The sequence below is a fragment of the Vitis vinifera genome, chromosome 18 (genome assembly GCF_030704535.1).
Source record: "Vitis vinifera cultivar Pinot Noir 40024 chromosome 18, ASM3070453v1".
Lineage (NCBI taxonomy): Eukaryota > Viridiplantae > Streptophyta > Magnoliopsida > Vitales > Vitaceae > Vitis > Vitis vinifera.
Window position 1 is genome coordinate 19637069 of NC_081822.1, and position 144179 is coordinate 19781247.

The following is a 144179-nucleotide window of genomic DNA, read 5'->3' on the forward strand; positions in this document are numbered from 1 at the left end:
ACTTTCATTACTCATCACACTAGCCAAAAATCCTTGGCAACCCTTCTTGAGCAAGCTACTAGCTTGCAAAGCTGAGATCATACGCAGTGGTCTGTCCACATGCTTCCCTTCAAAGCTAAACTTAGGCTGACCAGGAATACTAAACGTCACCCTTTTCTCAAAACAGTCAACAGAGGCATGGTAGGAAGCTAACCAATCCATCCCCAAAATCACATCAAAATTCTGAAGGTCAAGGAGTACTAAGTCAACTGGCATTTCCCTATAACCAATCATCACAATACAATTTCTAAGCATTCTACTGGCCACAACAGAATCTCTCACAGGAGTAGCAACAATCAAATCAAAGTCCATGCTAGCAACAAGCAAACCCAACAAACCAGCAAAAGATACTGAAACAAAAGAGTGTGTTGATCCAGGATCAATCAAGACTCTAGCAAATAAGGTGTGGATTCGGAGAGTACCTGTCACCACATCAGAAGTGGCCTGAGCATCTCGATGAGTCATAGCAAACACCCGTCCTTGGGCTTTGGGTTTCTGTTTATCCTCCTTATTTTCCTCTTTAGGCTTCCCAGTGATGAACTTCCTATTCTCTGGACAATCTCTGATCAAATGTCCTTGCTTCCCACAACCAAAGCAAGCTCCAGTCTCTCTATAGCATGACCTACCCCCATGCTTCTTACCACAAGTAGGACAAGCCCCATCTAAATTCTGCGCTGTCTTCCCTTTATTCTGATTTCTTTCTAATGTAGACCTTCGCTGTGCTTGATTACCATGAGCACCATCACTTCTATTTCGCTTCCTTTGCTGTTCCCTATACTGATGAAGCTCCTCATTATCTTTTTCTGCTATAAGGGCTCTGTCAACAACCTCTGAATAGACACCAAGCTTCAAAATAGATATCTTGTTCTTCAAATAAGGCTTCAATCCATCCTGAAACTTTAATGCCTTTTCCTCCTCTGTAGCAATCAACTGTGGGGAAAAACGTGATAACTCTGTAAATTTGGCCTCATACTGAGCCACAGTCATATTCCCCTGTTCCAAACGAATAAACTCTCCCACCTTCTGCCGCCTAACACTGTCAGGGAAATACTTCTTGTAGAAAGCCTCCCTAAATTGTCTCCATGTTATGGGTCCCTGATCCTCCAAAAGTCTCCTAGTCATACGCCACCAATGATCTGCCTCTTTATTTAACATAAAAGCTGCATAAGAGGCTTTTTGCTCCTCAGAGCAATCTATGACACCAAAGAATTTCTCCATCTTAAGGATCCAAGCCTCTGCCTCTATGGGATCTGTAACACCAGAAAAGTAAGGAGGACCCAATTTCTTGAAGTCATCAAAAGAGCTACCCCTAGAAGATGAAGACTGTCCCTGAACATTAGTCCCAACAGCTCGAGCTTGGCGTTCAACTAAACCAGCTAGTGTCCCAAGATACCTATAGATCCCTTCTGCACTCACGGGAGGCAAACCCTCAATTGGAGGTACATCATCATTAGCCTGACTGTTTTGGGAAGATACGGGTCTCCTTGATGGCATGGTGTCCTATAAAGCAATAGGTGTAACTAAATTAGTCACTAAGAAGTCAAATAAGCAAATCAGAATTGTAAGGAATAAAAGGAATCAGACTAGATGAAGTTGAAACTTAAATTAATACATCACTCATCTATTCCCAAAGGTACACTAAACAAGTTCCCATCAAGATCACAACCTAGTGCTCTGATACCACTCTGTCACGTCCTAAGACCCACTCCAAGGGCATGACGGTCATTTCACACCTCAAACCCGAAGGCTTAAAGTATAATCTGACCCAAACAATCATATTGTAACTGGATGTTACCAATTACCAAATACTTGTTCAGAGTAGCGGAACAAAATCTAAAATCCTCAAAATTCAATTTCCAAATAACTTCTAAATACCAAATGATCCAAATGAACATAACTAACAGTTAAACAAAATCCAACATAAAATCCTAAGTCAAATCCTAAAGATGACCATTCCTCAACCTAGCCATCACTCCTCACCCGAACTAAGAGTACCTGAAAATTTTTCAATAATTGGGAATGAGCTCACAGCCCAATAAGGAAAATTAATGCAGTTCATGGATCAAATATTTTCATTTCAAATAGGAGATATCATTTTTTTTTCTCATCAAATATCAAAGTTTCAAAAATACCAATATATTCAAAATTCAACCAACCATTTTCATATCAAATTCAAACACTTTCACATAAGATTCAATCAAATCCATTCAATTTTCATTACTCTGGTTATCAAATATCAAATGCCCAATTAGGTGGGACTTTTCAAATGGGTGGCTAGCCTTAAATTGTTCCTGGTGGATGGAACCAAACACTACTAGTACTAGTAACCTCTAACCAAACCCCTAGAGGTTGGGGTCCAAATCAATTACATTCCCACCATGAAATGTAACTATTATATCCCATTGACAGGGCCGAATAGTCAACTATTATATCCCGTTGACAAGGGCCAAATAGACCAGAGTGATGTTTTTGTTCAAGTATTCAAATTTACACAACATAATATCTCCATATTTTGTGTCATAAATAAAACAAAATATTCCAACATAATATTTAGTGCAAAACAATTTGATCCATGCATGGTAACAAAATATCATTTTCTTTTCCACAATTCAAAATAACATATAAAATAATTTAATTTTATAAATATTGCATTAACTTCCCTTACCTCAAAAGAAATCCTCCAAAAACTTTGGAGAAAAATAATCCTGAAAATCTACTCTTCACCTAACAAAACATAAGAGGAACAATTATTACTATTTATTTATAATTTAACTAATCTATTCCTTATTTAAATAAACTAATAAATTCCCAATTTATTTCTAATAACACATTACTAATTTAATTAAATTACAATTTTATTTCATTATAAAATTCTATATATATATATATATATATATATATATATATTTGCTAAATCTATTATTACTATTATCTTAATTATAAATCTAAAACTAAATATTATTATTTTAATTAACCAATTCCAAAGCCACTCAACCTATCTCGGGTACACCAAACCAAAAAGCAAGTTTTTTTTTTTTTTTTTTCATTGCCATCATGATCCATTATATATATATATATATAAGGGGCTTCCTGGCACACGCACTTCCTGGCACACATCTTTTTTTTTTTTTTTTTTTTTTTTTGTTCCATGCTTCCAGTAGCACAGTACACGTACGCCCCTTTTTTTTTTTTTTTTTAATAAAATTAACCCTAACCTAAAATCGAAACCTTCCAAGAATTTTTTTTTTCATCTAATAAAACTTAAGATCTCCCAAATTCAAATACTAAAATCAAAATATTAATTTTTCACTATTTGATATTAAAACGAATTAAAAAAAATAATCTAACCCTAATCTAGATTTGGGGTTTTCCAAAAAAATATATCTAATATGCTTGAAATTAACTAATGACTCTAAAATAATAATCTAGGGGTTAGAAACTTACCTATAGAGGTTTGTTCTTCAAACCTTAAAATCTGACCTCAACTTCACGTTCTTTGGAAACTCTCTACGAATAGGAATACGATTCAAAAAAGAACAGGAAGAAGAGAATTTTCTATTTATACCTAGGGTATTATTCGTAAAATTACTTTTTCACCCCTCTTCCATTTTATTAAATTAATTAATTAATTAATTTAATATCATTATTAAGAATTTCCTAAATTACCCTTTAAAAAGAAAACTTGGGCGTTACAAAACATCTTATTAATGTACTATTTTATGGAATCATCTTTAGCCTATATAATTTTCTATCTAATGTTTGGTTTAAGAGGACAACATAATCCCCAAATCTATATATTATAAAATTCGTTTAGATATGAATAATACTTTTCTAAATGGTGACCGTAAGAAATTGTTTTTATGGTTTAACATCCCATGTCAAATGCAAGTTTATTCATCTATAATCATCCATAAAGTAAATGGAAAGTGTATTTTTATGTTTGTATATATTGATGACATATTAGTAACTGATGATGATGATGTAAAGTTGATAAAGTAGTAAGTAACAAACAAAGTTTGCTTTGAAAATTCTAGGCTTTCTCAATTATTTTCTTGGTTTTCAAGCTTTTCAAAATGAAGAATGACTTTATCTTACTCTATATAAATACATTTATGATCAGTTGCAAAAGACCAATATGGTCACAATAAAACCTTATCCAACTCTTATGGTTTTTGGCAATAGGCCATGTTTGATTGACAATATATAATATGGGATAGGATAAGAGAGAGGATGTTATATTTTATCCTATATTTGTTTGATGATGATATAGGATAATTCATCTCATCACTTATCTTATTCTATATTCAACCAAACATGGGACATGATAAATGGTTCGATATATTATTCACCTTATTTATTTCTTTTTTTATCCTTTCTACATTGGACGTGTTAATCTCATTCTAAGATATGAGATATGCATATCTCATGTATCATAAATTTATTTTTATCAAATTTTAAATTTTTTTATATACTCATTTTGTAAAATAATTTTATTTATTTATTATAAATTAAATTTATGGTTTAAAAAAAACGTTTATAAAATAACATTCATATATGATATATAAATTACTTATATACAAAAATATACATAAGACAAGCATGCATTTTCTCATATTTCATTCCCAATGCGTTTGAAGTTTTTTTTGCCTCATACATGGACGAGAGCATTTCATTGTTCATTAGGAGCACATTACCTAACATTTGAAGTAAATCTGAAAAACTTTTGTCCCCATATCTTGCTTTCAAGTTTTACAATTTTATCAATGCAAATAACTTTGTAAACTTTAAGCTACCAAGATAAAAAGGTTTTTCAACATCTTCAAGTAGTCCTCCAAATGATTGGGGATCCTTCATATAGTCATCTTGTGTAGCATGGACTATCTTAATGGTATTGTCTAAATCTTCACAATTAAGTTGATCATAACGATATTGTTACTTCCTTAGTAGAAACTACCTCTCCATGGCAATACCATGTGCAATAACTTTGATCAATCCCCTTGAAATATAAGTATTCTCTAATCACTTGAGGAGTATGGTTCACTAAGTTGTCACATTATAGGCATGGACATCTAATATAGTTCAAATCTCTAGCATTTAGAGTTATAAATTGAATAAAGCTTTCAACCCCTTGTTCATACTCTTGCGATCTTTTATCTTTAGACATCCAAGATCAATCCATTTCTAGGTTGATTCAACTTAATTCCTATATAACACAAGTTGCATAATTTATTAATTCTTAATTCTTAAACCAAAAAAAGATATAAATTGAGATACACAACTAGTAAATAAAGTATTAAAAAATGGAATAACATCATAATTGTATCTATATTATATCATATGCAACCAATTGCATATTTTTAATCTTAAACACTATATATTACTTTATCCAGCATGAATTAAATAGATGCATAACTTCATTTAGTATGTATGCATAAATACTAAAACAAAGTAGGAAGACTAATAATTTAGCTAATTTAGCATAATACTTTCAAATTTGAGTTTGTTGTTTCTTTCCTATGGGTAATAATAATAATAAAAAAATTAAGTCTTGACACCATAAAAATAGAAAAAAATGATTGAATAGTTTGAAGATAAGATGTTATTTTTGAAGATAGTAGTTACAGTGTGTAATTAAAATTAGACATTTGACATGCCTTCACTAAGATACAATCAACTAGAATTTTGTGTAAAAAAAAAAAAATATTGATCAAAAAGAAAGAAAAAATTTACATAGTATACTAAGATTTAACATTCAATTTATAATTAAAATATAATATAGGATCACACAAAAATAATTGTTGCTTTCATTAGGACATAATACGTTTCCATTTCACTAATTTCACTTGCTTTAGCAACCCAAAATTTCAATGCCTTCTTTTTTGAGATATGCCAAAACAATAATGAGAACAATTTATTCTACAACCTATCATCAATCTAATAAATAATTTTATGAAATTAAAAAATATCAAAGTTTTGCACTAAATATATATTTGATAGAGAATATTAATTAGACATCAATTAAAGACAAACTTCTTATCTAAAATTGTAATTATTACAGAAACAAAGTTTAGAGGCTTTTAAAAGTTAACCAAGTAATCACTTAATAAAGTTAACCTTGACTAACTTTAAAGAATTTTAATTTCACTTGAACAACTCTTTGATTTGTAATTTTGATTACCTAGGGGCAATTCCTTCATAATGGGAAGATTGACAATGATTATTTATTTATATATCACTAGAGTTACATTTTTCATCTATTAGTCTTTTATTTAGGGAAAGATTAAGACTAGTTCATACAAAATCCCACCCAAAATTTCCACTAGTTTGCTCTATATCTATATTTAATTTCATGGTGCTTTAAAACAGACCTGTCAATGTTGACATGAAAATTGATTCCCGCTTTGTTGTTTCTTAACTACTACTTAATCATTGTTAGAATGATGGTGAATTTTGATCCAATTAGTAAGGACAAGAAGAAAAAGTCTTGAAGTAGAGAACATATCGCAACCTAATATAAATTTAATACCATTAACATAGAACCATTATCTTCTAATCCAGGTGCCACCATATCCAAAATTCAAGATTTTCTTAGGTTACTAAATGAAAAGTTGTGGTGCTCGTCTTGACTAACACATATATTAATATTGATAGGAAATTAAGATGCAAACGTATCTTGAGAGAAAGTAATAGATAGGTTAGAATTTAAAGAGGATGAATACTAGGCAACTTATTCAGATCCTATTCCACCCCCTTTTTACTGGTTCTTTATACTTGTACAAGTGTTGAAAAAAATAATTGGTAAAATACCCTTTTTTTTTAAAAAAATTATAATACTACCCTAGTTTTGGTCGCATAATTTTTACTTAGATATGGTGTCTTATTCAAATAATTTAAAATAAGACAATTTAAAAAAGAAATTTTACAAAGAAACATTTTCTTACCTAAAATCATCCTTTGAAAACATATTTTCTTCTTGAAGTTTGCTTACCCAAATCATTTTTTCAAGAATCTTTTGCCTCAAAATTTTTTAAGAGATCAAGGATTCACATCGATTTTGTCCTCTTAGCACATGTGACATTAGGTGTCTTCCTATACACCTCTCTTAACTCGTAGTCATCTCTTGGTGGCTCATCGACACTTATATCGCTTCCTTTTATGAGTCACCTTTAGTAACCCTTTGTTGAAGGACTCATTCAGACCATATTATGATCTTGCCTGCCCTTCGTCCTTAGGTTAGATCTCACTTAGGTTCACTAAGACCCACTCTAGTTCACATAGGCCCGTTTAGGTTTACCTAGGCACTTTCAAGCTTACACAAACTCACCCTAGGTCACTTAGACACCTTTTTTATCACGTTAGGTCACTTTTCACTTCACCTAGGCCCAGTTAGATTCACTAAAACCTACTTAGGTTCGCTTAGATAGATTCTTTAGGCATGGTGCATTTAGGTTTGTTTTTTGAGTTGTGATTACATGATTATGAGTTTAAGTGAGTATTTGGCTTGAATTTTTTTTCCTTTTGTTATTGCTTGGAATGAATTTTTAGCATTTACTGGTATTATTTCGATGTTTCTTTTTTATTATCATTAATTACACTATATTAGTGTAGACCCCACTTTGGACTAGGAGGAGCTGGTTTTTTTTTTTTTTTTTTTCATTTGGAGGAGTGGGGAACGACTTCCACAAGTGTTTGGAGCTACATGGTATGTGTGGCAAAGACATGACCACCTTGCCACGGTGGTGGTTGAGAGATAGACTTTTTTTGCTGAACAGGGAGCAGTAGCACTGGTGAAGGCTTGCAAGAGAAGGAAGGACTGCAAGTGAGGGAGGAAGAGAAAGAAAGTTATTTTATAGAGGAGTTGAGGGGATTTTTTTTTAGATTGAGGGGTTTGAGTGAGAGTTGAGAAAATGTGTGGAATAGAAAGAGTGAATCAGTAGAGAGACAATTTCAGCTTTAGTGAGGGCCATTTTAGACAAAGTTAGAGAAAAAAAAGGGGCGCCTGGAGCAGCAAAGATGAGAAGAGAAAGAGAGTAGCAAAAGAGAAGAAGTAGAGAAGTAGCTCGCCATTCTTTTTCTTGTCTAGGTATGATTACAACATATTTTACATTTTCCCATTTCAAACTGTTCTTTCTTTCTTCTTGCTGATTCTAGGTTCATCTAGATGCTTGAATGTGGACATCAGATATTGTGCATATTTGTAAAATCTAAGACCTATTTTTATGCATTTATGTCTGATTCTAGTCTGTTTTTTTAGCTCTGTTTATGAATAACTTGTGGATTTCTCTATTCACGAACAACTTGAATAGGGATCCATCACTGAATCTGATTATTAAAGATCATGTTCTTACTTTCTTTTGATTCCACCTGTATCTAGCCCATTGCCACTTATGAAACAGAGATAGGTTTAACCTTTTTTTTTTTTCGTTTGTACATGCTATGTTTCTATTTTTACTTTCTTCTCTATTTTTGTTTTGGCGTTCTTGGGAGTGTTGAGTATCTCATTTGGGATGACCATCTTGTTTGGAGTGCTTTTGAGAGAGCCCCATGCAAACCACTTTGCATATAGTTGGAAATTTCAGGATGCCTGTAAAACTATGTGAACCACTACAATGGAGATAGATTTGGAAGGTGGAAAAGATGATGGCCATTAGTGTTGGGTCAATTCAATAGATTCAGTTGCGGAAGGCATCTGTAATGCACCATGGTCTTCGAATTCAACATCACTCAGCTCCACTAGCACATGCCTTCTACTCCTCTCTTCGTTGGGCTCCACTCATCAAATAAGAGGGTCATGAGGTTCTATTCATGGACAATGTCATCGATGACTATAGTCTTCTAAGTCAACCTGAGTGGGTATACTTGAAGGAGCTTTATGTTGCTATAAAACCCTGTGAGCTTGCCCTAGTTGTTGTTGATTCAACTCCACTTTAGTCAAACCCAAATGATGGAAACCATGATTGACAGACGACTTAGAGGATTTAATAGTGATGAGGCTCCAGAAAGAAGGTTTAGTGGCATAATAGTTGGAGATGCTGGCTCTCAACAACTTAACTGGAACCCCAAAGTTGATTGCCCTACTGGTTTGCACATGTAATTAGTTCGATGCCTTACAGTTTATACAGAAGTGTGGTCTAAACTTGCGGATATTAATCATAGGATCAAGTGGAACTTAGAAGTTATAAAGTGGGAATTTGTCAAGCTTACAAACCAACTTGAATCCTGTAATATGGAATTAAAGAGTCCAAAATCAAATAGGAAAGGAAGGAACTAAGCCTAGAGGATTGCCTATGGGACAGAGTTGAGATGCATAACCACTTACTGTCACTTAGGGTAAAATCCAAGCTTCCCAACAATTTAATCAGTGAGCATTCTTTGATCATGCATGAAGATCAAGGTAGTGACAATTATTGAAACTCATATGGTGCTCGTAGGCGTTATCGATCATGTGAAAACACCTCGGGGCCTTCGTTCCCTGAACACAACTTCCGAAGATCAACTTATGGGTTTGGTTTTGTTCTCTGGAAGTCATCTGAGTTGCGGGCACATATCCTTTTACTGGAGCTAGTGTTAATGTCATGTTCATGCTTATTAAGATATTTGGTTTGGAAGCAGTCAAATCACAAGCAATGGTAGTAGCAATTTTCTTAAAGTTTCTTTCAACAAGCAAGTTTGTACTTGACCTCCTTCATCGGATCGTCTTCAAGTTGATGGAGCATAAATGGCTTGCTATGCATGCATCACATGCGGACTTCAATATAGGGATGAAATCCATAAAGCATCCGGTGGGAAGAGAGTTTTTACTTCAGGATGTATCATGACTTGAAGACTCACCCTCATATAGCCTTCCAACCCGATAGTCATGAATAGAGTGAACTGCTTCAGGAAGATTGCATGTGGTTCGCGTTACAGTTGAAGCAGGTCATGTGGAGAATTTGAGACAAGCACTTACCCAACACCTTTATGATGGTAGACTTGCCTATTCTGTGGGAAGTGAGCCTAAATTAGAAGAAATAGTGAAGTCGATCCTCCATCAAAGTCTCAAATCTCTGTCCACCCTTGAACTCCATGCGCATGTGATCATCATGCTTGAACTTCATACCTGTTTTTCATACCCACCAAACCGACTTCTCTTACTACCTTCTCCATTCATTCCATCACCAAACCCACTTCTCTCACTATCTCCTCCACTCATTCCACCATTCGCTCCCCATAAACTTCTTTCCCATGTTCATGCAACCCGCATGCATGACCACTTCAGAGCATGCATGGCTCATTTGGATACCTCATTTTGCAAGCCTACAGCTACATGAAGGTTTCCGTCAATGGCAAGAAAGACTTGTATGGTAAGAATGTGCAGAGAACTATTATGGAATGTGTTCCGAGCAGCTCTACTATAGTTTACATGTAGTGCATTGCTTCTTTTCACTGCTCATACACGTGGCATATGTCATTGTTGGTTTTGACATGGAACAAGCCATATTTGAATCCTATTCATGCAGTGGTATATCATTGGCTATCATTGGAGTCGACATCTCTCATAAATTGAGCAAGTTAGAAGCTTTGCTTCTACTCTCAAGTTTCAAGTAGAGGATGCCATTGAAATGGAAGACTTTAAAGAAGCTTGCATATGCACTAGAATGACTCATAATCTTCAATCCTTTGGTGTGTAGCCACTTCGACCTCCTATAGTCGATGACCCAATGCAATGGCTTCAATAGTGGACATGAGCATTCAGAACAACATAGAGAGAAAGAAATTGAGTTATTTTTCACAGGGAACTGGTAATAGCATTGATGACAACTACTGGCAAGGTGACCACCATTGGCAAAAGAACCAAGTGCCGGGCTCAAGATCATTCACACCAAGAAAGTTGGTGCTTAATGCTTTATTTTCAATCCGTTCCAGTAGGTTGGGAATCGAATCAACAAAGCAATAGAAACCTCGTACACGCAAAAGTGAATTTTGACTTAAGACTGAGGAAAAGCAATTTTTGAATTAGTAGAAGAGGGGAAGCTAAACTAATCTTTCCTTTCGGTTGTCGGCTACATGCATGAAATGGTCGGGTCTTTTGTGACATTATTCCAATGGAGGTCAGACTCTATTCTACTATAAGAAAATGAAATTCTTATGGCTGTGAGGGATCAAATCTTGTCATTTGTTAGTAAACTTGATGAGGTTGAAAGCTTTGTGGTACATCTTGCTTTTTGGATGCTACATGCTCATGCAATGGACGAGTCTTTTTTGAAATTATCTGAACCAAAGCTGAAAAAGAAAAGAAATGATCAAATGGTGTCACTTATTAGGTCAGTAAATGAGGTTACTAGAGTTGTAGGAGATATGGAGAGAATTAGGGCATTCTGCCAAATTTGGGTGAGTGAGTTAAGGGTAATGCTCCATGAGACAAAGGATTGTGTTAATGATTTCATGATTAAGGTGTATGGGTAAACTGGGCAGGATCAGAAACAATAGATTGTAGAATTCAGAAGTGAACTTGAGAATTTTAACTCATCACCAGCAAAGCAATCACAATTGCACGCTAACTGTCTCTCCATTAAGGCCCCACAAATGCATGGCCACCCTCCGGTGTACCACCCTGAAGTACATGTGCCTGTCATCCTCTTAATTCTTCAGCTTTTGATGTCAAAATCGAATCTTTCGAAACTCCAATTTTCAAAACTCCAATCTTTAAATTTAATTCTCAAAACTCCAATTTTGAAATAATTTTCAAAACTCCAATTTTCAAAATTCCAATTTTTAAATTTAATTTTTGAAAAACTCCAATTTTCAAGTAATCTCTAATTTTTGAATAATTTTCAAATTTAATTTTCAAAATTCCAAAATTTCAAATTTAATTGTCAAAACTTCAATTTTCAAATAATTTTCGAAACTCCAGATTTTCAAAATATTTTTCATGCTACTTCGGTTTTTTTTTCAAATAATTTTAAGTCCTCAATTTTTGTCCTTCATTAGGGTTTCAGGTTACCAAAAATCTCAATTTTAATAAGCTTGCTACCATTCTCATTCTGGCATGCACTTGTCCAAATTTTCTTTGATTTTCAAATAATTTTATGTTTCTCTTGATTTTAATTAACCATGAATATGATTTTCATAATTCTAAAATAATCGAATTTATGGGATTAATTCATGCAAATTAAATTGGGCTTTGGTGGGGCCCAACATCCATGATGTTTTTCTTTAAAAATGATTCGAGTGAAGTGCATAATTACCATTGATGATTTCTCGCTTTGTTTTGTGACACCTGCGATATGTTTTATATTATTTATTGTGCACTAATCCCGTTTCATGATAGCGCATTTGCTACTAAGGTACGATCTCACTCCTACTTTGCTTATTTTCATGCATGATTCGTTTTATTATTTGATCATTTCACTGATATCTATTGATTTCCTTATCAATTGTCTTACGTGCCTTATCTTATTTAGTAGAGACTCATTTTTAGGGACTTAGAGAGGTGCTACGGTCTTTTACCGTACCTTCCTAATAGGTAACTTGATCCTCGAACCCGACTTTGGTTTTTCACAGATTTGTTTTTCCTTCAGGAGTCACACTTAGGATTTTTCTTTCTTATTTTTTTTCCCTTAAAAAAATAATAAAACAAAAATAAGTGGCGACTCCAAGTCTTTTCTAAAAATCATATTTTTCAATAAATAAAAAGCAAGTTTACCATCGAGTGGGAACACATCGTGCAAAATGCGGGATCCACAATTAGCATTTGATTTTTGATTACAATGTTTAGTGTCTATATCATCATTATTATTATTTTGTATTAGTTACTTATTTTTGTCTATTTTTTAATATTTATTTATTTATTTGTTAGAAAATTGTATGAGGTTGAATTTATTTTAGTTCCAAAATTTGCATGAATTGATATTCAAATTTCCTTATAATTGGGTTTGAATTATTTTATTTTAATTGGGTTGTGGCATTTAAATTTTAAATTGTGTACCTTGGTTAGTTTCATTTTAATTGGGCTTGGGTTATTTTATTTTAATTGGGTTGTGGGTATTTAGTTTTAAGTTGTGAGCTTAGAATTTTATTTTTTTTAATTGGGCTTGGGTTATTAGTCCTCATTTTGGGCTTTATTAAGTTGTGGGCCCATGGGGTTTCTTGGAGAGGAAGTCTTGAAAACTATATTTAAAGGGCATAGAAACCCTAGGCAAGGAGGAAGACAACCTTAGAGAGAAGAGGTGTTGCTACTTTTTTTTTTTTTTTTTTTTTGAGTTCTCTTATTTTTCTTGAGGATTATTTCTTTCTTTATTGTATATCGTTGGTGAGAGGGAGTTTTTCCTTACTATGTTTCTATTTTGGGGTCCTCCGTTTATATATATTTATATTGTATTCGTATCTTGGAGTTGTCTTTGGAGGTTTGGATAGTCAAAATTGATTTAGGACCATATTCAAGTAAGTTATTTCTTCCTCATCTCTTTATTTGTATTATGATTTTGTTCTTTTTAGGATTTCTTAAATTTATCTTGTTTTATATCTATTATATTTGTGATCATTTTGGTATTTGAATATTTTATCCATTTCTTTTATTCAGTTCTCTACCTATTTAGGTTATATGTTCATTATACTCTACATTTTGTATGTATAGACATTTGTCTAAGTTTTTCTGCTCATTTATGTATTTGTCATTTTTATTGATTATTTTGTTGATATTTTTTGGCATGTGTTATTATAAGTATTGTATTTTGTTTCAAGTTCTCTATATTAATATAATTTTTGTCCTAAATTTTTTATAATTCTGTTTATGTTAATCAGTGTTCATATTCCTTACACTCGTGAGTTCTACCAAAGAGGGGCATATTTGTAGACCCCCATTTGGGGCTCATTTCTGCAGCTAATTTTTGTGAAAGGTTGACACCTAGGGGAATATTAAAAAAAAGTGAGAGTCTGGAGGAGGTTTCTATTGGGGAGTAGCAGGCCAGCTGCAGGTTGGCAGAGGTGGTGCTTTTCGGGGGGGTGGGTGGGGAGAGGTTTTTTTTTTTTTTTTGGGCTGCCGTTTAGGAAGAGAGGGGGGGATTCTTTGATATTTTGGAGGAGGAAAGAGGAGCTTGAGGGGGGAGTTTTGCAGAGGAGTTTTCTGGAGGGTGTTCTGGACGCTGAGAAAACGAGGAACCAGAGAGTGATATTTTTCTGGGGGATTCTTTCTTGGAGGGAGTTGCAGGTTGGTTCCTTGAGGAGAAAACCAGAGGTGTCCGGAAAGAGTTTGAGTGGAAAGCAAGCCGTATTATCTTCGCTTGAGGACTCAGGTATGACCATTATGAGCATTTTCACTTTGTATTTCTTGATTTTCCTCTCTTCACATCATTGATCTTAAGCATGGTTTGATGGGTTTTGTTATTATGTTCATTCTACTCTGTTCTTTCTCTGGTTTCTTTGTTTTCTCTCTCAAATGACTGGGATATGGTTTACTTTCTTTGAGCTTGATGTTTGATTAAATACATAAAAGCTTACTGCTCGTCCCACCAGTTGGCATTTCGTTCATCACTCATGAAACGAGGTTTTGCCTGATAACTTCTTGAGTTCTTGCTCTGTTTTATCTGTTTCATTCCCCATACTTTTGTGCTCACATGTGTTGAATTGTGAAAATGCCTTGGACTGTGTATCACCCTCTGAGAAAGCTTTGGCTGCTCCTAATCTGGAAGATGATTGTCACTCAAACTAATTTGGACTGAAAATAAGGGTTTGGTTGGCATGGTCATTGGTTTTCATATAAGCCCGGTTTCTGGATTTGAGTAGATAATGTTGCTTTGCTCATGGAGTTGCTTGTCGCTCTGCTCAGAAATAATGACTGCCATAGCAGGGCATTAATGCCATCTTTCAACTGTTGATGATTCTGGATACATATTCGAGCCTCAACAAAGGTAAAGTTGTTGCCTACCCATCAGATATGAGATACTGTCACTTCGAGAACAGGGTTTGGATGTTCCGCTGAGAGTGTTAACAGAGAAGAGGCCTCCTGAGAGTGAGGGGCTTGAGGGAGAGGATAACGACTCTCACTCTTCACTAGGTGATTCAGTGCTGGACACTGCAGGTACAGAGTTTGAAAAAACAGAGAAGGAAGCTCCAAAGGAGAAAGCTGGAGCTTCGGAGGACCCTGAGTCCAAGGAAGTGGAGATGGATGATTGGCTCTTTGGGTTTACGCAACTATTCAGAACCCATGTTGGTATTGACCTAGATGCTCGCATTGACCTACATGAGCTTGGGATGGAGCTCTGTTCTGAAGCTCTTGAGGAGACAGTGACAAGCGAAGAGGCTCAACGCCTGTTTGACAAGGATGCTCCAAAATTCCAGGAGGTAGCTGCATTGGCTTTCTTCAATTGGGGGAATGTTCATATGTGTACAGCAAGGAAACGCATTCCTTTGGATGAATCTGCTACAAAAGATGTAATGGCAACCCAACTTCAAGTGGCTTATGACTGGGTCAGAGAAAAATATTCTATAGCCAAAGAGAAGTATGAGGAGGCCTTTTTTATCAAGCCTGACTTTTATGAGGGGTTGCTGGCCTTGGGGAACAGCAATTTGAAATGGCAAAACTTCATTAGTCATTTGCTTTGGCTAAGAAATTAGACCTCTCAGGTTGGGATGCTACAGAAACGATTAAGCTTTTTGATAGTGCTGAGGAGAAGGTGAAAGCTAAGACTGAGGTACAAAGTCCATCTTTCCAAGGGTACAGTTTTGCAGAAGAGGGGAAAGTACTTGAAGATGGGGTATTCAAATGGTCACAAATTGAATTAGAAACTAGGCTAAATACTTTCATGAAGCTAGTTGCTTCAGAGGGGCAGTAGGCGTAATCTATTGAGATATTTGGAAGAGGAGGTCCTGCACCAGGATTTGGACTTGGTGCCTATGGTGGAGGACGTGGGAGATACTTGGCTAAAGAACCTGATGAATTTCTGAGATTGTTACAGCCATGAGTGGATGACGTCTTCCTCATCTTTGCATGGCTATACATGGCCTTCACAAAACCCATGCACGTCACCATACCTCACATCATCCGTTTTCATTCCATCACTTAATACCCACAAAGTCCTTTGCTATCATTATTCAACCTTCTCATACCCATCTCCTGCACCACTCATCCTTCACATTCATCTACCCACTTCTCTCTCTAAACCTCCATGCCTTTGTTCCAATGCAAGCTCTATTCTGTCATCAATCTCTGAAACCCAAGAAATCTGTAAATCATCCTTGGTAGCATACACTACCCTCTTGGCTGCTTCGACCCTTCACGCATGCACCCACTTTCCAATATCCATCAAACCCACCTATCCATCACAACCAATGCCACAGCTGGCCCCATCACCAAACCAACTTCCCTTATCACCTTCCGTTACCCGTTTTGCCACTCTTTCATCACCTATTGGTTTTCTATCTTCTCACGTACATGGAGCTTTGCACTTTCCTCTGCTAATAGTGCAATATATGACACACTTTGTCGGCGCCTTGTTGGCATATGCAATGCTGTTATTATGTCTCTGAATTATCGGCGAGCATCTGAAAACCCATACCCTTGTCCCTATGATGATGGCTGGGCTGCTCTTAAGTGGCTTAACTCTAAGCCATGGCTTAGAAGTGAAGATGGACTGTCTCCTCGTCTCAATTTGTCCTCCAGTTCCTTTCACCCATCTGAAGTTCTCTAGTCCATATGAAACAACCATCAATGAACAGATCAGCGTGGAATGCAACGTCTGCAATGCCTACCCTACTCGGTATGCCTATTATGTGGAGATAATATTGCTCTCGAGGCTTTTACTGAATTTTGCAAGGAATCTAATACAAAGGAAAGAGAGCAATGCTGAGAAATTGATGAAATACCAGAATATACACGCAGGAAAAGTGAAGTTACGGGTCGTAATGAGGCTACTGTCAGGACTTGATAATGATGAAAAAGAGGATGCATTGCATGTAGTTTTACATGTAAAATACCTGTTAGCGTGCTGAAATTTTCTACAATGAGCCAATCAGAGACCTGTTTGCCACTTTACCAACCTGGTGTCTTGATCCAGGTTTATGAGGGTGGGAGAACAAGAACCAGGGACAATAACTTGTTGGGCAAATTCGAACTCTCTGGCATTCCTCCTGCTCTCAGGGGTGTCCCTCAAATCACTGTTTGCTTTGACATTGATGCCAATGGCATCTTGAATGTCTCTGGCAGAGGACAAGACCACCTGCCAAAAGAACAAGATCACTATTACCAATGACAAGGGAAGGTTGTCCAAGGAAGAGATTGATAATATGGTCCAGGAGGCTGAGAAGTACAAGTCTGAAGACGAGTAGCACAAAAAGAAGGTTGAGGCTAAGAACGCTTTGGAGAACTACGCCTACAACGTGAGGAACACTGTCAAAGATGAGAAAATCAGTACCAAGTTTCCTCCAGCAGACAAGAAGAAAATTGAAGATGCTGTTGAGCACGCCATTCAATGGTTGGACGGTAACCAGCTTGCAGAAGCAGATGAGTTTGAGGACAAGATGAAGGAGCTGGAGAGCATCTGCAATCCCATTGTCGGAAAGATGTATTGGGGTGCTGGTGGTCTTGAAGCCGGCGTCGGTGCCTTGGACGACGATGGCCCTTCTGTTGATGGCAGTGGTGCAGGACCTAAGATTGAAGAGGAGGATTGGTTGAGGAGTTGGAAGCAGCACGACAAAGGCTGGTTCATGAAGTAAATAAACCACCTAGAGGGAAAAGAACAAAGAATGGTGTCGTTCCTCCTTTAGCAACTAGAGCTACTCTTTCAGCGTGGCCGTCAAGTGGTGTTGGTGTTTTGGGGCGCACAAATAGTTCCACATCCCAAGGTGCTACTCCATTTCAGTCACATGATCATGGTGCTACTTCAGTTGCTCCTGGTATTGGTGTCAATGAAAGGTCTACAGAAGAGTTCAATGTTGTTGTTAGGAGGGAAAATGGCATGCCTAATCCATCATCTAACAATGTTATGGTTGTTGAAGAGGTCGATATGGTTACTGATTCCGTTGCTTCAGCAGCAGTCAGCAATGATACTGGTGAAAGGATGAGGGAAGAGCATACCGTTCCTGTTTGCAGGGACAATGCTGTGTCTAACCTGTCCTCTAATGCTGTTTCAGATGCTGCTGAGGTCCATATGGTTGCTGTTCCCATAACTGGGGAAAATGATGTACCTAACACATCCCATAATGTTGTTTCTGATGTGGAGGAGATTCCTATGGTTGATGAGGTTGACCACCCACTGATACTAACTCGAGAGTAAATATGTGGTTACAAGGGACCTGCCTATGTGGGGATATCTGTTCAAATCCACAGCTCCAGAAGCAGATAGTAAGTTCGCAAGTATTTGCCCGAGCAAGAATTGGGTGACTGTACAATTATCTCAGATTGCAATAGAGAAGTTCCTAGCGCAGCTTATGGCGTCAAAAATGAACAAACGATTGAAGGAAGGTACATACAAGGGGAAGGAATTCAACGCCATCTGCCACTTCTTTGGTTATCAGACTTTGGGATATTTGTTGAAGGATGGAGCCCACATCAGAACCCTAATAATTCATCTTCAGCTTTTACTAATCTGTCAACAGCTGTTCCTAATTTGGATGGGGACAGGTTCGATTTTTCTTCATCGTAAATGTTGAGGTATGACCCTTCAGTGAGTAAGCACGGTATCCCTCCAGAATGAGCCCATCATTGCTGCATGGAGTGCATGGTCACCTGTGTCCTTATTTTTATTTATTTATTCTTCATCTTTGATTTTAATAGTTTCTTAAACTCTAGTTTGTAAATGATTTTTTTAAATTTCGAATTTTCAAATAATTTCATCATTCTAATTTTTCATCCTTGGACATCATTTTTTTAGGTTCCAAAATCTCATTTTCAATAAAATAGTTTGTCATTGTCTCTTCAGTCTTTTTTTTTTTCCCACATTTTCCTCGTTTTTAAAACGTTTTAAAATAAGTGTGAGTTTATTTTCGTAATTCCAAGTGATATAATTTATGAAATTGATTCACCCAGAAATAAATTAGGTTTTAGTGGGAGCCAACATCAAATAAATTTTCTTTAAAATAAGAATGAATTTGAATGAAACATCATGTGTGCTATTGGTGGTTATTCCTCTTGTTTGGTGATATGAATGACATATTTTGTGTTCATTACCATGCACTAATCCCTTCTATGATAATGTGTTGCCGTTTGCTGATCATGTACACATCTTTTCTCACTCTGACCATCATCCATATATGTTTTGACTTTCAGCATGTGATCATCTCGGTATTCATTGATTTTTTTATTGACTGCCATGTCAGCTTTATTTTATGAGTAGAGACTCGACTTTAGGGACTTAAAGGGGTGTTACGATTTTTACCGTACCTTCCCGATGAGTAACTTGATTCCCGAGCCTGATCCGGTTTTTCACAAACTACCTTTTCCAAACTAAGGAGTCATACTTAGATTTTTCTTTCTTATTTTGTTTGCCCTTTTAAAAATAAAACAAAAATAAGTGGCGACTCCGAACCATTTTCTTAACAAATAAAATAATTTTTTTTGAAATAAAAATCGAGCTCATTATTGAGTGGAAAACACATGAGCCAAAATGCAGAGTCCACAGTTTCATAATTTCTAAAATCTTTTGCCTAAAAGGCAAGAAAACAAACTTCAACACAAATGCAATTGTAAATTGGTTCCTATACACATTAACATATTGATGGCTTTCCTTATTCATGTTTTTAGTTTGTAAGAAAGTTGTTAGCTAACAAGATGAAAGATATTGCAAAGATCATCTTGAACTTGGTATTGTGTTCTTGGCAAAAATGATGATTCAAATGGGGAAAAATGTTGGACATTTTGTACAACGGAATGTTCAAAAGGAGGTATTTGCAAAAAATTATGCAAGGTCCTATTTATCATTGTTATTATTGATGATGCATATACTCTATCTTTAAATAATATCAACAATGCCTCTATAATATCAATAAAATTTATTATTGATATGCACGATAATATTTTTAACCTTTCATAATAATTTGTAAAATTTTCAAACATATTTGATGATCCATATCATTATGCAAAATATTTTTCCAACGAAGATATAAAAAAACTTATCAAAAAAAATGTAATATCTAATTTTGTTAGCAAATATAGAAACTAAAGCTTCTACCCTCACTACATAGTTAAGGAGTTTATTTTATATGAATTTGAATTTTTTCCTCTATCTAATATAAGATATAACAAATACTATCAAACTCAAAATGTAAATATAAATGAAAAATTATTTAGTTTAGAATAAGTCTCAATAAGGAGTTTTGGTTCTAATTTCAATTTAAAACTAGGGTTTTTATTTTTTATTTTTAAAAATCATCTTTTTAAAATATAATTTTAAATTAATTTTTTAAAATAAAATAGTTTGGCATAAACAACAATTTTAAAAACTTATATTTTATTTGCTAAAATTCGGACAATGCACCTTAAAATCTTTCTTCACTAAAGAATATATTTATTATTCTATTTTAAAAGTATGTGTTATTGTAAAAATAATAATTTTAAGCAAAGAAATATTGAAAATTTTGGGCGAAATTTCTGGTTCCTCTTCACCGATATTTCGGGAAATTTCCCGATATTTCCTCCCAGTCCAACCACGCACAAGATACAAAATCTGTCCAATTCTTTTTTAAAAAAAGAAATAAGATGCTATGTGCTAATCTGATCATGATTTGCAGGCAAAGGTTGTGTTCTTCAGCCTAGCTCAAAAACCGGGGATTTAGGGTTGTGAAATTTAAATCCAGTTGCATAAAAGCAAAGAGACCCCTAGAACAGATCCAGAAAACACAGGGAGAAAAAAAAATGCAATTTTTTTGGTTTTCGGGGTTTTGCATGGATTTTCTCGGAAATCAAACGAGGATGAATTTTCCCGGAAATCAAATGGGGGATGGATTTTCATGGGAATCAAATGGGGATTCCAAAAATAATAATAATAATAATAATAATAATAATAATAATAATAATAATAATAATAATAACATGATTAGATTAGTACCTACGAGGATTGAGAGTGGCAGAGGAAGATTTTCTCGAAAATCAAATGAGGATGGATTTTCCCAGAAATCAAATGGGGGATCGATTTTCATGGGAATCAAATGGGGGTTGCAAATAATAATAATAATAATAATAATAACAACATGATTAGATTAGTACCTGCAATGATTGAGAGTGGCAGAGGAAGATTTTCTCAGATATCAAACGAGGATGAATTTTCCCGGAAATCAAATGGGGGATGGATTTTCATGGGAATCAAATGGGGGTTCCAATAATAATAATAATAATAATAATAATAATAATAATAATAATAATAATAATAATAACATGATTAGATTAGTACCTGTGAGGATTGAGAGTGGCGGAGGAAGATTTTCTCGGAAATCAAATGAGCATGGATTTTCCCGGAAATCAAACGATGATGAATTTTCCTGGAAATCAAATGGGGGATGGATTTTCATGGGAATCAAATGGGGGTTGCAAATAATAATAATAATAACATGATTAGATTAGTACCTGCGAGGATTGAGAGTGGCAGAGGAAGATTTTCTCGGAAATCAAACGAGGATGAATTTTCCTGGAAATCAAATGGGGGATGGATTTTCATGGGAATCAAATGGGGGTTGCAAACATAATCATAATAATAATAATCATAATAATAATAATAACATTCTTAGATTAGTACCTGCGAGGATTGAGAGTGGCAGAGGAAGATTTTCTCGGAAATCAAACGAGGATGAATTTTCCCGGAAATCAAGGGGGCCCTCACGACTTTAAAACACGTCTACTTGGTTAAGAGGAGCCTCTACATATATAGCGTTAGGAACTTTCTCCCCTATCCGATGTGGGACATCACAAATACCCCCCCATGCAGACACAACGTCCTCGTTGTGTCCCATGGGATTGCGGGGCCAAACAGGCAAACACCCCTTACAAGACCAAACAAACCCCCACACTAGGGTCGGGGATCGGCTCTGATACCATTTGTAACGACCCGCTCCCAACCGTGTAGATATCGTCCGCTTTGAACCCAAATGGACTCTCACCAACCATGTAGATATTGTTCGCTTTGGCCCCAAAGGGGCCTTCACGGCTTTAAAACACATCTACTTGGTTAAGAGGAGCCTTTACATATATAGCACTAGGAACATTCCCCCCTATCCGATGTGGGACATCACAAACACCCCCCATGCACACACAACGTTCTCGTTGTGTCCCATGGGATTACGGGGTCAAACCGACAAACACCCCTTACGAGGCCAAACAAACCCCCACACCGGGGTCGGGGATCGGCTTTGATACCATTTGTAATGACCCGCTCCCAACCGTGTAGATATTGTTCGCTTTGGACCCAAGGGGGTCCTCACGACTTTAAAACACGTCTACTTGGTTAAGAAGAGCTTCTACATATATAGCGTCAAGAACTTCCTCCCCTATCCGATGTGGGATATCACAAAAGATATATTTGGTTTAGTAATAGTAACATACTGCAATGCTCCTACTATACTTCGGTAGAGAGATGGATCAGGTAGTGGTTCACCATCAGAGAAGGAAAGTGGTTTTCCTAATGCACCAGGTGTGAGTGTAGCCTTGCCTTCGATCATGGTTGTTCTTGTTAACAAGTTATGAATGTATTTTTTTTTACTGAGGTGCAGATAGGTGGAGCTCTATTGGACTTCAATTTCGAGAAAATAGATGATAGGACCAATGTCTTGGAAAGCAAAAACTGAGTTAAAATGGGAGATGAAGGAACGAATTTGATCAACAGAGCTCCTAGTGACCAGTATGTCATCAACATAGATAAGTTTAATGAGCATATCTATTGTTGTGTGACAAAAAAAGAGTGAATTACCTGCCCGAGAGCACTGAAATTCCCAAGTAAGTAAAGTATTTCTAAGCTTGTGGAACCAAGCTCTGGGAGCTTGTTTGAGTCCATAAATTGCTTTGTGGAGGCAACAAACATGTTTGGGATGCTGTGGATGTATATATCTGGGTGGTTGATGCATAAAGACCTGCTCTTGAAGTTCACCATTTAGAAATGTGTTCTAAATGTCTAATTGTCAAATGATCCATTGAGAGCTAAGGGCAATGGTGAGTACAATACTTATAGTGGATGGTTTTACTACTGGACTCAATGTCTCAAAGTAGTCTATACCTGGAGTTTGATTGTATCCTTTGGCAACAAGTCTTGCTTTGTAGCGGTCTATGTTGCCATCAGGTTTATGCTTTAATTTGAATACCCATTTGCATCCAATGATGTTGGCATGAGGTGGAGGTGGAACTAGTGTCCACGTATTATTTTTCAATAGAACATGGTATTTTGTATCCATGGCTGATTTACAGTCGGCATCCTTGATAGCTTGTTGGTAGGTATGAGGTTCAGTAACAGATGGGGAAAAAAAATCTTTGGTTTGATAACACCGACTTTGGATGGAGTAGTCATAGGGTGAGTGTTCTGCACAGGGACTAGAGTTGAGGATTCTTGGTTGGATGATTCAGCAAAAGGTACTTGAATTATATAAGGAATGGATGAAGTAGAGGAGGTTGGAGATGAAGAAGGTATGGAATTTGTGCTGAGTGAGGAATTAGGAGATAAATGGGGAAGAGAATTTGAATTATCAAAAATAGAGGGAAATGTTGGTGTTTCAGGTTAAGGTGACATAAAAGTGTTTGGTTATGTTGAAGCTGTAGAAAATGGGAATGCGAGTTCATCAAAGACAATATGTCTAGTGATATATACTTGACCGGAATTAGGGTGGAGACAAAGATATCCTTTATGCAACCTACTGTAGCCAATGAAAACACATTGAGTGGAGCGGGGAATTAGTTTGTTGGAATTGTAAGGTCGAAGATGAGGATAACATAGGCACTCAAAAACCTTAAAGGAATGGTAGTCTGGGGACCTTTGAAAAAGAGTTTGAAAATGTGAACTTTGAGCAATCTGAAACGCATAGGACCAGAACTTAAGGGGCATTGAAGCAGTGGTTAACAAAGTTAGACCGGTTTCGACTATGTCTAAGTTTGCACTCAACTCGTCCATTTTGCTATGGAGTATAAGGACAAGAAAGTCTTTGTTGGATGCCATGTTGAGCAAGAAATGCAATAAGGGCTTTGAACTTCCCTTCATTGTCAGATTGCAAGTGCTTTATGGGTAAATTAAACTGTTTTTCAACCAAGGCTTTAAATTGGATGAAAATAGGAAGGACTTGATCTTTAGTATGTACCTCATAAATCCAAGAGTATCTGGAGAAGTCATCAAGAAGGAGTAGAAAGTATTTGACACCAATTGTAGAGGAGATTGGTGCTGGTCCCCATAGGTTCGCATGGATTAACTCAAGAGGTGTTGAAGCTTTAGAAGAGGCAGGTGAAAATGGCAGTTTATGACTTTTGGACAGTTGGCAAGCACAACAAACACTAGTTGTTTTATTAACTGAAAAAGGGATATTACAATTAGAAAGAATTTGTTTTAGAATAGGTGTTGCTGGATGACCAAGCCTTTGGTGCCATAAGGAGACGTTACTTGACTTCTGAGCTGTGAAAGTTGAAGGAGCAGCAGCAGGAGATGTGGATGACAGATTAGTTTGGTGAGCTGGGAATTTGTAGAGGTCGTGTTCAATGTTGCCTTAGAGTAAGGTCTTCTTGGTAAGTTGATCGTTGACATAGAAGAAGTTGGGATGAAATTTAAAATATGAGTGATTGTCTTGGCAAAATTTGGAGACACTTATGAGATTTGTGGTCAGGTGAGGAACATAAAAGACTGACTGTAAATAAAAGGATTGGTGACGGGTGTGAAGTGTCTTGGAGCCAACATGAGAGATTGATAATTTCTTACCATTTCCAACTGCAACCTTGTCTCCAGCTTGATAGGGATAGGTGTTTTGTAGATTGTCTTCATTGTGAGAAAGGTGGTGAGTGGCACTAGTATCCAAGAACCAGGCTTCTTGAAAATCCGCAGTAGGAGAAGCCATCAAAGCTTGTTTGTTGTTGTTATTGACATGCGGTTTTGGAGGGACATTTTCTGGTCCTTTGAAATTGATGTCAAACCGATAATTGCATGAGGTAACTATGTGACCATATTTTCAACACAATTGGAATTGTGGTCGTTGAGTATTAGAGTTGGGATGATGACTTTGTCCACGCCCTCCTGATTTGCCTCGTCCTTGAGTTTGATAAGGATTAGGATAGGTGTTGAGGTAGATGGTGGTCTTCCATGAGCGTTTCTACGTGGCTAAGTAGGCCATGATTGGGTGGCAAGGTGAGCTAAGATGAGTTCTTTTTTAGGTATAGTGTTTTGAACGTGAAGACGTTGTTCATGGGTGAGCAAAATACTATGAACCGATTGCAATGGGAGATCATATTCTCGAGCGGTGATTGACGCAACTATGGGATTGTACTCAACCCCCAAGCCACTAAGAAACTGCAACTCTTGGTCTCTTTCGGAGATAGGTTCTCCAATCGCAGCCAGGTTATCAGTAATCATCTTTAACTTGAGAATGTACTCCATCATTGACAATGACCTTTTTTGGGTTGTCTGAAACTCAAACCGGAGTTGCATTATCCTTTCTCTTGATGATGCAGAGAAGATTTTCTCTAAGGCGGACCATGCCGCATGAGAAGTTTGGTGGCCGATTATCTAGCTCATTATTTCTGGTGTGAGTGAGGAATAGAGCCAACTGAGTATCATCCTATCATACCTTCTCCAGTGTATGAATTCTGGATTGATGTCCTCGGAACTTGTCTCCTTCGATGGACAAGGTTTCAGACCTTCAACATGATCTTTGAAACCATTTGCAAACACAATATTCTCCATTTGTGTTCGCCAGAGTATGTAATTAGTCCTATCTAATTTGATTAGTAGGGAATGATTTAATACCTGATGAAGAACATTTGTTGTTGCAGAGGCTGTAGGTGTTACACCAATTTGCTGGTTGGAAGAATGAATGGAAGTTGCCATATTTTGCAGGAAAGACTGAGAAAGAAAAGAGGAATTGATTATCTTTAATTTCTTGATGCAGACGGAAATTGCAAGTTGAACCTCTGCTCTGATACCATGAGAGAAATCTTGATGGAGCAGTTTGAAAGAGAAAATCCGCATTACTTTCTGTTATTGATCTTTTAGGTTTATTTACAGATAAAGTTGCTAGTAGTTCCTAACATCTCATGGTAACAATTTCTTCTACTAACTTTTCAGTTTGAGACTTCTCAACCGTCTAATTAACCATCTTGGAGCTTAACTAGTGCATATATGTTGTTATGTTTCTTGATGGTTATCATGTGATTCTTTTCTCTACCTACTATTTATTTATTTCTTTAAATTAGTAAAGATTATGATTTTCTGGTATAAATATATTTTTCAATTTAATATTCATATTAGTTGACATTTAACTATCATACTAATAATTTTGAATTTTCGTGTAATGCACAAGCATTATGTGTCTCTAACCAATAATTTAATATTTATTTAAAATAAATTAAAGTTTATGTGATTTTTAAAATATTATAATTTGTTATTAAAATATTTTAATATTACCATTGATTTTACCAAATAAAAAAAAATATGATTATGGTATTTATTTAAAAATACCACTATAGAAATATTCTATGAAAAGTTAAAACCAAAAAATAATGGGTGTATTTAGTAAGTAAATGAGTTTGTAATATACTCTTAACATCCATTTGCTCAAGTTCAAGATGCCACAATGACACCTAAGCAAGTAATACTCAAATGGAGGTGTGCTTTACCACAAGTGAGAAAATTTCATTGAAATCCACTCATTCTCTTTGTGTATAACCTTTGGCAACTAATCTTGCCTTAAATATTTCAGGTTCTACATCAGGGATTCCCAATTTCTTCTTAAACACCTACTAACATCCTACTACATTACAACTTTTAGACTTATCAACAAGCTATCAGGTTCCACTTTTGAGTAGTGATTCCAATTCCTCTTACATAACAATCATCCACTTTGGAGAATCTTTGCAAGAAATGGCTTCCAAATAATTTGTAAATCCTACATAGTTCAATTATTCCTCTATGCTTAAGCTACCATATCATTATAAACAAATCTCTGAGGTCTTATTGATCTCCTTGCTCTATCCCTGCTCAATTGATAATTTTCCATTGGAATGTCATGTTGTTGTGGTTCTATTTCAAACTCAGGTTCATCAATTTTATCTTTTAACTCCACCTAAAAATCCACCTTACCCTTGACTTCTCCATTTTCTTTGTTAATGGAAGCTTCTTTGTCATCCTTTAGAAATTGACTCATCATTGAAACATAATAACTTTTTTCTATTGGGATTTTGTTTCTCTTGGATCTTCAGTAACAAGCCGAAGATGTGATTCAAAATGTGGTCCACATTCATTCAATCAATTTAGGAACAAGGATTAATGTTCAGAACCATGTTCGCATCACTACCCCATGTTTTGTGCATGCTCGAAGCAAATTCTGTGATGGAAAGAGTATTTAAAAGGGCATAACACTAATGGGTTGGGCACCCTAAGCCCTCAATCTCTTTTAGTCTCAAAAACACCATCTAAGAAGAGGTTGAAAAAAGTTTAGAAGCACCTAAAACCCAAAAAATAAAGTCATTGTTTTTAACCCATGAGTGTGTGAGAATGACAATGGTGGAAAATACGTTTTCGATCTGTTTTCAATTCCACTTATGATCTAATTGCTATTTAAGGATTGTTATGAGCATGTTTAAATAATTTATGTCTCACAATTGGTATTAGAGCCTTGTATGCCTCTGCCTTATTCATTTTTACAATTTATGTTTTTTAATAAAAAAAAATATAGTGAATTTTGGTATTTTGGAGTTTATGGTTCTTTGAAGTTTTTAATGAAAAATATGGTTATAAATCATTAGGAAATGAAATTTATAATATTTTTGTGATTCAAATTGTCAATCTAGTGTCTGGAATATACGAAAACCATCGGGTTTCATTTCAGGTCTCAAATGGGTCAAATAGACCCGGTTGAAGGTAGAAAATGACTACATGGAGTATGTCATTTTGATTGTAAAGAAGGAAGAAATAAGTAAAAAGAAATAAGAAAAAAGGCAGTCTAGTTGGTCTCAACCTTACCTTTCCTCAACTGTTGCCCAAGTTCGACTTTTCCAACAACAATCTTAAATTTTTTGTTTAATGGAATTTCATAAAATTTAGTGTTTTAAGATCTTTTAATTTATGGATTTCTTTATGGATATTTTATGTGCTAAATTGTTTATTTTTTTTATTTTTATGTATATTTTTTATGGTTTGTTATGCATACAACATTAAGTTAAATAATTTTGCACATTAAATTAATTCTTAAAGGCTCTTTATGGCTTTAATTTTAGATATTTATTTCATAATTTTGTGTGTATGATTTATTGTTTTATTATACATGCAATATTGAGTTGAATAATATTAGTACATTGATATTGACTTTGTGTACATATTGCTTATGGTTTCATGCAATTTATATGAGTTTTCTTGTGAATTAATTAAATGTCAAGTGATCCATATAATTTTAATTAATTAGGGAGCAGCCACAACATCTTTCATTATGCAAAATTATATATTAAGTATTTTGGGATCATATATAGAAAAATGGTATGACGAGTAATTAATCATATTTGATATAATAAAATTTTATCCCACAAGAATTTTTATTATATTTTTATGATTAGTTAGGATGGAATATCAAATTATATTTCTTAATTACCCACATGAATTAGGAAAGGGAACATAATTTGATAGTTTTATCATAAGGTTTTACATGGATCTAATTAAATTAGAACTTTAGCCCACATGCAAGTTTAATGTCACTAGATTCATAATTTTGGAACATGATTTACATTGGTAAAACATGATATAGGGTTATTAGTCTCAATTTTGAATTATAAGCATGTATGTTTAATATTTGTGCAGTCATGTAACCTGCGAATTTTTCTGATATAAAATGTGACATTCCCCAATTGAAATGTGATAAATATAAGGTTTGGAATGAGAGAATTCTCCTTCATTTAGGGTGCATGGACATTAATCATGCTATTAGGAAAGACAAGCCAACCATTATTGACACCAGTACTATAGTTGAAAAGGCTCTTTATGAACAATGGGAGCAATCAAATCACCTTAGTGTGATGTTCATAAAGACCAAAATCTCTGCTAGTATTTGTGATTCTATCAATTAGCACGACAATGTCAAGGCATTATTGAAGGCTATTGATGAGAAATTGGTGACTTCAGATAAAATACTTGTCAACACCCTGATAATGAAGTTTTCATCCTTAAGGCTCACTGATATGAGTGGTGTGCGAGAGCACATAATGCAAATGAGGGACATTGCAACACAATTGAAGACGCTTGAGGTTGAAATGTTTAACTCCTTCTTTGTGCACTATATTTTGAACACTTTTCCATAGCAATATGGACCCTTCAAAATATCCTATAATACACACAAGGATAAGTGGTTAATTAATGAGCTTCTAACCATGGGTGTTCAGGAGGAAGAAAGGCTGAAAATGGAATTGGGTGAGAGTGCATTAATGGCAACGGAAGAAAAAGATCATAATTAGGCCAAAAAGAAATGGAAAGGTAAAATACTGCCCTAAGGTGGAATCAAGAAGGCAAATAGGTGTTTCTTCTGCAAAAAGAAGGGGCACATGAAGAAGGGTTGCACTAAATTCCAAAAATGGCTTGAGAAGAAAGGTAAACCAATCTCATTTGTTCGTTATGAATCTAATATGGTTGATGTTATTTATAACACATAGTGGATTGATTTTGATTCTACAATTCATGTTTCGAATACCTTACAGGGTATGCGAAACCTAATGAAACCAATGCCAAGTGAGTAATACATTTATTCAGGAAACAGATACGTTCACATGTGGAGGTTGTTGGAACATGTAGCTTGGTTTTAGGTAGTAGTTTTATTTTGAATTTAGAAAAGACATTTTATATTCCAAGTTTCTCTAGGAGTTTGATTTCAATTTCAAGAGTTGTACCTTTGGGTTATTCCTTTAGTTTTTATGAGACATCTTTTAGTTTGTTTTATAAATCTATTCTTGTTGGAAATGGTACATTGTCATATGGTATTTTCTCTATCAGTTTGCAAAATGATACATCTAATAACGTTATGCATGTTCACACTGGTACAAAACAATGTGTTATGAATGAAGATTCTTCTATGTTGTGGCACCGGAGATTAGGACATATCTTTATGCAGAGAATTAAGAGATTAGTAAATGATGGAGTACTCAATACTTTACTGATTTTGACACTTGTGTGGACTGCATTAAGGGAAAGCAGACCAATAAGTCTAAGAAGGGTGCCAAGAGGAGCACAGACATATTAGAGATCATACATTCAGATATTTGTTGTCCAGACATGGACGTGTATGGTCTGAAATACTTCATCTCCTTCATAGATGATTACTCACGATACTTGTATATCCACATACTTCATAACAAGAATGAAGCATCGGATGCCTTTAAAGTTTTTAAGGCTGAAGTAGAGAAACAATGTGGAAAGCAAATAAAGATCATGAGAACAGATAAATGTGGAGAATATTATGGTAGATACACCGAGGATGGGCAAGCACCTGGTCTAGTTGCAAAGTTTCTTTAAGAGCATGGGACAATTGCTTAATACACCAAGCCTAGTTCCTCAAACCAGAATGGTATGGTAGAAAGAAGAAACTGAACATTAATGGACATGATTAAGAGTATGAATAGCAACTCCAAGCTTCTTGAATCCTAGTGGACTAAAGCTCTTAAAATGACATTGTATATATTGAACTGAGTTCCAACAAAGGTTGTTCCCAAGACACCAATTGAATTATGAAAAGGTTGGAAACCAAGTTTGCAACATATATGCGTTTGGGATGCCCGTATGAAGTAAGAGTTTACAACCCATAAGAGAAGAAACTAGACCGAATGACCATTAGTTTGTATTTCATTTGATATGTCGAAAGGTCTAAAGGGTATAGATTCTAGTGTCCATCTCATAGCACTAGGATTATGGAGTCAAGAAATGCTAAGTTTCTTAAGAATGACTTGATTAGTGGGAGCGATTGATTTCAAGACGTTGTTTGTGAAAGAGATCACATTGATGCTCAACCTTCCACTTTAAGTGATAGATTGACTGTCATTCACAATGCCCTTCAAGTTCAAACAAGTGATGGATAACCAATCATTGAAGTTCCATAAACTACTGATGACAATCTAGTAGATCAAGTTGTTCAAGATTCACCAAAAATTTGTTGAACAACCAGTTGAGCAACATGATTCTCAGGAAAATGTTGACACAACATTAAGGAGATTTACCAAAGCAAGACAAAGCAGCAATACCTAGTGATTATGTTGTGTATCTACAAGAATCAGACTACAACATTAGAGTAAAAAATGATCTTGAAACGTTTTCACAAGCCATAAGTTGCAAATAGTCAAATTTATGGTATGATGCTATGAAATATGAGATGAATTTTATGGCATCTAACGGAATTTGGAATCTTATTGAGTTGCCTGATGGTGCAAAAGCCATTGGATGTAAATGGGTCTTCAAGACAAAGAAGGATTCATTGGGCAACAATGAAAAGTATAAAGCAAGACTTGTTGTTAAAGGATTCACTCAAAATGAATGAATCTATTACAAGGAGCCTTTTTTCCTGTACTTAAGAAAGATTCTTTTTGTATCATTATGACATTAGTTGTACATTTTGACTTAGGGTTGCAACAAATTGATGTGAAAATAGCCTTTCTCAGTGGAAATCTAGAGGAAGAGGTTTACATGAAACAACTAAAAGGATTTCCTCTAGTAGTGGTGAGCATTTGGTATGTAAGCTTAAGAAATCCATGTATGGATTGAAACAAGCATCTCGTTAGTGGTATTTGAAGTTTCATGATGTTATCTCTTCATTTGGTTTTGTAGAGAACATTATGGATCAATGCATATGCCAGAAGGTCACTGAGAGTAAGATTTGTTTCCTTGTTTTGTATGTGGATGACATCTTACTTGCAACTAATGATAAGGGTTTGCTACATGAGGTGAAACAATTTATCTCTGAAAACTTTGACATGAAGGATATGGGTGATACAACTTATGTCATTGACATTAAGATACATAGAGATAGATTTTGAGGTTTTTTGGGCCTATCTCAAGAGACCTATATCAATAAGGTTTTAGAGAGATTTCGCGAATGAAGGATTGTTCACCAAGTATAGCTCCCATTGTGAAGGGCGATAGGTTTAATTTGGAACAGTGCCCGAAGAATGATTTTGAGTGGGAACAAATTAAGAACATTCCTTATGTTTCTATTGTTGGAAGCTTGATGTATGCTCAGGTTTGCACAAGACCTGCCATTGCATTTGTTGTTGGGATGTTAGGAAGAAGATATCAGAGTAATCCAAGTATAAACCATTAGAAAGCTGCAAAGAAGGTGATGAGGAATCATCAGGGGACCAAAGACTACATGCTTATGTATAGACACACTGATAATTTGGAAGTTATTAGCTATTTTTATTTGGACTACGTTAGCTATATTGATTCGCGAACATCAACTTCAGGATATGTCTTTATGCTAATTAGTGGAGATGTTTCTTGGAGAAGCACAAAGTAGACTTTGATTGCAACTTCCACTATGGAGGCTAAGTTCATGTCTTGTTTCAAGGCTACCTCACATGAGGTATGGTTAAAGAGTTTCATTTTTGGGCTTAGAGTTGTGGATTCAATTTTTAGGTCATTGTGGATATATTGTGACAATTCAACTACAATTTTTATGGCTAAGAACAAAAAAAGCAGTAGTCAAAACAAACACATCAACATTAAGTGTTTAGCCATAAGAGAATGTGTTAAAGGAAAATAGTGGTTATTAAACACGTTAGCACTAAATCGATGATTTATGATCTTTTGACTAAAGGCATGCCACTGTTGAAATTAAGGATCATGTAGATAGATTGGGACTTGGTTCCTTTGTGTGATTTTTGTTGTAAGAACGAATGTTATTTTCAATGAAACTTTATTTGTGTACACTTTTATTTAATATTATTAATGTTTGGATTTAGAATAAACATAGTGTTTATTCATTAAGTTATATGGGCTAGTGTTTGAGAGACACGATGCATTGTGATACATGTAAGATAATACTCGGTTTTAGAGGACTATTGCCATGATTCATGTGTTTTGTTTCTTGCTATGGTGAATGATGAAATATATGGACCAAGTGGGAGAATGTTGGAATTTTTTTTTTCCTATATCTTCGGTAACAAACCGAAGATGTGATTCAGAATGTGGTCCACACTCATTCCATCAATTTAGGAATGGAGATTAAGGTTCAGAACCATGTTTGCATCACTGCGCCATATTTTGTGCACACTCGAAGTAGACTTTATGATGGAAAGAGTCTTTAAAAGGGTAGAACACTAATGGGTTGGGTACACTAAACCTTCAATCTCTTTTAGTCTTAAAAACACCATCTAAAAAGAAGTTGAGAAAGGTTGAGAAGCACCTAAAACCTGAAAAAAAAAAAAAAAAAAAAAAAAAAAAAAAAAGACTCTTTTTAACCCATGAGTTTGTGAGAATGGTAGTGATGGGAGGTACGTTTTCAATCTATATTCAATTCCCCTTATGATCTAATTGCTATTTAAGGATTGTTATGAGCATGTTTAGATAATTTATGTCTTACATCATCCTCATTCTCCAAACATTGAAATCGTTTTTCCTAGTGAATCTTTTGATCTCACATTTAATCAATCCCATCTCAAACATCAACCAAGCTCTGATACCTTAAGGATTAAAAAAAATTCAAATTTGAAGTTTTCTTTTGGACAACTTTGAGAGAGTTTTTACTTAAATTTTAATATTCCAAATTGGTGCAATTAGTGGCTCCTATTAGAGAGTTTTCATCCACTAAGGATTGTTCGTCTACGCAAGTTGGAAACATATGTAGAGAACTTTAACCTACAAAGTATTGCCATTTTATGAAAAGTTGGAAACATTATATTGTTTTCTCTTATTGGATGCATGATAATCGAAACAAGTATATCCTTGGTTGGAATACACTTAGCATGGATAATTTGATATCCATATTCCAATTAAGGATATCTATTAAATTAGAATAGTGTAAGATAAAGATTTTTTATTTTTTATTTTTTTATAGAAATAATAAAGTTTCTTGAAATCTTTAAGAGCAAAGTTTCCTTATAAAGCATTCTTAATAGTTTTTTAATTATGATTTTTTAAAAAAAAAATAAATTTCTTTTACCTTCAAGAATTAAGTTTTCTATTAAATGGTCTTAAAGATTTTTCAATTTTTAAAAAGGGACTTTTCTCATATACAACAAAGTAATATCATCTTTATTCTTATAGGAGTCCTCAAGCTTACAATTATTGGACTGACAATCATCCCAAGTTGTTTCCGTAGTCTTTTTGATATTTTTGTGATTAGGACAATCAACATGTGTCTTACTTTCTCATAATTAAAACATTTTATTTTCTTATTTTTAGATGAACCTTTTTTTTTTCTTAGTTCCTTCTTTTTAGTTTCAAATCTTGTCTTATTTTTATAGTTTCATTTTGCAAAAGATCTTTTGTGAGCTTTGATGGTATTTAATTTTTTTTTTGGTAAACTATTAGGTGAACACATCCTATGCACGTGAGGTTGCATGTGGATGATGTTGTTTTTATAATTTAATTATTATTATTTTTTAATATTATGTACCTATAGTCATCTTAAAAAAAAAAAAAATCTAAAACTAACACATGCATTTGTTTCATATAGTTATTTAAAATTTTATTTAATCATTATTTACTTCACTAACTTGAATGGCAATAACTATGGACAACAATCTCAATTCTTCAATGCTAATATAAATCTCATGAAGTACATAGAATTGAATTGAAGAATGTTTAGAAAAAAATTATCAAACTAAGTTGTCGAGTCTAGCTTACTAACACAATCCTTTAAGAAATTCTTTCAACATTATTTATAAATATATAACATTTTTTTATGTTTGCTTATTTTAGTAGAGATTATTTTTTTCTTTATTTATGTTTATAATTTTTAAAATTAATTTAAGTTTTCATTCATGAAATAATTAATATTCTCAAAGCCAAATGATTTAAAATAATTTTGAAATAAATAAAGTTAGAAAACTGCTTACACAAAATAAATAAATAAATAAAAGAAGAAATAGAGAATGCAACAATGCTTGATTTTAAACATTACCAATGGAATCTTAAAATTATTCATTAATTTTCAATTCTTATCATATTTTGAATAGACGTGGTATAATTTAAGTGAAATTAAATAAAAGAAAATCGAATTAATATATTTTGCAACTCATTACTTTTAAGTCGAAAAAGAATAAAGTATGTCCAAATATATCGAATTCCAAATCTATTACATCATGTCATACTTTTAAGGACTATATCCTAACAATAGTATGTCCCCTTGGGTGATTCTAAGGAGGTGTGCTCATGGAAATTATGGCCATAGTAGTTTCTTAAGTGGTAGAGGTAAAATATGTCAATTGAATATACAATAGGAGGATTTGTAACTTAAGGATGGTAGAGGTAGTCTTGAAAGGCTAATAGCTTTCACCTTGGTAGACTAAGAACACCAGTTCATGGGGAGACTAAACACAATGGATAGCAGGTCACAGACCCGAGCACTTGGTGTCTCATTGTTATTTACATAGGATACTAGAGTTCAATTGATTCTCTATAGTGAGATGTTGAATCAACTTTAGAATTGGATTATGAGGGAGCTAGTATTCCTATGGGTTCCAGTGGTCCCTACTATGAGCTCATAAACCTTGTTGGCATGGGTTATGAGGGTTAGATTGACTCTAGGTTCACTTTTGTGCATAAAGGCGTTTTGGTAATTACACAAGGTTGTACAAGGGTAAGTAAACAAGGTCTCTGAATTAGGCTAATTGATTAATTTGTAGGCCCTATTAGGTTAATTAATCAATTAGAACCCATTTTGGGCTAGATTAAGTGACCCAAGCCCATGTGGGCTCAAGTCACTTAAGCCCACTTAGGAACCCTATAAATACCCCTTAAGGGTTAGGGTTTCCATAATTGTTGTCTTCCACCATCCAAAGAGATTGAGAGCCATAGCCTCTACCCTCTTTTTCTCCCCACCGAAAGTGTGCCAAGATTAAGGTTCGTGTCATCGAGTGGAAGACTTCAGGTTTATAAGACTTCTGCTATTTCAATCTTCATTTTCACCATGTGGATTTGATTCGAGAACATCCGAATCAAGGTATGGTTTTCGTTAGTACTTTTTAAATCCTTTTAAAGTATAAAAATTCTATTTTTCCATTAGGCATAAGATTTAGAAAAAAAAACCTAGGATAGTTATGCATACCCCTAACCTGATTTGGACTTGGGAAATGGAGAGATCTAGGTTTTTCCCTTCATCAATACAAAATAATATATGATCAACATACGATCTCACCTATAGGTCAAAGCCATTGCTAACTTTAGCATAAACTCAATATTCTCTCAAGGTTGAGAGACAACATATTGAAGTAGCTTGATGAAGTTATGACTATTTGATAATCTTATGTTATGACTCACTGTAGGTCTTGTTTAATATGTAACCATATACACTAGTGCATTCACCATGGGAAACTCATCCTGATGGTAAAGACTAGTCATCCCTCCAATTAAGAAGTAGTGTATTACAACCTCTAATTAGTCCTATGAACTGAAAATGAACAAATCATCTACTTACAAGGAACCCATGATTTGCATCTTCTATGCAACTCGTAGTGCACTCAAGTCATGTACAATATAAGATATGCTGACCAAAATGCTTTAAAAAATATAATGCATGGAATTAGGATAGATAAAAGTGAATTGGAGATTAATAAATGATAAAATCCACACGTTTATTACACCATGTCATGCTTTCAAGGGCTTTGTCCTAACAATCTTCCACTAGCCCTCAAAGCATCATGACTTTAAAGCACACTATCTACACATCATGCCTTTAAATTTTGATATAAAACAATAAAACCTAAAATATATACGTGTCAGCGAGATGTGGTATTATTTTTTGTTAGGTTTGTATTTTGGAACTCTACCTTTTAAATTTTATCTTTATTTTTAAAAAAAAAATGATATAAAACAATAAAACCTAAGATATATATGTGTCAATGAGACATGGTATTTGTTTCTGTTAGGTTTGTATTTTGGAACTCTACCTATTAAAATTTTCTCTTTAATTTCTTTTTATTCATGAAAAAATTAAAAAGTACTTTCCAATGCAAAGTAATCAATTGATGTTACGTATGTGTTAGGACATTGATTCTTGTTTATATGTTGGCAATTTTGTTTCAATTTATGTTTGGACTTAGAAGTCTTTTTAGACTTACTTTCCATTGAAGATCAAGGGTTGTTGTTTTTCCAACCAGGAAGTCACATACATCTAAAAAGGTTTAGCTTATGGCATATAGAGGCTTATTTGAGGTATAAAAGGTTCAGTATCATTTTAGAGCTTAAAAGGATTTTAAAAAATGTTTTTTCAAAAAGTAGGGACCACTTAAGCGGTTAGAGTGCTCAAGCGGTTAATCCCACTCAAGCGGTTGGAGCACTCAAGCTAGTAGCCTAAGTTCGCTCAAGTAGTCATGATAGTCCTGTCGAGTTTAGAAACGTATTTTGAATGAATTTCAATCCAACTCTAATTTGAAAACTTGATATTGAAATCCTTTTAGCTTTTTCCTATAAATACCTCCTTTATAATCCTTTGAGGGTTAGAGAATCAGGTTAAGAGATTAGAGATCGTAGAGATCTAATTGTTACAGACCTCTCATTCTTTATAGGTACTCTTTGAGAGGAAAACCTAATTTTCCACACCATTCCCATTCTTTTATTCAAGAATTCGATTATTTGAATTGTTGGTTGAAGACTGTAATCCCTTTGAAATGATCAAAGGATCTATTAGGGAGCAATAAGTAGTTTCTATGTCCTAGACATGTATCAAGTTGTAGGTACTAGAGAGTAAGTCTTTAAGGTAAAGCAGTCAAGTAAATCTATGTGACTTGATTTCAAATAGTGGATTTCAATTGATAGGTTTTAGACCTCGTGGTTTTTTATCTCCATAGTTTGTAGGGGTTTCTTATGTAAAAATCTTGTGCCTCATTATCTATTTCTTTATATTTGATGTTACGTTTGAATTGCTTAATATAGGTTAATTTGTTTTAACCTAATATCTTACAGGACAATCCTAAAAGATTCATATTTATATTTATTCATGCTTATATTATGATTGAAGATATTGAATTGGTTGGTTAATTTGTTATTGAGGTTATTGGGATTGTTGTTGAGTTTGCTAGTTTGGTTATTATGGTGGTTATTCCTAACATATTTCAACATATATTATTAATTTTGGATATCAATTAACCATAAAAATAAGATTTTAAAATCACTCATTTACCCCCTCTCGATGTTCTTTATTGGACTTTCAATTATTCAAGGGGTATTTAGAGCAATACCCATATTTTTTCACCATGTAATAGGCCACACAGATTATAATAATACCATGTTGGTAGGGCCCAACTTTGCTACCACCAAGTCAACCCATTTATAGTCAAATTGTTTAGGCCCACATGGTAATTTCTAGTCCATGTGGATTCCTAAGAAAATTTAAAAAAAAAATGAAATTATTGACAATAAAGCCGCAAACCTGATGGAGAATTAATAATGTACCTAAGTATGGAACATAAATTAGGGTAGAAAAGTGGTCATTGTAGTGGTGCCCTTTTGTTAGTAGAAAACCCAAATGGGAGGCCACATATGACCTACTCGGGTCTCCTCTTCCCCAAACTCCTATCACATCTAACCTTAAGCAACCAAACATTCCACCCATTCTTCATGTGTTTTTTCTTCCCTCTTCTCCTCTCCAACTTCCACACAAATCTACACATTAATGCTAGATTAAAGGGATTGATTTTGGAAATTATTAGGGCTGACAAAGATTGATATAATTAGAATTCAACACATTTTTCATTGATTGATTAATCATGTTTGAATTAAATTTGTATTTATATAACCCATTTAATAAATAAATTATTTTCCAATCAACTTATATAACACCAATTGACCTATATAATAATGATGTTGATTAACTTGTTTATAAGCATAATTTGTTGAATTGTATTTGACTTGTTTAAAAGACCAATTAAATTATAAACAAGTTAGGTTAAAAATTTAAACATATTGACTCGAATAAATTCTAATTTGACTCTATTATTACAATGGCGATTAGGTTTTGAGTGAGTGGAAAAACGTTGATGATAATAGGAATAAGATTTGAATGAATAATGTGTTAAATTTTCATATATATATATATATATAGGAATAATGCTAGATTTTTTGTGTTTGTATATATATATATATACATGTTGAAGTTAGTTTTGTAATGTTTCGTAATTTCTAAAATCTTTTGCCTAAAATGCACGAAAACAAACTTCAACACAAATGCAATTATAAATTGGTTCCTATACACATTAACATATTGATGGGTTTTGTTATTCATGTTTTTAGTTTGTAAGAAAGTTGTTAGCTAACAAGATGAAAGATATTACAAAGATCATTCTGAACTTGGTCATTGTGTTCTTGGCAAAAACGATGATTCAAATGATGAAAAATGTTGGACATTTTGTACAATGGAATGTTCAAAAGGAGGCATTTGCAAAAAATTATATAAGTTCCTATTTATCATTGTTATTATTGATGATCTATATACTCTATCTTTAAATAACATCAATAATACCTCTATAATATCAATAAAATTTATGATTAATTAATAATTACCACCTTCTTCGGTATTATTGTTGTCATTATTATTTAGTCTCTTTTTTATTTAGATATTATTATCCATCCAATTAAAATATTAGGAATTTAATTCAAAGATACGAGTTATGAATTCTCAAATCCATGGAATTTTCCTCTCTCTCATTCATTTAATCCCTACAATTTTTTGTTTTATAAAATTCATCCATGTAAAGTTGTCATCCTTCTTTCTCTCATTTTTATTATTTATTTATCTTAGTGAGGGTAATTAATTTTTTTTTTAAATAATTGTATGCAAAGGAGAAACAAATTCTTTCCGAAACAATTTTGAATTCTAAATTATTTTTACAAGTTACTAGACTAATTCAATGAATCAAATCTCACATTATTTTAAGGACTTGTCAACAAACTCAATGTTTGATGTTGAGTGTGGTATAAAAAGATTTTGGGTAAAATGGGTGATGGGAAAAATATTTCCGTATGCCATAAACATAATTGATCTAGAGCTTGTCACCTACCTAATATGGAAATTTGAGAGAAAAAAAAAACCAATGGGATAAAAATTGATATGCATGATAATTTAATAAATTTTCAAACATATTTAATGATAAAGTGATGATCCATATCATTTGTTTATAATTATTTTTATTTCAAAATATTCATAATTTTATTTTCAATTTTTTTTCCTTATATTTAATAACTATAAGTAAGGGAGATATAAAAAAACTTATTAAAAAAATGTAATATCTAATTTTTTTAACAAATATAGAGACTAAAGTTGTACCCTAAGTTTTAAAACATGTCTATATAATTAAGAAATTTATACATATATAGCGTTATAAATTTAAATTTTGTCCTCTATCTAATATAAGATATAATAAATATCTATCAAACTCAAAATGTAAATATAAATGAAAAACTATTTAGTTTGGAATAAGTCCCTATAAGGAGTTTTGGTTCTAATTTAAATTTATAACTAGGGTTTTTATTTTTTATTTTTAAAAATCATCTTTTTAAAATATTATTTTAAATTAATTTTTAAAAATAAAATAGTTTGGTTTAAACAACAACAATTTTAATAACTTATATTTTATTTGCTCAAATAATTAATTTGATCTAAAGTTCGGACAATGCACCTTAAAATCTTTCTTCACTAAAGAACATATTTATTATTCTATTTTAAAAGTATGTGTTATTTTAAAAATAATAATTTTAAGTAAAGAATTATCGAAAAATTTCGGCGACGATTGTCGGCGGGCTCCTTCGTCACCATTATCGGTGGAAATTTCGGTAATTTTTCGTACCGATATTTCCGTATTTATCGGTATTTTTAGTCGGGAAATTTCCCGATATTTCCTACACGTCCAGTCCAGGCACAATAAGATGCTATTTGGTAATCTGATCATGATTTGCAGGCAAAGGTTGTGTTCTTCAGCCTAGCTCAAAAATCGTGGATTTAGGGTTCGTGAAGTTTAAATCCAGTGGCATAAAATCAAACGAGGATGAATTTTCCCGGAAAACAAATGGGGGACGGATTTTCATGGGAATCGAATGGGGGTTGCAAAATAATAATAATAATAATAATAATAACATGATTAGATTAGTACCTGCGAGGATTTGAGAGTGGCAGAGGAAGATTTTCTCGGAAATCAAACGAGGATGAATTTTCCCGAAAATCAAATGGGGGTTGCAAAAATAATAATAATAATAACAACATGATTAGATTAGTAACTGCGAGGATTGAGAGTGGCAGAGGAAGATTTTCTCGGAAATCAAACGAGGATGAATTTTCCCGGAAATCAAATGGGGGTTGCAAAAATAATAATAATAATAACAACATGATTAGATTAGTAACTGCGAGGATTGAGAGTGGCAGAGGAAGATTTTCTCGGAAATCAAACGAGGATGATCAAACGGGGGATGGATTTTCTTGGGAATCAGATGGGGTTGAAAAAAAATAATAATAATGACATGATTGGATTAGTACCTGCGAGGATTGAGAGTGGAGGAAAATAGGGCCGTTTTAGGGATTCTCTCGTCTGGAGGGCAACTTCAGAAAAGGGCTTCTTGATGCCTCGAGTGAGAGAAGTGGTGGCCTTTTTGAGTTTTATATTTAATATATATATATATATATATAAAAGGAAACAAATCATGAGAATAATTTTCCTCCATATAAATAATTATTAATTATTAATTATCCATCTTAATTTTTATTAAATCAAAACCGTGGCTTGGGTTCAATCCTGCTACCATTGGGTACTCTTTCATAATATATATTTAATTTAAATTTGTTAAATATATTTTATTGATTAATAAAAATATAAAAATCAATTTTACAATTTTTTAATAAGTCTTTTTTTATATTATTTATATGATAATTAAATATAAATATTAAAAAAAAATCATATGTCATCCTTTATTTCACACTATTAAATGTATTTGAATTGAATAAATTATAATTTTAATATTAAATGTATCATAATTTATCTTATTAATCTTATTTTAAAATATTAAAAATATAAATTTATTTTAAAAAAATTAAAATATAAATAATAATGATAATAATAAAGTTCTAATATTTTATAAATTAAAAATAATTTGATAAGATAAATAATAAATTATATATTAAGACCGATATATGCATTATTTATTTTCATAATAATATTTATGTCAATTACATTTATAAAATAGGACCCATCATTGAATTGGAAAAGTTACCAATTTGGTCAAACCGACGAACTAGCGACGTCATAAATATATATTTTATATATTATTAATTTTTTTTAAATTAATAAATAAAAATAATAAATTTTATCTAAATTTTGACAGTATCTATTATGTAAACAAAAATAAAAATAAAATAAAATATTAAACATATCACTATAATAAATTAAATATAAAACATCAAAATTAAATTATGATGTTGGGGGTGCTGCTAGCAAGATGATCGAATTTACCATATTTTTATTATAATATATTGAAGTTGAATTAAATTATTATAATATATTTTTTTATTATAATAAAGGAAAACTATATTATAATATATTAATATTTCTATAAAATAGAAAAAATAAAATCAAATCAAATCAAATCTTCATTAAGACCTATTTAATATTCGAACTTACTTTTCCCTCCTTTTCATTTTTTTTCTCTTCATTTTTTTCATATAATTATTATCCTAATTTATTTTATCTCAATATATGTAAAAGTTTTTTTGTTTTAGTGTGAAATGTTTCTAATAGAACGGAATTTTTATAATTTTATATTTGAAATTTTGTTAAATAATTTTCTTAAGTAGGTTCTCTCTTGTTTCAATTTTGAAAATTTGAAAATCTTTTATCTTTATACCAAATTATATATTGTTTAATATTTTTTTTTTGGATAAGATATAGTTTTCTCTAACTATTTACGTCGAAAGACTTTATTATTTAAGCTGACTTATTATAAATTTTGACAATATTATAAAATTTAAATTGAATTAAAATTATATTATATTTAAAAATATAATGTATTAATGAAACATAAAAAGAGAAACTTTGGAATTTAAAATAGGCAATTAAGAGAAACCAGGTCTAAGCATGTAAAGTATTTCCTTTTTCAATATTAAAATTAATTCTCTTTTTATTCAAATATTTTATTAGGAGATAGATTGACTTTACAAAGTAGATTGGAATTAATATTTTTTTTTTTTAAGATTGAATTTCTTTTGGTTAGTCTTCTCTTTCCCTTTATTGATATTCTTTACTTATTGTAAGTCTTCCTATAATTGAGATTTTTCACCATATTAAACCATATAATAATTAATTATGGTTAGTTTTGATATTATTAGCTAACGTTCAATACATATAAATAGAGAATCACCTATAAGAAAAAAAGAGATGTGAGAATAATTTTTTTTAAAAAAACTTCTCTCTTTTCGATTCCTTTCTCTTCATCTTTCTTTCAAGTTTTTCAGTGGTTTCACACTCAAATTTTAGTGAAAAACTACAACCAAATTTTAGAGGTGAAAGAGATGGCCAAATCAAGGAGTTTTGGGTCATTTTTCCTTGCAATGGTTGTCATATTGTCCCTAGGTTGGTTTTTATATGTGCCACTTATGTAAAAAAAATTTCTTTTATCTATCTTTCAAACTTCCATTATTTTAATTGTAAGTTTAGGCTTTTTAATATTATAATAGAATGATTTTTAAATCTTTGATTTCAAACTTGTAGATTCCGTTTGTTGAATAATTTTCATATGATTTCCATTAAATATGATTATTCAATGAAGATATATTTCATATTAATTTTACCTAGAAAACATGTAGAAAACAAAATTGTATTAAAATAAATCTTTTTTAATAATTGATGATGTATATATGTATGCGCATTTGTAGAAAAGAAGTTCTAGAAATTATGTGACAAATTTTAGGAATGACACTAATAAGTCAATTGATTATAATGCATGTCATATTGATGAGTTTTGCTATTCATGTTTTCAGTTTGCAAGGAAGTGGTTAGTCAACAAGATGGAAGGTGTTGCAAAGATCACCCAGAACTTGGACACTGTGCTCCTGGCAAAGATGATGATCCAAATGGCGGAAAATGTTGGACATACTGTATCACAGAATGTTCAAAGGGCGGCTTGTGCAAAAAATTATTTGGTGGTCGTCATGTTTGTCATTGTTATTGTTGATCATATGCTGCATATGAGTATAATATGAATAATATCGATCTATAATATCAATAAAGTTTATAAATAATAACTTTGATTATATTATTCTTTCAGTGGATGTCTTTTGTTTAATTTTTTTGTTATTGTTATTATTAATATATGAAAACACACTATTGTTACCCACTTCTTCTTCATTTAAATCTTTTCATTCTCTAAAGTCTATTGGATTAAAATTTAAGAAATTCAATTCAAAGTTACAAATTATTTCCCAAAAAAAAAAAAAAACGAAAGAAAGAAAGAGAATAGTATATTATAAACTAATAATTAACCGAGTTATTATTACTAAACATCTTATTGATGTACTATTTTACCTATTCGACTTCAACCTTTACAATTTTCTATCTAATGTTTGGTTTAAGAGGACAACATAATACCAAAATCTATATATTATAAACACTTTGTTTTGAGATTTTTTATTTCGTATTCTTTTAGAATAATAGAGAAAGAGGTGTTTTCAGATAACATCTTTTAGTTGTTTTATGTTAGTTTTCACCTGTTTTATGGGGGTTGTTTTAAAAAATAACTATAGAAACATGTAGAATGATTTAAAATAAAATATCAGATATAAAAATTATTTTTTAAAAATATTTATAATATTAAAAGTAGATTAAAAATATTTTAGGTTTTCAAACAATTTTTTTTTTTTTGCTACAAAAACTGTTTTTTAAAAACTATTTTCGAAAATAGTTACCAAATAGGCCTTGATTTTTTTTTTTCAAAAACACTTTTTAGGTTAAAAACATTTCTAAGAATCACCGCTAAAAGAATTCTAAATTTTTTTATAATATTATAAAATTTACATTGAATTGAAATTTTATTAGAATTAAAAAGAATAATGTATTAATGAAATATGAAAAGAGAAAGTTTAGATTTAAAAAAAGGTAAATAAAGTTCCAAAGTAATTAATAAATAAATAAATTATTTATAAATCTTTATATATATATAAAGAATGTTATATATTAAAGAAATATGGAAAAAGAATGTTGAGAGAAAAATAGATGGTTTAGAGTTTAGGATAATTAATAAGGGAAAAATATATATATATATTAAAAATATCAAAGAAATATATAATGCATGAAAATATTTTTTTAATATGAGAAAGAGTATGTTAAGGAAGGAAAAATTTACAAAAATATTTTTTATATATAGGACATACGAGCAATTTTTAATATGTGAAAAAGTTATTTTAGAGAAGAAAAATACTACACACACATGCTTTTTCAAAATTTTCTATCAAGTTTAGATTATTGGTAATAGATATGGAGTAGCACAGATATAGATATAGGTATGGTACGTGCTTAAATTTCAAATTAGAAAAAGAAAGAAAGTGCATAGAAGTAAAAAACGGTTTCCATTATTGATTTTTTATTTCTCACTAAATGTAGTTAGTATTTATTACAAATAACTTTCCTCATCCCAACTTTCTTCAATTAAACCTAATTTATTTTTCTATTTTTTTTTTAAATTTAAATAGTTTTATTTGAGAGACTAATAATTTTTCTACTCAATTCACATTAAATTCTTATTATTTAAAATTTTATTTGTTAACTTATTTATTGAATTTTTTAAATAATTTATTTTACTTTTCTTTAAATCCTCATAATCTTAAATATTCATGTGTGGTTATTCTTCAAATTAGAAACTTATTTATGCATATTTTTTTAACTCTTAATTTCTTTTCAGGAATGTTGAGAGTTGTGCCCAATAGAAAAATGAAAAGATGTATGAATGTACAGAATTTGGAGAGTAAAAAATTGATATTTCTATATCTATCTGTTTTATTAGAAAGAGAATTTTCTTTTCTAATTTATTTATTTCTCTATAACACCACTTTTATTTATTTTATTTTTATTTTTATGTTTCTTATATTCAAACATTGTTATAATAAACGAATTGTGATATTTGAACTAATATTTTATAATTTTAAAAGAAAAAATTTTACCTCCTTGACAATGGGTTTCAAATTTAAAAAAAAAAATAGAAATGTAAAGTTTTATTGGATTAAAAATTAATAACGTTTTAACTTAGTTTCTATTTGTCCTTATTTTTCATTTTTTTTATTTTCCCCTATTTTTAAAATTTAGCTCTTTTATTGTAAATATTTTGAGTTGGAATTAATGATAGTCTTTAAAGTTTAAAAAATGTTAATTAAAATATTATAACTTTTTCATGAAAAATTCCTATCAGTTAAGAATAATAAAAAAAAAAAGTTTTTGTTTTTTCTATGATGGGAGAAATCTTGATGGAGCTGTTTGAACAAGAAAATCCACATTACTTTTTGTTATTGATGTTTTAGGTTTATATAGAGATAAAGTTGCTAACAGTTCCTAACAACTTATGGTAACGGTTTCTTCTACTAACAACTGATTACTACTCAAAAAGTGCTATTTGATAGCTTGTAATAAACTCTTTTAAATACTTTTGAATAGTAGTTATCACCTTTTAACCCAATTAACATATTAAGGACCCTTGTAATCAATTCTAATCAAATTGTGTTAAGTTTTGGTGTTTTGATAGCTTTTTGATCACCAAAGCAATTTGAGATTGAGGAGAGTTCTTTGGAATCCATGGCAAAGCAATGGAAAGCTCAGAAACATGAAGAACCGAAGCTTTGAAGTCCTTTGCCATAAGCAAATCTGGAATACAAGGAGTAAAAGATGTCCGGACAGGATGGCGGTGGAACGTGGGTTGTGGGAAGGCTTGCTCACTTTAGTCATGATCCGGACAACATATCCGGATAGGATATGCTATCGTCCGGGTGTGATGTTCATGAGTGTCGTGTGCTTCTCCCTGAGGGAGTCTGAATGGGGGAGCGTGCCACATGTCCTCTTAGGGAATCCGGATGGAGTTGATCCGGATAGCCATGCACACTCCGTGTCATCCAAGAGAGGGGTCCCTACACCTTGCACATGCAGACGGTCCCCCTTGCGCAACATAGCTCAGTCCACTCGGGGAAGAATTCTGTGCACCGACATTTTACATCCGAATATCTCACAGCCGGATGGGAGAGGAGGACGTTTCAACTTCTCCGGTCAGACATATCCGGATCCTCTGATAGTGCTTACCAGGAGAGTTTTTCTCTCAGTATACAGTGCCACGGTGTTCTCCTAAAGCTTCCTGATATTTCCGACCGACATCCTGAGATATTTTGCTTTAGATATTTGTTGTCTAAATCCCCAAAGTCTCCTTGTAACCCACCTATCATAGGATTCCTTAGTCTTTAAGTAAGTACAAAGGGTGAATAACCTCATATATATAGTTTGTAATTTTCTTTACAAGGATATCTATTATGTAATCGACGGAAGAAAGAAATATATTTCACAGAGCACTTGCTTTGTTTTTCCTTCATATAATTGTTTTCTCGTTAGTTTTCTTACCAGCCAAACAAGCTCTGAGGGAGTTTCCTCAGAGAATGAGTGACTAGACTTTTAGTTCCTTGGAGTTAAGGTTGCCGGGAAAGGTTCCAAAGTGCAAGAATTAGTAGCTATGTGGTTTCAGCCATTAATGAAGAGAAAGTGTGATCCTTTAATGATTTCTATGTTTTTAGTTAACTTAAAACACCTTCAATTCACTTGAGCCAACACTTGGTAAGGCATGTGATCTCCGTCCATGGAGATGCACTTGTTTATCTTTTGCGAGCTTTTGGGAAGTGACTTGAAGGTAGGATTTTCTAGAATTGCCAACACTTGGTAAGCTTTTGGACTCCAAGGAGACATCCATTAGTTATCTCTTGCGAGCTTGAGAAGGGAAGTCCAAAGTTAAAGATCACCTTGAATGGCAAATGCTAGGTGAGAGGCACGAGCCATTGCAAGTTGCATCAGTGAGAGAGAATTAGAGCTGAAATCCATTTAAAGGATACATCTGTATAGCACCGGTTAGAGAATTGACTATATGTTAATTCTCTAATGCGAGAAAATGAACCAAATGACCGGAGCTCTGTTTTTGCATAAGGAACCTCCCCTGTGAACCCAAACCTCCAAGGAATGTTTTTCTTTATAAGTAATTTCCATTACTTTCTTTTTGGTTAACTTAAACCCAAACCTTTTCCACCAAAGTTTATGTTTTATTTCTTAAGCTAACCTTGAAATGAAAAAGCACCAAGTTAACTTTGAATTGGTATCAGTTGTGAGTTGAAAACCCTTCCCAGAGAACGATCCTAGAGCCACTATGCTATATTAGCTAAAGCTATCCTAATGCATGGTGATATAGGTTATAAATTTTGTTGATTACTCTCTCAATCAAAGAGCACCAGCTGGACATGAATCAGCTGAGACACCAATTGGGAATGAATCAAATGGCGCCGTTGTCGGGGAAGGTGCCAACTTCATATTGATATTATTTTAGGGTACTTGTGGTTTTCATCACAAGTTTGGTGAGTTTTCTCTCATTTTACTAACTCTTTTAGTTGTTTCTTTTACTCGTTTGTATTCTAGCATACTCTTTTTGGTAGTTTTGTTTTTGTTTTCCTTTGTTTTTGTTTTTGTTTTTTTTTTCTTTGTTACAGTTGATACTAGTTGTGTATGCCAAAGTGGATACAAGATTGTGGAGGAAGGCTTGTTAAACTTGAAACACCTCATAACAAGGAGTTGGAAGTAATCTTGAACATCATGGAAACTACACCTGAGGATCAACATAGTCACCATGATCATCAGGACAATCCCAATGAATTCAGATCAATGAGGGACCGTATGCATCCACCTCGTATGAGTGCACCATCATCTATAGTGCCCCCTACAGAGCAGCTAGTGATCAAACCCCATATTGTGCCACTTCTGCCAACTTTCTATGGAATGGAAAGTGAGAATCCCTATGCCCATATCAAGGAATTTGAAGATGTTTGTAATACATTCCGAGAGGGAGGAGCTTCTATTGACCTGATGAGGCTTAAACTATTTCCTTTTACTTTAAAGGATAAGGCCAAGATTTGACTTAATTCTTTAAGGCCAAGGAGTATCCGTACTTGGACTGATTTACAAGCTGAATTCCTCAAGAAGTTTTTTCCTACTCACAGAACAAATAGCTTGAAAAGGCAAATTTCAAAATTCTCAGCTAAAGAGAATGAGAAATTCTATGAGTGTTGGGAAAGACACATGGAAGCCATTAATGCTTATCCTCACCATGGCTTTGATACATGGCTGTTGGTGAGTTATTTCTATGATGGGATGTCTTCCTCAATGAAGCAACTCCTCGAAACAATGTGTGGAGGGGATTTCATGAGTAAGAATCCTGAGGAAGCTATGGATTTCTTGAGTTATGTAGCTGAAGTCTCAAGGGGATGGGATGAACCGCACAGAGGAGAAGTGGGAAAGATGAAGTCTCAACCAAATGCTCTTCATGCTAAGGCTGGGATGTACACCTTGAATGAAGATGATGATATGAAAGCAAAATTTGCAGCTATGACAAAAAGAGTGGAGGAGCTAGAACTGAAAAAGATGAATGAAGTGCAAGCTATTGCTGAAACACCAGTGCAAGTAAAGCCATGTTCTATTTGTCAATCTTATGAACACTTGGTGGAGGAGTGCCCTTCAATTCCAATTGCTAGAGAAATGTATGAAGAACAAGCAAATGTCATTGGACAATTCAAGCCCAATAGCAATGCTTCGTATGACAATACTTATAACTCAAGTTGGAGGAATCATCCAAATTTTTCATGGAAGCCAAGAGCACCTCAGTACCAACAGCCAGCTCAACCATCTCAACCATCCCAACAAGCTTCAAGTCTTGAACAAGGAATAATGAATCTCAACAAGGTTGTGGGAGATTTTATTAGAGAAAAAAAATCCATCAACTCTCAACTCAGTCAAAGAATTGATAGTGTAGAGAATAGGATGGATGGGATGCAAAATGACTTATCTCAGAAGATAGATAATCTCCAATACTCAATATCAAGGCTCACTAATTTGAACAGAGTGCAGGAGAAGGGTAGATTTCCTTCTCAACCTCACCAAAACCCCAAGGGTATCCACGAAGTGGAAACTCATGAGGGAGAATCTTCACAGGTGAGAGATGTTAAAGCCTTGATCACTCTAAGGAGTGGTAAGAAGGTTGAGTCACCAACACCCAAGCCATATGTTGAAGAGAAGGAAGAAGAAGAGACAAAGAAGAGGGAGGAAATTAAAGGAAAGAAGAAAGATATCAGTGAAGAGAAGGAGGACCGTGATTCAACAGTGAATGCAAATCTGGAGAAAGAGCTTACTAAGGAAGAATTGATGAAGAAACGCACATCTCCACCTTTTCCTCAAGTTTTGCATGGGAAAAGGGGGATAAAAAATGCATCAGAAATCCTTGAAGTATTGAGGCAAGTGAAGGTCAACATTCCATTGTTGGACATGATTAAGCAAGTTCCAACATACGCAAAATTCCTAAATGACCTCTGTACTATCAAACGAGGGTTGACTGTGAATAAGAAAGCCTTCTTGACTGAACAAGTGAGTGCCATCATACAATGCAAATCTCCTTTGAAGTACAAAGATCTGGGATGTCCTACCATTTCAGTTATGATTGGAGGAAAGGTAGTAGAAAAAGCTTTGTTAGATTTGGGAACAAGTGTGAATTTGCTACCATACTCTGTTTATAAGCAATTGGGGCTTAGTGAATTAAAGCCAACATCAATCACCCCATCTTTAGTTGATAGGTCAGTGAAAATTCCAAGGGGGATAATTGAGGATGTTTTAGTTCAAGTTGATAATTTCTACTATCCAGTAGATTTTGTTGTTCTTGATACTGATCCTTTAGTTAAGGAAGCTAATTGTGTTCCTAATATCCTTGGAAGACCATTTCTTGCTACTTCAAATGCAATCATAAATTGTAGGAATGGACTTATGCAACTTACTTTTGGCAACATGACACTTGAGCTTAATATCTTTCATATGTCAAAGAAGCTAATTACTCCGGAAGAAGAAGAAGGTCCAGAAGAGGTATGCATTATTGGCACTCTAGTGGAGGAGCATTGTGATCAGAATATGCAAGACGAGTTGAATGAAAGTCTTGAGCATCTTGAAGAAGGGTTGTCTGAACCCGCTGATGTGCTTGCTACTCTACAAGGTTGGAGGAGGAAAGAAGAGATCCTACCTTTATTCAATAAAGAGGAGGGACAAGATGATGTAACGGAAGAATTCCCGAAGCTCAATTTAAAACCTCTGCCCATGGAGTTAAAATATACATACCTGGAAGAAAATAACCAATGTCTTGTTGTTATATCTTCATCTCTTACCGGTCATCAGGAGATTTCTCTACTTGAAGTTCTTAAGAGGTGCAAAAAAGCAATAGGATGGCAAATATCTGACTTGAAAGGAATCAGTCCTTTGGTTTGTACACATCACATATATATGGAGGAAGAAGCTAAACCAATTCGTCAACCTCAAAGAAGATTGAATCCTCATTTACAAGAAGTGGTGTGAACTGAGGTACTGAAGCTACTCCAAGCGGGTATTATTTATCCCATATCTGATAACCCTTGGGTGAGTCCTACTCAAGTGGTACCAAAGAAGTCAGGTATTACTTTGGTTCAGAATGAAAAAGGCAAAGAAATTGCTACACGTCTCACTTTAGGTTGGATGGTGTGTATTGACTTCAAGAAATTGAATGCTGTGACAAGGAAAAATCATTTTCCACTCCCATTTATTGATTAGGTGCTGGAGAGAGTCTCTGGCCATCATTTCTATTGTTTCTTGGACGGGTACTCAAGGTATTTCCAAATTGGAATTGATGTTGAAGATCAGGAGAAGACCACTTTCACATGTCCGTTTGGAACATATGCCTACAGAAGAATGTCTTTTGGTTTATGCAATGCACCTGCAACATTCCAAAGATGTATGCTTAGTATCTTCAGTGATATAGTGGAGCGAATTATGGAGGTTTTCATGGATGATATCACCATATAGGGAGGTACATTTGAAGAATGCTTAGTAAATTTGGAAGCGGTTCTTAAAAGATGCATTGAAAAAGACTTGGTGCTCAATTGGGAGAAATGCCATTTTATGGTACATCAAGGAATTGTCCTTGGCCATATCATCTCCGAGAAAGGCATTGAAGTTGATAAAGCAAAGGTGGAACTTATTGCCAAATTGCCATCCCCAACCACTGCAAAAGGAGTAAGGCAATTTTTTGGCCATGTAGGGTTCTACAGGAGGTTTATACAAGATTTCTCTAAGCCGTCAAGGCCTCTTTGTGAACTTTTAGCTAAGGATGCTAATTTTGTCTGGGATGAGAGATGTTAAAAGAGTTTTGATTAATTGAATCAATTTTTGACAACTGCTCCAATAGTAAGGGCTCCTAACTGGCAATTACCCTTTGAAGTAATGTGTGATGCCAGTGACTTTGCTATAGGAGCTGTACTTGGCCAAAGAGAAGATGGGAAACCCTATGTGATCTACTATGCAAGCAAAACATTGAACGAGGCTCAAAGAAACTACACAACTACAGAGAAAGAATTGTTAGTTGTGGTGTTTGCTTTAGACAAGTTTCGTGCTTATTTGGTAGGGTCTTTCACCATTGTTTTCACTGACCATTCAGCCTTGAAGTATTTATTGACAAAGCAAGATGCAAAAACAAGGTTGATTAGATGGATTCTTTTGTTGCAAGAGTTTGATCTCCAAATCAGAGACAAGAAAGGGGTGGAGAATGTGGTAACTGACCACCTTTCAAGGTTGGCTATAGCACATAATTCCCATGTATTACCTATTAATGACGACTTTCCTAAGGAATCACTTATGTTGCTAGAGAAAGCTCCTTGATATGCTCATATTGCTAACTATTTGGTTACCGGTGAAGTTCCAAGTGAGTGGAAAGTGCAAGACAGGAAACACTTCTTTACAAAGATTCATGCTTATTATTGGGAAGAGCCCTTCCTTTTCAAGTATTATGCAGATCAGATCATAAGGAAGTGTGTCCCTGAAGAAGAGCAACAAGGGATCCTCAGCCACTGCCATGAGAATGCCTGTGGAGGCCACTTTGCCTCTCAGAAAACAGCCATGAAGGTCTTACAATCAGGGTTTACGTGGCCATCGCTTTTCAAAGATTCCCACATCATGTGTAGGAGTTGTACGTAATAGATGCCAAAGACTTGGGAAGCTTACAAAAAGAAACCAAATGCCCATGAACCCCATCCTTATAGTTGATCTTTTTGATGTTTGGGGTATTGACTTCATGGGACCTTTCCCAATGTCTTTTGGTAGCTCTTATATATTGGTGGGGGTGGACTATGTTTCCAAAGAGGCAATCCCCTGTAAACATAATGATCATAGGGTGGTTCTCAAATTTCTTAAGGAGAACATCTTCTCGAGATTTGGGGTGGCCAAGGCCATAATCAGTGATGGAGGTACTCATTTTTGCAACAAACCTTTTGAAGCCTTATTAGCCAAGTATGGAGTGAAGCATAAAGTAGCTACACCTTATCATCCTCAAACTTCCGGGCAAGTGGAGCTAGCAAACAGGGAAATAAAAAACATACTGATGAAAGTGGTAATTACAAATAGAAAAGATTGGTCTATTAAGCTACATGATTCATTATGGGCATATAGAATAGCTTATAAGACTATTCTTGGCATGTCTCCCTATCGTCTCGTCTATGGCAAAGCATGCCACCTCCCTGTGGAAGTTGAATATAAAGCTTGGTGGGCAATCAAGAGGTTGAACATGGACTTGATCAGAGTTGGGGCAAAGAGGTGTTTAGACCTTAATGAGATGGAGGAATTAAGAAATGATGCTTACATCAATTCCAAAGTTGCAAAACAGAGGATGAAGAAGTGGCATGATCAACTAATCTCCAACAAAGAATTGCGGAACGGACAAAGAGTCCTACTCTATGACTCAAGGCTCCATATCTTTCTAGGGAAGCTCAAGTCAAGGTGGATAGGTCTTTTCATTATTCACCAAGTACATCTCAATGGAGTGGTGGAATTACTAAATTCCAATGGCATAGACACCTTCAGAGTTAATGGTCATCGCCTCAAGCCATTCATTGAACCGTTCAAGCCAGAAAAGGAGGAAATCAACCTCCTTGAGCCGCAAAAATCCTAATCAGAGAAGGGTTAGATGGACTTGGTTTCACCAAAGTCCATAATTTTGTTAAATATGTTAATTTTTAAGTTTTGTAAATTATTTGATTGTAATTTTGGTCTTGAAATTATGTGAATTGTAACTAACTTAATCTTTTTGAATGATTAAAAGCAGGAGTAGATTTTTGCCACTCAGGCCCAACACACTGCCATCTTGAGGCAGATTCAGCATCATCTTGACAGTACATCAGCTCCTGAACATACCAGTCCCACCTCATCCGGAGCCTCCTAGAGGCAATTGAGCCATCATTTCCACAACATTGAGGACAATGTTCAACTTGGTTGGGGGGAGAGTTGAGGAAGGAAGTTTTTGTTATTAATGCTAAGTTATTTTGGTAATTTAATTGCTTTTTGCTTAATTTTAAATCTTTTTTAAGTTTTTATTCTACTCTCCATGGCTATTAAGGAAAAAATTCTCAAAAATGAAAAGGAAGAAATTGAATTTTTGTCTTTTTACTTGACATAGAGTTTGTATTATGCTTACTAAAGTTGATGAATTGTTGAATCTTCTATTGAATTCAAGCTTAGTTCTTCCACTTTAAGCTATTCACACACTGTGCACAATAGGTTCCGATTATAAGATGAAAAACTATTTCCCTCTTGACTTAGGAAAATTTTAGACTTGGTACCTTTGACCTCAATTAATAGTGTTGGGACACTTTATAAAAGGCCAATGAGCCTTTGAAAAAAAAGAGAATAAAGAAAGAAAGAAAAAATGTTTGCTTGCCCTGAAACCCGAGCAAGGTCTGAGGGGTATATGGTGAAAATCTTTAAAACCTGGTGCCCTAAGCCTTCATTGGTTGGGAGTCACTGACCTCAATGCTGGTTACAAGGGTGAATAGGTGGAGTTTAACATACTGTAGGTGCTTGGGTATTAAAATTTATTCTCAAAAGTCCGGGGTAAAATCCGAGGAGTTAGTGGTTGAAAGATCCTTAAAGCTTGATGCCCTAAACCTTAATTGGTTGGGAGTCATCGATGGACCCCTGTTACATGGACAATTTAGAAAAGAATACCTTTAAACCTTGTACTCCTATAATGAAAAAAAAAATTGTGAACAAAGAGGTGCGTTCTTAACCTATTGGAGGTTGATTAGTTTGCTAAGCTGTGAAAAAGAACTAGGTTGGGGGGAGAGGTTAGTTCAACATACTATATTCGGAAACTAATAAATTACACTTAGATTTTTGTGGAAGAGTAGGGTTTGACCCTTTGGGAGTGGAAACTCTTTTAAAGCTTAAATTTGCATAATGCCTTCTCTTTAAGAATTGTGATTAGACAAGTTATTTGATAACTCTTGTTGAAGTTTGAGTTTTATTTCTTTAATGTTCCATGTGAGAGTTAGATCATCATGCCACTTGAAAATTGTTTTTTGATGTGAGAGTTAGATCATCATTAAAGGATCACACTTTCTCTTCATTAATGGCTGAAACCACACAGCTACTAATTCTTGCACTTTGGAACCTTTCCCGGCAACCTTAACTCCAAGGAACTAAAAGTCTAGCCACTAATTCTCTGAGGAAACTTTCTCAGAGCTTGTTTGGCTGGTAAGAAAACTAACGAGAAAACAATTATATAAAGGAAAAATAGAGCAAGTGCTCTGTGAAATATATTTCTTTCTTCCATTGATTACATAATAGATATCTTTGTAAAGAAAATTACAAACTATATATATGAGGTTATTCACCCTTTGTACTTACTTAAAGACTAAGGAATCCTATGATAGGTGGGTTACAAGGAGACTTTGGGGATTTAGACAACAAATATCTAAAGCAAAATATCTCAGGATGTCGGTCGGAAATATCAGGAAGCTTCAGGAGAACACCGTGGCATTGTATACTGAGAGAAAAACTCTCCTGGTAAGCGCTATCAGAGGATCCGGATATGTCTGACCGGAGAAGTTGAAACGTCCTCCTCTCCCATCCGGTTGTGAGATATCCGGATGTAAAATGTCGAAGCACAGAATTTCGGATGTGAAATGTCGACGCACAGAATTCTGGATGTGAAATGTCGGCGCACGGAATTCCGGATGTGAAATGTCAGCGCATGGAATTCTTCCCTAGGTGGACTGAGCTATGCTGCGCAAGGGGGACCGTTTGCGTGTGCAAGGTGTAGGGACCCCTCTTCCGGATGACACGGAGTGCGCATGGCTATCCGGATCAACTCCATCTGGATTCCCTAAGAGGACATGTGGCATGCTCCTCTATCCGAACTCCCTCAGGGAGAAACACACGGCACTCGTGAACATCACACCCAGACGATAGCTTATCTTATCTGGATATGTTGTCCGGATCATGACTAAAGTGAGCAAGCCTTCCTACAGCCCACATTCCGCCGCCATCCTATCCAGACGCCCTGTCTGGACATCTTTTACTCCTTGTATTCCATATCTGCTTATGGCAATGGACTTCAAAGCTTCGGTTCTTCATGTTTCTGAGCTTTCCATTACTTTGCCATGGATTCCAAAGAACTCTTCTCAATCTCGGATTGCTTTGGTGATAAAAAAGCTATCAAAACACCAAAACTTAACACAATTTGATTAGAATTGATTGCAAGGGTCCTTAATATGTTAATTGAGTTAAAAGGTGATAACTACTACTCAAAAGTGTTTAGAAGAGTTTATTACAAGCTATCAAATAGCACTTTTTGAGTAGTAATCAACAACTTTTCAGTTTGAGACTTCTCAGTTGTCTAACATCTTGGATCTTAACTGGTGCATATCTGTTGCTGTGTTTCTTGATGATTATCATATGATTCTTTTCTCTACCTAAAATTTATTTATTTCTTTAAACTAGTAAAGATTATGATTTTATGACATTAAATATATTTTTTAATTTAATATTCATATTAGTTGACATTTAACTATCATGCTAATAATTTTGAATTTTCGTGTAATGCACAAACATTATGTCATGCCCCAAAACCCACTCCAAGACATGATGATTGTTTCACACCTCAAGTCCAAAGGCTCAAAGTGGAAACAATACAAACATTCGTATTGTAACTGAAAATTTATCAATTATCAAATTCCTGTCCAGAGTAGTAGGACAAAATTCTAAAATCTCCAAGTATCAACTTTAAAAAAAACTAATACATCAACCAAAGTGTTATTGTCCTAATAACTCCAAACTCAATAATTCCAACTAGAATTAAGTTTTAACATTTAAACAATCTCCAAAATAAAAAGAGTTTAAACAAATGTCCTAATAAAACCAAATTTACCTCCTAACGGTCACTCCTCACTTGAACTGAGGTTACTTGAAAGATTATCAACAAATGGGATAAGCTCAAAGCCCAATAAGGAATATTAATATAGTTTCATGTATCAAACATTTTCAATCATGCTTGCAAATAAGAGATATAACATATACTTATTTTCATAAAAACTTTTGAGTTCAAAATACTAATACATTCAAACTTTTCATAAAAACTTTCTTATATCCATTCCAAAACAATTTCTCATCAAAACCAAATCAAATGAATTCAAAATCGAAAGATATTGAATTGGTTGGTTAATTTATTATTGAGGTTATTGGGTTGGTTATATTGGTGGTTATGGTTATTGGGTTGGTTATATTGTTGAGTTTGTTAGTTTGGTTATTATGGTGGTTATCATTATTATTTCTAACATATTTCAACATATATTATTAATTTTGGATATCAATTACCATAAAAATAAGATTTCTATTGGGGTAAATCCTATTTGAATATCGGAGTTTTCCTTATAATATTTTGGATAAAAAAAGTGATCATAATTTACAAATATTTTTTTTAAAATTTTAAAATCACTCATTTACCCCTTCTCGATGTTCTTTATTGGACTTTCAATTATTCAAGGGGTATTCATAGCAATACCCATATTTTTTTCACCATGTAATAGGCCACACAGATTATAATAATACCATGTTGGTAGGACCCAACTTTGCTACCACCAAGTCAACCCATTTATAGTCATGGTTTAGGCCCACATGGTAATTTCTGGTCCATGTGGTTTCCTAACAAAATTGAAGAAAAAAAATGAAATTACTGATAATAAAGCTGCAAGCCTAATGGAGAATTAATAACGTACCTAAGTATGAAACACAAATTAGGGCAGAAAAGTGGTCGTTGTAGTGGTGCCCTTTTGTTAGTAGAAAACCCAAATGGGGAGCCACATATGACCTACTCGGTTCTCCTCTTCCCCAAACTCCTATCACATCTAGCCTTAAGCAACCAAACATTCCACCCATTCTTCATGTGTTTTTTCTTTCCTCTTCTCCTTTCCAACTTCCACACAAATCTACACATTAATGCTAGATTAAAGGGATTGATTTTGGAAATTATTAGGGCAGGAAAAGATTGATATAATTAGAATTCAACACATTTTTCATTGATTGATTAATCATATTTGAATTAAATTTACATTTATATAACCCATTTAATAAATAAATTCTTTTCCAATCGACTTATATAACACAAATTGACCTATATAATAATCATGTTGATTAACTTGTTTATAAGCATAATTTGTTGAATCATATTTGACTTGTTTAAAAGATCAATTAAATCATAAACAAGTCAGGTTAAAAAGTTAAACATAATGACTCGAATAAATTCTAATTCGACTCTATTATTACAATGGCGATCAGGTTTTGAGTGAGTGGAAAAACCTTGATGATAATAGGGTTGTTTTGAGGTTCAACCATTATTGAAAAAAAAAATAGAATAATACTAGATTTTGTGTTTGCTTATTGAAGCTTTTTATGACTAATACCATAAAAGAACAAGATTTGATATATATATATATATATATATATATGATGAAGTTAGTTTTGTAATGTTTCGTAATTTCTAAAATCTTTTGCCTAAAATGCAAGAAAACAAACTTCTACACAAATGCAATTATAAATTGGTTCCTAACACATTAACATATTGATGGGTTTCGTTATTCATGTTTTTAGTTTGTAAGGAAGTTGTTAGCTAACAAGATGAAAGATATAGCAAAGATCATCTTGAACTTGATCATTGTGTTATTGGCAAAAATGATGATTCAAATGGTGAAAAATGTTGGACATTTTGTACAACGGAATATTCAAAAGGAGGCATTTGCAAAAAATTATATAAGGTCCTATTTATCATTGTTATTATTGATGATGCATATGCTCTATCTTTAAATAATATGAATAATGCATCTATAATATCAATAAAATTTATGATTAATTAATAATTACCACATTCTTTGTATTCAAGGATGTTTTTTGTCCTAGTTGGTATTGTTGTTATCATTATTATTTAGTCTTTTTTTTATTTAGATATTATTATCCATCGAACTAAAGTATTAGGAATTTAATTCAAAGATATGAGTTGTTTGTAGAAAATAATAAATAAAATATAATTAAGCATCTATTAACTTGACTTATCTTTGCATGCTTGGTTTAAAAGGACAACAGAATTCTCAAATCCATGGAATTTTCCTTTCTCTCTCATTCATTTAATCCCTATAATTTTTTTGTTTTATAAAATTCATCCATGTAAAGTTGACATCCTTCTTTCTCTCATTTTTATTATTTATTTATCTTTGTGACGTTAATTAAATTATTTTTTTTTTAAATAATTATATGCAAAGGAGAAACAAATGCATTCCAAGACAATTTTGAATTCTAAATTATTTTTACAAGTTACTAGACTAATTCAATGCATCAAATCTCATATGATTTTAAGGATTTGTCAACAAACTCAATGTTTGATGTTGAGTGTGGTATAAAAGGATTTTGGGTAAAATGGGTGATGGGAAAAATATTTCAGTATGCTATAAACATAATTGTTCTAGAGTTCTTCACCTACCTAATATGGAAATTTGAGAGAAAAGAAAAAAACAATGGGATGAAAATTGATATGCATGATAATATTTTTTCCCTTTCATAATAATTTATAAAATTTTCAAACATATTTAATTATAAAGTGATGATCCATATCATTTATGTATAACTATTTTTATTTCAAAAGATTTATAATTTTATTTTCAATTTTTTTTCCTTATATTTAATAACTATAAGTAAGGAAGATATAAAAAAACTTATTAAAAAAAATGTAATATCTAATTTTGTTAGCAAATATGGAAACTAAAGTTTATTCCCTCACAATTTTAAAATATGTCTACATAGTTAAGGAGCTTATACATGTATATGTATATGAATTTGAATTTTTTCCTCTATCTAATATAAGATATAACAAATACTATCAAACTCAAAATGTAAATATAAATGAAAAATTATTTAGTTTGGAAAAAGTCTCAATAAGGAGTTTTGGTTCTAATTTAAATTTAAAACTAGGGTATTTATTTTTTATTTTTTAAAATATAATTTTAAATTGATTTTTAAAAATAAAATAGTTTGGTTTAAACAATAATTTTAATAACTTATATTTTATTTGCTCAAATGATTAATTTGACCTAAAATTCCTTAATTGGACGATTCACCTTAAAATCTTTATTCACTAAAGAATATATTTATTATTCTATTTTAAAAGTATGTGTTATTTTAAAAATAATAATTTCAAGTAAAGAAATCTTCAATTTGAATTGAAAAAATCATTAGGTGGTAGACAAACAAGACACGAAGTCATTCTATTCTTATCCTATTTGTCTTTGTTAGTAGGACATGTTAACATAAAATCTGGGAAAAATAAAAAATTACCATCAAATTTTTATTTTAAGTATAAGAAATATTAAAAATTAGTATAATATATATTTTTATTATAATAAAGGAAAACTATATTATAATATATTAATATTTCCATAAAATAGGAAAATAAAATAAAATAAAATAAAATCTTCGTTAAGACCTATTTAATATTCGAACTTCCTTTTTCCTTTTATTTTTTTATTTTTTTTTCTCTTCATTTTTTTTCATATAATTATTATCCTAATTTATTTTTCATTATCTCAATATATGTAAAAGTTTTTGTTTTAGTATGAAATGTTTCTAATAGAAGGGAATTTTTATAATTTTATATTTGAAATTTTGTTAAATAATTTTCTTAAGTAGGTGCTATTTGGTTTCAATTTTGAAAATTTGGAAATCTTTTTGTGGACCTTGATGTGAGAATTTTTTTATTTATTTGGTTTTTCACATATATTTCCTTATAATCATATTTAATAATTTATTTTATTCATCCCCGAGGCCTCTTCATAGAACTTGATAGACCTTTCCAGATCACCTACACGAAACATTACTTGACAGAGTGGTTCAGACGTTGGGCCTCTTTGGAATGGCCCAACAACTCTGAGACTTCTTCTCCACACCTAACTACCATGTTTTCCATCTCCACAAGGTTGGCTAGTGCTACCTCACTCATGAGGATTTGTCGACAAACAAGAATGCTGGTGGAAATCACAAGGATCTTCTGAATCTGGGCTTGAACAGCTCTCAGCCTATTGAGGTTAAGCTTAAGTGTTTCCAGATATCCCGCTTACTAGCTTCAACGATCTCTGGTTTCCAGCTCCGAGGAGCTACATTGCAGATTTTATCCCTCACTTCCAGCATGAGTTCAACAACCCGATCATAGTTGGGCTCATCCTCTTTCATATATTTCATAATACCATCCCAATAGATCCTGCAAACTACCTCTGTAAATGATAATCCGGATTTTCAAATTTTATATCAAGCCATGCATGGGACCGGCAGATGGAGAGCCATTTTATTGCCTGAGACAACTGGACTTCCTCGGATTCTTGCGCGTCTAGCTGAAATGATCTCTAAATGGATATAGGATGGGTATGGTGATGGGTGATAAACTAGTGATGGCGGGATTAAGCAAAAATGCAAGCATCTTACAGAGAAACCCATACAGTGCCAAACCAATCCCAACCAAACCAAATAAATAGTTGGAACAAACATGTAATCCTCAACGCCCACTCTCAGTCAACACGAAAATGCTAAAAAAAATCAATAGAAAATGGAGCAAAATAGTGAAGAGAATCGGAAACAAGAAAAATGATGTGGCCATACCCTGACAAGTATCCCCTCGAGCCCAGCTTCCAGCTCCCTTTCTCAAGCTCTCCCCAAAAAGTCTCGTCCGATCCTTCCCCCCCTTCCAGCTTTTCTTTCTTCCCCTATAAGCTTCCACCCGTTGCCGTTAAGTCTTCCTATAATAGAAAATTTTCACCATATTAAACCATATACAGTTGTAATTAATTATAGTTAGTTTTGATATTATTAGCTAACGTTCAATACATATAAATAGAGAATCACCTATAAGAAAAAAATAGATGTGAGAATAATTTTTTTTTAAAAAAAGCTTCTCTTTTTTCAGTTGCTTTCTCTTCATCTTTCTTTCAAGTTTTTCGGTGGTTTCACACTCAAATTTTAGTGAAAAACTACAACCAAAATTTTAAGGCGAAAGAGATGGCCAAATCAAGGAGTTTCGGGTCATTTTTCCTTGCAATGGTTGTCATATTGTCCCTAGGTTGGTTTTTATATATACCACTTATATAAATAATTTTTGTTTTATCCACCTTTCAAACTTCCATTATTTTAATTGTAAGTTTAGGCTTTTTAATATTATAATAGAATGATTTTTAAATCTTTGATTTCAAAATTGTAGATTCCGTTTATTGAATAATTTTCATATGATTTCCATTAGATATGATTATTCAATGAATATATATTTCATATTAATTTTACCTAGAAAACATGTAGAAAACAAAATTGTGTTAAAATAAATATTTTTTAATAATTGATGATGTATATATGTATGCGCATTTGTAGAAAAGAAGTTCTAGAAATTATGTAACAAATTTTAGGAATGACACTAATAAGCCAATTGATTATAATGCATGTCATATTGATCAGTTTTGCTATTCATGTTTTCAGTTTGCAAGGAAGTAGTTAGTCAACAAGATGGAAGGTGTTGCAAAGATCACCCAAAACTTGGACACTGTGTTCCTGGCAAAGATGATGATCCAAATGGTGGAAAATGTTGGACATATTGTATCACAAAATGTTCAAAGGGCGGCTTATGCAAAAAATTATCTGGTGGTCGTCATGTTTGTCATTGTTATTGTTGATCATATGTTGCATATGAGTATAATATGAATAATATCGATCTATAATATCAATAAAGTTTATAAATAATAACTTTGATTATATTATTCTTTTAGTGGATGTCTTTTGTTTAATTTTATTGTTGTTGTTATTATTAATATATAAAAACACACTATTGTTACCCTCTTCTTCTTCATTTAAATCTTTTCATTCTCCAAAGTCTATTGGATTAAAATTTAAGAAATTCAATTCAAAGTTACAAATTGTTTGCCAAAAAAAAACGAAAGAAAGAAAGTATATTATAAACTAATAATTAACCGAGTTATTATTACTAAACATCTTATTGATGTACTATTTTACCTAATCAACTTCAACCTTTATAATTTTCTATCTAATGTTTGGTTTAAGAGGACAACATAATGCACAAATCTATATATTATAAGCACTTTGTTTTGAGATTTTTTATTTCGTGTTCTTTTAGAATAATATAGAAAGAGGTGTTTTCAGATAACATCTTTTAGTTGTTTTATGTTAGTTTTCACCTATTTTATGGGGGTTGTTTTAAAAAATAACTATAGAAACATGTAAAATGATTTAAAATAAAATATTAGATATAAAAATTATTTTTAAAACATATTAATAATATTAAAAGTAGATTAAAAACATTTCAGGTTTTCAAACAATTTTTTTTTTCTGCAAAAACATTCTCAAAAACTGTTTTTTAAAAATTATTTTTGAAAATAGTTACCAAATAGGGCCTTGATTTATTTTTTTTCAAAAACACTTTTTAGGTTAAAAACATTTCTAAGAATCACCGCTAAAAGAATTCTAAATTTTTTTATAATATTATAAAATTTGCATTGAATTGAAATTTTATTAGAATTAAAAAGAATAATGTATTAATGAAATATAAAAAGAGAAAGTTTAGATTTTAAAAAAGGTAAATAAAGTTCCAAAGTAATTAATAAATAAATAAATTATTTAGAATTCTTTATATATATATATATATATATAAAGAATGTTATATATTAAAGAAATATGGAAAAGGAATGTTGAGAGAAAAATAGATGGTTTAGAGTTTAGGATAATTAATAAGGAAAAATATATATATATTAAAAATATCAAAGAAATATATAATGCATGAAAATATTTTTTAATATGAGAAAGAGTATGTTAAGGAAGGAAAAACTTACAAAAATATTTTTTATATACAGGACATACGAGCAATTTTTAATATGTGATAAAGTTATTTTAGAGAAGAAAAATCCTCTACACACTTGATTTTTCAAAATTTTCTATCAAGTTTAGATTATTGGTAATAGATATGGAGCAGCATAGATATAGATATAGGTATGGTACGTGTTTAAATATCAAATTAAAAAAAAAATTTAGAAAGAGAAAGAAAGTGCATAGAAGTAAAAAACGGTTTCCATTATTAATTTTTTATCTCACTAAATGTAGTTAGTATTTATTACAAATAACTTTCCTCATCCCAACTTTCTTCAATTAAACCTAATTTATTTTTCTATTTTTTTAATTTTAAATAGTTTTGTTCGAGAGACTAATAAATTTTCTACTCAATTCACATTAAATTATTATTATTTAAAATTTTATTTATTGAAATTTTTAATAATTTATTTTGCTTTTCTTTAAATCCTCATAATCTTAAATATTTATGTGTAATTATTCTTCAAATTAGAAACTTATTTATACATTTTTTTTAACTCTTAATTTCTTTTCAGGAATGTTGAGAGTTATGCCCAATAGAAAAATGAAAAGATGTATGAATGTACACAATTCAGAGAGTAAAAAATTGATATTTCTATATCTATATGTTTTATTAAAAAGAGAATTTTCTTTTCTAATTTATGTATTTCTCTATAACACCACTTTTATTTTTGTTTTTATGTTTCTTATATTCAAACATTGTTATAATAAACGAATTGTGATATCTGAACTAATATTTCAGAATTTTAAAAGAAAAAATGTTACCTCCTTGAAAAAGGGTTTCAAATTAAAAAAAGATAAATAGAAATGTAAAGTTTTATTGGATTAAAAATTAATAACGTTTTAACTTAGTTTCTATTTGTCCTTATTTTTCATTTTTTTTCTTTTCCCCTATTTTTAAAATTTAGCTCTTTTTATTGTATATATTTTGAGTTGGAATTAATGATAGTCTTAAAAGTTTTAAAATTGTTAATTAAAATATTATAACTTTTTCATGAAAAATTCCTATTGGTTAAGAATAATAAAAAAAAGTTTTTGTTTCTTCTATGATGGGAGAAATCTTAATGGAGTAGTTTGAACGAGAAAATCCACATTACTTTCTGTTATTGATCTTTTAGGTCTATATACAAATGAAGTTGCTAATAGTTCCTAACAGCTTATGGTAATAGTTTCTTCTACTAACAACTTTTCAATTTGAGACTTCTCAATTGTCTAACATCTTGGATCTTAACTGGTGCATATCTATTGCTATGTTTCTTGATGGTTGTCATATGATTCTTTTCTCTACCTAAAATTTATTTATTTCTTTAAACTAGTAAAGATTATGATTTTATGATATTAAATATATTTTTTAATTTAATATTCATGTTAGTTGACATTTAACTATCATACTAATAATTTTGAATTTTCGTGTAATGCACAAGCATTATGTCACGCCCCAAAACCCACTCCAGGACATGATGATTATTTCACACCTCAAGTCCAAAGGCTCAAAGTGGAAACGATACAAACATTCGTATTGTAACTGAAAATTTACCAATTACCAAATTCTTGTCTAGAGTAGTAGGACAAAATTCTAAAATCTCCAAGTATCAACTTTTAAAAAAACTAATACATCAACCAAAGTGTTATTGTCTAAATAACTCCAAACTCAAAATAATTCCTACTAGAATTAAGTTTTAACATTTAAACAATTTCTAAAATAAAAAGAGTTTAAACAAATGTCCTAATAAAGCCAAATTTCCCTCCTAACAGTCACTCGTCGCTTGAACTAAGGTTACTTGAAAGATTATCAACAAATGGGATAAGCTCAAAGCCCAATAAGGAATATTAATATAGTTTCATGGATCAAACATTTTCAATCATGCTTTCAAATAGGAGATATAACATATATTTTTTTTCATAAAAACTTTTGAGTTCAAAATACTAATACATTCAAACTTTTCAACAAAACTTTCTCATATCCATTTCAAAACAATTTCTCATCAAAACCAAATCAAATTCATTCAAAATATTTTTACTCTGGTTATCAAATAACAAATGGTGCTCCATTAAAATATACTTTCCATACAAAACACATATTTGATCTATGTGAAAAGATAAAAATAATATTTCTACACATTTCAAAAAACAATAAAAAAAAGGAAATTATTTTCTTTTATAAAAATCTACATTAATTTCCCTTACCTTGAAGTAGCGCTAAAAAACCTAAAGTATTTAGCTTGACGAATATACTCCTCAGCTAACATAATATCATACACAATTATCTAAAGGTAAAAATTTGACAATCCTAAAAATATTTTATTTAGTATTAGGGATCCTAATTAATTTCTCATACTAATATTATTACCACCCAATATTATTCTTAACTTCTTAAACAATAATAATATAATTTAATGAATTTTCAAATTTTTTATAAACTCATATTTCTTCCAAATCTTATTCTAACCATTTATTTCTTTTGTATACTTAAACTAAATAATTACTATTATTATTACTATATTTTTTTCGATACCCCGCAACATCCAAACAACCATTATTATTATTATTATTATTATTATTATTATTATTATTATTATTATCATTATTCGTATTATTCTTATTATTCTTATTATTCTTACGTCACTTATTAGCATCCAAATCACACAATTCTCACTATTATTATTATTATTCTTACGTCACTTACAAGCATCCAAATCACATAATTCTTACTATTATTATTATTATAATAATTATAATTATAATTAGTATTATCATTATTCTTATTAATCCCAATGTCCCTCTTACTTAACAAAATACCCCATGTACTTTTAATAACTCCAACAACCCTACCAACTCTACTCATTATTATTATTTTAATTTATTCTACTACCACCCTTTGCCTCTCACGATTACATATTATTTTTTTTCCACCCCAACATAGTGCCTCAAATCTAAAATCCAAAAAACATGCAATTCTTCTTCTTATTATTTTCCAATCCATTAAGCCACATATAATCATATATTTATTTGCTCATTTAATTTTTAAAATTTCATTATTTAGATCTATTCCTCTAAAAAAAATTTGAATTTGCCTATTTTCATCAATGAAACAATCTATATTCATAATTTCTATTTTTTGATCTTAAAATAAATTAACTAAACTAACCCTAATCTAAATTAAAATTTTCTAAAGAATATGTAATGTGTTCAAAACTAACTAACGAATATAATATATTAATTTAGGTTTAGAATCTTACTTGGAAAAATTTGAATTTCAAACTCTAGACCTTCAAACCTTTAGCCTACATTTTCCAATTCTCTAATTTTTGGTTAATAGAGTTTTCTGAATAAAAAAGACAAGGAAAATGTAATTTATACCAAGGGTTATTAATTGCAAAAGGACTCTTTTACCTTTAATGAATTTAATTAATTAATTAATTTATAATTTACTATTTTGCCCCTAAAGTTTATTTTGGGGTGTTACACATTGTGTGTCTCTAACCAATAATTTAATATTTATTTAAAATAAATTAAGGTTTATGTGAATTTTTAAATATTATATTTTGTTATTAAAATATTTTAATATTACCATTGATTTTTACCAAAGAAAAAAAAATATGATTATGATATTTATTTAAAAATACCATTATAGAAATATTCTGTGAAATGTTAAAACCAAAAATTAATCGGTGTATTTAGTATGTAAATGAGTTTGTAATATACTCTATCACTTATTTCTCCATACACTTACTTTCTATATTGATACAAGGTTCACAAAAAATAAATAAATACAAACCTGGAGACTCTATTGGATAGATTGTCCCTAGGTAATGAAAAGAATATTTTCACATCAACTCAAGGGAGGGAAGTGTTATTTAACACATAAAGTATTTCCTTTTTCAATATTGAAATGAATTCTCTTCTTATTGAAATATTTTATTATGAGATACATTGACTTTACAAAAATATTTATTAGGATTGAATTTCTTTTAGTTAGCTTTCTATTTCCTTCTATTGGTATTCTTTACTTATTGTAAGTCTTCCTAGTGAAATCTTCCTATAAGTGAAATTTTTCATCATATTAAGCCATATATCTAATTAATTATTAGATAGTTAATTTTGATATTAATAGAAGGTTGTAACCCTTTCAATATTGACACCTAAAGTATATCCTTTTTCAATATTGAAATCGATTATCTTCTTATGGAAATATTTTTTTTGATGAGATACATCGACTTTACAAAGTTGACAGTAATTAATATTTTTAATTACTGAATTTTTTTTAGTTGGTTTTCTATTTCTTTTATTGGTATTCTTTACTTATTGTAAGTCTTCCCATATCAGTGAAATCTCGTTATAATTGATATTTTTCATCATATTAAGCCATATATTGTTGTAATTAATTATTAGATAGTTAGTTTTGATATTAATAGAAGGTTGTAACCATTTCAATATTGACACGTAAAGTATTTCTGTGGACCCGGTATTTTGCTCGATGCGTTCCCACTCGATGGCGCAACTGACTTTTTATTTATTTTGTTGAAAAATATGATTTTTAGAAAAAGACTTGGAGTCCCCACTATTTTTGTTTTAATATTTTTTTAAGGGGAAAACAAAATAAGAAAGAAAACCCTAAGTGTGACTTCTTATTGGGAAAAGATAGGTCTATGAAAAATTGAGTTTGGGTTCGGGGGTCAGGTTACTTATTGGGAAGGTACGATAAAGACTATAGCACCCCTCTAAGCCCCTAAAAATGGGTCTCTACTAAATAAGGTGAGATAAGTATGACAACTAATAAGGAAATCAATGGATACCAATGAAATGATAGAATAATAAAACAAATCGAGCATGACAATGAATGAATAAATGAAGTAGGAGTGAGAACGTACCTTAACAGCAAGTAATAGTGCGCTATCATAGAAACAAGGTTAGCTCGAGTATAAAATTATCACATGCATATCAAAGAGTAAGACAAAGATCCAACAATATTCATTAAGTATAACAATTGACAATCAGAAGAGAAAACTCTCATATGTGGGGACCCCACCAAAGCCCAATTTATCTTGCATGAATTAGTCTCACAAATTCCATCATTTTGGAATTATGAAAAATTCATTCTTGCTTATTTAAAATCAAGAGAAACAAAAAAATTATTTTGAAATCAAAGAAAAATGTATGAAGGTGCTTGGTTGAAAGAAAAAGGCAATAAGTTTATTAAAAATGGGATTTTTGGTGACCTTGAACCTTAAGAAAAGATGAAAAGTGGTAGAATTAAAGAAATATTTGAAAACTGGAGTGAAATTAAAATTATTTGAAAGAAAACTAAAGTTTTGAAATTTATTCAAAAATTGAAAGCTCAAAAATTGAAAGCTCGAAAATTATTTGAAAATTGGCGTTTTGAAAATTAAATTCAAGAATTGGAATTTTGGGAATTAAATTTGAAAGAATTTGGAATTTTGAAAATCATTTAAGAATTGGAGTTTTGAAAATTAAATTATGAAAATTGGAATCTTGGAAATTATTTGAAGATAGAATTTTAAAAATAAATAAATAAAATAATAATAATAATAATAATAATATAATAATAATAATAAACAAAAGTGAAAATTGAGATTTTAGAAATTGAAAATTAAATTCAGAAATTGGAATTTTGAAAATCATTTAAAGAAGGAATTTTGAAAATAAATAAATAAATAAATAAAAAGAATAATAATAATAACGAAAATGTAATGTGAAAATTGGAATTTTAGAAACTAGGAATTAAATTTGGAAATCGGAATTTTGAAGAATTGTTTAAAGATGGAATTTTAAAAATGAATAAATAAATAAATAAGTAAATAAAATAATCATAATGACGAAAATAATAAAGATTAAATGAATAAATGTGAAAATTAGAATTTTGGAAATTGAATTTGGATATCAAAATATGAAGGAATGATAAATAGAATAAATAAATAAGGTGCAGTGATTGGCATTGCAAGCCCAAAGGTGGCCATGCAAAGTGTGGGCCCGAGGCAGCATATCAAAACGAAAAGGGCACTCTTAATATAGGATTCACAACTCGTCCACATTAGTATCCTCTCTTTTGGAACGGCCCATTGCTGAAGGCCTAGTCAACACTGATTGTTTGCGTGAGAAATTCAGTCTCATTCATCACAGCCCATGCTCCCTCAAGATTCACATATTCAAACAATGCATTCCCTTTTACAAGCCCAATACAACACTAAAAAATTTAAATGCAAATCCTTAACCTCTCTAAACTCACCAAATGCATTTTGCAGGTCATTCCCTTCTGCTATTTCATATCTCTAACTCCCTACCTTCTGCTTCCTCTAAGCCTTCCTCTCATCACCAGTGGTGTGCCTCTCATGCATGGAATCACGAGGAATTCCCATTTTTGCTGAGTGGCAAAGACGCCCATGGTCATGACTTCTATCTCTTCTTCCTCGTTTCCGAACTTGGCCTGGTTACACCAACAAGTGCTGGTGTCGGCATGGATCCCAATGTTGGAGAGGCTGTCGATAGGAATGGGGCTTGTTCTCTTGGTCACCTCGGCTATGGGTTTCGTCTCCACCCGGTCGCACCTTCCTTACCGACTGTTAGAAATATAGAATAATTGTATTCTATTCTGTGGTTAAAAGAGTATACATCAGTGCCTTTATATAGGAGGCATATATGTGTAGTACAAGGGTGCAGTACAAAGGTGTAGTACAAGTGCAGTACAAAGGTGTAGTACAAGTGTATAGTACAAGTACTATACAAGTAACCTAACTGGGCCTAAAGCCCACAATACAATATACTTTAACAGCCCCCCTCAACTTCAAGGTGGATGTGAGACCAACTTGAGGTTGTCAACTAAATCACGAGTGCGTCTCTTAGGAAGAGACTTAGTGAAGATATCTGCAAGTTGATCTTTGGAGGAGACGGAGAAAAGCTTAAGAGCACCATGGAGAAGATGATAACGGATAAAATGACAATCAATCTCGATGTGTTTAGTCCGTTCATGAAAGACATCATTGTGAGCAATATGAATAGCACTCTGGTTGTCACAATAAAGAGGAGTAGCAGAGGAGGTGGATACACCCAAATCCTTAAGGAGCCATCTTAGCCAAAGGAGCTCAGATGTGGTATCAGCAAGGGCACGATATTCTGCTTCAGTACTGGAGTGGGCCACAAAGGTTTGTTTCTTACTTCGCCAAGAAATCAAAGAAGAACCAAGGAGGAAGCAATAACCTATAGTGGACCTGCGATCAGTAGGATCTCCTGCCCAATCAGCATCTGAGAATGCACGGAGTACAAGAGGAGACTGGGCTGAGTAGAAAAGGCCATGAAAAAGGGTACCCTTCAGGTATCGAAGAATGCGCAGAACAACAGCATAGTGAGTTGATCGTGGAGCAGACAAATACTGGCTCACCTGATGAACAACATAGGAGATGTCTGGAAGAGTAACTGTGAGGTAAACTAAGCTGCCAACCAATCGTCTGTAAAGAGAAGGATTAGACAATGGTTTCCCCCCCAAGGGTGTCAGATGCGCATTAAGTTCAACTGGAGTGTCAACTGTTTTGTTGTCAATGAGCCTAGCTTGAGACAACAGGTTAGAAGCATACTTGGCTTGAGAAATATAAAGACCATCTGTGGAATGAGTAATTTCAAGACCCAAGAAATAGCTGAGATGTCCAAGATCTTTCATCTCAAACTGCTGACTGAGAAAATCCTTGAGTTCTTGAATGCCACTAAGGTCATCACCAGTTATGATCATATCATCCACATAGAGAAGAAGCAAAATAGTGCCTTTATCAGTACGACGAAGAAATAAGGCAGAATCATATGGACTGGCGGTGTAACCCAAGCGAAAAATAATGGAGCTGAACTTGGCAAACCAAGCACATGGGGCTTGTTTGAGACCATAAAGTGCACGTCGAAGATGACAAACCTTGTTTGATTCAATAGAGAGACCAGGAGGAGGTTGCATATAGACTTCTTCACTCAGATCCCCATTAAGGAAGGCATTTTTAACATCCATCTGAAAAAGATCCCATTTACGAGCAGCAGCAACAGCTAAGAGAGCACAAACAGATGAGATACGAGCAACTGGAGCAAACGTCTCTTCATAATCAATCCCATACTCTTGTGTAAAACCTTTGGCAACAAGACGAGCCTTATAGCGCTCAACGGATCCATCAGAGCGAGTCTTGATCTTATAGATCCACTTACAACCAACCACAGACTGTCCAGGAGGGAGAGTAACCAGGTCCCAAGTATGGTTTTTGGTTAATGCATCAAGTTCCTCTTTCATTGCAATCTGCCATAAAGGGTCAGTAGAGGCTTCACGATAGGTTTGAGGCTCGTGAAGTGTAGCAAGGGCAGTGTAACAATGATAGTCAAGGAGGTGTGGAGGAATGGATCTTACCCGGGTTGAGTGGCGAGGTGGAATGTCTTGTGGAGGATCTTCAGGCAGAGCAGGAGCAGGGGACCCAGGCTCAAAGTGGGGTAGCTCGTGAATAATCTGTTCATCTGCAACCTGTCTAGGAGAAGCATCAAAGATATCTGGAGAGAAGTCTAAATGAAGATCAAAAGTATTTGCAGAAGGAACAAGAGACTCATCGGGAAAGATTTCTAAAACAGAGGAGTTAGTCAAGGAAGAACGAAAGTGAGAGAGTTCAACAAACAATCGATGTTCCCAAAAGACAACATTACGAGAAACGCGAAGACGATGAGAAACAGGATCATAACACCTATACCCCTTTTGAGTTTCGCCATAACCAAGAAAACAACAGAGTCTAGATCGAGGCTCAAGTTTGTTGTGCTCATGAGGCTGAAGAAGAACAAAACAAGCGGATCCAAAGAAGCGAAGGTGATGATAGTTAAGGGGTGACCCAAAGAGACGCTCATACGGAGTCTGATTATGGATGACAGTACTTGGAATGCGGTTAATTGCATGAACAGCATGAAGACTGGCTTCACCCCAAAATGGGGCAGGAATTTTGGTAGAAAGAAGTAAAGCACGAACAGTGTCAAGAATATGACGAAGTTTTCTTTCGGCTCGACCATTTTGCTGAGAGGTACCTGGACAGGTTAGATGATGGATAGTGCCATAGGAATGTAACAGAGTTTGAAATGCATGTTGAGTATATTCAAGAGCATTATCAGATCGAAAGGTTTTGATACGTTTGGAGAATTGAGTTTCAACCATTTTTGCAAAGTTGCTATATATTGATAAAATTTCAGAACGAGATTTCATAGGAAAAATCCAACTATAACGAGAGTAATCATCAATAAAAACAACAAAATATCGAGATCCACCAATACTAGCAACAGGAGAAGGTCCCCAAACATCAGAATGAATTAACTCAAAAATACTTTTAGAAATGGAGTCACTGTTATTGAAAGGCAAAGGTGGTTGTTTTCCTAACTGACATGAAGTGCAATCAAAATTGTCTTTAGACACAGAACCCAACAGACCTCTAGACACTAACTGTTGTACCCGAGAAGATGGTGCATGACCAAGACGAGAATGCCAAAGCGCAAGAGAAGGTAAGGAAGAAACTGCAGCTGTTGCAGCAGCAACAGAAACAGGAGCAACAGGTGGAAGATGAAGATTGTTCACGGGAAACATACGCCCAACTCTAGGACCGGTCCCAAGCTCCTGCCCCGTCCTCGGATCCTGTACAATACACCCAGAATAGTAAAAAATAAGGCGATAACCGAGTTCAGCTAATTGTCCCACAGAGCACAAATTATAGGATAGGTCAGGTACGTGGAAGACTCCAGGAATAGAAAGGGTAGAGGTTGAAACAAAACCTAGACTATTTCCATGCATGGTGGAACCATCGGCTATATGAATATTTAGAGGATGTGGTGCAGGGTCAAGGTTGGTGAACAGGGATGAGTGAGGTGTCATGTGATTGCAGCAGGCAGAATCAAAGAGCCAAGTTTGAGACTTACCAGGTAGAACAGATAAGGCAGTGGAAAGAGATGCATTACCAACCATACGAACAGCCTGAGCTATGATCTCCTGTAGTTCAGTGGAAGAGAGGTTGATAGTAGATCCAAAAGACTGGGACGTGGAAACCATTGGCGGAGTAGGTGCAGTATTAGCAACAGCAGCAGTAGATTTGTTACGACGGTAACAAGTCTCAATGGTGTGGCCAGGACGTTTGCAATAGTTGCAGAACTTCTTGTTGGTTTGCTTGCGACGATTGCTAGAGCCAGAAAAATCACCTAATTGCTGAGGTTGCTCTATGAGTGGAGTAGATGGAGTAATAGCCAAAATATTGAGCTTATTCTAGGCTTGAAGGGTTGCAAGACGAGCTTCTTCTCTAACCAACTCATTCACAGCAGTATCAAGAGAGGGAGCAGGACTGCGATTTAGCAGCTGACCACGAATGGGCTCAAAGTCCTTGTGAAGTGACATCAAGAATTCATAGAGGCGAAATTCATCTCTAATGGAAGCATATTGCTGAGCATCTTTTGAGCATCCCCAAGTTGGATCAGAAAGGTCAATTTGGTCCCAAATGAAGCGAAGCTGATCATAATAGTCATTGATGGATTGCCCCGGTTCTTGCCTGAGTTGATGCAATTCAACCACTAACTGATATTTCATGGATCCATGAGTAGTGGAGTACCTTTTGGTCAACATATCCCATGCAGATTTTGCATCGTCAAAGCTGCCCAATAGGTTGGAAATAGAGGGAATGGAAGTGTTCCGGATCCATGTGAGGATCATGTGGTTATGACTATCCCATTCAATCATGCGACTAAGAAAGACAGCATCTTCTTCACTTGCTCCTTTGACAGGAATAGTCATTGCACCAGTACAATAATGCCAGAGCATGCGGCTCTTAAGAAAACTGCGCATAGCTTGAGACCAGGATAAGTAATTTTTAGTCCCCTTCAATACAGTATGGATGGGGCGAGGAAGAAAAACATCCTTCTTATCCATTTAGGGACGCAATATGCAAAAACCGACTGCAAAAATGAAATCTATACGAAAAACTGGGTAAAGAGAACCTGGCGGGGGGAAAAAGTCAACTGAACGGTCAACGGTCAACGTTCGGTCAACGCTGGTCAACGGTCAACGTTGGTCAACAGTCAATGGTCACCGGTCAACGGTCAACGACTGGAGATGACGTCAGCAGATCAGTGGATGCTGACGCAGCTAGGGCTGACGTGGCAGCGCGTGGAGGCCTGACGAGCTAGGGCTGATGTGGCAACGCGTGGGGGGCGCGTGGGGGCGCGTGAGGGCGCGTGGAGGCACGTGGAGGCGCGTGGAGGCGCTGCAGAATCTTTGAGCAGCGCGTGGGGGCGCGTGCGGTCTCCGATGGCGGCGAGATATCCACGAATGTGTAGATCGGCGCTGGACGATCTCAGTGGTACCTTCAAAAGTGAAATCGGAGCAATATTCGCAGCGGTGATGCAAAGGGCAGTGGTCTGTGCAGTGTGAGACTTCTTAATGACTGCGGTTGCAGGTCCGGAACCCAGGGATGACGACTGGATGACGTCGGAGGTTCAACGGCAAGAGGCTACAGCGGCAGTTGTGATGGCGGAAGCGCTTAGTGAAAAAAGGAAGTCACACTAATGAAGACAAGACTGCTAAGAAAAAGGTCAGAGCAGTGGCTCTGATACCATGTTAGAAATATAGAATAATTGTATTCTATTCTGTGGTTAAAAGAGTATACATCAGTGCCTTTATATAGGAGGCATATATGTGTAGTACAAGGGTGCAGTACAAAGGTGTAGTACAAGTGCAGTACAAAGGTAGTACAAGTGTATAGTACAAGTACTATACAAGTAACCTAACTGGGCCTAGAGCCCACAATACAATATACTTTAACACCAACAAACTTGAAGTCGTCGTCGTAGTCGGCCATTTCTTCTTCCCTTTAAAAACGGACCAATTCGTCCTACTGTCCGAGAACGTGGGGGCGCTGTGAAAGCCAACTAGAGGTGGCGAGAGGCGAGTAGGTACCAAGGCACAAGTTGGTTATATGCACCTGAAGTACGTCCGCGAAGTACGCTGCAACTCGCTCCGATGACGTCCCGAACAGCTGCGACATTGCTGGAATCTCTGGTAAAAGATCACTCGCGTCATTCAGATTGTCCATGGCGATGCATTCGGTGCATTGTAGCAACAACCTAACAACCTTAGGTGGCTCGATAATGGAAGATGGGTTGGTGGTGGTGATGGACCTGGTTATCATATAAGTCAAGATATCTCCGCACCTAGAATAGATCTGTTACGGTTGAAATGGATGAGGGTGACTAGCATGGAATGGGCGACAACGATGTGGAAGAGGCGGCCGGTCTTGGGAATGAGCCGAGGGTTGAGGGGATGGGGATGAGTTTGAGGAGTGAGAAGGACGGAAATGTGGGTATGAAGACAATTTCAATGGGTATGAAAGATTAGAGGGTGGTAAGCTAGGCAAGCGTGAAAGTCGGGGACATGGTGAGTATGAAGAGATTTATCATTCAATCGGGAAGGGATTGGCCACGCCCATGCATGTAGATCACATGCACGTGGGGTTCATGGGTAGGCATGAATTTGGGATTTTGATGGAAGCTTTGGAGGAATTTTAAGAAACAGAGCATCCTCTAAAATTATGCTAAACTCATTTTCATGCTACGCGGAAGGGATACAAGAGGGTGGGACGAACAGTGAGCACTTTTGTGATTAAACCAATATCAAATTCAGAGAAAACAATCCAATATCTCATTCATTTATAAGAGAAATCAAAGAAATTAAAAAAAAAAAAAAAAGCGAGCTTAGATTCAACAAGATCCAATCCACAACAAATGATGTTCAAGGTCAACAATAGCAAGGAAGGAAAATAAAGAAATCCCAAAGCTAAGGTACCCATAATGACCATACTTGAGCTCCTCCAGTGAAGCTCCTTCTTGCCTCCTCTCCTTTAGCTCTCCATCCTCCCTGCTCTAAAAAAAAAAAAAAAAAATCCACTACGTCTCCATTCCCTTAAATCCTCTTCTAAGTCCAACCTCACCTGCCTTCCTACTTTCTCACGTCTCAGTCCCCCTAAATCAGTCGACCCACCCTCCTTTTTTTCTTCATGTCTTTTCCATCCAGTTTTTCTTCTCTCACCAGTTGCTACCAGCTCCCCTGCCTGCTCAGATCATCATTTTCTCTAAAACTCCAACCACCACCATGGCGAGGTGGTCGCGTCCAAGGCTACGCTTCTCAAGCAGCTGAGCATGGAAGCCGTTCCCTACTTCTCCAAAAAAATAAAGAAGTTTTACTCCCTGGGGTGGCCAGCCAAAAGGGGTCCACAATTTCCTTTTTCAATATTGAAATTAATTCTCTTTTGTATTTTTTTTATTATTTTTATTTTTTATTTTTATGAGATACATTGACTTTACAAAGATGATTGTAATTAATATTTATTAGGATTGAATTTCTTTTAGTTAGTTTTTATTTCCTTTTGTTGGTATTCTTTATTTATTGGAAATCTTCCTATACCCATGAAATCTCGTTATGATTGAGATTTTTCACCATATTAAGCCATATACAACTGTAATTAATTATTAGATAGTTTTGATATTATTAAAAGGTTGTACCATTTCAATACATATAAATAGAGAATCACCTCTCATACAAAAAGAGATATAAGAATAATTTTCAAGAAACTTTTCTCAATGATTTCATACTCCAATTTTATTGAAAAACTACAACCAAAATTTTGAATCAAAATAGATGGCCAAATCAAGAGTTTTGGGTCATTTTTCCTTGTTATGGTTGTCATATTGTCCATAGGTTGGTTTTATCTATACCACTTATATTAATAATTGTCCATTTATCCATCTTTCAAACATCCATTATTTTAATTGTAGGGTTAGGCTTGTTAATATTTTCTTTTCAATTACAAATTGTGCAAAGCATATTATAATATTATAATGGAATAATTTTTAAATCTTTGATTTCAACTTTGTAGAATCTATTTATTGAATAATTTTCATATGATTTTCATTAGATATAGTTATTCAATGAAGATATATTTCATATTAATTTTACCTAGAAAACATGTAGTAAACAAAATTGTATTGAAATAAACATTTTTCAATCTTTGATCATGACATAATATATACATATATATGTGAATTTGTAGAAAAGGGGTTCTAGAAATTATGTAACAAACTTTAGGATAGATACTAGTAAGTCAATTGATTATAATGCATGTCATATTGATGAGTTTGGCTATTCATGTTTTCAGTTTGCATGGAAGTGGTTAGTTAACAAGATGGAAGGTGTTGCAAAGATCACCCAGAACTTGGACATTGTATTCCCGGCAAAGATAATGATCCAAATGGTGGAAAATATTGGACATACTGTATCATAGATTGTCCAAAGGGTGGCTGGTGCAAAAAATTATCTAGCGGTCGTCATGTTTGTCATTGTTATTGTTGATCATATGCTCTATATGGGTATAATAAGAATAATATCGATCTATAATATCAATTAATTTTATGAATAATAACTATAATTATATTAATCTTTGAGTAATGTTTTTTGTTCAAGTTTTTATTATTGTTATTTATATGATATGTGGAAACACACTATTGTTACTCTCTTCTTCATTTGAATATTCTCATTCTAAAAAATCTATTGGATTAAAATCCAAGAAGTCAATTTAAAGTTACAAAATGTTTGCCAAAAAAAGGTAATATTATAAACTAATGATTAGCCAAGTTATCCTTGTTAAACATCTTATTAATGTACTATTTTACGGAATCATCTTTAGCCTATATAATTTTCTATCTAATGTTTGGTTTAAGAGGACAACATAATCCCCAAATCTATATATTATAAAATTCATTTAGATATGAATAATGCTTTTCTAAATGGTGATGGTAAGAAATTGTTTTTATGGTTTAACATCCCATGTCAGATGCAAGTTTATTCATCTATAATCATCCATTAAGTAAGTGGAAAGTCTATTTTTATGTTTGTATATATTGATGACATAATAGTAACCGATGATGATGATGTAAAGTTGATAAAGTAGTAAGTAACAAACAAAGTTTGCTTTGAAGATTCTAGGCTCTCTCAATTATTTTCTTGGTTTTCAAGCTTTTCAAAATGAAGAATGACTTTATCTTACTCTATATAAATACATTTATGATCAGTTGAAAAAGACCAATATGGTCACAATAAAACCTTATCCAACTCTTATGGTTTTTGGCAATAGGCCATGTTTGATTGACAATATATAATATGGGATAGGATAAGAGAGAGGATGTTATATTTTATCCTATATTTGTTTGATGATGATATAGGATAATTCATCTCATCACTTATCTTATTCTATATTCAACCAAACATGGGACATGATAAATGGTTCGATATATTATTCACCTTATTTATTTCTTTTTTTATCCTTTCTACATTGGACGTGTTAATCTCATTCTAAGATATGAGATATGCATATCTCATGTATCATAAATTTATTTTTATCAAATTTTAAATTTTTTTATATACTCATTTTGTAAAATAATTTTATTTATTTATTATAAATTAAATTTATGGTTTAAAAAAACGTTTATAAAATAACATTCATATATGATATATAAATTACTTATATACAAAAATATACATAAGACAAGCATGCATTTTCTCATATTTCATTCCCAATGCGTTTGAAGTTTTTTTTGCCTCATACATGGACGAGAGCATTTCATTGTTCATTAGGAGCACATTACCTAACATTTGAAGTAAATCTGAAAAACTTTTGTCCCCATATCTTGCTTTCAAGTTTTACAATTTTATCAATCCAAATAACTTTGTAAACTTTAAGCTACCAAGATAAAAAGGTTTTTCAACATCTTCAAGTAGTCCTCCAAATGATTGGGGATCCTTCATATAGTCATCTTGTGTAGCATGGACTATCTTAATGGTATTGTCTAAATCTTCACAATTAAGTTGATCATAACGATATTGTTACTTCCTTAGTAGAAACTACCTCTCCATGGCAATACCATGTGCAATAACTTTGATCAATCCCCTTGAAATATAAGTATTCTCTAATCACTTGAGGAGTATGGTTCACTAAGTTGTCACATTATAGGCATGGACATCTAATATAGTTCAAATCTCTAGCATTTAGAGTTATAAATTGAATAAAGCTTTCAACCCCTTGTTCATACTCTTGCGATCTTTTATCTTTAGACATCCAAGATCAATCCATTTCTAGGTTGATTCAACTTAATTCCTATATAACACAAGTTGCATAATTTATTAATTCTTAATTCTTAAACCAAAAAAAGATATAAATTGAGATACACAACTAGTAAATAAAGTATTAAAAAATGGAATAACATCATAATTGTATCTATATTATATCATATGCAACCAATTGCATATTTTTAATCTTAAACACTATATATTACTTTATCCAGCATGAATTAAATAGATGCATAACTTCATTTAGTATGTATGCATAAATACTAAAACAAAGTAGGAAGACTAATAATTTAGCTAATTTAGCATAATACTTTCAAATTTGAGTTTGTTGTTTCTTTCCTATGGGTAATAATAATAAAAAAAAAATTAAGTCTTGACACCATAAAAATAGAAAAAAATAATTGAATAGTTTGAAGATAAGATGTTATTTTTGAAGATAGTAGTTACAGTGTGTAATTAAAATTAGCCATTTGACATGCCTTCACTAAGATACAATCAACTAGAATTTTGTGTAAAAAAAAAAATATATTGATCAAAAAGAAAGAAAAAATTTACATAGTATACTAAGATTTAACATTCAATTTATAATTAAAATATAATATAGGATCACACAAAAATAATTGTTGCTTTCATTAGGACATAATACGTTTCCATTTCACTAATTTCACTTGCTTTAGCAACCCAAAATTTCAATGCCTTCTTTTTTTAGATCTGCCAAAACAATAATGAGAACAATTTATTCTACAACCTGTCATCAATCTAATAAATAATTTTATGAAATTAAAAAATATCAAAGTTTTGCACTAAATATATATTTGATAGAGAATATTAATTAGACATCAATTAAAGACAAACTTCTTATCTAAAATTGTAACTATTACAGAAACAAAGTTTAGAGGCTTTTAAAAGTTAACCAAGTGATCACTTAATAAAGTTAACCTTGACTAACTTTAAAGAATTTTAATTTCACTTGAACAACTCTTTGATTTGTAATTTTGATTACCTAGGGGCAATTCCTTCATAATGGGAAGATTGACAATGATTATTTATTTATATATCACTAGAGTTACATTTTTCATCTATTAGTCTTTTATTTAGGGAAAGATTAAGACTAGTTCATACAAAATCCCACCCAAAATTTCCACTAGTTTGCTTTATATCTATATTTAATTTCATGGTGCTTTAAAACAGACCTGTCAATGTTGACATGAAAATTGATTCCCACTTTGTTGTTTCTTAACTACTACTTAATCATTGTTAGAATGATGGTGAATTTTGATCCAATTAGTAAGGACAAGAAGAAAAAGTCTTAAAGTAGAGAACATATCCCAACCTAATATAAATTTAATACCATTAACATAGAACCTTTATCTTCTAATCCAGGTGCCACCATATCCAAAATTCAAGATTTTCTTAGGTTACTAAATGAAAAGTTGTGGTGCCCGTCTTGACTAACACATATATTAATATTGATAGGAAATTAAGATGCAAATGTATCTTGAGAGAAGGTAATAGATAGGTTAGAATTTAAAGAGGATGAATACTAGGCAACTTATTCAGATCCTATTCAACCCCCTTTTTACTGGTTCTTTATACTTGTACAAGTGTTGAAAAAAATAATTGGTAAAATACCCTTTTTAAAAAAAATTATAATACTACCCTAGTTTTGGTCGCATAATTTTTACTTAGATATGGTGTCTTATTCAAATAATTTAAAATAAGACAATTTAAAAAAGAAATTTTACAAAGAAACATTTTCTTACCTAAAATCATCCTTTGAAAACATATTTTCTTCTTGAAGTTTGCTTACCCAAATCATTTTTTCAAGAGTCTTTTGCCTCAAAATTTTTTAAGAAAATAAAAAATTCATATTTTAATAACTAATAATATATATATGAAAAGTAAAGAGATCAAGGATTCACATCGATTTTGTCCTCTTAGCACATGTGACATTAGGTGTCTTCCTATACACCTCTCTTAACTCGTAGTCATCTCTTGGTGGCTCATCGACACTTATATCGCTTCCTTTTATGAGTCACCTTTAGTAACCCTTTGTTGAAGGACTCATTCAGACCATATTATGATCTTGTCTGCCCTTCGTCCTTAGGTTAGATCTCACTTAGGTTCACCGAGACTCACTCTAGTTCACATAGGCCCGTTTAGGTTTACCTAGGCACTTTCAAGCTTACACAAACTCACCCTAGGTCACTTAGACACTTTTTTTATCACCTTAGGTCACTTTTCACTTCACCTAGGCCTAGTTAGATTCACTAAAACCTACTTAGGTTCGCTTAGATAGATTCTTTAGGCTTGGTGCACTTAGGTTTGTTTTTTGAGTTGTGATTACATGATTATGAGTTTAAGTGAGTATTTGGCTTGAATTTTTTTTTCCTTTTGTTATTGCTTGGAATGAATTTTTAGCATTTACTGGTATTATTTCGATGTTTCTTTTTTATTATCATTAATTACACTATATTAGTGTAGACCCCACTTTGGACTAGGAGGAGCTGGTTTTTTTTTTTTTTTTTTTTCATTTGGAGGAGTGGGGGACGACCTCCACAAGTGTTTGGAGCTACATGGGATGTGTGGCAAAGACATGACCACCTTGCCACGGTGGTGGTTGAGAGATAGACTTTTTTTGCTGAACAGGGAGCAATAGCATTGGTGAAGGCTTGCAAGAGAAGGAAGGACTGCAGGTGAGGGAGGAAGAGAAAGAAAGTTATTTTATAGAGGAGCTGAGGGGATTTTTTTTTAGATTGAGGGGTTTGAGTGAGAGTTGAGAAAATGTGTGGAATAGAAAGAGTGAATCAGTAGAGAGACGATTTCAGCTTTAGTGAGGGCCATTTTAGACAAAGTTAGAGAAAAAAAATAGGCGCCTGGAGCACCAAAGATGAGAAGAGAAAGAGAGTAGCAAGAGAGAAGAAGTAGAGAAGTAGCTCGCCATTCTTTTTCTTGTCTAGGTATGATTACAACATATTTTACATTTTCCCATTTCAAACTGTTCTTTCTTGCTTCTTGCTGATTCTAGGTTCATCTTGATGCTTGAATGTGGACATCAGATATTGTGCATATTTGTAAAATCTAAGACCTATTTTTATGCATTTATGTCTGATTCTAGTATGTTTTTTTAGCTCTGTTTATGAATAACTTGTGGATTTCTCTATTCATGAACAACTTGAATAGGGATCCATCACTGAATCTGATTATTAAAGATCATGTTATTGCTTCCTTTTGATTCCACCTGTATCTAGCCCATTGCCACTTATGAAACAGAGATAGGTTTAACCTTTTTTTTTTCGTTTGTACATGCTATGTTTCTATTTTTACTTTCTTCTCTATTTTTGTTTTGGCGTTCTTGGGAGTGTTGAGTATCTCATTTGGGATGACCATCTTGTTTGGAGTGCTTTTGAGAGAGCCCCATGCAAACCACTTTGCATATAGTTGGAAATTTCAGGATGCCTGTAAAACTATGTGAACCACTACAATGGAGATAGATTTGGAAGGTGGAAAAGATGATGGCCATTAGTGTTGGGTCAATTCAATAGATTCAGTTGCGGAAGGCATCTGTAATGCACCATGGTCTTCGAATTCAACATCACTCAGCTCCACTAGCACATGCCTTCTACTCCTCTCTTCGTTGGGCTCCACTCATCAAATAAGAGGGTCATGAGGTTCTATTCATGGCCGATGTCATCGATGACTATAGTCTTCTAAGTCAACCTGAGTGGGTATACTTGAAGGAGCTTTATGTTGCTATAAAACCCTGTGAGCTTGCCCTAGTTGTTGTTGATTCAACTCCACTTTAGTCAAACCCAAACCATGGAAACCACGATTGACAGACGACTTAGAGGATTTAATAGTGATGAGGCTCCAGAAAGAAGGTTTAGTGGCATAATAGTTGGAGATGCTGGCTCTCAACAACTTAACTGGAACCCCAAAGTTGATTGCCCTACTGGTTTGCACATGCAATTAGTTCGATGCCTTACAGTTTATACAGAAGTGTGGTCCAAACTTGCGGATATTAATCATAGGATCAAGTGGAACTTAGAAGTTATAAAGTGGGAATTTGTCAAGCTTACAAACCAACTTAAATCCTGTAATATGGAATTAAAGAGTCCAAAATCAAATAGGAAAGGAAGGAACTAAGCCTAGAGGATTGCCTATGGGACAGAGTTGAGATGCATAACCACTTACTGTCACTTGGGGTAAAATCCAAGCTTCCCAACAATTTAATCAGTGAGCATTCTTTGATCATGCATGAAGATCAAGGTAGTGACAATGATTGAAACTCATATGGTGCTCGTAGGCGTTATCGATCATGTGAAAACACCTCGGGGCCTTCGTTCCCTGAACACAACTTCCGAAGATCGACTTATGGGTTTGGTTTTGTTCTCTGGAAGTCATCTGAGTTGCGGGCACATATCCTTTTACTGGAGCTAGTGTTAATGTCATGTTCATGCTTATTAAGATATTTGGTTTGGAAGCAGTCAAATCACAAGCAATGGTAGTAGCAATTTTCTTAAAGTTTCTTTCAACAAGCAAGTTTGTACTTGACCTCCTTCATCGGATCGTCTTCAAGTTGATGGAGCATAAATGGCTTGCTATGCATGCATCACATGCGGACTTCAATATAGGGATGAAATCCATAAAGCATCCGGTGGGAAGAGAGTTTTTACTTCAGGATGTATCATGCCTTGAAGACTCACCCTCATATAGCCTTCCAACCCGATAGTCATGAACAGAGTGAACTGCTTCAGGAAGATTGCATGTGGTTCGCGTTACAGTTGAAGCAGGCCATGTGGAAAATTTGAGACAAGCACTTACCCAACACCTTTATGATGGTAGACTTGCCTATTCTGTGGGAAGTGAGCCTAAATTAGAAGAAATAGTGAAGTCGATCCTCCATCAAAGTCTCAAATCTCTGTCCACCCTTGAACTCCATGCGCATGTGATCATCATGCATGAACACGTGGCCAATTCATTTCCAATTTTCTAGCTTGCCGCCAAGCTCTCTCTACATTCCAGTGACCGTCCACTTCTTATTTGCCCACCACCTTCAACTTATTCCCTTTTTCATATTCACCGATTTCTCATCTTAAACATTCATATCCCCATCTATCATACCCACTACTAGCACTTCATACCTGTTTTTCATACCCATCAAACCCACTTCTCTTACTACCTTCTCCATTCATTCCACCACCAAACCCACTTCTCTCACTATCTCCTCCACTCATTCCACCATTCGCTCCCCATAAACTTCTTTCCCATGTTCATGCAACCCGCATGCATGACCACTTCAGCGCATGCATGGCTCCTTTGGATACCTCATTTTGCAAGCCTACAGCTACATGAAGGTTTCCGTCAATGGCAAGAAAGACTTGTATGTTAAGAATGTGCAGAGAACTATTATGGAATGTGTTCCGAGCAGCTCTACTATAGTTTACATGCAGTGCATTGCTTCTTTTCACTGCTCATACACGTGGCATATGTCATTGTTGGTTTTGACATGGAACAAGCCATGTTTGAATCCTATTCATGCAGTGGTATATCATTGGCTATCATTGGAGTCGACATCTATCATAAATTGAGCAAGCTAGAAGCTTTGCTTCTACTCTCAAGTTTCAAGTAGAGGATGCCATTGAAATGGAAGACTTTAAAGAAGCTTGCATATGCACTAGAATGACTCATAATCTTCAATCCTTTGGTGTGTAGCCACTTCGACCTCCTATAGTCGATGACCCAATGCAATGGCTTCAATAGTGGACATGAGCATTCAGAACAACATAGAGAGAAAGAAATCGAGTTATTTTTCACAGGGAACTGGTAATCTCATTGATGACAACTACCGGCAAGGTGACCACCATTGGCAAAAGAACCAAGTGCCAAGCTCAAGATCATTCACACCAAGAAAGTTGGTGCTTAATGCTTTCTTTTCAATCTGCTCCAGTAGGTTGGGAATCGAATCAACAAAGCAATAGAAACCTCGTACACGCAAGGGTGAATTTTGACTTAAGACTGAGGAGAAGCAATTTTTGAATTAGTAGAAGAGGGGAAGCTAAACTAATCTTTCCTTTCGGTTGTCGGCTACATGCATGAAATGGTCGGGTCTTTTGTGACATTATTCTAATAGAGGTCAGACTCTATTCTACTATAAGAAAATGAAATTCTTTTGGCTGTGAGGGATCAAATCCTGTCATTCGTTAGTAAACTTGATGAGGTTGAAAGCTTTGTGGTACATCTTGCTTTTTGGATGCTACATGCTCATGCAATGGACGAGTCTTTTTTGAAATTATCTGAACCAAAGCTGAAAAAGAAAAGAAATGATCAAATGGTGTCACTTATTAGGCCAGTAAATGAGGTTACTAGAGTTGCAGGAGATATGGAGAGAATTAGGGCATTCTGCCAGATTTGGGTGAGTGAGTTAAGGGTAATGCTCCATGAGACAAAGGATTGTGTTAATGATTTCATGATTAAGGTGTATGGACAAACTGGGTGGGATTAGAAACAATCGATTGTAGAATTCGGAAGTGAACTTGAGAATGTTAACTCATCACCAGCAAAGCAATCACAATTGCACGCTAACTGTCTCTCCATTAAGGCCCCACAAATGCATGGCCACCCTCCGGTGTACCACCCTGAAGTACATGTGCCTGTCATCCTCTTAATTCTTCAGATTTTGATGTCAAAAGTGAATCTTTCGAAACTCCAATTTTCAAAACTCCAATCTTTAAATTTAATTATCAAAACTTCAATTTTGAAATAATTTTCAAAACTCCAATTTTCAAAATTCCAATTTTTAAATTTAATTTTTGAAAAACTCCAATTTCCAAGTAATCTCTAATTTTTGAATAATTTTCAAATTTAATTTTCAAAATTCCAATTTTTCAAATTTAATTATCAAAACTTCAATTTTCAAATAATTTTCGAAACTCCAGATTTTCAAAATATTTTTCATGCTACTTTGGTTTTTTTTTCAAATAATTTTAAGTCCTCAATTTCCGTCCTTCATTAGGATTTTAGGTTACCAAAAATCTCAATTTTAATAAGCTTGCTACCATTCTCATTCTGGCATGCACTTGTACAAATTTTCTTTGATTTTCAAATAATTTTATGTTTCTCTTGATTTTAATTAACCATGAATATGATTTTCATAATTCTAAAATAATGGAATTTATGGGATTAATTCATGCAAATTAAATTGGGCTTTGGTGGGGCCCAACATCCATGATGTTTTCTTTAAAAATGATTTGAGTGAAGTGCATAATTACCATTGATGATTTCTCGCTTTGTTTTGTGACACCTGCGATATGTTTTATATTATTTATTGTGCACTAATCCCGTTTCATGATAGCGCATTTGCTACTAAGATACGATCTCACTCCTACTTTGCTTATTTTCATACATGATTCGTTTTATTATTTGATCATTTCACTGATATTTATTGATTTCCTTATCAATTGTCTTACGTGTCTTATCTTATTTAGTAGAGACTCATTTTTAGGGATTTAGAGAGGTGCTACAGTCTTTTACCGTACCTTCCTAATAGGTAACCTAATCCTCAAACCCGACTTTGGTTTTTCACAGATTTGTTTTTCCTTCAGGAGTCACACTTAGGATTTTTCTTTCTTATTTTTTTTTTCCCTTAAAAAAATAATAAAACAAAAATAAGTGACGACTCCAAGTTTTTTCTAAAAATCATATTTTTCAATAAATAAAAAGCAAGTTTACCATCGAGTGGGAACACATCGTGCAAAATGCGGGATCCACAATTAGCATTTGATTTTTTATTACAATGTTTAGTGTCTATATCATTATTATTATTATTTTTTATTAGTTATTTATTTTTTTCTATTTTTTAATATTTATTTATTTATTTGTTAGAAAATTGTATGAGGTTGAATTTATTTATTTTTCCAAAATTTGCATGAATTGATATTCAAATTTCCTTATAATTGGATTTGAGTTATTTTATTTTAATTGGGTTGTGGTATTTAAATTTTAAATTGTGTACCTAGGTTAGTTTCATTTTAATTGGGCTTGGGTTATTTTATTTTAATTGGGTTGTGGGCTCGGGTTATTTTATTTTAATTGGGTTGTGGGTATTTAGTTTTAAGTTGTGAGCTTAGAATTTTTTATTTTAATTGGGCCTGGATTATTAGTCCTCATTTTGGGCTTTATTAAGTTGTGGGCCCATGGGGTTTCTTGGAGAGGAAGTCTTGAAAACTATATTTAAAGGGCATAGAAACCCTAGGCAAGGAGGAAGACAACCTTAGAGAGAAGAGGTGTTGCTACTTTTTTTTTTTTTTTTTTGAGTTCTCTTATTTTTCTTGAGGATTATTTCTTTCTTTATTGTATATCGTTGGTGAGAGGAAGTTTTTCCTTACTATGTATCTATTTTGGGGTCGTCCGTTTATATATATATATATATATATTGTATTCGTATTTTGGAGTTTGTCTTTGGAGGTTTGCATAGTCAGAATTGATTTAGGACCATATTCAAGTAAGTTATTTCTTTCTCATCTCTTTATTTGTATTATGATTTTGTTCTTTTTAGGATTTCTTAGATTTATCTTGTTTTATATCTATTATATTTGTGATCATTTTGGTATTTGAATATTTTATCCATTTCTTTTATTCAGTTCTCTACCTATTTAGGTTATATGTTCATTATACTCTACATTTTGTATGTATGGACATTTGCCTAAGTTTTTCTGCTCATTTATGTATTTGTCATTTTTATTGATTATTTTGTTGATATTTTTTGGCATGTGCTATTATAAGTATTGTATTTTGTTTCAAGTTCTCTATATTAGTATAATTTTTGTCCTAAATTTTTTATAATTTTGTTTATGTTAACCAGTGTTCATATTCCTTACACTCGTGAGCTCTACCAAAGAGGGGCATATTTGTATACCCCCATTTGGGGCTCACTTTCTTCAGCTAATTTTTGAAAGGTTCACAATATCAAGGAACCATGTGTCAGCTTGTAATTCGCCTTTAGTGAATCAAATAGTGTTTTGAATAAGCCAATGAAAGGTTGACACCTAGGGGAATATTAAAAAAAAAGTGAGAGTCTGAAGGAGCGTTTCTATTGGGGAGTTGGAGTAGCAGGCCAGCTGCAGGTTGGCAGAGGTGGTGCTTTTCGGTGGGGGGGAGGTTTGTTTTTTTTTTTTGGGCTGCCGTTTAGGAAGAGAGGGGGGGATTCTTTGATATTTTGGAGGAGGAAAGAGGAGCTTGAGGGGGGAGTTTTGCAGAGGAGTTTTCTGGAGGGTGTTCTGGACGCTGAGAAAACGAGGAACCAGAGAGTGATATTTTTCTGGGGGATTCTTTCTTGGAGGGAGTTGCAGGTTGGTTCCTTGAGGAGAAAACCAGAGGTGTCCGGAAAGAGTTTGAGTGGAAAGCAAGCCGTATTATCTTCGCTTGAGGACTCAGGTATGACCATTATGAGCATTTTCACTTTGTATTTCTTGATTTTCCTCTCTTCACATCATTGATCTTAAGCATGGTTTGATGGGTTTTGTTATTATGTTCATTCTACTCTGTTCTTTCTCTGGTTTCTTTGTTTTCTCTCTCAAATGACTGGAATATGGTTTACTTTCTTTGAGCTTGATGTTTGATTAAATACATAAAAGCTTACTGCTCGTCCCACCAGTTGGCATTTCGTTCATCACTCATGAAACGAGGTTTTGCCTGATAACTTCTTGAGTTCTTGCTCTGTTTTATCTGTTTCATTCCCCATACTTTTGTGCTCACATGTGTTGAATTGTGAAAATGCCTTGGACTGTGTATCACCCTCTGAGAAAGCTTTGGCTGCTCCTAATCTGGAAGATGATTGTCACTCAAACTAATTTGGACTGAAAATAAGGGTTTGGTTGGCATGGTCATTGGTTTTCATATGAGCCCGGTTTCTGGATTTGAGTAGATAATGTTGCTTTGCTCATGGAGTTGCTTGTCGCTCTGCTCAGAAATAATGACTGCCATAGCAGGGCATTAATGCCATCTTTCAACTGTTGATGATTCTGGATACATATTCGAGCCTCAACAAAGGTAAAGTTGTTGCCTACCCATCAGATATGAGATACTGTCACTTCGAGAACAGGGTTTGGATGTTCAGCTGAGAGTGTTAACAGAGAAGAGGCCTCCTGAGAGTGAGGGGCTTGAGGGAGAGGATAACGGCTCTCACTCTTCACTAGGTGATTCAGTGCTGGACACTGCAGGTACAGAGTTTGAAAAAACAGAGAAGGAAGCTCCAAAGGAGAAAGCTGGAGCTTCGGAGGACCCTGAGTCCAAGGAAGTGGAGATGGATGATTGGCTCTTTGGGTTTACGCAACTGTTCAGAACCCATGTTGGTATTGACCTAGATGCTCACATTGACCTACATGAGCTTGGGATGGAGCTCTGTTCTGAAGCTCTTGAGGAGACAGTGACAAGCGAAGAGGCTCAACGCCTGTTTGACAAGGATGCTCCAAAATTCCAGGAGGTAGCTGCATTGGCTTTCTTCAATTGGGGGAATGTTCATATGTGTACAGCAAGGAAACGCATTCCTTTGGATGAATCTGCTACAAAAGATGTAATGGCAACCCAACTTCAAGTGGCTTATGACTGGGTCAGAGAAAAATATTCTATAGCCAAAGAGAAGTATGAGGAGGCCTTTTTTATCAAGCCTGACTTTTATGAGGGGTTGCTGGCCTTGGGGCAACAGCAATTTGAAATGGCAAAACTTCATTAGTCATTTGCTTTGGCTAAGAAATTAGACCTCTCAGGTTGGGATGCTACAGAAACGATTAAGCTTTTTGATAGTGCTGAGGAGAAGGTGAAAGCTAAGACTGAGGTACAAAGTCCATCTTTCCAAGGGTACAGTTTTGCAGAAGAGGGGAAAGTACTTGAAGATGGGGTATTCAAATGGTCACTAATTGAATTAGAAACTAGGCTAAATACTTTCATGAAGCTGGTTGCTTCAGAGGGGCAGTATGCGTAGTCTATTGAGATATTTGGAAGAGGAGGTCCTGCACCAGGATTTGGACTTGGTTCCCCATGGTGGAGGACGTGGGAGATACTTGGCTAAAGAACCTGATGAATTTGTGAGATTGTTACAGCCATGAGTGGATGACGTCTTCCTCATCTTTGCATGGCTATACATGGCCTTCACAAAACCCATGCACGTCACCATACCTCACATCATCCGTTTTCATTCCATCACTTAATACCCACAAAGTCCTTTGCTATCATTATTCAACCTTCTCATACCCATCTCCTGCACCACTCATCCTTCACATTCATCTACCCACTTCTCTCTCTAAACCTCCATGCCTTTGTTCCAATGCAAGCTCTATTCTGTCATCAATCTCTGAAACCCAAGAAATCTGTAAATCATCCTTGGTAGCATACACTACCCTCTTGGCTGCTTCGACCCTTCACGCATGCACCCACTTTCCAATATCCATCAAACCCACCTATCCATCACAACCAATGCCACAGCTGGCCCCATCACCAAACCAACTTCCCTTATCACCTTCCGTTACCCGTTTTGCCACTCTTTCATCACCTATTGGTTTTCTATCTTCTCACGTACATGGAGCTTTGCACTTTCCTCTGCTAATAGTGCAATATATGACACACTTTGTCGGCGCCTTGTTGGCATATGCAATGCTGTTATTATGTCTCTGAATTATCGGCGAGCATCTGAAAACCCATACCCTTGTGCCTATGATGATGGCTGGGCTGCTCTTAAGTGGGTTAACTCTAAGCCATGGCTTAGAAGTGAAGATGGACTGTCTCCTCGTCTCAATTTGTCCTCCAGTTCCTTTCACCCATCTGAAGTTCTCTAGTCCATATGAAACAACCATCAATGAACAGATCAGCGTGGAATGCAATGTCTGCAATGCCTACCCTACTCGGTATGCCTATTATGTGGAGATAATATTGCTCTCGAGGCTTTTACTGAATTTTGCAAGGAATCTAGTACAAAGGAAAGAGAGCAATGCTGAGAAATTGATGAAATACCAGAATATACACGCAGGAAAAGTGAAGTTACGGGTCGTAATGAGGCTACTGTCAGGACTTGATAATGATGAAAAAGAGGATGCATTGCATGTAGTTTTACATGTAAAATACCTGTTAGCGTGCTGAAATTTTCTACAATGAGCCAATCAGAGACCTGTTTGCCACTTTACCAACCTGGTGTCTTGATCCAGGTTTATGAGGGTGGGAGAACAAGAACCAGGGACAATAACTTGTTGGGCAAATTCGAACTCTCTGGCATTCCTCCTGCTCTCAGGGGTGTCCCTCAAATCACTGTTTGCTTTGACATTGATGCCAATGGCATCTTGAATGTCTCTGGCAGAGGACAAGACCACCTGCCAAAAGAACAAGATCACTATTACCAATGACAAGGGAAGGTTGTCCAAGGAAGAGATTGATAATATGGTCCAGGAGGCTGAGGAGTACAAGTCTGAAGACGAGTAGCACAAAAAGAAGGTTGAGGCTAAGAACGCTTTGGAGAACTACGCCTACAACGTGAGGAACACTGTCAAAGATGAGAAAATCAGTACCAAGTTTCCTCCAGCAGACAAGAAGAAAATTGAAGATGCTGTTGAGCACGCCATTCAATGGTTGGACGGTAACCAGCTTGCAGAAGCAGATGAGTTTGAGGACAAGATGAAGGAGCTGGAGAGCATCTGCAATCCCATTGTTGGAAAGATGTATTGGGGTGCTGGTGGTCTTGAAGCCGGCGTCGGTGCCTTGGACGACGATGGCCCTTCTGTTGATGGCAGTGTTGCAGGACCTAAGATTGAAGAGGAGGATTGGTTGAGGAGTTGGAAGCAGCACGACAAAGGCTGGTTCATGAAGTAAATAAACCACCTAGAGGGAAAAGAACAAAGAATGGTGTCGTTCCTCCTTTAGCAACTAGAGCTACTCTTTCAGCGTGGCCGTCAAGTGGTGTTGGTGTTTTTGGGCGCACAAATAGTTCCACATCCCAAGGTGCTACTCCATTTCAGTCACATGATCATGGTGCTACTTCAGTTGCTCCTGGTATTGGTGTCAATGAAAGGTCTACAGAAGAGTTCAATGTTGTTGTTAGGAGGGAAAATGGCATGCCTAATCCATCATCTAACAATGTTATGGTTGTTGAAGAGGTCGATATGGTTACTGATTCCGTTGCTTCAGCAGCAGTCAGCAATGATACTGGTGAAAGGATGAGGGAAGAGCATACCGTTCCTGTTTGCAGGGACAATGCTGTGTCTAACCTGTCCTCTAATGCTGTTTCAGATGCTGCTGAGGTCCATATGGTTGCTGTTCCCATAACTGGGGAAAATGATGTACCTAACACATCCCATAATGTTGTTTCTGATGTGGAGGAGATTCCTATGGTTGATGAGGTTGACCACCCACTGATACTAACTCGAGAGTAAATATGTGGTTACAAGGGACCTGCCTATGTGGGGATATCTGTTCAAATCCACAGCTCCAGAAGCAGATAGTAAGTTCGCAAGTATTTGCCCGAGCAAGAATTGGGTGACTGTACAATTATCTCAGATTGCAATAGAGAAGTTCCTAGCGCAGCTTATGGCGTCAAAAATGAACAAACGATTGAAGGAAGGTACATACAAGGGGAAGGAATTCAACGCCATCTGCCACTTCTTTGGTTATCAGACTTTGGGATATTTGTTGAAGGATGGAGCCCACATCAGAACCCTAATAATTCATCTTCAGCTTTTACTAATCTGTCAACAGCTGTTCCTAATTTGGATGGGGACAGGTTCGATTTTTCTTCATCGTAAATGTTGAGGTATGACCCTTCAGTGAGTAAGCACGGTATCCCTCCAGAATGAGCCCATCATTGCTGCATGGAGTGCATGGTCACCTGTGTCCTTATTTTTATTTATTTATTCTTCATCTTTGATTTTAATAGTTTCTTAAACTCTAGTTTGTAAATGATTTTTTTAAATTTCGAATTTTCAAATAATTTCATCATTCTAATTTTTCATCCTTGGACATCATTTTTTTAGGTTCCAAAATCTCATTTTCAATAAAATAGTTTATCATTGTCTCTTGAGTCTTTTTTTTTCCCACATTTTCCTCGTTTTTAAAACGTTTTAAAATAAGTGTGAGTTTATTTTCGTAATTCCAAGTGATATAATTTATGAAATTGATTCACCCATAAATAAATTAGGTTTTAGTGGGAGCCAACATCAAATAAATTTTCTTTAAAATAAGAATGAATTTGAATGAAACATCATGTGTGCTATTGGTGGTTATTCCTCTTGTTTGGTGATATGAATGACATATTTTGTGTTCATTACCATGCACTAATCCCTTCTATGATAATGTGTTGCCGTTTGCTGATCATGTACACATCTTTTCTCACTCTGACCATCATCCATATATGTTTTGACTTTCAGCATGTGATCATCTCGGTATTCATTGATTTTTTTTATTGACTGTCACGTCAGCTTCATTTTATGAGTAGAGACTCGACTTTAGGGATTTAAAGGGGTGTTACGATTTTTACCGTACCTTCCCGATGAGTAATCTGACTCCCGAGCCTGATCCGGTTTTTCACAGACCACCTTTTCCAAACTAAGGAGTCATACTTAGATTTTTCTTTCTTATTTTGTTTGCCTTTTTAAAAATAAAACAAAAATAAGTGGCGACTCCGAACCATTTTCTTAACAAATAAAATAATTTTTTTTGAAATAAAAATCGAGCTCGCTATTGAGTGGAAAACACATGAGCCAAAATGCAGAGTCCACAGTTTCATAATTTCTAAAATCTTTTGCCTAAAAGGCAAGAAAACAAACTTCAACACAAATGCAATTGTAAATTGGTTCCTATACACATTAACATATTGATGGCTTTCCTTATTCATGTTTTTAGTTTGTAAGAAAGTTGTTAGCTAACAAGATGAAAGATATTGCAAAGATCATCCTGAACTTGGTATTGTGTTCTTGGCAAAAATGATGATTCAAATGGGGAAAAATGTTGGACATTTTGTACAACGGAATGTTCAAAAGGAGGTATTTGCAAAAAATTATGCAAGGTCCTATTTATCATTGTTATTATTGATGATGCATATACTCTATCTTTAAATAATATCAACAATGCCTCTATAATATCAATAAAATTTATTATTGATATGCACGATAATATTTTTAACCTTTCATAATAATTTGTAAAATTTTCAAACATATTTGATGATCCATATCATTATGCAAAATATTTTTCCAAAGAAGATATAAAAAAACTTATCAAAAAAAATGTAATATCTAATTTTGTTAGCAAATATAGAAACTAAAGCTTCTACCCTCACTACATAGTTAAGGAGTTTATTTTATATGAATTTGAATTTTTTCCTCTATCTAATATAAGATATAACAAATACTATCAAACTCAAAATGTAAATATAAATGAAAAATTATTTAGTTTAGAATAAGTCTCAATAAGGAGTTTTGGTTCTAATTTCAATTTAAAACTAGGGTTTTTATTTTTTATTTTTAAAAATCATCTTTTTAAAATATAATTTTAAATTAATTTTTTAAAATATAATAGTTTGGTATAAACAACAATTTTAAAAACTTATATTTTATTTGCTAAAATTCGGACAATGCACCTTAAAATCTTTCTTCACTAAAGAATATATTTATTATTCTATTTTAAAAGTATGTGTTATTGTAAAAATAATAATTTTAAGCAAAGAAATATCGAAAATTTTGGGCGAAATTTCTGGCTCCTCTTCACCGATATTTCGGGAAATTTCCCGATATTTCCTCCTAGTCCAACCACGCACAAGATACAAAATCTGTCCAATTCTTTTTTAAAAAAAGAAATAAGATGCTATGTGCTAATCTGATCATGATTTGCAGGCAAAGGTTGTGTTCTTCATCCTAGCTCAAAAACCGGGGTGTAGACCCCCCCCACCCGAGGAGCTGGGCTTTCTGGGGATTATGATTTTTTTTGCTGCTTCTCTGACGGCTTTCGAGTGGGCTGCTCTGGGGGGCGGCAGATGGGATGTGTAGCAGAGGATGGTTGGCTTGCGAAAGAAGACTCAAAACAGAGGAAAAAAAAGAGAAACAAAGGAAGGGGGAGATATCTGAGGAAGCGGGGAGTATCACAGGGGGGGCTTTTCTTCAAGCGGGACATCCAGAGCAGAAACAGGGGAGGCGACGGCTGAGAAAAAGAAGAACAGAGAGGAGAGATAGCAGAGAGCTTTTGGGGGATTTTTCTGAAAATAATAATAATAATAACATGGTTAGATTAGTACCTGCAAGGATTGAGAGTGACAGAGGAAAATAGGGAGGGCAACTTCAGAAAAGGGCTTCCTCGAGAGAAAGAAGTGGGTGGCCTTTTTGAGTTTTAGATTTAATAGATATATATAAATAAATAAATAAAAGGAAACAAATCATGAGAACAATTTTCCTCCATATAAATAATTATTAATTATTAATTATCCATCTTAATTTTTATTAAATCAAAACCGTGGCTTGGGTTCAATCCCTGTTACCATTGGACTATGATACTCTTTCATAATATATATTTAATTTAATTTTGTTAAGGTTCATCATTAAAAAAAAAAATCTAATTCTAATTATTTTATTTTAAATTATATTTAATTGATTAATAAAAATATAAAAATCAATATTCTAATTTTTTTTAATAAGTCTTTTTTTTATATTATTTATATGATAATTAAATATAAAAAATATAAATATTAAAAAAAATCATATATGTATCACCATTTATTTCACATGTATTTGAATTAAATAAATTATAATTTTAATAGTAAATATATCATACTTTATCTTATTAATTTTATTCTAAAAAATTAACTTCGTTTTTAAATTTTTTATATTTATCTTTTTAATTTTGAATGTTTTATTTTAAAATATTAAAAATATAATTTTAAAAAAATTAAAATATAAATAATAATATTAATAATAATAAAGTTCTAATATTTATAAATTAAAAATAATTTGATAAGATAAATAATAAATTATATATTAAGACTAATATATGCATATAAATATTTATTTTCATAACAATATTTATATCAATTACATTTACAAAATAACTTTAAAATACAATGTTATTTTATATATTATTAAAATTTTAAAAAAATTATAAATAAAAATAATAAATTTTATCTAAATTTTGACAGCATCTATTATGTTTGTTGAGTTTTTTCACAAAATTTTTTTACCTGTAGATGTCAGTCAACCAAATATTTTTAATAATTTCAATAAATTAAAATTTCAAGGTGCAATAAATAAAACAAAAATGAAAAAAAAATTAAGCTTTCAATGTACCGATATTTATGATATTTTTATTTTAAGTATTTCAAGTCATTTATTCTTATCCTATTTGTCTTTGTTATTAAAACGTGTTAACATAAAATATGGGGAAAATGAAAAATTACCATCTAATCGAATTTACCATATTTTTATTTTAAGTATAAGAAATATTAAAGTTGAATTAAATTATTATAATATATTTTTTATTATAATATAGGAAAACTATATTATAATATATTAATATTTCCATAAAATAGACAAAATAAAATAAATAAAATAAAATCTTCGTTAAGACCTATTTAATATTCGAACTTACTTTTCCCTTCTTTTTTTATTTTTTTTCTCTTCATTTTTTTTTCATATAATTATTATCCTAATTTATTTTTCATTATCTCAATATATGTAAAAGTTTTTTGTTTTAGTATGAAATGTTTTTAATAGAACGGAATTTTTATAATTTTATATTTGAAATTTTGTTAAATAATTTTCTTAAGTAGGTTCTCTTTGGTTTCAATTTTGAAAATTTGAAAATCTTTTATCTTTATACCAAATTATATATTGTTTAATATTTTTTTGGATAAAATATAGTTTTATCTAACTATTTACGTTGAAAGACTTTATTATTTAAGCTGACTTATTATAAATTTTGACAATATTATAAAATTTATAAAATTATTTTATATTTAAAAATATAATGTATTAATGAAACATAAAAGGAGAAACTTTAGAATTTAAAATAGACAATTAAGAGAAACCACGTATTACCATATAAAGTATTTCCTTTTTCAATATTAAAATTAATTCTCTTTTTAGGAGATTGATTGACTTTACAAAGTTGATTGAAATTAATTTTTTTTTTTTAAGATTGAATTTCTTTTGGTTAGTCTTCTCTTTCCTTTTATTGATATTATTTGCTTATTGTAAGTCTTCCTATAATTGAGATTTTTCACTATATTAAACCATATACAATTGTAATTAATTATAGTTAGTTTTAATATTATTAGCTAATGTTCAATACATGTAAATAGAGAATCACCTATAAGAAAAAAAGAGATGTGAGAATAATTTTCAAAAAACTTCTCTCTTTTTAGTTGTTTTCTCTTCATCTTTCTTTCAAGTTTTTCGGTGGTTTCACACTCAAATTTTAGTGAAAAACTACAACCAAAATTTTAAGGTGAAAGAGATGGCCAAATCAAGGAGTTTTGGGTCATTTTTCCTTACAATGGTTGTCATATTGTCCCTAGGTTGGTTTTTATATATACCACTTATATAAATAATTTTTCTTTTATCCATCTTTCAAACTTCCATTATTTTAATTGTAAGTTTAGGCTTTTTAATATTATAATAGAATGATTTTTAAATCTTTGATTTCAAAATTGTAGATTCCGTTTATTGAATAATTTTCATATGATTTCCATTAGATATAATTATTCAGTGAAGATATATTTCATATTAATTTTACCTAGAAAACAAAATTGTATTAAAATAAATATTTTTTAATAATTGATGATGTATATATGCATGCGCATTTGTAGAAAAGAAGTTCTAGAAATTATGTAACAAAATTTAGGAATGACACTAATAAGTCAATTGATTATAATGCATATCATATTGATGAGTTTTGCTATTCATGTTTTCAGTTTGCAAGGAAGTGGTTAGTCAACAAGATGGAAGGTGTTGCAAAGATCACCTAGAACTTGGACATTGTGCTCCTGGCAAAGATGATGATCCAAATGGTGGAAAATGTTGGACATATTGTATCACAGAATGTTCAAAGGGCGGCTTGTGCAAAAAATTATCTGGTGGTCGTCATGTTTGTCATTGTTATTGTTGATCATATGCTGCATATGAGTATAATATGAATAAAATCAATCTATAATATCAATAAAGTTTATAAATAATAACTTTGATTATATTATTCTTTCAATGGGATGTTTTTTGTTTAGTTTTTTTGTTGTTGTTATTATTAATATATGAAAACACACTATTGTTACCCTCTTCTTCTTCGTTTAAATCTTTTCATTCTCCAAAATCTATTGGATTAAAATTTTAAAAATTCAATTCAAAGTTAAAAAATTATTTTCCAAAAAAGAAAGAAAGAAAGAAAGAAAATAGTATATTATAAACTAATAATTAACTGAGTTATTCTTACGAAACATCTTATTAATGTACTATTTTACCTATTCAACTTCAACCTTTACAATTTTCTATCTAATGTTTGGTTTAAGAGGACAACATAATCCCCAAATCTATATATTATAAACATTTTGTTTTGAGATTTTTTATTTCGTGTTCTTTTAGAAATAAAAATCAGAAAAAACACATTTGACTCCCATAATAGAAAAATAGGTGTTTTCATATTACATCTTTTAGTTGTTTTATATTTGTTTTCGCTTGTTTTGTGGGGGGTTGTTTTAAAAAATAACTATACAAATATGTAGAATGATTTAAAATAAAAAAATTAGATATAAAAATTATTTTTAAAACATATTAATAATATTAAAAGTAGGTTGAAAACATTTCAAGTTTTCAAACAATTTTATTTTCTACAAAAACATTCTCAAAAATTGTTTTTTAAAAACAATTTTCGAAAATAGTTACCAAATAGGGTCTTAGATATATTTTTTTTGAAAAACACTTTTTAGGTTAAAAGCATTTCTAAGAATCACTTAATTCTAAATTTTTTATAATATTATAAAATTTACATTGAATTGAAATTTTATTAGAATTAAAAAGAATAATGTATTAATGAAATATGAAAAGACAAAGTTTAGATTTAAAAAAAAGTAAATAAAGTTCCAAAGTAATTAATAAATAAATTATATATATATATAAAGAATGTTATATATTAAAGAAATATGGAAAAAGAATGTTGAGAAAAAAATAGATGGTTTAGAGTTTAGGATAATTAATAAGGAAAAAATTATATATATTAAAAATATCAAAGAAATATATAATGCATGAAAATATTTTTTTTAATATGAGAAAGAGTATGTTAGGGAAGGAAAAATTTATAAAAATGTTTTTTATATATAGGAGATATGAGCAATTTTTAATATGTGAAAAAGTTATTTTAGAGAAGAAAAATCCTACACACACTTGATTTTTCAAAATTTTCTATCAAGTTTAGATTATTGGTAATATATATGGAGTAACATAGTTATAGATATAGGTATGGTACGTGCTTAAATTTCAAATTAGAAAAAAAAAATAGAAAGAGAAAGAAAGTGCATAGAAGTAAAAAACGGTTTCTATTATTAATTTTTAATTTCCCACTAAATGTAATTAGTATTTATTACAAATAACTTTCCTCATCCCAACTTTCTTCAATTAAACCTATTTTATTTTTTATTTTTTTGTATTTTAAGTAGTTTTGTTTGAGAGACTAATAAGTTTTCTTCTCAATTCAAATTAAATTATTATTATTTAAAATTTTATTTGTTAATTTAATTATTGAATTTTTTTAATAATTTATTTTACTTTTCTTTAAATCCTCATAATCTTAAATATTTATGTGTGGTTATTCTTCAAATATGGAACTTAGTTATACATTTTTTTTAACTCTTAATTTCATTTCAGGAATGTTGAGAGTTATGGCCAATAGAAAAATGAAAGGATGTATGAATGTACACAATTTAGAGAGTAAAAAATTGATATTTTTATATCTATCTTTTTTTTTTATTAAAAAGAGAATTTTCTTTTCTAATTTATGTATTTCTCTATAACACCACTTTTATTTATTTATTTATTTTTATTTTTATGTTTCTTATATTCAAACATTGTTATAATAAATGAATTATGATATTTGAACCAATATTTCAGAATTTTAAAAGAAAAAATGTTATGTCCTTAAAAATGGGTTTCAAATTAAAAAATAAAAAATAAAATGAAAAATAGAAATGTAAAGTTTTATTGGATTAAAAAAATAATAACGTTTTAACTTAGTTTCTATTTGTCCTTATTTTTCAATTTTTTTTCTTTTCCCCTATTTTTAAAATTTAGCTTTTTTATTGTATATATTTTGAGTTGGAATTAATGATAGTCTTAAAAGTTTTAAAAATGTTAATTAAAATATTATAACTTTTTCATGAAAAATTCCTATCAGTTAAGAATAAAAAAAGTTTTTGTTTTGCTAACAGTTCTTAACAACTTATGGTAACAATTTCTTTAACTATCAACTTTTCAGTTTGAGACTTCTCAACCATCTAACCATCTTGGAACTTAACTGGTGCATATCTGTTGTTGTGTTTCTTGATGGTCATCATCCCCTCGCAAGTGCACAGGTTTGGGAACAACAGAGAGCTTGGTACGAAACATGAAGAACTAGGCACTTGGAATATGCTTTGTGAAGATGTCTGCTACTTGCTCAGAGGATGGAATGTATTGTATGATAAGATCACGTTGAAGTACTTTATCTCTGATGAAATGAAGATAAAGTTCATTATTCTTGGTACATGCATGGAAAATAGGATTTGCTGCAAGGGCTGTGGCACTCTTGTTGTCACACCAAACTAGTGGAGGTTGAGTTTGAGCAATACACAACTCTTTTAAAAGAGACTGAACCTAGACAATTTCAGTTGTTAAGAATGTGAGGCTTCTGTATTCTGACTCTGCATTACTTCGAGAAACAATCTTTTGCTTGGAAGATGACTAGGAAATTAAGTTAAGTCTAAGGAAAAGACAATATCCACTGGTGTTCTTCTCGTCATCCGGGCAAGATGCCCAATCAACATCTGTGTATCCTTGAAGAGCAAGTGAAGAGGATGAGTGCAATAAGAGGCCATGTGCTGAAGTGCCCCTGAGATATCGAAGTATCCTTTTAACAGCTAACCAATGGGTTGAGGTTGGATGAGCCATAAATTGGCAAGCTTTATTGACGACAAAAGATGTAACGACCCACTCCCAACTGTGTAGATATTGTCCGCTTTGGACCCAAGGGGGCCCTCACGGCTTTAAAACACGTCTACTTGGTTAAGAGGAGCCTCTACATATATAGCGCCAAGAACTTCCTCCCCTATCCGATGTGGGACATCACAAATACCCCCCCCCCCCCCCCCCTCCCCATGTAGACACAACGTCCTCGTTGTGTCCCATGGGATTGCGGGGCCAAACAGGCAAACACCCCTTACAAGACCAAACAAACCCCCACACCGGGGTCGGGGATCGGCTCTAATACCATTTGTAAGGACCCGCTCCCAACCGTGTAGATATTGTCCGCTTTGAACCCAAATGGACTCTCACCAACCATGTAGATATTGTCCGCTTTGGCCCCAAGGGGGCCTTCATGGCTTTAAAACACGTCTACTTGGTTAAGAGGAGCCTTTACATATATAGCACCAGGAACATTCCCCCCTATCCGATGTGGGACATCACAAACACCCCCATGCACATACAACGTCCTCGTTGTGTCCCATGGGATTACGGGGTCAAACCGACAAACACCCCTTACGGGGCCAAACAAACCCCCACACCGGGGTCGGGGATCGGCTCTGATACCATTTGTAACAACCCGCTCCCAACCGTGTAGATATTTTCCGCTTTGGACCCAAGGGGGCCCTCACGGCTTTAAAACACGTCTACTTGGTTAAGAAGAGCCTCTACATATATAGCGCCAGGAACTTCCTCCCCTATCCTATGTGAGATATCACAAAAGATATATTTGGTTTAGTAATAGTAACATACTGCAATACTGCTACTATACTTCGGTAGAGAGATGGATCAGGTAGTGGTTTACCATCAAAGAAGGGTAGTGTTTTCCTAATGCACCAGGTGTGAGTGTAGTCTTGCCTTCGATCATGGCTGTTCTTGTTAACAAGTTATGAATGTATTTTTTTTTACTGAAGTGCAGATAGGTGGAGCTCTATTAGACTTTAATTCCGAGAAAATAGATGATAGGACCAATGTCTTGGAGAGCAAAAACTGAGCTAAAATGGGAGATGAAGGAACGAAGTTGATCAACAGAGCTCCCAGTGACCAGTATGTCATCAACATAGATAAGTTTAATGAGCATATCTATTGTTGTGTGACAAAAAAAGAGTGAATTACCTGCCCGAGAGCACTGAAATTCCCAAGTAAGTAAAGTATTTCTAAGCTTGTGGAACCAAGCTCTAGGAGCTTGTTTGAGTCCATAAATTGCTTTGTGGAGGCAACAAACATGTTTGGGATGCTGTGGATGTATATATCTGGGTGGTTGATGCATAAAGACCTGCTCTTGAAGTTCACCATTTAGAAATGCGTTCTAAATGTCTAATTGTCAAATGATCCATTGAGAGGTAAGGGCAATGGTGAGTACAATACTTATAGTGGATGGTTTTACTACTGGACTAAATGTCTCAAAGTAGTCTATACCTGGAGTTTGATTGTATCCTTTGGCAACAAGTCTTGCTTTGCAGCGGTCTATGTTGCCATCAGGTTTATGCTTTAATTTGAATGCCCATTTGCATCCAATGATGTTGGCATGAGGTGGAGGTAGAACTAGTGTCCACGTATTATTTTTCAATAGAGCATGGTATTTTGTATCCATGGCTGATTTACAGTTGGCATCCTTGACAGCTTGTTGGTAAGTATGAGGTTCAGTAACAGATGGGGAAAAAAATCTTTGGTTTGATAACACCGACTTTGGACGGAGTAGTCATAGGGTGAGTGTTCTGCACAAGGACTAGAGTTGAGGATTCTTGGTTGGATGATTCAGCAAAAGGTACTTGAATTATATAAGGAATGGATGAAGTAGAGGAGGTTGGAGATGAAGAAGGTATGGAATCTGTGCTGGGTGAGGAATTAGGAGATAAATGAGGAAGAGAATTTGAATTATCAAAAATAGAGGGAAATGCTGGTGTTTTAGGTTAAGGTGACATAAGAGTGTTTGGTTAAGTTGAAGCTGTAGAAAATGGGAATGCGAGTTCATCAAAGACAACATGTCTAGTGATATATACTTGACCGGAATTAGGGTGGAGACAAAGATGTCCTTTATGCAACCTACTGTAGCTAATGAAAACACATTGAGTGGAGTGGGAAATTAGTTTGTTGGAATTGTAAGGTCGAAGATGAGGATAACATAGGCACCCAAAAACCTTAAAGGAATGGTAGTCTGGGGACCTTTGAAAAAGAGTTTGAAAATGTGAACTTTGAGCAATCTGAAACGCATAGGACCAGAACTTAAGGGGCATTGAAGCAGTGGTTAACAAAGTTAGACCGGTTTCGACTATGTCTAAGTTTGCACTCAACTCGTCCATTTTGCTATGGAGTATAAGGACAAGAAAGTCTTTGTTGGATGCCATGTTAAGCAAGAAATGCAATAAGGGCTTTGAACTTCCCTTCATTGTCAGATTGCAAGTGCTTTATGGGTAAATTAAACTGTTTTTCAACCAAGGCTTTAAATTGGATGAAAATAGGAAGGACTTGATCTTTAGTATGTACCTCATAAATCCAAGAGTATCTGGAGAAGTCATCAAGAAGGAGTAGAAAGTATTTTACACCAATTGTAGAGGAGATTGGTGCTGGTCCCCATAGGTGCGCATGGATTAACTCAAGAGGTGTTGAAGCTTTAGAAGAGGCAGGTGAAAATGGCAGTTTATGACTTTTGGACAGTTGGCAAGCACAACAAACACTAGTTGTTTTATTAACTGAAAAAAGGATATTACAATTAGAAAGAATTTGGTTTAGAATAGGTGTTGCTGGATGACCAAGCCTTTGGTGCCATAAGGAGACATTACTTGACTTCTAAGCTGTGAAAGTTGAAGGAGCAGCTGCAGGAGATGTGGATGACAGATTAGTTTGGTGAGCTGGGAATTTGTAGAGGTCGTGTTCAATGTTGCCTTAGAGTAAGGTCTTCTTGGTAAGTTGATCGTTGACATAGAAGAAGTTGGGATGAAATTTAAAATATGAGTGATTGTCTTGGCAAAATTTGGAGACACTTATGAGATTTGTGGTCAGGTGAGGAACATAAAAGACTGACTGTAAATGAAAGGATTGGTGAGGGGTGTGAAGTGTCTTGGAGCCAACATGAGAGATTGATAATTTCTTACCATTTCCAACTGCAACCTTGTCTCCAGCTTGATAGGGATAGGTGTTTTGTAGATTGTCTTCATTGTGAGAAAGGTGGTGAGTGGCACCAGTATCCAAGAACCAGGCTTCTTGAAAATCCGCAGTAGGAGAAGCCATCAAAGCTTGTTTGTTGTTGTTATTGACATGCGGTTTTGGAGGGACATTTTCTGGTCCTTTGAAATCGATGTCAAACCGATAATTGCACGAGGTAACTATGTGACCATATTTTCAACACAATTGGCATTGTGGTCGTTGAGTATTAGAGTTGGGACGATGACTTTGTCCACGCCCTCCTGATTTGCCTCGTCCTTGAGTTTGATAAGGATTAGGATAGGTGTTGAGGTAGATGGTGGTCTTCCATGAGCGTTTCTACGTGGCCAAGTAGGCCATGACTGGGTGGCAAGGTGAGCTAAGATGAGTTCTTTTTTAGGTATAGTGTTTTGAACGTGAAGATGTTGTTCATGGGTGAGCAAAATACTATGAACCAATTGCAATGGGAGATCATATTCTCGAGCGGTGATTGACGCAACTATGGGATTGTACTCAACCCCCAAGCCACTAAGAAACTGCAACTCTTGGTCTCTTTCGGAGATAGGTTCTCCAATCACAGCCGGGTTATCAGTAATCATCTTTAACTTGAGAATGTACTCCATCATTGACAATGACCTTTTTTGGGTTGTCTGAAACTCAAACCGGAGTTGCATTATCCTTTCTCTTGATGATGCAGAGAAGATTTCTCTAAGGCGGACCATGCCGCATGAGAAGTTTGGTGGCCGATTATCTAGCTCATTATTTCTGGTGTGAGTGAGGAATAGAGCCAATTGAGTATCATCCTATCATACCTTCTCCAGTGTATGAATTCTGGATTGATGTCCCCGGAACTTGTCTCCTTCGATGGACAAGGTTTCAGACCTTCAACATGATCTTTGAAACCATTTGCAAACACAATATTCTCCATTTGTGTTCGCTAGAGTATGTAATTAGTCCTATCTAATTTGATTAGTAGGGAATGATTTAATACCTGATGAAGAACATTTGTTGTTGCAGAGGCTGTAGGTGTTACACCAATTTGCTGGTTGGAAGAATGAATGGAAGTTGCCATATTTTGCAGGAAAGACTGAGAAAGAAAAGAGGAATTGATTATCTTTAATTTCTTGATGCAGATGGAAATTGCAAGCTGAACCTCTGCTCTGATACCATGAGAGAAATCTTGATGGAGCAGTTTGAAAGAGAAAATCCGCATTATTTTCTGTTATTGATCTTTTAGGTTTATTTACAGATAAAGTTGCTAGTAGTTCCTAACATCTCATGGTAACAATATCTTCTACTAACTTTTCAGTTTGAGACTTCTCAACCGTCTAATTAACCATCTTGGAGCTTAACTAGTGCATATATGTTGTTATGTTTCTTGATGGTTATCATGTGATTCTTTTCTCTACCTACTATTTATTTATTTCTTTAAATTAGAAAAGATTATGATTTTCTGGTATAAATATATTTTTCAATTCAATATTCATATTAGTTGACATTTAACTATCATACTAATAATTTTGAATTTTCGTGTAATGCACAAGCATTATGTGTCTCTAACCAATAATTTAATATTTATTTAAAATAAATTAAAGTTTATGTGATTTTTTAAATATTATAATTTGTTATTAAAATATTTTAATATTACCAATGATTTTTACCAAAGAAAAAAAAATGATTATGGTATCTATTTAAAAATACCAATATAGAAATATTCTATGAAAAGTTAAAACCAAAAATTAATGGGTGTATTTAGTAAGTAAATGAGTTTGTAATATACTCAATCACAATTATTTTCTTTTCCCATAACTATAAAACCCTTTGGTTGCTATATAAAAATTTCTTATTCTGATTCTCCATGCGAGAATATCATCTTAACATCCATTTGCTCAAGTTCAAGATGCCACAATGACACCTAAGCAAGTAATACACAAATGGAGGTGTGCTTTACCACAAGTGAGAAAATTTCATTGAAATCCACTCATTCTCTTTGTGTATAACCTTTGGCAACTAATCTTGCCTTAAATATTTCAGGTTCTACATCAGGGATTCCCAATTTCTTCTTAAACACCTACTTACATCCTATTACATTACAACCTTTAGACTTATCAACAAGCTGTCTGGTTCCCCTTTTGAGTAGTGATTCCAATTCCTCTTACATAACAATCATCCACTTTGGAGAATCTTTGCAAGAAATGGCTTCCAAATAATTTGTAAATCCTACACAGTTCAATTATTCCTCTATGCTTAAGCTACCATATCATTATAAACAAATCTCTGAGGTCTTATTGATCTCCTTGCTCTATCCCTGCTCAATTGATAATTTTCCAATGGAATGTCATGTTGTTGTGGTTCTATTTCAAACTCAGGTTCATCAATTTTATCTTTTAACTCCACCTAAAACTCCACCTTATCTTTGACTTCTCCATTTTCTTTGTTAATGGAAGCTTCTTTGTCATCCTTTAGAAATTGACTCATCATTGAAACATAATAACTTTTTTCTATTAGGATTTTGTTTCTCTTGGATCTTCAGTAACAAACCGAAGATGTGATTCAAAATGTGGTCCACATTCATTCAATCAATTTAGGAACAAGGATTAATGTTCAGAACCATGTTCGCATCACTACCCCATGTTTTGTGCATGCTCGAAACAAATTCTGTGATGGAAAGAGTATTTAAAAGGGCATAACACTAATGGGTTGGGCACCCTAAGCCCTCAATCTCTTTCAGTCTCAAAAACACCATCTAAGAAGAGGTTGAAAAAAGTTTAGAAGCACCTAAAACCCAAAAAATAAAGTCATTGTTTTTAACCCATGAGTGTGTGAGAATGACAATGGTGGAAAATACGTTTTCGATCTGTTTTCAATTCCACTTATGATCTAATTGCTATTTAAGGATTGTTATGAGCATGTTTAAATAATTTATGTCTCACAGTTGGTATTAGAGCCTTGTATGCCTCTGCCTTATTCATTTTTACAATTTGTGTTTTTTAATAAAAAAAAAATATAGTGAATTTTGGAGTTTATGGTTTTTTGAAGTTTTTAATGAAAAATATGGTTATAAATCATTAGGAAATGAAATTTCTAATATTTTTGTGATTCAAATTGTCAATCTAGTGTCTGGAATATACGAAAACCATCGGGTTTCATTTCAGATCTCAAATGGGTCAAATAGACCCGGTTGAAGGTAGAAAAGGACTACATGAAGCATGTCGTTTTGACTGTAAAGAAGGAAGAAATAAGTAAAAAGAAATAAGAAAAAAGGTAGTCTAGTTGGTCTCAACCTTACTTTTCCTCAACTGTTGCCCAAGTTCGACTTCTTCCAACAACAATCTTAATTTTTTTGTTTAATGGAATTTCATAAAATTTAGTGTTTTAAGATCTTTTAATTTATGGATTTTTTTATGGATATTTTATGTGCTAAATTGTTTATTTTTGTTATTTGTATGTATATTTTTTATGGTTTGTTATGCATACAACATTAAGTTAAATAATTTTGCACATTAAATTAATTCTTAAAGGCTCTTTATGGCTTTAATTTTAGATATTTATTTCATAATTTTGTGTGTATGATTTATTGTTTTATTATACATGCAATATTGAGTTGAATAATATTAGTACATTGATATTGACTTTGTGTACATATTGCTTATGGTTTCATGCAATTTATATGAGTTTTCTTGTGAATTAATTAAATTTCAAGTGATCCATATAATTTTAATTAATTAGGGAGTAGCCACAACATCTTTCATTATGCAAAATTATATATTAAGTATTTTAGGATCATATATAGAAAAATGGCATGACGGGTAATTAATCATATTTGATATAATAAAATTTTATCCCACAAGAATTTTTATTATATTTTTATGATTAGTTAGGATGGAATATCAAATTATATTTCTTAATTACCCACATGAATTAGGAAAGGGAACATAATTTGATAGTTTTATCATAAGGTTTTACATGGATCTAATTAAATTAGAACTTTAGCCCACATGCAAGTTTAATGTCACTAGATTCATAATTTTGGAACATGATTTACATTGGTAAAACATGATATAGGGTTATTAGTCTCAATTTTGAATTATAAGCATGTATGTTTAATTTTTGTGCAGTCATGTAACCTGCGAAATAAAATGTGACATTCCCCAATTGAAATGTGATAAATATAAGGTTTGGAATGAGAGAATTCTCCTTCATTTGGGGTGCATGGACATTGATCATGCTATCAGGAAAGACAAGCCAACCATTATTGACACCAGCACTATAGTTGAAAAGGCTCTTTATGAACAATGGGAGCAATCAAATCACCTTAGTGTGATGTTCATAAAGACCAAAATCTCTGCTAGTATTTGTGATTCTGTCAATTAGCACGACAATGTCAAGGCATTATTGAAGGCTATTGATGAGCAATTTGTGACTTCAGATAAAATACTTGTCAACACCCTGATAATGAAGTTTTCATCCTTAAGGCTCACTGATATGAGTGGTGTGCGAGAGCACATAATGCAGATGAGGGACATTGCAGCACAATTGAAGACACTTGAGGTTGAAATGTTTAACTCCTTCTTTGTGCACTATATTTTGAACACTTTTCCATAGCAATATGGATCCTTCAAAATATCCTATAATACACACAAGGATAAGTGGTTAATTAATGAGCTTCTAACCATGGGTGTTCAGGAGGAGGAAAGGCTGAAAATGGAATTGGGTGAGAGTGCATTAATGGCAACGAAAGAAAAAGATCATAATTAGGCCAAAAAGAAATGGAAAGGTAAAATACTGCCCTAAGGTGGAATCAAGAAGGCAAATAGGTGTTTCTTCTGCAAAAAGAAGGGGCAAATGAAGAAGGGTTGCACTAAATTCCAGAAATGGCTTGAGAAGAAAGGTAAACCAATCTCATCTATTCGTTATGAATCTAATATGGTTGATGTTATTTATAACACATAGTGGATTGATTTTGATTCTACAATTCATGTTTTGAATACCTTACAGGGTATGCGAAACCTAATGAAACCAATGCCAAGTGAGTAATACATTTATTCAGGAAACAGATACGTTCACATGTGGAGGTTGTTGGAACATGTAGTTTGGTTTTAGGTAGTAGTTTTATTTTGAATTTAGAAAAGACATTTTATATTCCAAGTTTCTCTAGGAGTTTGATTTCAATTTCAAGAGTTGTACCTTTGGGTTATTCCTTTAGTTTTAATGAGACATCTTTTAGTTTGTTTTATAAATCTATTCTTGTTAGAAATGGTACATTGTCATATGGTATTTTCTCTATCAGTTTGCAAAGTGATACATCTAATAACGTTATGCATGTTCACACTGGTACAAAACAATGTGTTATGAATGAAGATTCTTCTATGTTATGGCACCGGAGATTGGGACATATCCCTATGCAGAGAATTAAGAGATTAGTAAATGATGGAGTACTCAATACTTTAGATTTTACTGATTTTGACACTTGTGTGGACTACATTAAGGGAAAGCAGACCAATAAGTCTAAGAAAGGTGCCAAGAGGAGCACAAACATATTAGAGATCATACATTCAGATATTTGTTGTCCAGACATGGATGTGTATGGTCTGAAATACTTCATCTCCTTCATAGATGATTGCTCACGATACTTGTATATCCACATACTTCATAACAAGAATGAAGCACCGGATGCCTTTAAAGTTTTTAAGGCTGAAGTAGATAAACAATGTGGAAAGCAAATAAAGATCGTGAGAACAGATAAATGTGGAGAATATTATGGTACCGAGGATGGGCAAGCACCTGGTCTATTTGCAAAGTTTCTTTAAGAGCATAGGACAATTGCTCAATACACCAAGCCTAGTTCCTCAAACCAGAATGGTGTGGTAGAAAGAAGAAACTGAACATTAATGGACATGATTAAGAGTATGAATAGCAACTCCAAGCTTCCTGAATCCTAGTGGACTAAAGCTCTTAAAATGACATTGTACATATTGAACTAAGTTCCAACAAAGGTTGTTCCCAAGACGCCAATTGAATTATGAAAAGGTTGGAAACCAAGTTTGCAACATATATGCGTTTGGGGATGCCCGTATGAAGTAAGAGTTTACAACCCATAAGAGAAGAAACTAGACCGAAGGACCATTAGTTTGTATTTCATTTGATATGTCGAAAGGTCTAAAGGGTATAGATTCTAGTGTCCATCTCATAGCACTAGGATTATGGAGTCAAGAAATGCTAAGTTTCTTAAGAATGACTTGATTAGTGAGAGCGATCGATTTCAAGACGTTGTTTGTGAAAGAGATCACATTGATGCTCAACCTTCCACTTTAAGTGATAGATTGATTGTCATTCACAATGCCCTTCAAGTTCAAACAAGTGATGGATAACCAATCATTGAAGTTCCATAAACTACTGATGACAATCTAGTAGATCAAGTTGTTCAAGATTCACCAAAAAATTGTTGAACAACCAGTTGAGCAACATGATTCTCAGGAAAATGTCGACACAACATTAAGGAGATTTAACAAAGCAAGACAAAGCAGCAATACCTAGTGATTATGTTGTGTATCTACAAGAATCAGACTACAACATTAGAGTAAAAAATAATCTTGAAACGTTTTCACAAGCCATAAGTTGCAAATAGTCAAATTTATGGTATGATGCTATGAAATATGAGATCAATTTTATGACATCTAACGGAATTTGGAATCTTGTTGAGTTGCCTGATGGTGCAAAAGCCATTGGATGTAAATGGGTCTTCAAGACAAAGAAGGATTCATTGGGCAACAATGAAAGGTATAAAGCAAGACTTGTTGTTAAAGGATTCACTCAAAATGAATGAATCTATTACAAGGAGCCTTTTTTCCTATACTTAAGAAAGATTCTTTTTGTATCATTATGACATTAGTTGCACATTTTGACTTAGGGTTGCAACAAATTGATGTGAAAATAGCCTTTCTCAGTGGAAATCTAGAGGAAGAGGTTTACATGAAACAACTAAAAGGATTTTCCTCTAGTAGTGGTGAGCATTTGGTATGTAAGCTTAAGAAATCCATATATGGATTGAAACAAGCATCTCGTTAGTGGTATTTGAAGTTTCATGATGTTATCTCTTCATTTGGTTTCGTGGAGAACATTATGGATCAATGCATATGCCAGAAGGTCATTGAGAGTAAGATTTGTTTCCTTGTTTTGTATGTGGATGACATCTTACTTGCAACTAATGATAAGGGTTTGCTACATGAGGTGAAACAATTTATCTCTGAAAACTTTGACATGAAGGATATGGGTGATACAACTTATGTCATTGACATTAAGATACATAGAGATAGATTTTGAGGTTTTTTGGGCCTATCTTAAGAGACCTATATCAATAAGGTTTTAGAGAGATTTCGCGAATGAAGTATTGTTCACCAAGTATAGCTCCCATTGTGAAGGGTGATAGGTTTAATTTGGAATAGTGCCCGAAGAATAATCTTGAGTGGGAACAAATTAAGAACATTCCTTATGTTTCTACTATTGGAAGCTTGATGTATGCTCAAGTTTGCACAATACCTGCCATTGCGTTTGTTGTTGGGATGTTAGGAAGATATCAGAGTAATCCAAGTATAAACCATTAGAAAGTTGCAAAGAAGGTGATGAGGAATCGTTAGGGGACCAAAGACTACATGCTTATGTATAGACGCACTGATAATTTGGAGGTTATTAGCTATTTTTATTTGGACTACGTTAGCTATATTGATTCGTGAACATCAACTTCAGGATATGTCTTTATGCTACTTGGTGGAGATGTTTCTTGGAGAAGTGCAAAGTAGACTTTGATTGCAACTTCCACTATGGAGGCTGAGTTCGTGTCTTGTTTCAAGGCTACCTCACATGAGGTATGGTTAAAGAGTTTCATTTTTGGGCTTAGAGTTGTGGATTCAATTTTTAGGTCATTGTGGATATATTGTGACAATTTAACTACAATTTTTATGGCTAAGAACAACAAAAGCAGTAGTCAAAACAAACACATCGACATTAAGTGTTTAGCCATAAGAGAATGTGTTAAAGGAAAACGGTGGTTATTAAACACGTTAGCACTAAATTGATGGTTTATGATCTTTTGACTAAAGGCATGCCACTGTTGAAATTAAGGATCATGTAGATAGATTGGGACTTGGTTCCTTTGTGTGATTTTTGTTGTAAGAACGAATGTTATTTTCAATGAAACTTTATTTGTGTACACTTTTATTTATTTGTTGAGGAATATTATTAATGTTTGGATTTAGAATAAACATAGTGTTTATTCATTAAGTTATATGGGCTAGTGTTTGAGAGACACGATGCATTGTGATACATGGAAGATAATACTCGGTTTTAGAGGACTATCGCCATGATTCATGTGTTTTGTTTCTTGCTATGGTGAATGATGAAATATATGGACCAAGTGGGAGAATGTTGGAATTTTGTTTCTCTTATATCTTCGGTAACAAACCGAAGATGTGATTCAGAATGTGGTCCACACTCATTCCATCAATTTAGGAATGGAGATTAAGGTTGAGAATCATGTTCGCATCACTGCCCCATATTTTGTGCACACTCGAAGTAGACTCTATGATGGAAAGAGTCTTTAAAAGGGCAGAACACTAATGGGTTAGGTACACTAAACCTTCAATCTCTTTTAGTCTTAAAAACACCATCTAAAAAGAAGTTGAGAAAGGTTGAGAAGCACCTAAAAATTGAAAAAAAAAAAAAAACTCTTTTTAACCCATGAGTTTGTGAGAATGGTAATGATGGGAGGTACGTTTTCAATCTATATTCAATTCCCCTTATGATCTAATTGCTATTTAAGGATTGTTATGAGCATGTTTAGACAATTTATGTCTTACATCATCCTTATTCTCCAAACATTGAAATCGTTTTTCCCAGTGAATCTTTTGATCTCACATTTAATCAATCCCATCTCAAACATCAACCAAGCTCTGATACCTTAAGGATTAAAAAAAATTCAAATTTGAAGTTTTCTTTTGGACAACTTTGAGAGAGTTTTTACTTAAATTTTAATATTCCAAATTGGTGCAATTAGTGGCTCCTATTAGAGAGTTTTCATCCACTAAGGATTGTTCGTCTACGCAAGTTGGAAACATATGTAGAGAACTTTAACCTACAAAGTATTGCCATTTTATGGAAAGTTGGAAACATTATATTGTTTTCTCTTATTGGATGCATGATAATCGAAACAAATATATCCTTGGTTGGAATACACTTAGCATGGATAATTTGATATCCATATTCCAATTAAGGATATCTATTAAATTATAATAGTGTAAGATAAAGATTTTTTATTTTTTATTTTTTTATAGAAATAATAAAGTTTCTTGAAATCTTTAAGAGCAAAGTTTCCTTATAAAGCATTCTTAATAGTTTTTTAATTATGATTTTTTTAAAATAAATTTCTTTTACCTTCAAGAATTAAGTTTTCTATAAAATGGTCTTAAAGATTTTTCAATTTTTAAAAAGGGACTTTTCTCATATACAACAAAGTAATATCATCTTTATTCTTATAGGAGTCCTCAAGCTTACAATTATTGGACTGACAATCATCCCAAGTTGTTTCCGTAGTCTTTTTGATATTTTTGTGATTAGGACAATCAACATGTGTCTTACTTTCTCATAATTAAAACATTTTATTTTCTCATTTTTAGATGAACCTTTTTCTTTCTTTTTTTTTTTTTCTTAGTTCCTTCTTTTTAGTTTCAAATATTTTCTTATTTTTAGAGTTTCATTTTGCAAAAGATCTTTTGTGAGCTTTGATGGTATTTAATTTTTTTTTTGGTAAACTATTAGGTGAACACATCCTATGCACGTGAGGTTGCATGTGGATGATGTTGTTTTTATAATTTAATTATTATTATTTTTTAATATTATGTACCTATAGTCATCTTAAAAAAAAAAAAAATCTAAAACTAACACATGCATTTGTTTCATATAGTTATTTAAAATTTTATTTAATCATTATTTACTTCACTAACTTGAATGGCAATAACTATGGACAACAATCTCAATTCTTCAATGCTAATATAAATCTCATGAAGTACATAGAATTGAATGGAAGAATGTTTAGAAAAAAATTATCAAACTAAGTTGTCGAGTCTATCTTACTAACACAATCCTTTAAGAAATTCTTTCAACATTATTTATAAATATATAACATTTTTTGATGTTTGCTTATTTTAGTAGAGATTATTTTTTCTTCATTTATGTTTATAATTTTTAAAATTAATTTAAGTTTTCATTCATGAGATAATTAATATTCTCAAAACCAAATGATTTAAAATAATTTTGAAATAAATAAAGTTAGAAAACTGCTTACACAAAATAAATAAATAAATAAATAAATAAAAGAAGAAATAGAGAATGCAACAATGCTTGATTTTAAACATTACCAATGGAATCTTAAAATTATTCATTAATTTTCAATTCTTATCATATTTTGAATAGAAGTGGTATAATTTAAGTAAAATTAAATAAAAGAAAATCGAATTAATATATTTTGCAACTCATTAATTTTAAGTCGAAAAAGAATAAAGTATGTCCAAATATATCGAATTCCAAATCTATTACATCATGTCATACTTTTAAGGACTATATCCTAACAATAGTATGTCCCCTTGGGTGATTCTAAGGAGGTGTGTTCATGGAAATTATGGCCATAGTAGTTTCTTAAGTGGTAGAGGTAAGATATGTCAATTGAATATACAATAGGAGGATTTGTAACTTAAGGATGGTAGAGGTAGTCTTGAAAGGCTAATAGCTTTCACCTTGGCAGACTAAGAACACCAGTTCATGGGGAGACTAAACACAATGGATAGCAGGTCACAAACCCGAGCACTTGGTGTCTTGTTGTTATTTACATAGGATACTAGAGTTCAATTGATTCTCTATAGTGAGATGTTGAATCAACTTTAGAATTGGATTATGAGGGAGCTAGTATTCCTATGGGTTCCAGTGGTCCCTACTATGAGCTCATAAACCTTGTTGGCATGGGTTATGAGGGTCAGATTGACTCTAGGTTCACTTTTGTGCATAAAGGTTTTTTGGTAATTACACAAGGTTGTACAAGGGTAAGTAAACAAGGTCTCTGAATTGGGCTAATTGATTAATTTGTAGGCCCTATTGGGTTAATTAATCAATTAGAACCCATTTTAGGCTAGATTAAGTGACCCAAGCCCATGTGGGCTCATGTCACTTAAGCCCACTTAGGAACCCTATAAATACCCCTTAAGGGTTAGGGTTTCCATAATTGTTGTCTTCCACCATCCAAAGAGATTGAGAGCCATAGCCTCTACCCTCTTTTTCTCCCCACCGAAAGTGTGCCAAGATTAAGGTTCGTGTCATCGAGTAGAAGACTTTTGCTATTTCAATCTTCATTTTCACCATGTGGATTTGATTTGGGAACATCTGAATCAAGGTATGGTTTTCGTTAGTACTTTTTAAATCCTTTTAAAGTATAAAAATTCTATTTTTCCATTAGGCATAAGATTTAGAAAAAAACCTAGGATAGTTATGCATACCCCTAACTTGATCTGGACTTGGGAAATGGAGAGATTCAGGTTTTTCCCTTCATCAATACAAAATAATATATGATCTCACCTATAGGTCAAAGCCATTGCTAACTTTAGCATAAACTCAATATTCTCTCAAGGTTGAGAGACAACATAATGAAGTAGCTTGATGAAGTTATGACTATTTGATAATCTTATGTTATGACTCATTGTAGGTCATGTTTAATGTGTAACCATATACTCTAGTGCATTCACCATGGGAAACTCATCCTGATGGTAAAGACTAGTCATCCCTCCAATTAAGAAGTAGTGTATTACAACCTCTAATTAGTCCTATGAACTGAAAATGAACAAATCATCTACTTACAAGGAACCCATGATTTGCATCTTTAATGCAACTCGTAGTGCACTCAAGTCATGTACAATATAAGATATGCAGACCAAAATGCTTTAAAAAAATATAATGCATGGAATTAGGATAGATAAAAGTGAATTGGAGATTAATAAATGATAAAATCCACACGTTTATTACACCATGTCATGCTTTCAAGGGCTTTGTCCTAACAATCTTCCACTAGCCCTCAAAGCATCATGACTTTAAAGCACACTAGCTACACATCATGCCTTTAAATTTTGATATAAAACAATAAAACCTAAAATATATACGTGTCAGCGAGATGTGGTATTATTTTTTGTTAGGTTTGTATTTTGGAACTCTACCTTTTAAATTTTATCTTTATTTTTTAAAAAAAATGATATAAAACAATAAAACCTAAGATATATATGTGTCAATGAGACATGGTATTTGTTTTTGTTAGGTTTGTATTTTGGAACTCTACCTATTAAAATTTTCTCTTTAATTTCTTTTTATTCATGAAAAAACTAAAAAGTACTTTCCAATGCAAAGTAATCAATTGATGTTACGTATGTGTTAGGACATTGATTCTTGTTTATATGTTGGCAATTTTGTTTCAATTTATGTTTGGACTTAGAAGTCTTTTTAGACTTACTTTCCATTGAAGATCAAGGGTTGTTGTTTTTCCAACCAGGAAGTCACATACGTCTAAAAAGGTTTAGCTTATGGCATATAAAGGCTTATTTGTGGTATAAAAGGTTCAGTATCATTTTAGAGCTTAAAAGGATTTTAAAAAATGTTTTTTCAAAAAGTAGGGACCACTTAAGCTGTTAGAGTGCTCAAGCGGTTAATCCCACTCAAGCGGTTGGAGCACTCAAGCTAGTAGCCTAAGTTTGCTCAAGTAGTCATGATAGTCCTGTCGAGTTTAGAAACGTATTTTGAATGAATTTCAATCCAACTCTAATTTGGAAACTTGATACTGAAATCCTTTTAGTTTTTTCCTATAAATACCTCCTTTATAATCCTTTGAGGGTTAGAGAATCAGGTTAAGAGATTAGAGATCGTAGAGATCTAATTGTTACAGACCTCTCATTCTTTATAGGTACTCTTTGAGAGGAAAACCTAATTTTCCACACCATTCCCGTTCTTTTATTCAAGAATTCGATTATTTGAATTGTTGGTTGAAGATTGTAATCCCTTTGAAATGATCAAAGGATCTATTAGGGAGCAATAAGTAGTTGCTATGTCCTAGACATGTATCAAGTTGTAGGTACTAGAGAGTAAGTCTTTAAGGTAAAGCAGTCAAGTAAATCTATGTGACTTGATTTCAAATAGTGGATTTCAATTTATAGGTTTTAGACCTCGTGGTTTTTTATCTCCATAGTGTGTAGGGGTTTCTTATGTAAAAATCTTGTGCCTCATTATCTATTTCTTTATATTTGATGTTACGTTTGAATTGTTTAATATAGGTTAATTTGTTTTAACCTAATATCATACAAGACAATCCTAAAAGATTCATATTTATATTTATTCATGCTTATATTCTGATTGAAGATATTGAATTGGTTGGTTAATTTGTTATTGAGGTTATTGGGATTGTTGTTGAGTTTGTTAGTTTGGTTATTATGGTGGTTATTCCTAACATATTTCAACATATATTATTAATTTTGGATATCAATTAACCATAAAAATAAGATTTTAAAATCTCTCATTTACCCCCTCTCGATGTTCTTTATTGGACTTTCAATTATTCAAGGGGTATTTAGAGCAATACCCATATTTTTTCACCATGTAATAGGCCACACAGATTATAATAATACCATGTTGGTAGGGCCCAACTTTGCTACCACCAAGTCAACCCATTTATAGTCAAATTGTTTAGGCCCACATGGTAATTTCTAGTCCATGTGGATTCCTAAGAAAATTGAAAAATAAAAATGAAATTATTGACAATAAAGCCGTAAACCTGATGGAGAATTAATAACGTACCTAAGTATGGAACATAAATTAGGGTAGAAAAGTGGTCGTTGTAGTGGTGCCCTTTTGTTAGTAGAAAACCCAAATGGGAGGCCACATATGACCTACTCGGGTCTCCTCTTCCCCAAACTCCTATCACATCTAACCTTAAGCAACCAAACATTCCACCCATTCTTTATGTGTTTTTTCTTCCCTCTTCTCCTCTCCAACTTCCACACAAATCTACACATTAATGCTAGATTAAAGGGATTGATTTTGGAAATTATTAGGGCTGACAAAGATTGATATAATTAGAATTCAACACATTTTTCATTGATTGATTAATCATGTTTGAATTAAATTTGTATTTATATAACCCATTTAATAAATAAATTCTTTTCCAATCGACTTATATAACACAAATTGACCTATATAATAATGATGTTGATTAACTTGTTTATAAGCATAATTTGTTGAATCGTATTTGACTTGTTTAAAAGACCAATTAAATTATAAACAAGTTAGGTTAAAAATTTAAACATATTGGCTCGAATAAATTCTAATTCGACTCTATTATTACAATGGCGATCAGGTTTTGAGTGAGTGGAAAAACGTTGATGATAATAGGGTTGTTTTGAGGTTCAACCATTATTGAAAAAGAAAAAAGAAAAAAAGAATAATACTAGATTTTGTGTTTGCTTGTTGAAGCTTTTTATGACTCTGACACCATAAAAGAATAAGATTTGAATGAATAATGTGTTAAATTTTCATATATATATATATATATATATATATATATAGGAATAATGCTAGATTTTTTGTGTTTGCTTATTGAAGCTTTTTATGGCTCTGACACCATAAAAGAACAAGATTACATATATATATATATGTTTCATAATTTCTAAAATCTTTTGCCTAAAATGCACGAAAACAAACTTCAACACAAATGCAATTATAAATTGGTTCCTATACATATTAACATATTGATGGGTTTTGTTATTCATGTTTTTAGTTTGTAAGAAAGTTGTTAGCTAACAAGATGGAAGATATTACAAAGATCATTCTGAACTTGGTCATTGTGTTCTTGGCAAAAATGATGATTCAAATGGTGAAAAATGTTGGACATTTTGTACAATGGAATGTTCAAAAGGAGGCATTTGCAAAAAATTATATAAGTTCCTATTTATCATTGTTATTATTGATGAGCTATATACTCTATCTTTAAATAACATCAATAATACCTCTATAATATCAATAAAATTTGTGATTAATTAATAATTACCACCTTCTTCGGTATTATTGTTATCATTATTATTTAGTCTCTTTTTATTTAGATATTATTATCCATCCAATTAAAATATTAGGAATTTAATTCAAAGATACGAGTTATGAATTCTCAAATCCATGGAATTTTCCTCTCTCTCATTCATTTAATCCCTACAATTTTTTGTTTTATAAAATTCATCCATGTAAAGTTGTCATCCTTCTTTCTCTCATTTTTATTATTTATTTATCTTAGTGAGGGTAATTAATTTTTTTTTAAAAATAATTGTATGCAAAGGAGAAACAAATGCTTTCCGAAACAATTTTGAATTCTAAATTATTTTTACAAGTTACTAGACTAATTCAATGAATCAAATCTCACAGTATTTTAAGGACTTGTCAACAAACTCAATGTTTGATGTTGAATGTGGTATAAAAAGATTTTGGGTAAAATGGGTGATGGGAAAAATATTTCTGTATGCCATAAACATAATTGTTCTAGAGCTTGTCACCTACCTAATATGGAAATTTGAGAAAAAAAAAAAAAAACAATGGGATAAAAATTGATATGCATGATAATATTTTTAACCTTTCATAATAATTTAATAAATTTTCAAACATATTTAATCATAAAGTGATGATCCATATCATTTATGTATAATTATTTTTATTTCAAAATATTCATAATTTTATTTTCAATTTTTTTTCCTTATATTTAATAACTATAAGTAAGGAAGATATAAAAAAACTTATTAAAAAAAATGTAATATCTAATTTTTTTAACAAATATAGAGACTAAAGTTGTACCCTAAGTTTTAAAACATGTCTATATAATTAAGAAATTCATACATATATAGCGTTATAAATTTAAATTTTGTCCAATATCTAATATAAGATATAATAAATATCTATCAAACTCAAAATGTAAATATAAATGAAAAACTGTTTAGTTTGGGATAAGTCCCAATAAGGAGTTTTGGTTCTAATTTAAATTTATAACTAGGGTTTTTATTTTTTACTTTTTAAAAATCATCTTTTTAAAATATTATTTTAAATTGATTTTTAAAAATAAAATAGTTTGGTTTAAACAACAACAATTTTAATAACTTATATTTTATTTGCTCAAATAATTAATTTGATCTAAAGTTCCTTAATCGGACAATGCACCTTAAAATCTTTCTTCACTAAAGAATATATTTATTATTCTATTTTAAAAGTATGTGTTATTTTAAAAATAATAATTTTAAGTAAAGAATTATCGAAAAATTTCGGCGACGATTGTCGGCGGGCTCCTTCGTCACCATTATCGGTGGAAATTTCGGTAATTTTTCGGAAATATCGGTGATATTTCCGTATTTATCGGTATTTTTAGTCGGGAAATTTCCCGATATTTCCTACACGTCCAGTCCAGGCACAATAAGATGCTATTTGGTAATCTGATCATGATTTGCAGGCAAAGGTTGTGTTCAGCCTAGCTCAAAAATCGTGGATTTAGGGTTCGTGAAGTTTAAATCCAGTGGCATAAAAGCAAAGAGACCCCTAGAACAGATCCAAAAAACACAGGGAGCAAAATAAAAAGCAATTTTTTTTTTGTTTTCTCGGAAATAAAAAACACAGGGGGTTTTGCATGGATTTTCTCGGAAATCAAACGAGGATGAATTTTCCCGGAAATCAAATGGGGGACGGATTTTCATGGGAATCGAATGGGGGTTGCAAAATAATAATAATAATAATAATAATAACATGATTAGATTAGTACCTGCGAGGATTTGAGAGTGGCAGAGGAAGATTTTCTCGGAAATCAAATGAGGATGAATTTTCCCGGAAATCAAATGGGGGTTGCAAAAATAATAATAATAATAACAACATGATTAGATTAGTAACTGCGAGGATTGAGAGTGGCAGAGGAAGATTTTCTCGGAAATCAAACGACGATGAATTTTCCCGGAAATCAAATGGGGGATGGATTTTCATGGGAATCAAATGGGGGTTGTAAAAATAATAATAATAACAATAACATGATTAGATTAGTACCTGCGAGGATTGAGAGTGGCAGAGGAAGATTTTCTCGGAAATCAAACGAGGATGATCAAACGGGGGATGGATTTTCCCGGAAATCAAACGGGGGATGGATTTTCTTGGGAATCAAATGGGGTTGAAAAAAAAAAATAATAATAACATGATTGGATTAGTACCTGCGAGGATTGAGAGTGGAGGAAAATAGGGCCTTTTTAGGGATTCTCTCGTCTGGAGGGCAACTTCAGAAAAGGGCTTCTTGATGGAGAAGTGGTGGCCTTTTTGAGTTTTATATTTAATATATATATATATATATATATATATATATATATAAAAGGAAACAAATCATGAGAACAATTTTCCTTCATATAAATAATTATTAATTATTAATTATCCATCTTAATTTTTATTAAATCAAAACCGTGGCTTGGGTTCAATCCTGGGTACTCTTTCATAATATATATTTAATTTAAATTTGTTAAGGTTCATCAGTAAAAAAAAATCTAATTCTAATTATTTTATTTTAAATTATATTTAATTGATTAATAAAAATATAAAAATCAATTTTACAATTTTTTTAATAAGTCTTTTTTTATATTATTTATATGATAATTAAATATAAATATTAAAAAAAATCATATATGTGTCATCATTTATTTCACACTATTAAATGTATGTGAATTAAATAAATTATAATTTTAATATTAAATGTATCATAATTTATCTTATCAATCTTATTCTAAAAAATTAACTTCACTTTTAAATTTTTTATATTTATCTTTTTAATTTTGAATGTTTTTATTTTAAAATATTAAAAATATAAATTTATTTAAAAAAAATAAAATATAAATAATAATGATAATAATGAAGTTCTAATATTTTATAAATTAAAAATAATTTGACAAGATAAATAATAAATTATATATTAAGACCGATATATGCATTATTTATTTTCATAATAATATTTATGTCAATTACATTTATAAAATAATTTTAAATATAATATTTTCAAAACCGGACCCATCATTGAATTGGAAAAATTACCAATTTGGTCGGACAGCGATGTCATAAATATATATTTTATATATTATTAATTTTTTTAAAAAAATTAATAAATAAAAATAATAAATTTTACAGTATCTATTATGTAAACAAAAATTAAAAAAATAAATATTAAACATATCACTATAATAAATTAAATATAAAACATCAAAATTAAATTATGATGCTGGAGGTGTTGCTGGCAAGATGATCGCGTGGGGGGGGGGGGGGGGTTGACGAACTAGTGACGTCATAAATATATATTTTATATATTATTAATTTTTTTAAAAAAATTAATAAATAAAAATAATAAATTTTATATATTAAACATATCACTATAATAAATTAAATATAAAACATCAAAATTAAATTATGATGCTGGGGGTGCTGCTGGTAAGATGATTGAATTTGCAGGATGTTGGGGGGGGGGGCTACGGGATGACGCTCCAGGTGACAGCGGAGATACCAACCACACAGGGAAGGGGCAAGGAAAATGAGTTGTTAGGTCTAAAGGGAACCGATCAATTTGTCTGATTCACCGATCGGACCACTAGTTCAAGCGGTCCAATTCCGATTCAATTGCTTTCTGATCCAATTGGTCGGATCGGACTAGAAATGTGATTGGCTGATGGTCGAACCGGCCAATTCGGTTTTTAAAACCATATTAAAATGTGAATTTTTATTTATTTTATAATTATTTATAGTTTTTTCAAATATTTGATATTTTTATCAAAATATCCATGGATGTTTCTGAAAATTTTGATATATCTATAAAATCCAAATATTGTTTATCAATATTTCAAACCTTAGGTGGCGGACGAAAAAGACACAAAGTCATTTATTCTTATCCTATTTGTCTTTGTTACTAAAACATGTTAACACAAAATATGGGAAAAATAAAAAATTACCATCAAATGGAATTTACCATATTTTTATTATAATATATTAAAGTTGAATTAAATTATTATAATATTTTTTTATTATAATAAACGAAAACTATATTATAATATATTAATATTTCTATAAAATAGAAAAAATAAAATAAAATCAAATCAAATCTTCATTAAAACCTATTTAATATTCGAACTTACTTTTCCCTTCTTTTCATTTTTTTTTTCATATAATTATTATCCTAATTTATTTTATCTCAATATATGTAAAAGTTTTTTTTGTTTTAGTGTGAAATGTTTCTAATAGAACGGAATTTTTATAATTTTATATTTGAAATTTTGTTAAATAATTTTCTTAAGTAGGTTCTCTCTTGTTTCAATTTTGAAAATTTGAAAATCTTTTATCTTTATACCAAATTATATATTGTTTAATTTTTTTTTTTTGGATAAGATATAGTTTTCTCTAACTATTTACGTCGAAAGACTTTATTATTTAAGCTGACTTATTATAAATTTTGACAATATTATAAAATTTAAATTGAATTAAAATTATATTATATTTAAAAATATAATGTATTAATGAAACATAAAAAGGGAAACTTTAGAATTTAAAATAGGCAATTAAGAGAAACCACGTCTAAGCATGTAAAGTATTTCCTTTTTCAATATTAAAATTAATTCTCTTTTTATTCAAATATTTTATTAGGAGATAGATTGACTTTACAAAGTTGATTGGAATTAATATTTTTTTTTTTTAAGATTGAATTTCTTTTGGTTAGTCTTCTCTTTCCTTTTATTGATATTCTTTACTTATTGTAAGTCTTCCTATAATTGAGATTTTTCACCATATTAAACCATATAATAATTAATTATGGTTAGTTTTGATATTATTAGCTAACGTTCAATACATATAAATAGAGAATCACCTATAAGAAAAAAAGAGATGTGAGAATAATTTTTTTTTAAAAACTTCTCTCTTTTCGATTCCTTTCTCTTCATCTTTCTTTCAAGTTTTTCAGTGGTTTCACACTCAAATTTTAGTGAAAAACTACAACCAAATTTTTAAGGTGAAAGAGATGGCCAAATCAAGGAGTTTTGGGTCATTTTTCCTTGCAATGGTTGTCATATTGTCCCTAGGTTGGTTTTTATATGTACCACTTATGTAAATAATTTTTCTTTTATCTATCTTTCAAACTTCCATTATTTTAATTGTAAGTTTAGGCTTTTTAATATTATAATAGAATGATTTTTAAATCTTTGATTTCAAACTTGTAGATTCCGTTTGTTGAATAATTTTCATATGATTTCCATTAAATATGATTATTCAATGAAGATATATTTCATATTAATTTTACCTAGGAAACATGTAGAAAACAAAATTGTATTAAAATAAGTATTTTTTTAATAATTGATGATGTATATATGTATGCGCATTTGTAGAAAAGAAGTTCTAGAAATTATGTGACAAATTTTAGGAATGACACTAATAAGTCAATTGATTATAATGCATTTCATATTGATGAGTTTTGCTATTCATGTTTTCAGTTTGCAAGGAAGTGGTTAGTCAACAAGATGGAAGGTGTTGCAAAGATCACCCAGAACTTGGACACTGTGCTCCTGACAAAGATGATGATCCAAATGGTGGAAAATGTTGGACATACTGTATCACAGAATGTTCAAAGGGCGGCTTGTGCAAAAAATTATCTGGTGGTCGTCATGTTTGTCATTGTTATTGTTGATTATATGCTGCATATGAGTATAATATGAATAATATCGATCTATAATATCAATAAAGTTTATAAATAATAACTTTGATTATATTATTCTTTCAGTGGATGTCTTTTGTTTAATTTTTTTGTTATTGTTATTATTAATATATGAAAACACACTATTGTTACCCACTTCTTCTTCATTTAAATCTTTTCATTCTCTAAAGTCTATTGGATTAAAATTTAAGAAATTCAATTCAAAGTTACAAATTATTTCCCAAAAAAAAAAAAAAAAAACGAAAGAAAGAAAGAGAATAGTATATTATAAACTAATAATTAACCGAGTTATTATTACTAAACATCTTATTGATGTACTATTTTACCTATTCGACTTCAACCTTTACAATTTTCTATCTAATGTTTGGTTTAAGAGGACAACATAATACCAAAATCTATATATTATAAACACTTTGTTTTGAGATTTATTTATTTCGTATTCTTTTAGAATAATAGAGAAAGGTGTTTTCAGATAACATCTTTTAATTGTTTTATGTTAGTTTTCACCTGTTTTATGGGGGTTGTTTTAAAAAATAACTATAGAAACATGTAGAATGATTTAAAATAAAATATCAGATATAAAAATTATTTTTAAAAAATATTTATAATATTAAAAGTAGATTAAAAATATTTTAGGTTTTCAAACCATTTTTTTTTTTCCTACAAAAACTATTTTTTAAAAACTATTTTCGAAAATAGTTACCAAATAGGCCTTGATTTTTTTTTCAAAAACACTTTTTAGGTTAAAAACATTTCTAAGAATCACCACTAAAAGAATTCTAAATTTTTTTATAATATTATAAAACTTACATTGAATTGAAATTTTATTAGAATTAAAAAGAATAATGTATTAATGAAATATGAAAAGAGAAAGTTTAGATTTTAAAAAAGGTAAATAAAGTTCCAAAGTAATTAATAAATAAATAAATTATTTATAAATCTTTATATATATAAAGAATGTTATATATTAAAGAAATATGGAAAAAGAATGTTGAGAGAAAAATAGATGGTTTAGAGTTTAGGATAATTAATAAGGAAAAAATATATATATATTAAAAATATCAAAGAAATATATAATGCATGAAAACATTTTTTAATATGAGAAAGAGTGTGTTAAGGAAGGAAAAATTTACAAACACATTTTTTATATATAGGACATACGAGCAATTTTTAATATGTGAAAAAGTTATTTTAGAGAAGAAAAATACTACACACATGATTTTTCAAAATTTTCTATCAAGTTTAGATTATTGGTAATAGATATGGAGTAGCACAGATATAGATATAGGTATGGTATGTGCTTAAATTTCAAATTAGAAAAAAAAATTAGAAAAAGAAAGAAAGTGCATAGAAGTAAAAAACAGTTTCCATTATTAATTTTTTATTTCTCACTAAATGTAGTTAGTATTTATTACAAATAACTTTCCTCATCCCAACTTTCTTCAATTAAACCTAATTTATTTTTCTATTTTTTTAAAAAAATTTAAATAGTTTTATTTGAGAGACTAATAATTTTTCTACTCAATTCACATTAAATTCTTATTATTTAAAATTTTATTTGTTAATTTATTTATTGAATTTTTTTAATAATTTATTTTACTTTTCTTTAAATCCTCATAATCTTAAATATTCATGTGTGGTTATTCTTCAAATTAGAAACGTATTTATGCATATTTTTTTAACTCTTAATTTCTTTTCAGGAATGTTGAGAGTTATGCCCAATAGAAAAATGAAAAGATGTATGAATGTACACAATTCGGAGAGTAAAAAATTGATATTTCTATGTCTATCTGTTTTATTAGAAAGAAAATTTTCTTTTCTAATTTATTTATTTCTCTATAACACCACTTTTATTTATTTTATTTTTATTTTTATGTTTCTTATATTCAAACATTGTTATAATAAACGAATTGTGATATTTGAACTAATATTTTATAATTTTAAAAGAAAAAATTTTACATCCTTGAAAATGGGTTTCAAATTTAAAAAAAAAAAAATAGAAATGTAAAGTTTTATTGGATTAAAAATTAATAATGTTTTAACTTAGTTTCTATTTGTCCTTATTTTTCATTTTTTTTTTCTTTTCCCCTATTTTTAAAATTTAGCTATTTTATTGTAAATATTTTGAGTTGGAATTAATGATAGTCTTTAAAGTTTAAAAAATGTTAATTAAAATATTATAACTTTTTCATGAAAAATTCCTATCAGTTAAGAATAAAAAAAAAAAAAAAAGTTTTTGCTTTTTCTATGATGGGAGAAATCTTGATGGAGCAGTTTGAACAAGAAAATCCACATTACTTTTTGTTATTGATGTTTTAGGTTTATATAGAGATAAAGTTGCTAACAGTTCCTAACAACTTATGGTAACGGTTTCTTCTACTAACAACTGATTACTACTCAAAAAGTGCTATTTGATAGCTTGTAATAAACTTTTTTAAATACTTTTGAGTAGTAGTTATCACCTTTTAACCCAATTAACATATTAAGGACCCTTGCAATCAATTCTAATCAAATCGTGTTAAGTTTTGGTGTTTTGATAGCTTTTTGATCACCAAAGCAATCCGAGATTGAGGACAGTTCTTTGAAATCCATGGCAAAGCAATGGAAAGCTCAGAAACATGAAGAACCAAAACTTTGAAGTCCTTTGCCATAAGCAGATCTGGAATACAAGGAGAAAAAGATGTCCGGACAGGATGGCAGTGGAACGTGGGCTATAGGAAGGCTTGCTCACTTTAGTCATGATCCGGACAACATATCCGGATAGGATATGCTATCGTCCGGGTGTGATGTTCACGAGTACCGTGTGCTTCTCCCTGAGGGAGTCCGGATAGGGGAGTGTGCCACATGTCCTCTTGAGGAATCCGGATGGAGTTGATCTGGATAGCCATGCGCACTCCGTGTCATCCGGGAAAGGGGTCCCACACCTTGCACACGCAAACGGTCCCCCTTGCGCAGCATAGCTCAGTCCACCCGGGGAAGAATTCCGTGCGCCGACATTTCACATCCGGAATTCTGTGCGCCGACATTTTACATCTGGATATCTCACAGTCGGATGGGAGAGGAGGACGTTTCAACTTCTCCGTTTAGACATATTCGGATCCTCTGATAGCGCTTACCAGGAGAGTTTTTCTCTCAGTATACAATGCCACGGTGTTCTCCTGAAGCTTCCTGATATTTCCGATCGACATCCTGAGATATTTTGCTTTAGATATTTGTTATCTAAATCCCCAAAGTCTCCTTGTAACCCACCTATCATAGGATTCCTTAGTCTTTAAGTAAGTACAAAGGGTGAATAACCTCATATATATAGTTTGTAATTTTCTTTACAAAGATATCTATTATGTAATCGACGGAAGAAAGAAATATATTTCACAGAGCACTTGCTCTGTTTTTCCTTCATATAATTGTTTTCTCGTTAGTTTTCTTACCAGCCAAACAAGCTCTGAGGAAGTTTCCTCAGAGAATGAGTGGCTAGACTTTTAGTTCCTTGGAGTTAAGGTTGCCGGGAAAGGTTCCAAAGTGCAAGAATTAGTAGTTGTGTGGTTTCAGCCATTAATGAAGAGAAAGTGTGATCCTTTAATGATTTCTATGTTTTTAGTTAACTTAAAACACCTTCAATTCACTTGAGCCAACACTTGGTAAGGCACGTAATCTCCGTCCATGGAGATGCACTTGTTTATCTCTTGCGAGCTTTTGGGAAGTGACTTGAAGGTAGGATTTTCTAGAATTGCCAACACTTGGTAAGCTTTTGGACTCCAAGGAGACATCCATTAGTTATCTCTTGCGAGCTTGAGAAGGGAAGTCCAAAGTTAAAGATCACCTTGAATGGAAAATGCTAGGTGAGAGGCACGAGCCATTGCAAGTTGCATTAATGAGAGGGAATTAGAGCTGAAATCCATTTAAAGGATACATCTGTACAGCACCGGTTAGAGAATTGACTATATGTTAATTCTCTAATGCGAGGAAATGAACCAAATGACCGGAGCTCTGTTTTTGCATAAGGAACCTCCCCTGTGAACCCAAACCTCCAAGGAATGTTTTTCTTCATAAGTAATTTCCATTACTTTATTTTTGGTTAACTTAAACCCAAACCTTTTCCACCAAAGTTTATGTTTTATTTCTTAAGCTAACCTTGAAATGAAAAAGCACCAAGTTAACTTTGAATTGGTATCATTTGTGAGTTGAAAACCCTTCGCAGAGAATGATCCTAGAGCCACTATGCTATATTAGCTAAAGCTATCCTAATGCATGGTGATATAGGTTATAAATTTTGTTGATTACTCTCTCAATCAAAGAGCACCAGCTGGACATGAATCAGCTGAGACACCAATTGGGAATGAATCAAATGGCGCCGTTGCCGGGGAAGGTGCCAACTTCATATTGATATTATTTCAGGGTACTTGTGGTTTTCATCACAAGTTTGGTGAGTTTTATCTTATTTTACTAACTCTTTTAGTTGTTTCTTTTACTTGTTTGTATTCTAGCATAGCTTTTAATTTAGTTTTAGTTGAGTGAACTCTTTTTGGTAGTTTTGTTTTTGTTTTCCTCTGTTTTTGTTTTTTTGTTTTTTTCTTTGTTACAGTTGATACTAGTAGTGTATGCCAAAGTGGATACCAGATTGTGGAGGAAGGCTTATTAAACTTGAAACACCTCATAACAAGGAGTTGGAAGTAATCTTGAACATCATGGAAACTACACCTGAGGATCAGCATAGTCACCATGATCATCAGGACAATCCCAATGAATTCTGATCAGTGAGGAACCGTATGCATCCACCTCGTATGAGTGCACCATCATGTATAGTGCCCCCTACAGAGCAGCTAGTGATCAGACCCCATATTGTGCCACTTCTGCCAACTTTCCATGGAATGGAAAGTGAGAATCCCTATGCCCATATCAAGGAATTTGAAGATGTTTGTAATACATTCCGAGAGGGAGGAGCTTCTATCGACCTGATGAGGCTTAAACTATTTCCTTTTACTTTAAAGGATAAGGCCAAGATTTGACTTAATTCTTTAAGGCCAAGGAGTATTCGTACTTGGACTGATTTACAAGCTGAATTCCTCAAGAAGTTTTTTCCTACTCACAGAACAAATAGCTTGAAAAGGCAAATTTCAAATTTCTCAGCTAAAGAGAATGAGAAATTCTATGAGTGTTGGGAAAGATACATGGAAGCCATTAATGCTTGTCCTCACCATGGCTTTGATACATGGCTGTTGGTGAGTTATTTCTATGATGGGATGTCTTCCTCAATGAAGCAACTCCTCGAAACAATGTGTGGAGGGGATTTCATGAGTAAGAATCCTGAGGAAGCTATGGATTTCTTGAGTTATGTAGCTGAAGTCTCAAGGGGATGGGATGAACCGCACAGAGGAGAAGTAGGAAAGATGAAGTCTCAACCAAATGCTCTTCATGCTAAGGCTGGGATGTACACCTTGAATGAAGATGATGATATGAAAGCAAAATTTGCAGCTATGACAAAAATAGTGGAGGAGCTAGAACTGAAAAAGATGAATGAAGTGCAAGTTGTTGCTGAAACACCATTGCAAGTAAAGCCATGTTCTATTTGTCAATCTTATGAACACTTGGTGGAGCAATGCCCTTCAATTCCAGTTGCTAGAAAAATGTATGAAGAACAAGAAAATGTCATTGGACAATTCAAGCCCAATAGCAATGCTTCGTATGGCAATACTTATAACTCAAGTTAGAGGAATCATCCAAATTTTTCATGGAAGCCTAGAGCACCTCAGTACCAACAACCAGCTCAACCATCTCAACCATCCTAACAAGCTTCAAGTCTTGAACAAGCAATAATGAATCTCAGCAAGGTTGTGGGAGATTTTATTGGAGAACAAAAATCCATCAACTCTCAACTCAGTCAAAGAATTGATAGTGAAGAGAATAGGATGGATGGGATGCAAAATGACTTATCTCAGAAGATAGATAATCTCCAATACTCAATATCAAGGCTCACTAATTTGAACATAGTGTAGGAGAAGGGTAGATTTCCTTCTCAACCTCACCAAAACCCCAAGGGTATCCACGAAGTGGAAACTCATGAGGGAGAATCTTCACAGGTGAGAGATGTTAAAGCCTTGATCACTCTAAGGAGTGGTAAGAAGGTTGAGTCACCAACACCCAAGCCATATGTTGAAGAGAAGGAAGAAGAAGAGACAAAGAAGAGGGAGGAAATTAAAGGAAAGAAGAAAGATATCAGTGAAGAGAAGGAGGACCGTGATTCAACAGTGAATGCAAATCCGGAGAAAGAGCTTATTAAGGAAGAATTGATGAAGAAACGCACATCTCCATCTTTTCCTCAAGTTTTGCATAGGAAAAAGGGGATAAAAAATGCATCAGAAATCCTTGAAGTATTGAGGCAAGTGAAGGTCAACATTCCATTGTTGGACATGATTAAGCAAGTTCCAACATATGCAAAGTTCCTAAAGGATCTCTGTACTATCAAACGAGGGTTGACTGTGAATAAGAAAGCCTTCTTGACTGAACAAGTGAGTGTCATCATACAATGCAAATCTCCTTTGAAGTACAAAGATCTGGGATGTCCTACCATTTCAGTTATGATTGGAGGAAAAGTAGTGGAAAAAGCTTTGTTAGATTTGGGAGCAAGTGTGAATTTGCTACCATACTCTGTTTATAAGCAATTGGGGCTTGGTAAATTAAAGCCAACATCAATCACCCTATCTTTAGCTGATAGGTCAGTGAAAATTCCAAGGGGGATAATTGAGGATGTTTTAGTTCAAGTTGATAATTTCTACTATCCAGTAGATTTTGTTGTTCTTGATACTGATCCTTTAGTTAAGGAAGCTAATTGTGTTCCTATCATCCTTGGAAGGCCATTTCTTGCTATTTCAAATGCAATCATAAATTGTAGGAATGGACTTATGCAACTTACTTTTGGCAACATGAAACTTGAGCTTAATATCTTTCATATTTTAAAGAAGCTGATTACTCCGGAAGAAGAACTTCGTCCAGAAGAGGTATGCATTATTGACACTCTAGTGGAGGAGTGATTACTACCAAAAAGTGCTATTTTGTAGACCTAATTATAATGGTTTTAAGCACCTTTGAGTAGTAATCATATTCATTTAACCCAATTAATTCATTAAGGTCCTTAGTAATTGGTTTTAACCATTTTGTGGCAAGTTTACATATTTTTATCAGCTTATGAATCAATTCAAGCATGCCAAATGATGGAGGAGCTACTTGGACAAGTTATGGCAAAGCTTTTGGAAGCTCAAATTCATGAAGAACCAAGCTTTGGAGCTCCATAGCCCTTTGCCAAAGTCGTTCAAAGTATGCAAGGAAAGAACAATGGAAAAGAGGAAAAGCAAGCAAAGTGAAGAGAAGCAAAGAGGACAGCAGCTGCAGTCTTATTTTGCACTTTTGGAGCACTTCCCGAAGTCCATTTTTTACATGATTATATACCATTTCAAAGCTCTGGAAGTCAAGAATCCAACGCTTCAAACCGTGTATGATTTGGAGCTAAAATGAGGAAGATATGGCCTTCGGAAGCCAACTGCTCCAGGTTATGCGAAATTCGCATAACACCTTCAAAATTCGCATAACTCATGCGTGTTGCGAATTTTCCTCTGCTTTTGCCGACTCCACTTTAGATATTTTCCTTTGTATTTTGTGATGTAATTTCCTTTCATATCCTTGTAACTAACCAATCACAAGCTTTTGCTTTTGTAAAGACTATATAAGGGGTGGAAATCACCTCTTGGAATATAGAATAGATATTACGTTTAACACTTAGAGAATAGATACTGAGCTCTCTCGTTTCTCCTGTTCTTTCCCATTTCTATTTTCTTAGTAGCCAAACAGCCTTTGAGGGATTTTCCTCAGAGGATGATTGGCTAAAACTTTTAGTTTCTCAAAGTATGGATGTTATGTGATGGCTTGGATGCAATCCCATGGAAATTTCTCGCACCCGGAAGGTAAGGTAGACGTTTTTCATTAAAGGTTCATTAATGCAAAGTTTGGTTTTATTTCCTTTGGACAACTTCCAACGGCCAATACTTGATAAGCTTTTGGATTTCTATCCATTAGTTATCTCCTACGAGCTATTGGAAGGTGAGGTTTTCAATTCCAAGTTTTGTATTAATCTGTTAGAACCAATTTCAATGGCCATTCAAAGGTGAGTTTATCACCTGGAATGACTTTGAGTTGCCAATATTTGGTAAGCTTTTGGCTTTAGACCATTAGTTATCTCTTACGAGCCATTCAAAGGAAGTCTAAAGTGAATAACCATTGATGAAATTCACTACCATCTGTTTTTCCATTTTAAAGGATTAAAACTTGATTTGCTAAATCCATACCGGCTCGGGAAGCAAGCATCACCATAGTTGCAACCCCAATGCGAGGAGCCTATCCTGAGATTTCTAATTTGCATAAGAGCTAGAGCATAACTATCCTATCTTTGAGAAACTTGTTTTTACACCCTTTCATTTTAGTCTTTAATGTTAGCTTAGATTAGTTTAAATCTTTCTAAAACATTTACATCCTCTTTTAAAGCTAACATCCATAAGAAAATCACCTATTTTCCTAATTTGAATATCACTTGTGTTTGCGAAAACCCTTCCCAGTGAACGATCCTAGAACCACTATGCTATAGTAGCTTGGCTACTTTAGTAATAGTATTTAAGGTATAAATTTTGTTGATACGCCTTTAAAGCTAAGCTACCATGAGTCGCATCAAGGAGCATTGTGATTAGAATATGCAAGACAAGTTGAATGAAAGTCTTGAGGATCTTGAAGAAGGGTTGTCTGAACCCGCTGATGTGCTTACTACTCTACAAGGTTGGAGGAGGAAAGAAGAGATCCTACCTTTATTCAATAAAGATGAGGGATAAGATGATGTAACGGAAGAATTCCCGAAGCTCAATTTGAAACCTCTGCCCATGGAGTTAAAATATACATACCTGGAAGAAAATAACCAATGTTCTGTTGTTATATCTTCATCTCTTACCGGTCATCAGGAGATTTTTCTACTTGAAGTTCTTAAGAGGTGCAAGAAAGCAATAGGATGGCAAATATCTGACTTGAAAGGAATCAGTCCTTTGGTTTGTACACATCACATATATATGGAGGAAGAAGCTAAACCAATTCGTCAACCTCAAAGAAGATTGAATCCTCATTTACAAGAAGTGGTGCGAACTGAGGTACTGAAGCTACTTCAAGCGGGTATTATTTATCCCATATCTGACAGCCCTTGGGTGAGTCCTACTCAAGTGGTACCAAAGAAGTCAGGTATTACTGTGGTTCAGAATGAAAAAGGCGAAGAAATTGCTACACGCCTCACTTCAGGTTGGAGGGTGTGTATTGACTACAGGAAATTGAATGTTGTGACAAGGAAATATCATTTTCCACTCCCATTTATTGATCAGGTGCTGGAGAGAGTCTCTGGCCATCCTTTCTATTGTTTCTTGGATGGGTACTCAGGGTATTTCCAAATTGAAATTGATGTTGAAGATCAGGAGAAGACCACTTTCACATGTCCGTTTGGAACATATGCCTACAGAAGAATGCCTTTTGGTTTATGCAATGCACCTACAACATTCCAAAGATGTATGCTCAGTATCTTCAGTGATATAGTGGAGCGAATTATGGAGGTTTTCATGGATGATATCACCATATATGGAGGTACATTTGAAGAATGCTTAGTAAATTTGGAAGCGGTTCTTAAAAGATGCATTGAAAAAGACTTGGTGTTCAATTGGGAAAAATGCCATTTTATGGCACATCAAGGAATTGTCCTTGGCCATATCATCTTCGAGAAAGGCATTGAAGTTGATAAAGCAAAGGTGGAACTTATTGCCAAATTGCCATCCCCAACCATTGTAAAAGGAGTAAGGCAATTTCTTGGCCATGTAGGGTTCTACAGGAGGTTTATACAAGATTTCTCTAAGCTGTCAAGGCCTCTTTGTGAACTTTTAGCTAAGGATGCTAAGTTTGTTTGGGATGAGAGATGTCAAAAGAGTTTTGATCAATTGAAGCAATTTTTGACAACTGCTCCAATAGTAAGGGCTCCTAACTGGCAATTACCCTTTAAAGTAATGTGTGATGCTAGTGACTTTGCTATAGGAGCTGTACTTGGCCAAAGAGAAGATGGGAAGCCCTATGTGATCTACTATGCAAGCAAAACATTGAACGAGGCTAAAAAAAACTACACAACTACAGAGAAAGAATTGTTAGTTGTGGTGTTTGCTTTAGACAAGTTTCGTGCTTATTTGGTAGGGTCTTTCATCATTGTTTTCACTGACCATTCAGCCTTGAAGTATTTATTGACAAAGCAAGATGCAAAAGCAAGGTTGATTAGATGGATTCTTTTGTTGCAAGAGTTTGATCTCCAAATCAGAGACAAGAAAGGGGTGGAGAATGTGGTAGCTGACCACCTTTCAAGGTTGGCTATAACACATAATTCCCATGTAATACCTATTAATGATGACTTTCCCGAGGAATCACTTATGTTGCTAGAGAAAGCTCCTTGGTATGCTCATATTGCTAACTATTTGGTTACTGGTGAAGTTCCAAGTGAGTGGAAAGCGCAAGACAAGAAGCACTTCTTTACAAAGATTCATGCTTATTATTGGGAAGAGCCCTTCCTTTTCAAGTATTATGCAGATCAGATCATAAGGAAGTGTGTCCTTGAAGAAGAGCAACAAGGGATCCTCAGCCACTGCCATGAGAATGCCTGTGGAGGCCACTTTGCCTCTCAAAAAACAGCCATGAAGGTCTTGCAATCAGGGTTTACGTGACCATCGCTTTTCAAAGATTCCCACATCATGTGTAGGAGTTGTGATAGATGCCAAAGACTCGGGAAGCTTACAAAAAGAAACCAAATGCCCATGAACCCCATCCTTATAGTTGATCTTTTTTATGTTTGGGGTATTGACTTCATGGGACCTTTGGCAATGTCTTTTGGTAACTCTTATATATTGGTAGGGGTGGACTATGTTTCCAAATGGGTGGAGACAATCCCCTATAAACATAATGATCACAGGGTGGTTCTCAAATTTCTTAAGGAGAACATCTTCTCAAGATTTGGGGTGCCCAAGGCCATAATCAGTGATGGAGGTACTTATTTTTGCAACAAACCTTTTGAAGCCTTATTAGCCAAGTATGGAGTGAAGCATAAAGTAGCTACACCTTATCATCCTCAAACTTCTGGGCAAGTGGAGCTAGCAAACAGGGAAATAAAAAACATATTGATGAAAGTGGTGATTACAAGCAGAAAAGATTGGTCTATTAAGCTACATGATTCATTATGGGCATATAGAACAACTTATAAGACTATTCTTGGCATGTCTCCCTATCGTCTCGTCTATGGCAAAACATGCCACCTCCCTGTGGAAGTTGAATATAAAGCTTGGTGGGCAATCAAGAGATTGAACATGGACTTGATCAGAGCTGGGGCAAAGAAGTGTTTAGACCTTAATGAGATGGAGGAATTAAGAAATGATGCTTACATCAATTCCAAAGTTGCAAAACAGAGGATGAAGAAGTGGCATGATCAACTAATCTCCAACAAAGAATTACGGAACGGACAAAGAGTCCTACTCTATGACTCAAGGCTCCATATCTTTCCAGGGAAGCTCAAGTCAAGGTGGATAGGTCCTTTCATTATTCACCAAGTACATCTAAATGGAGTGGTGGAATTACTAAATTCCAATGGCATAGACACCTTCAGAGTCAATGGTCATCGCCTCAAGCCATTCATTGAACCGTTCAAGCTAGAAAAGGAGGAAATCAACCTCCTTGAGCCACAAAAATCCTGATCAGAGAAGGGTTAGATGGACTTGGTTTCACCAAAGTCCATAATTTTGTTAAATATGTTAATTTTTAAGTTTTGTAAATTATTTGATTGTAATTTTAGTCTTGAAATTATGTAAATTGTAACTAACTTAATCTTTTTGAATGATTAAAAGTAGGAGCAGATTTTTGCCACTCAGGCCTAGCACACTGCCATCCTGAGGCAGATTTAGCATCATCTTGACAGTACATCAGCTCCTGAACATACTAGTCCCACCTCATCCAGAGCCTCCTACAGGAGAGGCAGCTGAGCCATCATTTCCACATCATTTCCACAACATTAAGGACAATGTTCAGCTTGGTTAGGGGGAGAGTTGAGGAAGGAAGTTTTTGTTATTAATGCTAAGTTATTTTGGTAATTTAGTTGCTTTTTGCTTAATTTTAAATCTTTTTTAAGTTTTTATTCTACTCTCCATGGCTATTAAGGAAAAAATTCTCAAAAATGAAAAGGGAGAAATTGAATTTTTGTCTTTTTACTTGACTTAGAGTTTGTATTATGCTTACTAAAGTTGATGAATTGTTGAAACTTCTATTGAATTCAAGCTTAGTTCTTCCACTTTAAGCTATTCACACACTGTGCACAATAGGTTCCGATTATAAGATGAAAAACTATTTCCCTCTTAACTTAGGAAAATTTTAGACTTGGTACCTTTGACCTCAATTAATAGTGTTGGGACACCTTATAAAAGGCCAATGAGCCTTTGAAAAAAAAGAGAATAAAGAAAGAAAGAAAAAAATGTTTGCTTGCCCTGAAACTCGAGTAAGGTCTGAGGGGTATATGGTGAAAATCTTTAAAACCTGGTGCCCTAAGCCTTCATTGGTTGGGAGTCACCGACCTCAATGCTTGTTACAAGGGTGAATAGGTGGAGTTTAACATACTGTAGGTTCTTGGGTATTAAAATTTATTCTCAAAAGTCCGGGGTAAAATCCGAGGAGTTAGTGGTTGAAAGATCCTTAAAGCTTGATGCCATAAACCTTAATTGGTTGGGAGTCATCGATGGACCCCCGTTACATGGACAATTTAGAAAAGAATACCTTTAAGCCTTGTACTCCTACAATGAAAAAAAAAATAAAAAATTGTGAACAAAGAGGTGCGTTCTTAACCTATTGGAGGTTGACTAGTTTGCTAAGCTGTGAAAAAGAACTAGGTTAGGGGGAGAGGTTAGTTCAACATACTATATTCGGAAACTAATAAATTACATTTAGATTTTTGTGGAAGAGTAAGGTTTGACCCTTTGGGAGTGGAAACTCTTTTAAAGCTTAAATTTGCATAATGCCTTCTCTTTAAGAATTGTGATTAGACAAGTTATTTGATAACTCTTGTTGAAGTTTGAGTTTTATTTCTTTAATGTTCCATGTGAGAGTTAGATCATCATGCCACTTGAAAATTGTTTTTTGATGTGAGAGTTAGATCATCATTAAAGGATCACACCTCTTCATTAATGGTTGAAACCACACAACTACTAATTCTTGCACTTTGGAACCTTTCCCAGCAACCTTAACTCCAAGGAACTAAAAGTCTAGCCACTCATTCTCTGAGGAAACTTCCTCAGAGCTTGTTTGGCTGGTAAGAAAACTAACGAGAAAACAATTATATGAAGGAAAAACAGAGCAAGTGCTCTATGAAATATATTTCTTTCTTCCGTCGATTACATAATAGATATCTTTGTAAAGAAAATTACAAACTATATATATGAGGTTATTCACCCTTTGTACTTACTTAAAGACTAAGGAATCCTATGATAAGTGGGTTACAAGGAGACTTTGGGGATTTAGACAACAAATATTTAAAGCAAAATATCTCAGGATGTCGATCGGAAATATCAGGAAGCTTCAGGAGAACACCGTGGCACTGTATACTGAGAGAAAAACTCTCCTGGTAAGCGCTATCAGAGGATCCGGATATGTCTGACCGGAGAAGTTGAAACGTCCTCATCTCCCATCCGGCTGTGAGATATCCGGATGTAAAATGTTGGCGCACGGAATTCCGGATGTGAAATGTTGGCGCACGGAATTCTTCCCCGGGTGGACTGAGCTATGCTGCGCAAGGGGGACCGTCTGCGTGTGCAAGGTGTAGGGACCCCTTTCCCGGATGACACGGAGTGTGCATGGCTATCCAGATCAACTCCATCCGGATTCCCCAAGAGGACATGTGGCACGCTCCCCTATCCGGACTCCCTTAGGGAGAAGCACACGACACTCGTGAACATCACACCCGGACGATAGCATATCCTATCCGAATATGTTGTCCGGATCATGACTAAAGTGAGCAAGCCTTCCTATAGCCCATTCTTCATGTGTTTTTTCTTTCCTCTTCTCCTCTCCAACTTCCACACAAATCTACACATTAATGATAGATTAAAGGGATTGATTTGGAAATTATTAGGGCAGGAAAAGATTGATATAATTAGAATTCAACACATTTTTCATTGATTGATTAATCATATTTGAATTAAATTTGTATTTATATAACCCATTTAATAAATAAATTCTTTTCCAATTGACTTATATAACACAAATTGACCTATATAATAATCATGTTGATTAACTTGTTTATAAGCATAATTTGTTGAATCATATTTGACTTGTTTAAAAGACCAATTAAATCATAAACAAGTCAGATTAAAAAGTTAAACATAATGACTCGAATAAATTCTAATTCGACTCTATTATTACAATGGCGATCAGGTTTTGAGTGAGTGGAAAAACCTTGATGATAATAGGGTTGTTTTGAGGTTCAACCATTATTGAAAAAAAAAACAGAATAATACTAGATTTTGTGTTTGCTTATTGAAGCTTTTTATGACTAATACCATAAAAGAACAAGATTTGATATATATATATATGATGAAGTTAGTTTTGTAATGTTTCGTAATTTCTAAAATCTTTTGCCTAAAATGCAAGAAAACAAACTTCTACACAAATGCAATTATAAATTGGTTCCTATACACATTAACATATTGATGGGTTTCGTTATTCATGTTTTTAGTTTGTAAGGAAGTTGTTAGCTAACAAGATGAAAGATATAGCAAAGATCATCTTGAACTTGATCATTGTGTTATTGGCAAAAATGATGATTCAAATGGTGAAAAATGTTGGACATTTTGTACAACGGAATGTTCAAAAGGAGGCATTTGCAAAAAATTATATAAGGTCCTATTTATCATTGTTATTATTGATGATGCATATGCTCTATCTTTAAATAATATGAATAATGCATCTATAATATCAATAAAATTTATGATTAATTAATAATTACCACCTTCTTCATATTCAAGGATGTTTTTTGTCCTAGTTGGTATTGTTGTTATCATTATTATTTAGTCTCTTTTTTATTTAGATATTATTATCCATCGAACTAAAGTATTAGGAATTTAATTCAAAGATATGAGTTGTTTGTAGAAAATAATAAATAAAATATAATTAAGCATCTGTTAACTTGACTTATCTTTGCATGTGTGGTTTAAAAGGACAACAGAATTCTCAAATCCATGGAATTTTCCTTTCTCTCTCATTCATTTAATCCCTATAATTTTTTTGTTTTATAAAATTCATCCATGTAAAGTTGCCATCCTTCTTTCTCTCATTTTTATTATTTATTTATCTTTGTGAGGTTAATTAAATTAATTTTTTTTTAAATAGTTATATGCAAAGGAGAAACAAATGCATTCCAAGACAATTTTGAATTCTAAATTATTTTTACAAGTTACTAGACTAATTCAATGCATCAAATGTCACATGATTTTAAGGATTTGTCAACAAACTCAATGTTTGATGTTGAGTGTGGTATAAAAGGATTTTGGGTAAAATGGGTGATGGGAAAAATATTTCACTATGCCATAAACATAATTGTTCTAGAGTTTTTCACCTACCTAATATGGAAATTTGAGAGAAAAGAAAAAAACAATGGGATGAAAATTGATACGCATGATAATATTTTTTCCCTTTCATAATAATTTATAAAATTTTCAAACATATTTAATTATAAAGTGATGATCCATATCATTTATGTATAATTATTTTTATTTCAAAATATTCATAATTTTATTTTCAATTTTTTTTCCTTATATTTAATAACTATAAGTAAGGAAGATATAAAAAAACTTATTAAAAAAAATGTAATATCTAATTTTGTTAGCAAATATGGAAACTAAAGTTTATTCCCTCACAATTTTAAAATATGTCTACATAGTTAAGGAGCTTATACATGTATATGTATATGAATTTGAATTTTTTCCTCTATCTAATATAAGATATAACAAATACTATCAAACTCAAAATGTAAATATAAATGAAAAATTATTTAGTTTGGAAAAAGTCTCAATAAGGAGTTTTGGTTCTAATTTAAATTTAAAACTAGGGTATTTATTTTTTATTTTTTAAAATATAATTTTAAATTGATTTTTAAAAATAAAATAGTTTGGTTTAAAAAATAATTTTAATAACTTATATTTTATTTGCTCAAATGATTAATTTGACCTAAAATTCCTTAATTGGACGATTCACCTTAAAATCTTTGTCCACTAAAGAATATATTTATTATTCTATTTTAAAACTATGTGTTATTTTAAAAATAATAATTTCAAGTAAAGAAATCTTCAATTTGAATTGAAAAAATCATTAGGTGGTAGACAAAAAAGACACGAAGTCATTCTATTCTTATCCTATTTGTCTTTGTTACTAGGACATGTTAACATAAAATCTGGGAAAAATAAAAAATTACCATCAAAATTTTATTTTAAGTATAAGAAATATTAATGTTGAATTAAATTAGTATAATATATATTTTTATTATAATAAAGGAAAACTATATTATAATATATTAATATTTCCATAAAATAGGAAAATAAAATAAAATAAAATAAAATCTTCGTTAAGACCTATTTAATATTCGAACTTCCTTTTTCCTTTTTTTTAATTTTTTTTCTCTTCATTTTTTTTTTCATATAATTATTATCCTAATTTATTTTTCATTATCTCAATATATGTAAAAGTTTTTGTTTTAGTATGAAATGTTTCTAATAGAAGGGAATTTTTATAATTTTATATTTGAAATTTTGTTAAATAATTTTATTAAGTAGGTGCTATTTGGTTTCAATTTTGAAAATTTGGAAATCTTTTTGTGGACCTTGA

General features: G+C 33.0%; 3 protein-coding genes and 1 pseudogene across 3 annotated transcripts; 3 read left to right on the forward strand and 1 right to left on the reverse strand.

The window, feature by feature from the left end:
* Positions 1 to 8992: 8992 nt before the first annotated feature.
* Positions 8993 to 95038, forward strand: LOC132253134 (protein CLMP1-like). The gene is made up of 3 exons (XM_059734537.1): positions 8993 to 9129; positions 14934 to 17355; positions 93437 to 95038. The coding sequence occupies exons 1-2, from the start codon at positions 8993 to 8995 to the stop codon at positions 15631 to 15633; spliced, it is 837 nt and encodes a 278-aa protein (XP_059590520.1). The 3' UTR covers positions 15634 to 17355; positions 93437 to 95038.
* LOC109122214 (retrovirus-related Pol polyprotein from transposon RE2) lies at positions 71636 to 74892 on the reverse strand. The gene is made up of 3 exons (XM_059734538.1): positions 74792 to 74892; positions 74207 to 74510; positions 71636 to 73912 (listed from the first exon to the last, which is right to left on the reverse strand). Exons 1-3 carry the CDS (start codon positions 74825 to 74827, stop codon positions 71667 to 71669), a joined length of 2586 nt encoding a protein of 861 aa, XP_059590521.1. The 5' UTR covers positions 74828 to 74892; the 3' UTR covers positions 71636 to 71666.
* Positions 92751 to 93167, forward strand: LOC104878508 (ferritin-2, chloroplastic-like). Its single transcript, XM_010649044.2, has one exon. The coding sequence runs from the start codon at positions 92751 to 92753 to the stop codon at positions 93165 to 93167; it is 417 nt and encodes a 138-aa protein (XP_010647346.2).
* Positions 93179 to 95038, forward strand: LOC132253237 (heat shock 70 kDa protein 1-like; annotated as a pseudogene).
* Positions 95039 to 144179: the final 49141 nt, after the last annotated feature.

Bases quoted from the DNA above. Each gene is read 5' to 3' on its own strand.
- LOC132253134 (XM_059734537.1), top strand. From the start codon at position 8,993: ATGATTGACAGACGACTTAGAGGATTTAATAGTGATGAGGCTCCAGAA. The intron at 9,130-14,933 runs GTAATTAGTTCG...ACAAAGGTAAAG, and splicing joins TGCCCTACTGGTTTGCACAT to TTGTTGCCTACCCATCAGAT.
- LOC104878508 (XM_010649044.2), top strand. From the start codon at position 92,751: ATGGCTGGGCTGCTCTTAAGTGGGTTAACTCTAAGCCATGGCTTAGAA.
- LOC109122214 (XM_059734538.1), bottom strand. From the start codon at position 74,827: ATGCATCTCTTTCCACTGCCTTATCTGTTCTACCTG. The intron at 74,511-74,791 runs GTAAGTCTCAAA...TGTATTGTACAG, and splicing joins TGCCTTATCTGTTCTACCTG to GATCCGAGGACGGGGCAGGA. The intron at 73,913-74,206 runs GTATTTTTGAGT...TAACCTGTCCAG, and splicing joins CAGTGACTCCATTTCTAAAA to GTACCTCTCAGCAAAATGGT.